This window comes from Sabethes cyaneus, chromosome 2, assembly GCF_943734655.1.
Source record: "Sabethes cyaneus chromosome 2, idSabCyanKW18_F2, whole genome shotgun sequence".
NCBI lineage: Eukaryota > Metazoa > Arthropoda > Insecta > Diptera > Culicidae > Sabethes > Sabethes cyaneus.
The window spans coordinates 36,331,902-36,464,288 of NC_071354.1; the positions used below are offsets into that span (position 1 = coordinate 36,331,902).

The 132,387-nt window shown below is 39.3% G+C and overlaps 1 protein-coding gene across 1 annotated transcript; it reads right to left on the reverse strand.

The window, feature by feature from the left end:
* Nucleotides 1–3,138: 3,138 nt before the first annotated feature.
* Nucleotides 3,139–94,208, reverse strand: LOC128735284 (synaptogenesis protein syg-2). The gene is made up of 10 exons (XM_053829775.1): nucleotides 94,061–94,208; nucleotides 68,638–68,643; nucleotides 29,160–29,417; nucleotides 21,137–21,335; nucleotides 20,938–21,079; nucleotides 20,710–20,875; nucleotides 20,072–20,319; nucleotides 19,845–20,006; nucleotides 4,857–4,924; nucleotides 3,139–4,783 (listed from the first exon to the last, which is right to left on the reverse strand). Exons 1-10 carry the CDS (start codon nucleotides 94,206–94,208, stop codon nucleotides 4,558–4,560), a joined length of 1,623 nt encoding a protein of 540 aa, XP_053685750.1. The 3' UTR covers nucleotides 3,139–4,557.
* Nucleotides 94,209–132,387: the final 38,179 nt, after the last annotated feature.

Here is a 132,387-nt window from a genome sequence, read left to right on the forward strand (position 1 = left end):
CGTCGACGATCCGTTGAAACTCGTACCAGTTGGCACAATGGTAGTTTCATCGGGGGCGACTGTCCACCGTATCGGTAGAGGCAGTAAGCTTCAGCGTCACCGGGTAGTGGTCAGAGGACAGCTCTTCGAAGACTACGGACTACGGTACTGCGGAGATTCGATAGAAAGATGTCCAAGATGGAGTGGACCGCCGATCCCGAGATTCTAGTTGGACTATCCGGCGCCATGAAGTTGTAGTGGCTGGCCATTCTGATTTCTCCTTCGATCTCTCCACACTTCATGGCGAGAATTGTGGTCACCGGCAATGATGTACTTCTCCCGCCGCTGAATTAGTTTACCCAAATCGGATCGTACATCAACGGCAGTGCCGTCCCGGGCCCTGGTCTGTTTGGGACAGTAGTACTGACCTCAACTTCTATGGCTTCAAAGACTTTCAGCTTTGCGTTTTTTAAACACAGATTCAACTGACACAACGCCAACGCCACTCTCCGCTATCCGTTTGTACTCCTACCAAAATAACCTGCAACACTTTTCGGTTAAATACGGCAAGTGCACGTATGTCTTCCGTAAGCAACGTTACTGACTCAAGTCCGTAGAGGACTGCCGGTCTGTTTTGTGCGGTTTCGTATGCTCATTAATCGAAGCGTCTTGCGGAGGAAAAAGTAGACTCGACTTCCAGTTTGAGTGCGTAGTCGAATCTCCTTCTTGTCGGCGGTGGGTGACCAGAAATCCCATATATACGAACTCATCAACCATTTTCAATTAATCGTCGTCAATAGTCACTGTCTGTGGAAGGTGAACGTTATTTTTTCTGAAGCCTCTTCCTACCATAAATATTCGATGCATTGATTATAGTAACTCAATCCTCCTAGCCTCCGTTTTTAGTCTGACGTGGATTGCCTCCGCTGTCCCAAGGTTTCTTGTAATGATCTCAAGGTCAACTGCGAAGGCGAGGAGTTGGCTACTCTTGGTAATGATTCTTCCTCTCATTTCAATGCCCGCTCGTCAAATCACACCTTCAATAGCGATGTTGAATAACCACTCCTATTCTGTATTTCGAACGGATTGGTTTTCGAACGAAAGTGGATGGTGTTCTGCGATCCGCCAGCAAAATCAAACGGGCAAAACGACTGGTTCGAAACTAGTCGAATGAAATAAAGGTCCGTTCGAAATACAGAATAGGGGTGAACATACAGAACAGTCACTCTCCTTGCCGCAACCTTCCGGTAGTTTTTTTTCATGTGTGGACTCATCACTGCGACCAGTAGTTGATCTATTGTGATATCACCCGGGTGTTTGCTGTACGACCTGCACTGCATTTCTTTTAGCTATAATCGCTATTGAGTGAGCGATATGCTTATTAAATTTTATACGTGCTTGTCTGCTTTGGGGTTTACCCTTCCCGCAAAGGGACGTCTGCACTGTCAAGAGGCTTTCAGAGGGTAAACATAGAATTCAGCATGAAGGAAGCGTAAAATGAGGAGCTGGACCCTGAGAATGAAGTCACTTGACATCGAATGGCTTGGTTCTACTAAGATTTGAACCCACGACCACTCGCTTGTCAAAACAGACTCGGTAACTTTGCGGTTACGGAGCCCCCTTCCGGTAGTTTCTCGTCCACCAAAATCCATGAAATTATCCAGTGAAGTGCCATTGCTTGTGGTTCTTGGCTATTTTTGTAGAGTTCTGCCGGGAGTCTGAAATTTCCGGCGGCTCTATAATTCTTTAGCTGACCGATTTCTCGTTGGTACTCCTTGAGATCTGGAGTCAGCACACTAATCGTTTATAGACGTTCCTAGGTTAACTTCCGTTCCGTTTCCTTCTGTTACATCGCCGTTAAGACGCTCATCGAAACACGGCTTCCACCTGTCGACTACCTCGCGGTCGTTGGTGACCAGGTTTCCGGGTTGGGTCCTTTACGAGATAAGTGTAATGATCAGTGTAACAGTGATGATTTAGGAACAACAATATCAATTTTTGTTTGGGCTGGCATCACATCAGCGTTGTCCTGGTTACGCATAAACAAACTTGTGTCGTGGGTTCGCGATTGTAATCTAAAGGTTTTCCTATTAATTCAAGTGCACACCATATTATTTATTTCTTTATTTATTTAATACTCGGGTAGTAAATCGGACTAAATTCCAGTAAACTTTTGCGAGTGTTTTGTTAAGTGGAGGAGTCCAGAATAAAATCGAAGATGAATCGCAGCATTTAGTGAAATTTGTGATCTAAACAGCAATGCAATTCAAAAGGACCAGATGTAATAAATTTGAGTGGCAAAATCTTCCTACTTCTAGCAGGTTAGTCGCCTTATGTTTCATTTCTTGTGATGGTTATTCTGATACTAATTTTGTAATGATTCAACCACGGGAAGTGGATGAAAACGATACGGCGCAAGTGCTCGACGTAATAAAACGCCTCTCGTGTAAAATCACAATTTTCAAACTTTACTACCGCTTTTCTCATAAACTAATCAACATTTTTGGAATAAACTGGGGAAAAGACAAAGGTACCTGAATAATTAATCCAAAATACAATTGAAAAATTATCAAGCCAAAATGAAAGCCAATTTATATTTTTAATTTTAGAAAAATATTTAAATTTATTTGCTGAATCACTGCCACCGGAAGCTTAGTGCGGTAGAACGGTTATAGTATTTCGTAGTTTTTTTCTCTGCCCGATTTATTTGCGATGATACTGGTAGCTGTGCCGCCGCTGGTGGTTTCCGTTGATCACCACCTGATGGTGGTTGATGTGGGAATGTGTTTTCCCTCGGTTTCTCTAGCACGAGAACAGATTTCGCCGGAATGCCGTACAACGTGAGCGATTGGCTTCGCTGTAATCGAACCAATGCCAATGCGCGACTCATATTTTTTATCTACGTGTGAAAAATATAGGCGTTCAAATGCGTTGTTGCTGAAAGTTGAAACTGGATTAAATTCTGTTCAGCCAAAATTCGGCCTTATATATTCGACTTAACTACGTGGTTCGAACAACAGGCAGTATCGGCAGTATTTGCTTTTGTCACGGGGAGATGTCACTTACCTATCCCAGTTACCTATCAGGTAATTCGCAGCAGTGAAGAGGGGCACATGTTCGTCAGTTTAGAAGATTAATCATTCTACCCGCTATCTTTCCTATCACTTTATTCTAGTTTTATTCCGTCCCTCCTACATTTTTTCCAGAATTGTTTAACTGTCACTTGCTGGGTTTGAAACAATTTTTTGCCTGACAATTTCTGTGTCTTGCCTGCACTTCAAAGCCTGCCTGTATTCAAAGATGTTTTTCTTTTGTATTATATTGATAACGTTATTTTTCTTTTTGGGGACTGTCTGTGGCAGAATTAGAGAAATACTTTTAATCTATTCCTATATAAATAAACTATGGCTTGCGTTATTGTACCGCCTTTCCGGTTATCTATTGCTGCTGTTTTGTGTTGATTTGTGTCATTTCCTGTCAACTAGTTGTACACAATCGATAAAATCATAGCAATCCTTGCTTAGCGCTTGTGTCCGGATCGATTTACACGCTCTTGCACGTTTAAGTATTTTTGTTTTGTTATGATTGGTTTATAACACTAATATATTTAGTACGCATTCTATTACATATATTTGTAGATTAATGTTCTTTCATTATACACAAAGAATGGGAATTGGTTTACAAACTATATGAATACAACTTAGCTTTTTTTGAAATTTACAATAAAAAAATAGACAAATGTTCTACTGTTAACTTTCTCGTTTTTTTTTGGTAGAAAGTTTATTTAAAACGAATTAATGAACTGACAGAAAAAGTAAAACAAAACGTGGAGATGATAATGCAGAAGTGGAATTCGTAGTCCAACTACATAGTTACTAGCTAATACAGAGTAAAAGGGAAGAGGGGAAAATTATAATGAACGGAATTACAACATAAAATTACACGTTAAGCGTTTCTCTCTCTATTTGGTTCCTTATGTGTGCTGCTCATGATGCTACTAATTTCTATTTTTCCATAGAACATAACCAGTAATGTAACATTTACAAAGCACCGTCGACCGGTGACAAAATGAGAGCATTTTATCTCGCTCAACGGCAGCGGGTGTGTGTGTGTAGAGTTGAAGTTAATCAGAACTGTTGTAGTATAGGTACCTACTAAACTACTAACTATACCGTCGATTATCTATAGAGTAAAAGCGTGGACGATTTAAAACCGGATCATCATCTTTTTTTCATCATCATCATCATCATCATAGGTAACATTTATACTAATACAATTCATTTGATTTCGCTTACTATTTTTTGTTTCTTTTTGGTGACAAGGCTTTCCGGTAAGGCTGACTTAGCTACCGTAAACATATTTTTTACACATTTGTGCCTACTCACGGGAGGGCCGAGCCCTCCGCCGCCGTCTGGTTTTGCTTAATTAGTTGCAGATCTTTCTTTTCTACCCACCAAACTGTCAATAGGTTGCAAAGAATTGCCGATTAAAACAGGCGGATGCATTTTTTTAAAGGAAGATAGAACTACCTATCGGTGAATAGTTACACTAAAAGGGAAGATATCGTGTTGTTTTGCTTTAAAACAGTCTACAGAGCAGCGAGAACAGCAGCAAACAGAACCCTAAACTGGCCGACTGTACCATGCTGCTTCCGCTTTCGGCCAGTCCGTGCGATTCCAGTGACACCTCGCTGGGGATCTGGAACTGTATTGGGACGGTTTCGGAAAAGGCCCATCCCTCGGTGTTTCGCGCCCGAGCCGTGATGAACCATTCGCCCTCGGGGAGGCGCAGTGATCGCTTGATGCTAGGAAATGGGATTGAATGAAAAGCAAGGGATTAAGCTCTGGGTTTAGCGGTAACTGACAAACTGAACTTACTTCCAAACGTCTCCGGATTCTTCCTTATTTTGTTCCGAAATTGTGGCATCGATTGTAGTGTATTTAGTCTGAAACAAATAAAAGTGTTGATGGCATTAGATATCATGATGCTAGATTTAACAAAAGATGTACACGGAGGTCGCTTTTTACGCTAAGGATATGTTCCGCGTAAATCAAAACCGCATAAATTCCGAAATTCGCGTAAAAATAGTCACGACTTCAGTGTATTTCTGTATTATCATATTAAATGACTATAATAGTGCAACCTGACCACTTTCAGTTATAGCAATTCTTATCGCTACCTCCTCGTAGTGCCAGCTGGTAATACAACCAAGTCCCAAGAAAAATCTGAAGCTCCCCTCTGGTTGGACTCTTGTTTGTAAACAGACAGGGAGAGAGGGACACCTAGAACTTAGGCTTCTGGTCTACTAGGTGTCTGAGTGGTCCATTGGGACCCATTGGCGCCGATGCCAGTAAGGTTTCAACTTCGGTAAACTGGTGGCTATGTTATTGGACATGATTTGGATACGATATACAACATCACTTAGGGCTGACATTTGCGACGTGTTCCCCTAGTAAAGTCGCGTGGTCCAACCGGTGACACCGAACGGGAGTAGGTTCAGATGCTTTTTTCTGATTTACGCCGATCTGGCTCTGAGGTGCAGTTGCCCATAAGGCGCTGCCCCGACCCAGAACTGTTGTATGGTTCACTCTGTTTCATAGATCGCCATGGGAGCACTAAAGCGACTACTTCAAATGGGTTTGGATAGCGGCTTGAAGGGGGACAAATTTACAGCAAGTGCAGAGGTGAAGACCGTGTAGGCGTCGAGTCAATACAAACGGATGCCTGCCCGTTGACGGCGTATCGCAACGCGGCCCAGGAAGCCATGGAGAGCGCTACCAACAGCGGTAAGGCATCCGCCAAGCGTCTGAGACAGTCCCGGGGGATAGCACCTCTGGTGGACTGAAAAAAACGCCTGATCGGTAAAAGCTCTCAGGCTAGCGGGTTGGCAGAGCTAACCGATGAACCAGCGGGAAGCTCCAAGACGGGTGGCCCGTGGATCGAGGTCGCCAAGAAGAAAAAAGAGAAAGCTCCACTAAAAACAAAACCTCACCTAATATCTTCAGGTTTAGTTGAAAATTTTCGATGAAATAATATTATTTCACCGAAAATTTTCAACTAAACCTGAAGCTAGTGATTTTGCGGTGACCTAAAATCAAAGAAAACCTCACCTAAACCGACAGAGAGGCGAGCGAAGAAGGGCGATGCTCTTATCCTGAAAACCGACGGATCGAAATGCTTGGAGGTTCTGAAGGGGATCTCGGGGATCAGGGCGTGGACGTGCGGAGTATCCGCCGCTCACGCACTGGCGAAATGATCCTTGAGTTGAAGAAGGACGACATCAAGAAGAGTTCCGCATACAACCAGCAGTTTTAAGCAGTTTCTGAGTCGGCAACGGACATTGCCATCATTTTGGGCCCATATCGCGTCGCTGCCGGAAACGGCAACTGGGTCTCGGATAGATTCGGGACGGCGGCCGTATGGGCGACAAGCAGGTTTCCGCTTCAAGAGGTTGTGTCAACTGCAGACGAGGGATTTGCGGTTGCCAAAGTAGGTGGGGTGTTCTACTGCAGCTGTTATGCTCCGCCTAGACCGAGTATCAGTTGTGCTGACTGGTCTAAGGCCGGTGGTCGTGGCGGGCGACTTTAACGCTTGGGCGGTAGAGTGGGGAAGTCGTCGCACGAACCATAGGGGTCGGATTCTGCTTGAGGTTCTGGCAAAGCTCAACGTAGACACGGCCAACGTCGGCACCACAAGTACCTTCAGTAGGAACGGGGCAGAATCTATCATCGACGTGACATTCGGCAGTCCTGGTATGATAGGAGACTGGACGGTAGACAATGGCTACACTCACAGTGACCATCAGGCGGTCCGCCATGGTGTGGGTCAGATAACGAGGTAGCAGACGACGAGTAGAGCCAACACTCCAACCACCCGTGGATGGAAGACATCATACTTCGATCCCGAAGTATTTGGGGAAGCGATCCGTCGATAACATGCCTAGGAAAGGCCGACCTTACTGTCACCGGCTTACTGGTGGACAGATGAAATTGCGGAACTCCGCGGAGCGTGCTTTCGTGCGAGAAGAACTCTGCAAAGAACTCGTTCGGACGAAGACGGGGCTGAATGTCGAGTAGCACTTGTTGCGACACGTGCTGCGCTAGTGCCAATGCGAACCCGTGGGGTGATGCCTACAGGATCGTAATGGCAAAGACCTAGGGCGTGATGGCGCCCGTAGAGCGATCGCCAGGGATGCTGGAGCGTATCATCGAGGGCCTCTTCCCGCGTCACGAGCCAAGGCCCTGGCCCCAGGCCGCCGAGTCGTCCCACGGTCGACGTTCCAGTATCTCAGGCCATACCGTAAGATGGTCAGCCTCCATGCCGAACATCCAAAGTAACGTGGGTGACGGTGGTTTAGAGGTCGGGGAGGAAGCGACGGTTACGAGCGAGGAACTAGCGGCTGTTTTGGAAGCTCCCGAATTATTCAGAGCAGTCATGAGTAGATGCCTGGAAGATGGCCACTTCCCGGACAGATGGAAGCGATAGAACCTGGTCCTATTGCCGAAGCCGGGAAAACCTCCGGGTGTCCCCTCGTCATATAGGCAGATCTGTCTGCTCGATACTGCCGGCAAGGTGCTGGAGAGGGTTATCCTGAGTAGACTCGTACAGTACACTGAGGGTACAAGCGGTCTGTCAAGGAACCAATTCGGCTTCCGAAAAGGCAAATCTACGGTGAATGCCATCTTAGTGACAGACAGCCGAGGTGGCAATCCAGCGCAAGAGGACTGGTATCCGCTATTGCGCAGTTGTCACGCTTGACGTGAGAAATCACCGCAGGAGTTCCGCAAGGTTCCATACTGGGCCCGGTGTTGTGGAACGTCATGTATGACGAGGTGTTGAAGCTAAAGTTCCCGTTAGGAGTTGTGATTATCGGCTTTGCGGACGACATCACCTTGGAAGTCTACGGTGAATCTATCAGAGAGGTTGAGTTGACGACCACCCACTCTATAAGCATTGTTGAAGATTGGATGCGATCCAGGAAACTGGACCTAGCGCATTATAAAACGAAGGTTATCGTGGTGAACAACCGCAAGTCAGTGCAGCAAGCAAATATCAGCGTCGGAGACTGCACTATTCCGTTAACGCGGTCCTTAAAACTTCTGGAAATCATGGTCGACGACAAGCTCAAGTTCGGGAGCCACGTCGACTATGCCTGCAAGAAGGCTTCCACAGCTACTTCGGCATTCTCGTATGACGTCTAATAGCTCTGCGGTATATGGCAGCAAGCAAAGGCTATTAGCCAACGTGGTCCAGTCCATACTCAGGTATGGCGGGCCGGTGTGATCATCGACGTTAGGTACCAAAAGCTATCTAGCTAAGCTGGAAAGTACCTACCTACACAGTTTTACATGACGTAATTTGCGTCTTAGCGGGTATGATGCCTGGCATCATCATCAGCGAGGCCGTATAGTGCTTCAACCAACGTGGAACTAGATGCATACGGAGTATCACAAGATCGGCCTCGATGACCACATGGTAGCGGGTATGGTCTGATTCCACAAAAGGCCGGTGGACACATCAACTTATCCCAGAACTATCCGGGTGGGTCAACAGGCGCCACAGCGAAGTCAACTTCCACCTGACACATATTCTGTCAGGGCATGGTTGTTTTAAACAGTATCTGCATAAGTTCGGGCATGCGGAGTCCCCCGCGTGTCCCGAGTACGTGGAAGTAGAGGAAACTGCAGAACTTGTTTTCTTCATATGCCCACGCTTCGCGGGCGCGAGAAGCACGATGATGGCAGTGATTGGACAGGACACTACTCCGGATAACTTAGTCCAAAGGATGAGTTTCAGCTCGGGCGTCTGATTGTACTTGAGCTACAAAACCGCTGGGGAGCCGTTCAACAGCGAATAAAGAGCTTAACTACCATAGTCCAGTAGCCTCTCCCTGAAGTAATACCGATAAGGTGGTGCTAGGACGATTTAGGCTGGAGACTCGAATAGGGTTTTAGTGGGTCTGGATTCTCACGCCCCATTAGGAGGGTCGGGATACCTAAACCCCACTCCCTGAGTTGTCTTCTCAGGTACCTGATAGTACCGTATCTTCTAAGGTGCTGCGCAAATTTCCTTACTCGTTAATAAAAAAAGGGTGGCCATGAAACGTAGGAAGTTAGTCGGTCTAAGCTAGGCTAAGAAGAAATTTCGGCAACTAACATGGCCCTGAAACATATGCCAAAAACAGCACCGGTAAAATCCAGTTCATCGGTGGGGGAAATCAACAAGATAAAAGGAATTCTGCAGGGGGTAGAATGCGTGCCTCACTCCACGCCGAAGAGGCCAAGACATCCGCTACCCTACTAACACCGTTGTTACAAAGTAGTTGTGGCAACCGATATATGACTAATTCTGGTCATAAACAGGCTGATGCAACTTGTAAATGCGTGATGAAATCACAAAGTTGATGCAACATATAAATGCGCGATAAAATCACAAAGTTCGATAACGCATCAAAATTTGATGTTAGACTGTAAGACATCAGGCGGCCTGGTGGTGTAATTGGTTAAACAATACGCTCAACTAGAGATTGAGAGCTGTGAGTTCGACTCTCGCCCTCACAGAGTCGATATTTTTAGTGTAAGATCAAGATTTTCAGTTCATCTTATTTATGATTTGTCACATTAAACATTCAGTCTTTCCGTAAAGAAAAAAGTAAAGTGACTTATTGTCAACCAAAAAAGGATGCTGCTTGGGTAGTAGATGCAACACTAGGGGGCTCCAAGAAACCCAAGGATACTCCCGGCACTAGCACACAGCTAACTAATGAAGTGGTCACCGACGAAAACAGTCACGCTTCGTGGCAAGTTGTCTGGAACAAAGGCAGCGAAAAGAGCATGGAGAATGGGCCCGGTAAATATAAGTTCATTGAGGAGAGGAATAACGGCGTGACACTAGCTAACAGTGACTCTTGCGAAGAGGTTCTGTGTGCCATGTGAACAAAGCCGGAATTCAAGGTGCTAGATGTAAATGTGCAGCAAATTGGAAGGAACTAACTTGTTACCATCGCGGACAATCCCGTAGTTCGTTGGCATGTATGATACTTAGTTGTTATTTGTATTTAAAAGTTTTGTATTAAAATATTATATAAATGGTAGGAAATTGGCTTTTGTTTAAAATACTCAGATTGGTAAATATTAATGCTAGCTTAAATTAGGAAAATTAAATTAAAAGGATAAAAATAAACACTCCAAGCGACAAGTTAAAATGTAGAGTAGAGAAGTAAAATACCTTAGCACAACCCTGCTACCAGATAAAATGCTACTAGCGCTACTAGAAATACGACTACCAAAAAGGAAGTAAGGAGAACTAAACGAAAAAGCGAAATAAGGGGAAAATAAAACCAGAGGGGAAAAAGGCTTAGCTGCCGGGGATAAAAGTTGCGAAAGGTCTCTTTAAATCTAACCACAGACCAGCAAACATCGAAATCGCTCGAAGAGCTAAAGTTCAAGAAAAAAGCTTTCAATAGTTATTGGGATAATAAGTTTAAAATTGGAAACTCGAGTCAGGTATGATAAAGCTCAATGGTTTGAAAACGATTTGCAACATTTTTACCCCCAATAACCCGGTAGCTAATGCGAAACCCTTATTTTCCCACGTGGTCTGCAGGACCCATTATCTAACCCCCAAAAAGGCGGCCGATAAGCTATCTCGCCCCGTGGAGCGAACGCGGATAGCGGTCATAGGAGTCGGAGATCGATCTACGGTGATACGCAGAAGGAAAATCCTTCCCTGTACATGCGACGAGGGTCGGAAGCAGGACATGGTAGCGAAATCAGCCGAGTAGCAGTAGCAGCAGTTTCTGGTGTAGCAGAGAAGCCGGCCGGCAGCCTTTCGTTTAACCAAAGCACGTGTAAGTGAAGGCGAATAAATAGTTTTTAAGGAAGTGTAGACAGTAGTTTAGTAACTGAAAGTGATATCCGAAATCTTGATCGGCAATTCCTTGTGAAAGCCGACCCTGAGAGCGGGAAAGCTACTCACGGCCGCGCTAGCCATTCGAAAAGAGGCAGATGAAGCACGCCCTCAGGATCGCCGATGGTGTCTGACCAGCGATCGGGGGTTTTGTCCTAGTTGGTCCTCTACCGACTAGTAATAAATGGCGCCCAACTAAAATACCAAAGCTGATCAAGGTTTCGCGATAAATTTGCTAGTACTGGAGTGTATAGGAGGTTAGGGAAACCGTGCCAGTTTACTGAGGGAAAATCCAAACCGGTAACACGAAATTTACTTTTCTCAAGCCAGAGTTGCTCCTGTTTAATATCAGCTTACTAGTGCGCGTACGCCTACAAAAGCTTACAAAATTACGGTGAATTCATCAGGTAGCGGAATTGTTCGGATTTAGATGAATGTATAGCGATTAATGGGTCTTGATTCGACTAATATACCACAATAATTTATTTTTTTGAAATAAGTAGATTTATTTTGACTCCAGAGATTTGAGATTGAACTGGGTGGATATAATTAAAGAGTTATTCAGTAATTTCACGTTGTGTCTCTCGTTAATTAATTAAAAGCACAATGGACTTACAAACGCTCTATAAAAATATGGACGTGTCTCATCTCGCGATTGACGAGGTTGAGCACGAATTAGCAATTAGAAATATTACTTTCGACGAAAACGAACATGAGAGTATTAAGCGAAGAAAACTTAAAGATAAAATGAGAATTGAGAGGGAAACTGAGAGTTTTTCGGTTGCACCAAGTAAGATAGGGGTAGTGGAGGAAATTTCTCGTATCAGAACGACATTGCCAATTATTGCCAGTTTACTAGATAACCCGAAAAGCGACATTAGACAGCGGTTAAAATTAAAAACACGATTAATTCACTATCGTGTGCGTATCTTTTTGCTTTTGAAGTCTCCCGGTGCGGAGCAGTATGGACTGGAAATTACAAATATCGGCAAGCAAGCCAACAAAATTTTTCGTACGCACTTTCCGGCGTTGAAAATTTCCGAGAGTAATGCACCCAAACCGAAACCGTTAGAAGCCGATATTTCCTTGGCCTTGGAAGATGTACGATCTGAAATTGAAACTCTTAATGAAACAGCAACAGGAAAAGATTTAGAAAATGAAACAGTAGTAGATGAAACGAATGGTGAAATTATAAAGAAATCATTAGAATACAAAAAGCAAGAAATGGAAGCGTCAAAAGAGAGATCAGATGATGTAATGAAAGTGCTGACTGCATATGAAAATGGATCTTTTGACAATTCAGCAGAATTGATCAAAATTTTCAAAGATTTCGTTATACAGACCTCGAAACAACAGAAAATGATGAGAGAAAGGGAAATTGCACTAGATGAAAAGAGGATAAGGGAGGCAGAAGAGAACATGCAGAAGAAAATACGTTTAGAAAAGTTGTTGATAGAGATGAATGAAAAGTTGAAATTGACCGACGAACCAAAAATCGAACCGGTGATCGAGTCAAAAGATGATAAACACAAAATAATTTCAGAGATACCACCAAAGTTGAATTTGAATTTAGAAGAGATTAGAAACAGTTCAGAGGAAAGTGAAACACCAGAAAGCACAGACGAAACTTGTAAGGAAAATTCGAAAAAGAATAAAGCGAAGAATATTAAACATAACAAGGTGCATTCGACTAGACGGATCAAAGAGCGAATCCGCAAAATTAGCTCTTCGTCTGATAGCACAAGTTCGACAGAACAGTTTAGTTCGAGCTCCGATGTATCATCCGACTCGAGTCATACTAAACGTAGGAATAGGAAAAGGAGACGGAATAGCTTGAAACGTATTCCAGTGTCAGAATGGAAAATAAAATACGACGGAAAAGACCAAGGACGAAAGCTGACGGAATTTCTCAAAGAAGTTAAAATGCGTAGTAAAGCTGAAGACATTTCGGACCGAGAACTCTTTCGAGGTGCGATCCACTTGTTTTCAGGTAATGCCAAAGATTGGTTTCTAGATGGGTTTGAAAACCGTGAGTTCCGGACATGGTCCGAGCTCAAGCGTGAATTGAAACGGGAATACTTACCACCTGACCTTGATTATCAAATTGAAAGTCAGGCCACCACCCGTCGTCACCAACCTAGAGAAAAATTCATTGATTACTTTCATGACATGCAAAAGCTTTTCCAAGCTATGCCTAGACCACTTTCCGAGAGACGTCGATTCAAAATAATATGGCGCAATATGCGTTTTGATTATAAAAATGCGTTGACCGGAATTAAGATCAAATCACTTACAAAATTGAAAAAGTATGGTCGTAGCGTGGACGAAAATAATTGGAACATGTTCCAAAGATCGTATGAGTCTCACAATCGAGGAAAAACTAGCCAAATCAATGAAATTTATACGCAGAATACAAGTAAACCTAAAAACACTAATTCACAGAGTTCCTCCAAAAGTAAGACTAAATTAGAAATTAAAGATCAAAGCCGATCTAAGAAATCAGGGGAGGGAAGAGAGGGGAAAAGTGAGTTACCAACAGAGCCAATGGAAGGTTCGTCTAAAAGCACGCTGCAAGCATTAGTCGATCAGTACAAACGACCTCCAATCGGTACTTGCTACAATTGCAAGAATGTTGGTCATCATTATGTAGAATGTCCAGAGAACAGACGCAAATTTTGCAGGCTCTGCGGATTCTCTGATGTGTTCACACATTTATGCCCCGTTTGCCAAAAAAACGTGCAAAATTCAGCATAAGGAGGCAAGCTGAATTGCCTGTCGAAAGTCCTCTAAATGATAACATATTAAGCAATGACAGATTAATTATGAATGGATTTGAGCCTTATTCTGGAGAAGAGTATTGTTCAGACAGCAAAGTAGAAGAGATTTTAGTACGGCTTGGGGGAGACAACAGACCGTTTGCCCGAATATTCGTAATGGGGAGAGAAATACTTGGATTGCTAGACAGTGGAGCACAGAAAACAGTACTTGGGATGGGATGTAAAAAATTAATAAAGTCGCTGAAACTCAAAATTTTTCCTGCTAACGTTACAATTAAAACAGCCTCAGGAACAGCAGTAGAGGTTGAAGGCTATGTACATTTACCGATAACTTTCAATGACGAAACTAAAATTATACAGGCTTTAGTTGCTCCTAATTTGAAACGACGACTAATTTTGGGTTACGACGATTTTTGGACTGCATTTCGAATCGAACCAGCAGTGCAATCGCTGACCGATACGACATTGCAAAATTTAGAATTAGAAGAGCATTTGGTTGACGAACTAGAGGAAGGGAAAGAGGAAGAGGTAACTACACTACTCACTGATGAGCAAACACATCAGTTGGAGGAAATTAAGTCCCAGTTTAAAGTGGCAATCGACGGAGCAGTGCTGGATGTGACTCCCCTCATTGCCCATAAAATAGATTTCCAGGACGAGTGTATAGCCTTACCACCAATCAGAATTAATCCTTACCCAACCTCACCTGAAATACAGAAAAAAGTAAATGTTGAATTAGATAACATGTTGAAGCAAAAGGTTATTGAACCCAGTTCAAGCGACTGGTCCCTAAGCACGGTACCTGTTATTAAACCGACTGGTGATGTTCGGTTGTGCTTGGATGCCAGACGATTGAACGATCGAACGAAACGGGATGCGTATCCTCTCCCGCACCAAGAGCGTATTTTAAGTAGACTGGGGGTGAGCCGATATTTGTCAACTATTGATTTAACAAAAGCATTTTTGCAAATTCCGCTCCATCCAGACTCTCGTAAATATACGGCATTCTCGGTGCTGGGGAGAGGACTATTCCAGTTCACCAGACTACCATTTGGGTTGGTCAATAGTCCGGCCACGCTGGCTCGACTAATGGACCAGGTGCTTGGTTATGGTGAACTGGAACCGAATGTATTCGTGTATCTGGATGACATAGTCGTCGCGAGCGAATCATTCGAAGCCCACCTTCAGAGCCTTTCTGAAGTGGCCCGACGTTTGAAAGTAGCAAACCTATCAATAAATCTTGAGAAATCAAAATTTTGCGTGAGTGAACTCCCGTATTTGGGTTATATTCTGTCGTCGGAGGGATTGCGACCGAATCCCGCTAGAGTGGAAGCAATAGTAAATTTTGAGCGCCCGTCTTCGTTACGCTCTCTTCGTCGCTTTTTGGGAATGGCGAACTATTATCGCCGTTTCATTCCCAATTTCAGCACCCTCTCTGCACCACTCACCGATCTGCTCCGAAAGAAACCCAAAGCTTTAAATTGGACAGAAATAGCTGAGCAAGCCTTTTTACAACTCAAAGAAAGTTTAATCGCAGCACCAGTACTTGTGAACCCGAATTTCGATTTACCCTTCCAGATTCAGACGGATGCAAGCGACAGCGCAATCGCTGCTATCTTAACCCAACAGCACGAGTTAGGGGAGAAAGTAGTAGCCTATTTTTCTCAAAAGCTCTCTCCTGCACAGCAGGCGTACGCAGCTTCCGAGAAAGAAGGGCTAGCAGTACTTTCGGCGATTGAAAAATTCCGCCCGTTCATAGAAGGTACACATTTTGTAGTGGTGACTGATGCATCAGCCCTGACTTATATAATGAAGGGGAAATGGCGCACATCATCCCGATTGAGCAGATGGAGCATAGAACTGCAGGGGTATGATTTTGATATAAAGCACAGGCGTGGAAAGGATAATATCATACCCGATGCACTATCTCGCTCCTTGGAGACGATGATACTAGAAGTGGCAGAGGACACTTGGTACGCAGATTTGTACAAAAAAGTACTGGCATCGCCAGATGAATGTCTAGATTATAAAATAGAAAGCAAAAAGTTATTTAAATTCGTTCCAACTAAGACAGACGTCTTAGATTATCGTTTTGAGTGGAAACTTTGTGTTCCGGAGACAGCTCGGGCTGATATTCTCCGAAAAGAGCACGATGAAGCCTTCCATATTGGGTACGAAAAGCTATTAGACAAACTACGCTCTAGATATTTTTGGCCCAGAATGGCCACATCGGTTCGAAAATATATCGAACGATGTCGAACCTGTAAAGAATGCAAGCCTTCATACGTCTCACAGCACCCAGCTATGGGATCTCCTCGTCTCACCAGTAAACCATTCCAGATTTTAGCAATCGATTTTATTCAGTCGTTGCCTCGTACAAAATCGGGAAATATGCATCTTCTCGTGCTGCTCGATCTCTTTTCCAAATGGACCGTTTTGGTCCCGGTCAAGAAAATTTCCACGCCGTTGGTAATAAAAATTCTCGAAGAGCAGTGGTTCCGTCGTTTCTCGGTTCCTGAGGTAATTATAAGTGACAATGCGTCAACGTTCCTTAGCAAGGACTTTAAGAATTTCCTCAGTCGGTATCAGGTGCAACATTGGGCCAACTCTCGGCATCATAGCCAGGCCAATCCGGTGGAGCGCCTGAACCGGAGCATTAATGCATGCATACGGACGTACGTTAGAACCGATCAGCGTCTTTGGGATACGAAGATGTCCGAAGTGGAATACGTGATTAATAACACGTCCCATGTTTCAACAGGATTTTCGCCTTATAAAATTTTGTTTGGACATGATATCATCCAAAGTGGAGAAGAGCACCGTCGAGAGGTTGATACCACTGAAGCGACTGAAACAGAAAGGCAAGCAAATAGGGTCAAGGTCAATCAAACAATTTATGATATTGTACAGAAAAACTTGTTGAAAGCCCACGAAAAGAGCTCAAGAGCATATAATTTGCGATTTCAGAAGCCAGCTCCAATATACAATGTTGGCCAAAAGGTTTTCAAACGGAATTTCGTCCAGTCGTCTGCTGGAATAGCTTACAACGCCAAGCTGGGGCCATTGTATACTCCATGCACTATTGTTTCACGTCGGGGTACAAGCTCATACGAACTTGTCGATGAGCAGGGCAAAAACTTGGGGATATTCTCGTCCGCCGACCTGAAGCCAGGTAACCCTGCGTAATTCTCAGTTTAAATCTCGTTCTTTGCTTAGTACTACTTACCTGATTAATATTTTAGATTTTTGGAAAAAAAGATTTGTAAGCCATCGTGTAGCGTCACATCGTCCTTGCTTGTTCGAGTGCGCGTATACAATAATGATTGTTATATGTAATTTGTTTAGCTAAAATGAGTAAACGAGAGAGAAGCGAATCTGATGAACCGCGAATAAAAAGCCTTTTCGATTACTATCTCTTTTCGACTGAATAGGGAAAATACCGACGCCATTGAAATGTCTCAGATTGTTTTGATAGGAAGCGTATTTTAGGAAATCAACCGACCAAAGGAATAGGACTGAAAAATTATTTTCTTAATTCGCGTTAAGTAGGAGCTTAATGAATCGATTCCACCTACTACTATCTATTCAATTAAAGATATGACCCTCAGAATGTCGATTTAGAGGAATATTCGGACTGGAATTTTGTTATTCGGTAAACACCTCATCAGAAGTTAATTCGCGTTAGGAAACAGGAGTTGGAATTTAATCTCTTTCTCAAAACAATGAATTGTTTGGAAAGTTTGGAAGATGACAAGATTCGTTAATCGAACTCCAGTAGTAGTCAACGAGAATAGCCTTTCATATTTTAGATGAGAGCAACTATTTGATGATTTGACATAGATGTTGTCTGATTTTTTTGTTTGTTCCGTATACACAGAAAGGTGTAACTAAACCCTGGGCCCATATTAATAAGAAGCGACATTGTGGAGCAAAATTAATTAATAACGTAGTTATCAATTAATTTTAGGAGGGAGTGGGTGGTAGTGTTACCATCGCGGACAATCCCGTAGTTCGTTGGCATGTATGATACTTAGTTGTTATTTGTATTTAAAAGTTTTGTATTAAAATATTATATAAATGGTAGGAAATTGGCTTTTGTTTAAAATACTCAGATTGGTAAATATTAATGCTAGCTTAAATTAGGAAAATTAAATTAAAAGGATAAAAATAAACACTCCAAGCGACAAGTTAAAATGTAGAGTAGAGAAGTAAAATACCTTAGCACAACCCTGCTACCAGATAAAATGCTACTAGCGCTACTAGAAATACGACTACCAAAAAGGAAGTAAGGAGAACTAAACGAAAAAGCGAAATAAGGGGAAAATAAAACCAGAGGGGAAAAAGGCTTAGCTGCCGGGGATAAAAGTTGCGAAAGGTCTCTTTAAATCTAACCACAGACCAGCAAACATCGAAATCGCTCGAAGAGCTAAAGTTCAAGAAAAAAGCTTTCAATAGTTATTGGGATAATAAGTTTAAAATTGGAAACTCGAGTCAGGTATGATAAAGCTCAATGGTTTGAAAACGATTTGCAACATTTTTACCCCCAATAACCCGGTAGCTAATGCGAAACCCTTATTTTCCCACGTGGTCTGCAGGACCCATTATCTAACCCCCAAAAAGGCGGCCGATAAGCTATCTCGCCCCGTGGAGCGAACGCGGATAGCGGTCATAGGAGTCGGAGATCGATCTACGGTGATACGCAGAAGGAAAATCCTTCCCTGTACATGCGACGAGGGTCGGAAGCAGGACATGGTAGCGAAATCAGCCGAGTAGCAGTAGCAGCAGTTTCTGGTGTAGCAGAGAAGCCGGCCGGCAGCCTTTCGTTTAACCAAAGCACGTGTAAGTGAAGGCGAATAAATAGTTTTTAAGGAAGTGTAGACAGTAGTTTAGTAACTGAAAGTGATATCCGAAATCTTGATCGGCAATTCCTTGTGAAAGCCGACCCTGAGAGCGGGAAAGCTACTCACGGCCGCGCTAGCCATTCGAAAAGAGGCAGATGAAGCACGCCCTCAGGATCGCCGATGGTGTCTGACCAGCGATCGGGGGTTTTGTCCTAGTTGGTCCTCTACCGACTAGTAATAAACTGAGAGAGCCATTTACCCTTATTCTGCGAGTCGAGTGACGTGACTATGTTGCAGTCACCGCGAATCAGGTGACAATTGTCACCTAGGTGACTCGCCTTGTCACTTAGGTGACAAGGGTTTCTTACCTAGGTGACACGATTGTCACTTAGGTGACTCGACTCGCCGTGGCGAGTCACGGCGAGTGACAATTGTCGTATTGAGTCATGTGACTCGCAGAATAAGGGCAATTGAGAGGTGATGCAGTACAAGTTGTGATCTAATGCAAGGATTTGGACGAGGTTAGTAAGAAGTCAGATTAGACTTGAAGGAACAATGCGAGTTGGGATGCCCAAATGACCATTCACATGAGAAAGGGACCTCTTGGACCTCTTGGAACGCAAGTAGCTTCAATTAAACTTCATATCGAAGCAGCCAACAAGGCATTGAAGACTGTAAAAATTGAAGTGGGCTGGTCGGTTTTCGAGGCCACATCGAATTCCACCCGGGGATGGTAACGGGGTAGCAGAACTGCACTCAACAAGGTAATTAGCAAAAAATCTTGCTTTGAGCAACTTTACCACAGTGCCAAAGTAATTCTTTGCCGAAGATAAAAGGTCCTTCCGTACCACCTGAAACGTGTCCTGAGAAGACGAAAGCAACTATCGGAGGACTGTTCCCGCAGCATGAACCAACGACCTGGCCAATCCCACCGTACGGTGAGCAAGAGAACGACTAATCCTTAAGAAATATTCGGTTAAAATGCATTTATACCACCGTTATAAGCATAACAGTGAACATGCAACGAGAATCTCTCATTTGCACACTGAACCTTTTGAGGTCGAGATGTGCCCAAAACAACGTTGGTGGAGTCATCGACAACCGATCAAGCTCCAACAGTCACGTCGAATATGCCTGTGAGTAGGCGGCAAGAGGTATCTTGCCGAACAATACTTAGCAAAGGGAAAAGCTCCAAGGAAGGACCTTCTACGGGAATTTGGTGTGGGAAATATATTTGACGTAATGGCTTACCTTCTTGGTGAGGAACGTAGCCCAAAATTATTCAATTGCTTGAGTTGAATAGCACGAAAAAAGGAATTAAATTTATGAAAATACTTACATTTTCGCCCTTGTACAGAATCTGGAGATCGGACAGCGGCTGAGCGCTTCGTACCCTCCACACGGTATGCAGCAGCCCATTGGAGAAGTTGGAGTGTACAAGATGGGCCGCCCCCGGTAGCAATCCGAGGATAGTCTTGGCCGATGATTCTCCCAATGCATTCTGAAAACGAATATAATTTCTTGTGAACAAAATCCTCTTAACACCCCAAAACCGGAAGAACTTACCTCCACCTTACACACGTACGCTAGCAGATCCTTCTGGTCGACGTTCCGCACCGTCAGGCGCGTCCGCTGGTGATGGTTGTGCCGATCGTCAACGATGGAGTACTTGGCGCCGTTGTGCAACGTATCGTCTCCCCGCAGCCACTGGACCTTGCGAGCTTCCGGGTTGCTGTGATACAGACAAACCAATTCGGCATTTTCACCGACGGCCGTGTTCAGGTAGTCGACGTGCTTGACAATCGCAGGACGCGCTGAAAGCAGTAAAGCAAACAGTGTTAGCTGGCAACCGAATTACCGAAGGGAAAAGTTCCAAAACGAATTTTGCCTAGGAAGAAAAAATGTGCAATATTTTGGGACGATGTGTGCCGATTCCGGTTCTGGGATCATGGGGAAGTAATGGGCTATGAAAAAACTACGGTTGCAGAATAAGTATAAATATCAGATAGCAGTTTGATTGAGTGAACCTTCTTTGTTTTCCGGATATTCCGTCGTACCACCGTCTTCACCGGATCCTAAACCTGTGACGTTGGCTGCATGTGTAGGTATTGTTCAATGTTATGATTGATGATTTTATTGTGATTTGTCTGATGATGTGATGTGATCATTTTCGCTTAGTTGAGTGAAACAGAGACGGTACTTACATTTAATCTGAACGGTCACAACGGCACTGACAGGCTCTCCGATGCCATTCTGCGCTAGACACTCGTAGTCGCCGGCGTGGTGAGCCTTGACGTCGTGGATTTCCAAGAACTCTTTGCGGATTACGATGCCGGTGTGTTTGGCATAGGCATCGTCCAGATGTTTACCCTAAACGTGAGAATGCAAAATGAAAACTCCCGGTTTCAGGTTTAACTGTGAAGCGTACGAACCCTGAATGACCACGTCACCGACGGAGTCGGAAAACCGCTAGCATGGCAATGGATGATAAACTTCCGATCGTGTTGCTGGATCTCCACTTCCCTGTTGGTGTAGTCGTTGTTACCATGTGTTATCCGAATGTTGTACGGCGGTCTGTAATATCGGATAACATTGTAGCAGCAAAAGGTTAGAAGCCGGAGAAATACTTACCCTCGGACTTTCAGCGTTATGAAGGCAGACTGCTGGATTGGCAAAACTGTACATTTGTAGATGGAGTCATCGGTGGCTTGTACGTGACGGAGGGTAAGGGAGGAATCCTTGCCCAGGGATAACCGAGGATCGTTGGTGTGATTGTTGGTGCGAACATAGAGCAGGCTGGAAGTGTTGTACCACATCACAATGGTGTTAGCTGAAACAGAAATATTTAACGCGATTAGGAGGCTGGCAGGTAAGTAAAAAAAGTTTTATTATTTGGTAATTTATAATCAAAAAGAACAGACGGAACAACGGAAGCATATTGGCGTGAATAATGTAAAAACCATTTGACAGTAACAGGCGCCAATAGTCATATTGATAATACGGGAAGTCGACACCTAATTATTCTTCCCAGAAGCGATGAGCTCCGTAAAAATAAGTAAACTGATGCAATTGTTTTCGTTTCCAATGGCCTTCAGTGACGCCTCTTATCACCGCAGCAGCGTTAGTAATCATCAGATCCGAGCGTATGGAAATCGCTTTTACTCATCCATACATGAAGCTCGTTTCGATTTATTACTGATTCGTGATCGTATGCAAATTACAGCTCGCTATAATACAGAATGATGCAGTCCTTCCCGCCATACAGGTGATGATGGAACAATGCAGCAAACCGAAAGCGTGTTTTGCGCAAACAAACCATTTGTATGAAGAAATGTGACTCATTGCATCCATCGCCGGAAAGAATAATAAAAAAGTTCAACATTGTTGTAAATGTTAACAAGTCCGAATAAAGCCATCATGGCTGGGCTTTCAAATGCATCGATACCTACACATGTCAAGTGATTAAGACCACCCACCAACAGACATGTCGGCGTCAATCAACTGAATGATTTATATCCCTACGATATCGTCTTTTGATTGCACTAGCCTAGTTTCCATGCAGCCAGCAAATGGCAGGATGTCGATTTTCCATAGTCAATAAACTGTGGCGAAAACTGGGCCAAACGTGTTCGCGAAATGGACGCTTACAAACGGATCGAAACCGGGGGATAGAGATTGTTGCCGCCTCATTAGGCACGGCACTTAGCAGTGAAGGACATCTAGGCGATAAGCATCAGCGCCGGCGGCGCGTTTATTTAAACTACTAGAGCAAAATATTTAATCCTTTCGTGTGCTGGGAGGTGCTTATTCCTAGGCAGGAAACTGTACTGTGCAATGCAATGCACACTTGGTATATCACGTCAAGGTGAACCGGCTATCCGGAGCCCAGATGTGCTGTCGTATCTTGAAAACGTCACGAACGACATTCCTGATTTTGCGATAGATTCCACGCTGGACTTACCGCCCCTATACGGCCGCTTGTGGCGCTTTTGAACAGGATTGTGCTTACTTTTGCTGCGAAGAGCGAACCCCAAACGAAAGGTGAAAGTTTACTTAAGTGCGAGGTTCGAAGGGTTGCTAATTTATTCTACGATTATGACTGATAAATAAATTATAAAATATAGTTATAGGTAAAATGTCTATCCTCTGACTCTTGTGTCGGTTTTTACTGAACCAATCGTTATCTCTGGGTTAACATTTTCTAATTTCCAAATCTAGACTGAAGTTCTCGAGACAACAGAAACAACGCAGCGAAGAGTTGTTTTTGCCAAAAAAAAAAACACAAACTAAGTGATAGCGATGTGAGCAAGCAGTATCAACCGGCTCGCCATTAGATGCGTGCCAAACGTAATGCGTAATAACTTTCGTGTCCGGTGGTTTTTTCTGATTTTGTGTTGAAAAGTGAAAAATATTAACTTTTGCTAGACATAATTAAACTTCAATATTGATTAAAATAATAACAACATAAAGTTTGCACCACATGAAACAAGGTAATTTCTCGAAAACCGTTCGAAACCGTCCCGAAACATTTAATTTTAGACACTTGAAAAATGCTGCCATTTACTTATTTTATGAACGAATATTTTCAAAATTTCTCTGAACTACTTTGAGGGCATATAGTATAGAAACACAGTAGGCATTTGAATCACCATAAGCTCAATTATTTACATCATGGCGTCACCGAAACGAACGCGTCACGAATCAATCTATAATCTAGCTATAAAAATCTCGAATTATCCGCTTGCAAGTTGTGGCACTGTGCGGCTGTCTTCTACCAAAGTTGTAGGACAACGCTGGCGTCGCAGAAGCCGCAAATCACTTTCGGCCTGGTCGAGCCATTTGGCACGTTGAGCCCGTCTGTTCCTGATGCCGGTGGTGGGTTGTTGAAGAAAACCGTTTTCGTTGCACTTCCGTTCGGCATCCCTACGACGTGTGCGGCCCACCGTAGCCTTCCGACTTTCGCTAGCCTCTTCCTACATGAAATATTTAGTCTGCAAGGTCTTTACTTTTAGCCCAATGCTCGTAGATTCCGCTTTCAGTCTGGCGCATATTACCTCCGCCTTTGCAAGGTTCCAAATTAAAGTCATCTGCGAAGCCTAGGAGTTGGTTACCTTTAGTAAAAATTATTTCTCTCGTTTCGATGCCGGCCTGTCGGATCAACCCCACAAGAGTAATGTTGAACAGCATGAAGGATACGCTCGTGGCGTCTTAAAGGGACTCGAGAATCTCCCCGAGATGTGCACAAAACACATCACTTGATCCAATCAATGTAGTTATGATCAGTCGCGTCAGTCTGTCCAGAAAACCATGCTCGTATCATTACTTGCCATAGTTTGTCTTGATCGACTGTATCGTATGCTGCTTTGAAGTCAATGAGGATGTGATATGTGGGCTCCAAGTGGCTTGGTGGATATCTTTTCGTGGAAAAAAGGGTCTTCGGATCACCACGGCGCGAGAAACTGCGGAGCTTAAACAACGTTGGTTATTATCGTTCGTGTCGGTGTCATCCCTAGCGAGTTAGGCGTTCATATCCTCGATGACGACCATGATGTCCCGTGGCGAACAGCTGTTCTACGTTGCCTGACGGGGCCACCACCTTAGCTTTAATGCCGAGACACCACGTTTCTTAACTCAGACACCCGCTCTTAATTCATACGCTGTCGTAAGCTGCTCCTAACCTGGAGTACAACCGCTTACTTGGGCAAGGAATCGTCAAGCCATCAAGCCGTCCCTGGCATAGGAACAGTCACTCAACGATCGCAAGGCTATTCCTGGCTACAGTCAGCGTTCGTCACACGATCTCCGCGAAGATTGCTCGTATTCCTACTGGAATCATGAGGAGCTAGGGATAGGAACTGCGAATCAAATTGCACCTATATTCTATTTCCAACTTTTTGAATGAAAAAATGATGCATCTTTTGAAGGGGTCGGCCAATATTTAGGAGTTACCTTAACAACAGTTTAAGTAATAACTTTTTGTGTAAATTTTTTTCACCTTTTTAGTTTCAAAACATTAAAGATAAACCAATTTCAAGTATTTTTTCTGAATGTATCAAACTTCTACCTTTTACCCATTTTCAGCAATAGACCTTTGTTTATAAATGACCCCTCAAATCACATTACTTCTTGTAACATGTGTTTTTTTAACAGATAGCTCAATGTGATGTTCTAGAAATCATTTTGCACATAAAAAAGAAATAATTTTGCTGAAGACTGTTTTGCTTTATCTGTAATAATTAATAAGATATAGCTCATTTCAGGTTAAAAACCGTCTGATAAAAAATCCGAATATCTTAGCCATCTGCAAGTATCTGCAATTAGTTTGCTTACCAATTTGTAGGAAATTGTTGCAGCTATCTGCCAAAATATTTATTACAGAGAGTACCTAGGAATAGCATGACCTTTGGACCTCATTACGTATATCGATCTAGTACCATTCTTATAACTAGCCCCGGCTAGTTGCTTCATTTAGACTGGAGTTTTACTTGGAATTGGTCAAACAGAATTTGAAGTTTTCATTTAAAATTGGCCGTTAAAATAGAAATTTTAATTGAAATTTGACTTAAAATTTAACCTAAAATTGAAATTAAATTAGACCTAAAATTGGGTTTAAAATCATACATGTGATTGGACTTAAAATAAATTTGACATTGGATATTATATTAGACTTGAACTAATTAGGCTAATTTGCACTAATTTGAATTTGATGTTTTCCCGGTCATGGATAGGAAATTATGTCCCCAGCCATTCGTTAGAAATAGAAATGATGTTACCATGAACAAAAGAGCTTAAGAAGCATTTATTTTCTAGAGTTGGTTAGTTTAACTTCTATTAGCAAATTGTTAGTTTCTAATTGTAATTTTATTATTGTAATGTATATTGCTGGCAAAATTAGACTTGAAGTTTTACTTGAAATTGGGACTCACATTTCTCGTCTTAATCTCTCACACGTTTTACCTAGTTTATGTTTCGTTTTTTTTTTCTTTCCGAATACCGTTTTTTACTTTTTGTTCAGTTTTTTTTGCCTTTTCTGTACCGTTTCCTTGGTTTTCGCTATCACTTTTCTTTCTGTCCCGGATTTTCTGTTTCATTGTTCCCTTTTCCTTCGATTTCTGTCCCATTTTTTTCTTATTTTCAGTTTTGTTTTTCCTCTTCTTTTATGTCTACTCGTTTAATGTTATTTTCTTTCTCGTTTTTCGTCTCTTCTCTTCCATTTCTCATTTTTTCGTTTCCAGTTTTGTTTTTTAACCCTCGATTCCTCGTTTTGTTATGATTATTTTGCTTTTGGCGCTAATTTCCCCTTTGCTATATGATTTCGCTTTTTTTGTTTCCCATTTTTCGTCTTTTTTCTCCCTTTTATACCGTTTTCTTTGGTTCACTTTTTCTGCTTTCCTTTTTTTCTTTTTCTGTTCCATTTTCCTGCTTCCTAACCCATCTTTTCCTTTTATACCTCGTTTGATCTCTTGTTCCCATTTTCCTCGTGTTTGACTCCCTCGCCGCTCCCTCGACGTCTTGCCGTCGCCGTTCCCTATGTGCCGTTGTTCACTTCTTGTGTTGTTTTTCTACTTTTTTCTCCCGCTGTCCCAACTTTTCTGTTACATTTTTTTCCTGTCCGTCTTCGTTCTGTTTGTCTCGTTTTCCCTCTATTTCTCTTGTTTTCTGCTCACGGTTTCTTCTTTCTTTGTTCTGATCGTATCTTTTCCGTTTTCTCGCGTTTTATCCCTTTTGTCTTCCGTTTAAATTTTTGTCCCTTTTTGTCCTTTTGTTCTATTCCCATCCCTGTTGTGTTCCTCTTTTTCTGTTCTCACTTCCCCATTCTCCATCCTGTTCCCATATTTTCTGTTTTTCTATACCGTTTTTTCTTTCTCGTTTTTCCTTTTGTATCTCATTTTTTCTTCTTTGCTTTTGGGGTTTTCCTTTTTTTCAATCCATCCAAGCGGCAATTTAAGATTTATTACATTCCTCTAGTGGTTTTCATGGCTAATTTCATAAAACTGGAATGGCTAATTTCATAAGCTTTTTATAACCTCTTGAAGTGTCAGGTCATACGCTCAAGGAGGTTTATTACGCACTGCTGAAAGCAGTAATAAAACCGTTTATCAGTTCCACTGCTTGACAACAACCGCCACAATCTAATGAAGCTTTTCGCTTTGTTCGACAACGCTAAAAAGCACAAGGCTTGCTGCGTAAATGGTTAAATCTCGCAGACGGCTTTATTAACTTAAAATTATTGTAAAACCGCAAGCAGAAAAGGTACAGTTTTACCGTCGGATCATCCTGATCGATTTGATTTACAGCGGCCACAATCAAATATCCGTTAGATTATATAATAAATTTTCAGTAGTTTCTGTTGTTGTACAGCATATGCGTAATAAATTTTATCGTGTATATTGGAATAATAAATCAGTAAAATTCACAAGCAAAAAAATTTTACAATTTTTGAAAACCAGTTGTTTAAACAAAATAAATATATTGGATTATTGACCAAACTCGTGACTTTAGTCATGACCTTGAAATGAGGTCAGGCATATATTAATATTTTTTTGAAACGATGATTCTACAATTGATGAAGGGACGGTAAGGGAAAGTAATGAAGAAGGATTTTTTCCGGGAATGAAGGGGAAGGGTGGAAAGGAAGGGGGGGGGGGGTAATAGGTAGCTATGCTTAACAAGTTGTCGTTGTGACTCCTATCTTTTGTCCAATGCTGGAAGGTGCATGGGTCGAAACAAGCTGTAATCAGAGATTATAAATCCGGTTTTCTTTCTCTTATTATGTCCTGCTTTTCCTCCGTTGCTGTCCTATTCTGTTTTTGATTTTGGTCCCGTTGAACTTTCCTATATTGTTCTCTATATTCCACTTTCCCTGTTCTCGTTTCTCATTTTCAGTTCTCATATCCTCCTTTTCGCATTCAAATTTTCTATTTTCTATTTTGTTTTTAGCCTTTTTTGTTCCATTTTGTCCTCATTTTCTGTCCAGTCCGGATACGCAATTGGACTTGAAAATGAACTTGACATTGGACATTATATATGACTTGAATTTGAACATCGTCTTACTCTCCCACACGTTTCGTGCTCCATTTTTTGCAGTGCCGTTTTTCACTTTTTGTTCGGTTTTTTCTTTTTCTTTTTTTTTGTTTTTATTTGGTCCGTATTTTTCTTTTTTTTCTGTCCCATTTTCATAGTCTCATTTTGACAAATCTTTCTCCTTTTTTATTCCGTTTGCCTTTCGATTTCTTTATTGCTTTTTACTCTCTCTCTCTCTCTCTCTCTCTCTCTCTCTCTCTCTCTCTCTCCTCTCTCTTTCTGCCTGTCTGTCTCGCTCTCTCTCTCTCACACACACACGTTTTTCATCTTTTACCCGTTTCCGTTTGTCCACGTTTTATCACGGTTTCCCGCGTGCTCTTTTTCTCTAGAAGTACCGATTTCAAGTCAAATTTTTAGTCCAAATCCAAATAAAATTTGAAGTGCAATTTGTATCTAATTCAGGTAGTCCGTCTCCTGCCCCTCTCCAGAAAAAAAATTACAGACGTAAAAAGAGACAGAACGCGAAAAAACGGAAAAGAGCACGAAGGAAAACATGTTATAAATTGGACAAACGGAACAGAAAAGGAGAAAAATCCCGAGAGAAAAAAAGAATAAAAACTGGCCAAAAAAACGAAACAAGAAATAGATGAAGAGCGGAAGAGAAAAAAGGTATAAAAAAGAGAGAAAACAAGTATTAATCATAAAGAAAAGAAGGTACAGAAAAGGAGAAAATACGAGAGCAAAGAAAAGTAGAAACGAGTACAGAGGAAAAATGGGACAAAAAATTAAAAAAAATTTAGAGAAAAAATGAAAACGGAAGACGAAAGGGAAAAAACGAAAAAAAAAACAGAAAAAAGGAAAAGTAAAACATAGTGTTCGTAAGAACGAAACAGTTAAACAGCGATAAAGACGGAAACCAGAACCGGAAAAATAGAAATAGTCGGAACGGTACCGAAAATGACAAAAAATGAGACTGGAAATAAGGAAAAATAAGCTTGAAACCGAGGATAACCGGAATAAAAATGACGAAAAACGAAACAGAGGAAAATTAGGACTCAGGAGAAGGGCAAAAAAAGAAGAAATTTCTGTGCTGTGCAGTGCTTCATACCGCAAAAAAACCTTTATAAAACTAAAATAAAATCAAGCGGCTTTAGAATTGTGACTTGGGCAGCTTCCTCTTTTTGTTTCGTATTCACTCACTCTCTCTCTCTTCCTCTCTCTCTGCTTACATTTTCTTAAGAAACCGATTACTCTATGATGTTTGGTCCATCCGATATGAATTTTTGAATTTTTTGGTACGTAAATATTCACAAAAACCGAGTTTCTCAGCAACAACAATCAGCAATCAGCAATTTATATTGAATCATTAACAGATTAGAAATTGGCATAAGATGATAGAACAAGAATATTTCAAGAAAACTTTCTTGTTACAGAACTTGATTTTTCAAATTGTGTTTGGTGTTTTCCATTATCACTTAACTTGAAATTCTTAAATTAAACTCAAACTGGAAATAAAAGTATGTTTAGGATTTTAAATTGAACTTAACATTAGATTTTGCAATGGATATGAAATTAAACTCAAACCTAAACATAAAGTTGGAATTGAGGAACAAATAAAGACGCAACTTACTTTCTGGATTCTGTATCCGACAGGGCAGGGTGACGGTATCATCCAGCTCCGTTTCGATGGTGTGATTCCTCGTCAGCAGCTGGCTGGCCAGCGAAGGATTCGGATTGTTAATCTCATTGTCGGCACTTTCCTTCGACGGTTCATCATCGTCGTCGTAGTCATCCTCGTAATCATCCTCGAGAGCTGACCCGCCGCCGCCGCCGCCTCTCCGTTCCTTTGAAAGACTACTACTGCTGCTGCTGGCCGGTTGGGGGGAAGCTGCGTGGGGGGAAAAAGAGAAGGAAGAAAACAACGAATCAGTTTAAATTTTGAAGTGGGGCACAATATCTGCTTGCGCTTTCTCTGCCACTTAGTTCAGAGCAGTTTGAGCGACGTTCGCCTGTTCGTTCGTTCGGATTGTGAACATTCTAATCCTTCGCGAAGCGGAACGCCGTCACCCTTGAGAATTTGCGTGCGAATGAATGTTTTTGGTCGGATGCAAAGCATACGCATACGCAAACTATGGAGATATCGCAACCAATTTATCTTGTTTGATGACTTGTCGGTTTCGGGAAGCAGATGGCTCACGGCCACCACGCCACGACGGTACGATGCCGATGGGGTTGCTGACCGTTTTTTGGTACGCAGTGTTTCAGCCAGTAAGTTGTTGCTGAAGTTAATTATAAACGATTTTGTTTTATTTTCCTTTTTTTCTGCGTGCTACTTTGAGGACTGCAAAATTTATCTTCCGATTATTTATCTTACTGCAAAAATAAAAGTTGTTGCAGGCCATGATTTACTTTAATGGAAATGTTTTCTTACTGACGTGAAAAAAATTGTTTGATCGGTTTCAGTCAGCTAGAACACTTTTATGTCGTTTGAAGTTATGTTGTTGCTTCTATATTTCTCTTTCTTCGAAGCACAATTTCATACGGTGCCCTTTCGGAACCCTTCCGGTCTACATTTTATCAAATACCTTTCCGCAAAACTAAATCCGTCCTTAGAAATCCCTTTGAATATCAAAACCCTGTCATGTGCATATACTATTCTTTGCTGCACCTTTCCGGACCGGCCACGTCCCGGCACGGGCGGTAATGTTCACATAGTGACGACAACGACAAACGACGACGGTTCACTTTTCGATGCAAACGAAGCCAGGATAATGGAAATAAATGTCGGTACCTAACCTACCTACCTACCAATAGATGCGAATGCAAAATAAATACGGGACCCGATCATACCGTAGCCAAAGGTCAATTTTTATGGGTTTTCCATTCCATTTTCCTAGCGCAAGCCGCCGCGTCGCACCGCTGGCGCTGGCAAAACCGCAGACATCCCCAAGAACAAGCACTTCCTTTCTAGCTAGTGTACTAAGGCTGTGTGTGGTTCGGTGGATGTGAACGAAATTTATTGGTTGGTAACGGTTGGTGCCGCGCCGGGGGGAACGGATCCTACGAAAGCACCATGAATATGTGATGATTCAGATTCCTTTATTCTACCCCAACTAAGTATTGGAAAAAGGGAGCGTTTTGTCTGCTTCCGTTTTATGTGTTTCTGATAGAATGCTCGTCTGCTTTAGTTGCATTATAATTACTATGGGCAAAGAAATCTGTGTTTTTATAGTAGAAAAATGGGTAAGATTGTGCTTGACAAAGGCTAGTCGAAGTGTAACTTTTTCAGTTACATTGACCCGAAATGGTTCGATTATGGTTTAACATAATTTTGTTACTTAAACAACTCTACCTTTGAAGCGGTGACTTTTGAATGGAATTTGTTCCTAATAAATCTATCGGTTATATCTTGATCTACAACACAAAACTGCACCCAGTAGACTCAACCTACCTAACCTTACGTCAGTCAGCCGTTCGTTCGTTTGTTCGTTCGTTCGTATCCTGACTCACGATCACGGTCGCACCGGTGTGGAACGTTTGCATTCAAAACCGGCCTCATGAACAGCCAATAAATTTTACCTCGCGTTACTGAATGGAGCAATTCAAAATACGCACGTAATCCGGTGAAAATGTATGTGCGGTTCAGCATGCCAGCTTGGGCTGCGAGCTACGATGGGGTTCCACTCTCCAAGTATATTCGGTCCCACTGTGTCGGTCCACGGGGCAGTGTCGTATAGGAAAAGCTACCGGAGCGCCTAGTGCACGTGAAGGAATTACCTAATTACCATGTTATACCGTTTGTTAGCTTATGACTCAAAGCAACAATTATAAAGCACTCCATAAAAATTGTAAATTTGGATTGTTATCTACTAAAACATTGTGGATTCAGCCTAATTTTTTCAAGGGATTAAATTAAACATGTTCATTAACATTTTATTGACTGTCCATCTAACGTAAAACCGTTATTCCAAAAAACTGAGTAAAAAAACGAAAGTGTCGTCGTCGTTCAGAAAAGCGGAACCAAACAATGGAACCGAACTCTCAAGCATGTCCAAAAGTTGGCACGTTCCATACTGGACGAACACGGACTGGAGCTGGCGTTGCAATGTTTGCAACAACAGCACCCGGAACGGTTCGGAACCGGTGAATGATTAATATTTGTGCCCTCCCACAGACGGACAGACAGACAGACAGTTCCGTCGTTGATTCGTCCGGTCATTCGACCATTTATCATCGTGGTCACACATTTAGAGGTAAACAAGACAAACCTGTCAGCGGAGGATAAGCGCAACGAATAACCAACGAACGATGAAGTTGTTTTTCGATTGAAATGCAATCTTTCAGATTCAGCGCGGCGGTAGGTTTTTGTTTTCGAGCGGGATCTGAGTCAGATTAATGATAACCGTTATGATTAGGTAGGTCGATTCCTCGCAGGAAAAAAAGTGTTGGATTTGTTACGTCAACAGGTTATTTTTAATGATGATAATATGTAGTATCATAGATTGTAACATGAGACAAATGATTGTTACACGAATCAAGAGAAATCGATACCCTTTCGTTATTTTTGTTCATCACTAGCTGACCCGGCAAACCTAGATAATTCATTTTGGCAGTTACGTCACTATGAAAGCATGGGTGGTTTAATTTACAAATTTTCAATTTTTTTCACAGTAAAGTAGACAACAATCCTTCCATTACTTAGTCAGATAAAATAAAGCGGATAGCACTTAAATATTCGCCGTGATTGTATAACATTTCGCCGAATGCCATTTCGCGAAAAACCTTTTCGTGGAAAGTACCATTTCGATCCTCGGGGTGATCGTCTCCTTACTCGTTGTCGCTCGTTCGGACCCAACTGAAGTAAAATAAAAGAGGTCAGGAAAACAAATAAACCTAGACAGAGGTGATTTCTGCGGGGGGCTGCAGATAGATTTTGGTGTTCTTGTTATTAATTGTTTTATGTTTTATGGAAGAGTCCAAAATTTCTCGGGTTCGATTAGTTTTTGAGTTACGCAAAAAATTTCTGTTTTATTTGTATGAGAGTCCTTATTCCCCTACCACAGGGGTGAGGGGTCTCAAACCATCATAAAAAAATCCTGCCTCCAAAATCCCCCACATGCCAAATTTGGTTCCATTTTCCTGATTAGTTCTCGAGTTATGCTGAAATTTGTGTTTCATTTGTATAGGAGCCCCCCTTTAGTGGGGGGAGGGGTCTCTAACCATCATAAGAATCTGCCATGGCCCCAAAAAACCCCTACATTCAAATTTTCACGCCGATCGGTTCAGCAGTTTTCGATTCTATAAGGAGCATACAGACAGACAGACAGAAATCCATTTTTATATATAAGACTAGCTGACCCGGCAAACTTCGTGTTGCCATAAATTAAACTGTGTTGTACATAAATCATGAATCTCGAATGATCTTTGTCACAATCTCGAGTTTTGCAAGTTTCTGAGGAGTTCAACCTTAGATGATTCATTTTGGCAGTTACGTAACTATGAAAGCATGGGTAGTTTAATAAACAAATTTGCAATGTTTCCTCACAGTAAAGTAGAAAACAACTCCTCCCATTGCTCAGCCAGAAAGCGAGTGATAAAGCGGAGCGAAAGCCGGCAAATTATTTTTACAGTTTTTAAAATTGGCTTCAAAAATCGGAGGGCAAAAAATAATTTGTGGGTCGAATTCTTTTTTAATAAAATCAATTGTCTGCGGGCTCTACAGTCTAAAGAACTCGAAAAATGACTTCATACAAACTTTAAACTTTATTTAAAAATGGGTTAGTTTTACTCGATTAAAAAATTCTCTTTCCGTTCAGTTACCCAACACTGGAAGGACAAGAACTTAATAAAATATTTGTAGTAGCCTTATTGACTAATGTTTTATGGAAGAGTCTAAAATTTCTTGAGTTCGATTAGTTTTTGAGTTACGTAAAAATATCTGTTTTATTTGTATGAGAGTCCTTATCTCACTACCACAGGGGTGAGGGATCTTAAACAATCATAAAATAAATTCATGCCTCTAAAATCCCCCACGTGCCAAATTAGGTTGCATTTACTTGATTAGTTTTCGAGTTATGAGGAAACTTGTGTTTCATTTGTATGGGAGCCCCCCCCCCCTCCTAAACAGGGGAGATTCATCGCAGAAAAAATTCTTGCCTCCGAAAACCCTCACATCCCAAATTTGGTTCCATTTACTTTGTTGGTTCTCTAGATAAGAGGAAATTTGTATTTTATTTGTTTGGGAGCCCCCCCCCCCACTCTTAAAACGGGGAGGGATCATTATTCACCATAGAAAAACTACAAGGTATACAGCCCTAAGGGTTGTACGAAAGGGTGACGTAGGCCTATGTTAACATTATATTGTAATATTTTGATAACCTGTTTTACTCGATGAAGTATTCCTTTATGTCAGATTATTAGAGCAAGGACTTATACAGACTGCATTTCTGGCATGTGTATGTTTATGAGTATCTATCGCCTCCAGCTTGGCTCATTAAAACAGTGAGCAGATGCGCTACGGAAACCGCTCGTGAGGTTCAGATCTTCGTTAGTTTCTTGTTGGTGATTGAATTAACCAAAATTCTGTCCCGGAAAGCACATACTTATCATGACATTCGAGCTCCTAGTAAATGTTTCAAGATAAATGTGAATATCATCCATCAATCAGCCTTGGTGGCCTTCAGCGTCAAGTAATAATTGTAAATAAAATTGAATTTTCTTTCAGCTGGGTATGAAATGGGGAAGGCAAACGAGAAAGCGACCAACATAGCTTTCGCCAGCCCAAGCTCCTACCTAGCGCCTCCACGCGGCCGTACCCGGTAATACTCTATTGAGTAGCTAAGCTAGGAGGTGCGACGCCGCGTGGTTTCCAGATGCCTGATCTCAAAACTGAGATTTTTTGCAGACGGCTGAACCACACGGCCAGGTAAGTCTCATATGTTATTCTAATGATTTGTTTCGTTCTAGCTCATCAAGCACCTCCTACTGTACAGTTAAAACTTTGGTCGAGCAAGTTTGAATAATGGTCATGGATATCAGAAGGAAGGATTAAATTGATTATTGGATATTAGATGCACTGATGGAGACTCACATGACGCAATTATATTTCATTCGGCGGATTGCTGGTGAGATTGTTCTATTTTTCGCATATATGTTCCATTTCATTTATTTTTTAATGTTTTATTCATATCGTATCATATTCATATTACTGGGTACAAGAACATCTATGAAGATTGCGTGAGTTTTTGCGCATCCTCTTATAGTAGGTGTTCAACTAACGTACCTATTTCTACAATCGTAAGGACATGGCCAGGTGTATGGTGTACTTACAGGTACACCATATCAGCCACCCATGATGTGTACGGTTGTCTATGCTATGCTATGCTATGCTATAAAATTGAATTTTCTTTCAGCTGCAAATATCTCTTCAATGTATCAGCAACAGCAAAAGTTGGTTTAGGGAATTTTACAGTGCTATAGCTTGGTAGTTTGGAGGGAATGCTACAAAAGTAGCATATATTTAGCGTTTTAGGTACGATAATCTAAACATTTTTACAAGAAAGTTAATTTGCCATTATAAATACGAATTGCAGATTACGAAAAATTTTATTTAAACTTCATTTAATTTGTTGGTGGCCCTTAAAAGGGCCATTGGTTACAAATAACATCAAAGCCAAAGCAAGTTCAGCGCAAATATCGGATGTCTTTCCCTTTTGGCATGAATGGCAACTAGAGGGGTTGTGTGGGTGTTAAACTACATACATTGTTCATGCCACACCCATTGGTTTTGGTACTTATGATTCTGGTGCCTACTTACTGATTGATTCATCTTAAAACAACTGAAACTAATCAGAAATTATTTAAATATAGCTATAATTTAACTATTACTAGCTGTTATTTTCGCTATGAAGGCTACTTCAGAGTTGTTGTCATCCATGGGTATTTTGTCCGCTAAATTTTGACAATTTCACACCCCTGAAGGCAACAGGCACGTAGGTTATCGGCATCGATTCATTGTGTCCTGCACCAAAAAACTTTTACTGGCAGCCATCATTGCAGTGTGCTCCCGCTTGTCATTCGTACTTACCGCTAGCCTTCCATGTTAACGAAATTTGACCTTGTTTTAACATACATTTTCACTATTAAGCGTATGAAAGATTATTATAATTATGTTGCTATAAAATTACTGGACATTTTCTCTTTCCAACGACATATTAACAGTTATGTTTCGTTCAGTAGTATAGAAGTTCCAAGCATTTGAAATCTTTCATTCAAACGATACACTTCTATTTTCATTTTCACAAAGTGCTACCCTACCCAGTATAGTAAACAAAGACGTAGTCCTACTTCAAAAAAATCTTCTTAATTCTAAGATCCCCACATGCCACATTTGGTTTCATTTGCTTGATTAGTTCTCTAATCATGCAGAAATTTGTATTTTATTTATAGGGGAGCCCCCCCCCCCCTTAGTGATGGGAGGGGTCTCTAACTATTATAAGAACCTTCCCTGGCTCCAAAAACCTCTGCATGCAAATTTTCACGCCGATCGGTTCAGTAGTTTTCGATTCTATAAGGAACATACCGACAGACAGACAGACAGAAATCCATTTTTATAGCTATAGATTATTTACAACAATTTTGAATGCCCTTCTTTAATGTAACACTTCGCCCCACTAAACCATTCTTGGGAGTCTACACTGAGCAGCATTCCCTATCCTGTCACTCGCTTGTCTCCACACTCATTGGCGTGCCCAGACAGAAGCACGTGCCTCACCTTCTCTGTAAAATGTAAAGTAATGTACCGTGACCGCTCCTAATTCTGTGCAGCTCCTAATCCTGCGCATTTTTCTTTATATAAGTATTTTTTAACATTGTGCATAACTATGATCATTGCGTTATTTTTTTTATAAATGTCTGTTGAAATATTACGTCATTATTCACAAACGGGCCATAATATTTGAGAGCGAAATTATTTAACGTGAAACTGATGGTATTTTACATGGCAGAAAGCATCGTCGTTAGCACCAACGCTAAGATTGTCCTTCTAGAAAATTAACAAATTTATGATCGAAATTCTTTGCAATCATCAAATTACCCAGCATAATTAAAAAAAATTAATTTTAGTCATGTTTTAGACAAAAAGAGTGATTGCATGCATTGCTTTTCTTAGAAAAATGCGATGGAATAATGCGCAGATTTAGGCACAGATTTTTTATTCATGTTCCAAATTCTGCGCAGTAATGTATCCTACGAAGAAATCGCGAAAGAATACTCAACCTCACCCAAATGACTGAGGTATAGAGGCATGAAAATTCAAGTAGAATCTTTAACTTGCATTGATTGGAATCCTGTGCTGTGTCTCGGGGTCCGAACCTACGAGCGCCAGTTCATGAAACCATGTCTTCTATTTTTTTTAATGTCCAACCTCATGGGGCTGTCAGAGAGTGGGGAAGTGGTTTCTATATGAAAACACAATTTTTAGTATTAGTCTATAGTGTAATGTTCAGTAAGCAGAAAACCCAAATCAATTCGTCCTTCACGTTATCGAGAATAAAATATTTAAAATGAGGCAATCAAAATGATAACAATATTCCTTTGCCACCCGAACAGCACAAGAAGGCCGGATGATGGATTTAATTATGGTAATGGCTAATGCCGGATTTTTTGTGTGCTTTCAGCGTATAAAGACATAAACAGCATGACAGGAGTATTTATTTTAACTTTTTGGGTGCGCAGAATTAGGAGCAAACATGCGCAGAATTAGGAACATGGACAAGAGAGTGCGCAGAATTAGGCGCTGTGGATAAGTTTACAAAACAAAAAATATACTCAATTGTTGGTCGACTTATAATTCCCATATTTTTTACTAGATATTATAGACCGTAACACTACACGTTGCTGCTATCCACGTTGTTAATTTAAATCTAGAATACTTAGAATAGCGGAAGAATCATAAAATGTCTTTACTGCGCAGAATTTGGTACGTTCACGGTACACCAAAATAATTTCTGTTACCCAGAAATTTGCAGTTTTCAATTTATTCGGCCTCAAGTTTTGCAAGAAATAAAACGAATTGCGTAAAATAGTTCTAACTTCAAGTCCAGTTATAGATTAAATTCAAGCTTAGTTTCAAGTCTAATTTAATCGCAATTTCCAGTAGAATTTTAAGTGCAATTTAAATTCCTACTTTGAGTTCAAATTCAAGCCTAATTTAAGTCCGGAAGCAAAAAAGGAAAAATGAGACAGGAGAAAAAATGGAAAAGACAACGAAGGAAAACGTACCGAAAACTGAACAAATGATAAAGAGGAAAACGTGAGAGTGGAAAAGGAGAATCCGATAGAGTCTTTTTTTCTCGAGGCAAAAAACAAAGAGGTTTGGACAGAAGAAGATGAAGAAAAGCACTGAACGAAGGAAAAAACCATAAAAAAAATGAAAATAAACTGGAACTTTGTGAACTTTGTTCACTTTTTGTTCCGTTTCAGCTTTTTCTCTGCACCGTTTTTTTTGGGTTCCCACTCACCTTTATTTCTTTCCCTTCCGTTTCTCCTCTTTTCGTTGTTTTTTTGCTGTTCCGTATTTCCTGTTTCATTGTTCCGTTTTTAATTGCTCGCTATCCCGTTTTTTCTTTTTTTGTCATATTCTTCCTACTGTTTTCCACTAAAACCTTTCCCATCTTCCATCTTTTCACTTCCCATATTAATCAATTTTCTTTCGGTGATTTTCTTTCGTTTCCAGTTACCGTCTATTTCTAACTCTTTTTATCTCCTTTCCTTCTCAGTTTTCATGTTCATCTGTTCTATTTTTCCTCTTTTAGATGTCCAGTTTTTCCTTCTTGTCTGTCATGTTAATTCTGTTTTTGGTTCCCTTTGTGTTGTGTTTCTCTCCAATTGTTTGGAAAAAATACTATGTTTTCTGCGTTCCCCGTTTTTTTGTTCTACCTTTTTCGTTTTACATCTCGTTTGATCTCTTTCTTTCATTGCCTCTATCGAGTTTCTTTTTTCTCTCTCGTTATTCTTTTCTCTTTTTTTTCTTTTTTTTTTAAATTCTATATTACAGAGGTTTTCAGTCTGCGGCTGGTTCGCCTCTCCTTTTCTCTTTTGGTCTCTTTCTTTTTCTCTCGTTTTTTCATTTTTTTGTCCCCTATTTCTCTTCTTTTTCTATCCAGATTTCCATCTTTACTTTTTCGTTTTCGTCATTTTTTGAAATCACTGTTGAAATTGGGTATGAAATTAGAAATGAATTTGGTCTTAAAATTAAATTCGGCTTAAAAAAACTAAACTTGAATTTTAAAATAGAACTGGACTTAAAATTGAACTTGAAACTGGAACTATATTTACTCAAAAAAATTACTTATCGGAAATAATGGCAGATTAAATTACAAACTGCGGATTTCTGAATTGCCAAAATTATTTTGTTTTATATTGAATTTGAAAGGGCACGTGCCCCAGCGTACTCCAGGCTGGCCACTTCAGTGTACACACACAGACATTCGGTCTTCGATATTTCGTGTTTTTCGGCCAATTGCTAAATTTTTGTTAAAAATACGTGTTTTTACAGGAGCGATGTTTTATTGCTGTGAGTTTGTTCAGCGAGGCGCTGAAATACTTAGGTATGTTATTATTTGGTGTCTGATTATTTTTATGATTATGCCCGTGACAAACTTCACAGTCTTCTATCCATGTATGGGTCATTCCACGAGAAATTTACAGTCAAAATTTTTTTCTCGACGAAATATTATTTTTTACGTTCGATGATACTGTTCAAAATCGCAAAATATGATTTTTTTAAAGTAATCTGAAAAAATCTCTTTATTTTAAATGCTCGTGGCAAACATAGTTTGTAATTTCAAAAAAATAGTTCATTTTTATAAACAATTCCAATTGCAAAGTTGGGACTTTTTTCACGATTTTTTCTCGCCGAGCTGCGAAAAGACTAAATTGACTAAAATAATAACATGTTAGGTGGTTTCAACATCTTCATAAGTTTGTATTTAACGGCACCGTATATGTCTGGTTCAAACCCGGAACCAAAATCACTCTTTTCTCTAAGATTTTTGAAGTTTTTTGTTTATGGTTTAAAACAAAACAACAAAACAATTGCACAACTTGTTTTCCATGCTCATCGCATTGTTTGCGTTTTCAAATCAACCTAGTTCACTGTCATGAGATGCTAAACCCATTAACGAATGAATCTATCTCGGCCCGGGGATGAATATTCAAACAAAAGCCTCCCGATCAGGAGCTTAACATCGTTTCCATCATTTTGATGAATGATCATCATGCATAGTGACACTTAGTCGCCGTCGTCGTCGTCGTCGTCGGGGCGAGCCGTTCGCTACACTCTAATGGAAGTAGGTATGAAGTCTTATTTTTCTATCGCTGTTTCTATCATTTTCAGCCATCAGAGCCATCAGATAATTGCTTTGGAGCAGAGCAAAGTTGGGTTCTTTTAACACTCCCGGAAAGCTAAATCAGAAGTGATTTTAGCCCGTGTGCAAGTTTGACATTTATCCGCTCGAAAGCTTATGGCAAGATTATTTTTGGCACATAGCCTAATGTGTGTAGCACGAAATGGGTCCTGTCCTGTGAATGAAACTCAATACGTGAGTCGAAGAAATTAATCTTTTTCATCGTTGCGCGGATTTTGTTTTGGGTGTAACATGGGTTGGATCAAGCAGAAAAAGTGCCAGCGGGTAAATCCGATACCCGACTTGCAATATTACGGTGCGACTCGGTACGGTAGCGGTTGAATAGTTGTAGCAACCCATAAATATTAATCGGTGGGGCCCCCTCCTCCTTCCCGTGTTAGACCCCAGGCTGACTGACTAGTAGGTATCGAGACTGACATCATCGAGGAATAATGTAAAGACCAATCAATTTACGTACGTTCGTTGGGTACTAAAGTTAAGCGAGGTCGTCATTATAACAGTCAACGGGTTACAATCGATGAATTCAATCCAGCTGTGCAACAAAACGGTATCGTGTGGGGACACTTTCAAGTATTTTTGGCCCTCCAAAACACGCACCGGCCAGCTCCGATGAATTGACCCGTTTGTGTTTATGCGTTTGGAGTGTGCTTCCCACGGAACTTCCAACGTATGCTGCGATGAATGACATCACAAACTGGCGTCATCGCTCATGAGGTTAACTCGGGGAAGATGATTTGACAGCCATCAAAACGGGGCGACGTCAAAGTAGCTCGCCCTTTGACTTTCGTTGGTAGCACTACTAAGATGATGACGCATATTGAATACCACCACCCGTGGAAAGTGCAGCTCCGTCATTGAAACGACCGAATTCAAGCATGTATCCAGACAAATTACTAATGCTGGAAGAGTCAGGCCTGTTGCCACTAGCGTGCCCAGATATGAACAAAGGGTAGGGCACAAGACCTTTGCAGAAGAATATTTTGGTTTATTATTATTTATCACAAAAAAAAATAAATTTAAATTGGAAATTGGACTTTAATTTGAAATAATTGCGACTGGAATCTTTACTTGGAATTAGACATGAGGGATTGTATTTGAAGTTAGACATGCAATTGAAATTTGAATTGTACGAATTGACTTTGAAATCAGAATTGGAATTTAACTTTAAATTGGAAATAAATTAGGCTCTCGCATGTTTTATCATTTTTGTGATTCGTTTTTTAGTTTTTGCGCATACTTTTCTTCTTTTTCCTTCCATTTTTCCTCTTTTCCTCCTGCTCTTCTTTGTTACGTGTTTCATTGCTTGCTGTCTAATTTTTTTCTTTCTAATTTTCAAACTAGTTTTCTTCTTATTTTATGTTATTTTTCTTTTTTCTCTCGTTCTTCTTCCCTTCCCGCCTTCTTTTCTTCCCTTTTTAGTTTACTTATTTCCAATTTTCGACTTTTTCTATCATCATTATCTTTTTATCTTCTTTCCTCCTCGTTTTTCGTCTTCGCTCGTTCTGAATTTCATTTCTTAGAGGCTCTGTTTTTCTTCTATCATATCAAGTTTGTTCTTTTATTGGTTTGCTCTTTCGCTTGTTTAGTTTTTTTCTCATGTACTCTCTCTCTCTCGCTCTCTCTCTCTCTCTCTCTCTCTCTCTCTCTCTCTCTCTCTCTCTCTCTCTCAAGAGGGAATTGGTTCCACTTATTGCCGGTTCCGTTTTTACTTTTTGGTTTCGTTTTCCCTTCCTCTTTCCCGTTTTCCATTTTCTGTCACCTTTTTCGTGTTTTCGATCTCGCCTTTTTTTCTTTTTAATTCTTTTTCTGTTTCTTTCTCGTTCCATTATGTTCCGTATTAGCTCCTGTTAACTTCCTCTTTTAACGTAGCATCTGTCTTTTTTTCCGTTTTAACCCTTTTCTTTTCCATTTTAATTTTTTCTACTTTTTTCTTCTTTTTCTGTTCTCGCGCACCCGTATTTTTCCTATCTCTTGTCCTCTGTTTCTACCCCGTTTTTTCTCCTTTTTTGTCTATTTTGCTTCCTCGTTTTATTTATTTTCTTTCTTCTCTATTATTTTTCTACTTTTTTCCGGACACGATCTTTTTCAGTCCTGTCTATTATTTGTTGCCTTTTTTACCTCGTTTTCTCTTCATTTTAACCTTTTTTCTTTTTTTGACCCCGATTTCCGTCCCATTCTGCCACGATTCTTCTTTCATTTTCCTTTTTTATGCTAGTTGTTCTTTATTGTTTCTCTCTCGTGTTTTACCATTTTTTCTCCCGTTTTCCCTCATCACGGTTTTCATCACGGTTTTTCTGTTCCTCTACTTGTCTAATTTTTCCTCCTTTCTCTTTCATTTCGTAGTTTTTTCACGGTCCTAGTTTTCAGTTTCAGTTTCCCTTTTAACTCCTTTTTTGTTTTTTCGTTTTCGTCTGTTCCGTTCCTTCTCTTATTATATCTCGCTTTTTTGTTACGTTCTGTTTGTTTTCTTTTCTCTTTCTTTTTCATTTTTTTTCTTTTTCTGTGATCGTTTCTCCTGCTCCGGTATTATCTCTTCTCCTTTTTCTACTTTTCTATCACATTCTTTCTCCTTTTATATTTATGTGTCCATTTTGTACGCGCTTTCATTCTCGGTGATAGCTCCCGACGAGCTACGGACATTTTCTGTTCTTTCCGGGTTAGTTCCACCCGAAAACGCCCGGCTGCTAATTGGTTTATTCAGAACGGTTTTCCTAGCGCTGAGGTACTGCATACGGTATACTGGTAACGCGTGGCAGCTCGCTATTGACAAAAAAAACATCACAGTAGCTCACTGCTGGTTTAAACCAAACATTTCTCGTCTGTCGATGCGAAAAATGTAAAGCCGGGGTGACCATAAGCGCTTCCGCTGACTTAAGTAAACGGTAAACTAGGTCAATACAATGCGGGGCGGAAACTAAGTCAATGACGTGTTAAATTATGAAAAAGGGCGCGGGTGCTACATCGCCCCCCTCTTCCTTACAGAGCTCCAAGTCATTTCAGAAGGAGATTGCGAGAAGCAGTTAAAGTGGGACCACCGCGACATTATTTTGTTCTTTCTACTGATAATATCTGATCATATTTCCATTCATTGGTTTTTCTTTCTCATATACAAGTTGTACAACTTCAAGAAAACCTCTAATACAAATTCCATTACGGGTTTTAGGTTTCATTAAAAAAAGGACTCATCAGTTCAAACTTATCCACTTTCTTTGGTAAATGTTACATTCTATATTATCCGTTCCTACAATCGCTACATCGGTTTCCTCGTTTACTCTATCGTTTTTTCTTTCTTTTCTCTCATTTTCCTACTCTCTTTCCTTCACAATCTCTTTCTACTAAGTCTCTTCTTTAAAGCCTTTTTTCCTCTTTTTATATTCCGTGTTTCCTCCCATTCGCTCATGGATTTTTTTCGTTTTCCTACTTTTTACGCCTGTTTTTCTTCTCTTTCTTTCTCGTTCGTATGTTTTACCTCTTTTTCTATCACGTTTGTCCTGTTTTTGACATATTTTTGCTCTTATTATATATTATATATGCTCTTTTCTCCTTCAATCTGCTTTGCTGCTTCATTTTTTGGCCAAATCTCGTGTTTTGAAATGCGGTCAAGCATATATTAATATTTTTTTGAAAATTTTTTGGTTCTACAATTGATGAAGGGACGGCAGGGGAAAGTACCTATCAAGTCTTATCTTTTGTCCAATGCTGGAAGGTGCAAAAGTCGAACCAACCTATAATCCGAGATTATAACCCGCCAGGGTATGTTGTGGGTTCAAATAGTTTTTCCTTCTTTTCTCTCATTTTTCTACTCTCGTCCGTCCACAATCTTTTTCTCTTTAGTGCTCCCTTTTTGCCTTTTTCCCTCGTTTTCTCTTCAATTTTTTTCGTTTCTATTTTTTCTGGCAGGTTTTTATGCCAGTTTTTATTCTTTGTCTTTTTTTAAAGTTTTTTTTCATATTTATTTTTTTCTGTCACGCTTTTTCTCATCGTTTTCTGTCTTATTTTTTCTACCTAGTTCAAAAGAGTTTTTAATTATTTTTTGTAATTTTTGATTGTTTTCTCCCGTTTACCGTCTTTTCTCTTTCCTTTTATATTTTCTCATTTCCAGTTTTCGTATTTTCTATCATCAGTATCTTCTTATCTTCTTTAATTTTAGTTTTTCGTCTTCGTCTGTCTCTTAGAGGCTCCGTTTTTACTTGTATTCTGTCATGTTTAGAGACTCCCTTTTTCCTTTTGGTCTTCAGTTTTTTGGATCTCATTTGTCGTTTATTCTCTCCTTGTTTATCTTTTATTTTGGTCCGTTTTCCTTCTTTCTTTTTTTCTCTACTTTTTCTGTGCCACTTTTTCGTTTTTCGTCTCATGTTTTTCCTTGTACATCTTGTTTGACCTATTTTTTCCATTTACGTCATTTACTCTATCGGTTCTTTTTTTTACTATCTCGCTATTCTTCTTTTCCTTCTTGGTTTCACTTGTTTCCTGTTCAGTTTTTCTCTTATGTCTCGTTTTTCCTCGATTTAGTTTTCTTCTTTCGGTCCGCTGTTTCCTCTTTCACTGTGTGTTTTTTTCTGTCACGATTTTTGGCACGTTTTTCCTCTTTTACTTTTCGTTTTGCCATTTTAGCCTTTTTCCCTTTTTAAGGGGACATGAATGACTAAAATTTTTGAAAAAATCATTGTTTTTTTATTTCAGATTTTGATTTTGCAGTCTTTTCCGCTTATTTTGATACTAAATTTGTAATGATCCAACTACGGGAAGTGACCGAAAAACGATCATACACATAAGCATTCCAGTGCGGCATGGAACAACTTCGGCGGAATAGAACGCCTCTCCTGGAAAACCACGATTTTCAAACTTTATGTACCTTTTTCTCAGAAACTACACAACGTATTAGAACTAACTTTTTTTTATTTTATTGGTAGTAGCTTGACAAAGACTTTTATAACTTTTGAGGTTTATAAACGAAACACAGCCAGAGAAAAAAGAAAAAGTAGACAAAATTTTATTTTTTCAGGTATCTATTTTTCTCCTTTTTCGTTTTTCTCAAGCAAGGTTGTTCCACGCCGCCCTGGAATGCTTATGTGTATGATCGTTTTTCGGCCACTTCCCGTGATCGGATCATTACAAATTTAGTATCAAAATAAGCGGAAAAGACTGCAAAATCAAAATCTGAAATAAAAAAAAATGTTTTTTTAAAATGTTTGGTCGTTTATGTTCCCTTAACTTCTTTTCTGTTTTTTTCGTTACGTTCATTCTCTTATTATGTTCCCGTTTTCTGTTACGTTCTGTATTTTCTTTTCCGTTTTAACCGGTTGTTTCCATTTTCCTTTTTTCTACCCAGTTTCTTCTTTTTCTGTTCTCGCTTCCTCCCTTATTTTTCCTTTTTCTTTGCCTCTTTTTGTACCGCGTTTTTTCTCGTTTTTTATCAATTTCGTCTTCGTTTTCTTAACCTTTTTTTCTTCTTTTCTCTCATTTTTCTACTCTCTTCTGCCCACAATCTTTTTCTGTTCACTTTCCTCTCTTTTGTTTTTTTTTCTCTCTTGTTCATATGAAACTCGATTCATGAGATATGAATTTTTAAATTAGGTAAATACTCCGAAAACCCGAATTTTTCGGCAATAACTGGAAGGAAGAACAAGAACAAATAATTTTATCAAAAAAATTAGAAATTGGCTAACAAAAAAAACACTACAGTAATGTTCTGATTTTGTCAGCACCATGTTGAATTTTGGGCTGGCAAAATGGGGAAACTGACAAAATCGGGAAAAAAGTTCTTCGAAAAAATTTTCAACATTCAAGACTTAAGACCTTGCAATATCGAAGACTTTTACTAAAAATTACATTTTAACCCTCAATTGGTACCGAAAGCTCAATGAACCGGGCACTATGGGCCAGAAATTAAAATTTCGGGATATATATATTTGCGGTTAAACGGTATGTCTCAGCTCAATGTAATTTTCGGCAACTTTTTGAATAAAAAAATGATGCATATTTTGAAGGGGTCGTCCAATATTTAGGTGTAACTTTAACAACAATTTAAGTAATAACTTTTTGAGAGATTTTTTTTCGCCTTTTTGGTTTCAAAATATTAAAGATAAACCAATTACAAGTATTTTTTCTGAAGATATCAAACTTCTACCTTTTACCCATTTTCAGCAATAGACCTTTGCTTATAAACGACCCCTCAAATTACATTTCGTCTTGTAACATGTTTATTTCAATAGACAGCTCAATGTGATGTTCTAGACAACATTTTGCACATAAAAGAGGAATATTTTTGCAGAAGACTATTTTGCTTTTTTTTTGCATTAATTAATTAGATATAACTGATTTTAGGTTGAAAACCGCCTGATGAAAAATGTGTATTTTTCAAGGGTGGTTCTTCGGAGAAGTAAAATAATAAAATATAGCGCATCTTCCTGCACTATTAGGGTGACCATGAATTCACCTGTTAGGGTGATACAAACTTTTGTTTTCTTAAATAAGACCATTGCAAATCATATTTAAAGTTTTTGTCACCCCCCCCCCCCTTGGCTTGAAAAATGGGGGGGGGGGGGGGCAAAAAAATAATTTGTAGGATATGAGTCAAATTTCTTTTTATAAAATCAATTGTCTGTGGGCTCTACAGTCTGAAAAACTCGAAAAATGAGTCTCCGAGTTGAATTAACACTTCTAGCACGAAACAGAAATTGAAATTCGAACAATGGAATTTCCGAAAATCGTCCAAAAAAATTTTCCTTCGTTTTTGACTTTTTTCGTATATTTTTGCATAGAAAATAATAACGTATATATTATAAGCAAGAATAGATTCGGTTTTCACGTTTAAACCTTAAATAAAAATTCTTAAAATCCATGTTTTTGTTTGCTCGAATAAAAAATTCAGTTTTTTTTCGCCCCCCCACCCTTCAGTGACCGAACACCGGAAGGACAAAAACTTTATAAAATATTTGTAATGGCCTAATTAAAAAAAAGTTTTTTTCTCCAAAAGTTGCAGAACATACTAAAATAACCAACTTTGCTGAACAAAGTAACTATCTATCTCTTACCGGTTGCGAAATAAAAGGATGTGTTAAAAAAGAGCACTTGAAAATCAATTACACTCAATAACTTTGCACACGATTATTTTATTGCTTTCAAATGTTCTACAAAGTTATTCAGTATGTTGAAATACATATTTTCTGCGAAGACCGTTTGACGCTAGGACGCATATTTATTAAGTTATAAAATGTATGAAAAAAACCGCACTATTCCCAGATATTCCCAGCCATGATATTCCTAGGTATTCTCTGAAATACACATTTGGGCAGATAACTTTAACAATTCGCTACAAATTGGTATGCAAACTAATTGCAGATACTTGCAGATGGCTAAAATATTCGGATTTTTCATCAGACGGTTTTTAACCTAAAATCAGTTATATCTTAATTATTAATGCATATAAAGCAAAACAGTCTTCAGCAAAAATATTCCTCTTTTATGTGTAAAACATTTTCTAGAACAGCACATCGAGCTGTCTGTTGGAATAAACATGTCACAAGAAGAAATGTGGTTTGAGGGGTCGTTTATAAACAAAGGTCTATTGCTGAAAATGGGTAAAAGATAGAAGTTTGAAATCTTCAGAAAAAATAATTGTAATTGGTTTATCTTTAATATTTTGAAACCAAAAAGGTGAAAAAAAGTTTACTCAAAGAGTTATTACTTCAATTGTTGTTTAAGTAACGCTTCAATATTGGACGACCCCTTCAAAATATGCATCAATTTTTTATTCAAAAAGTTGCCGAAGACCACATTGAGCTGAGACATGTCGTTTAACCGCAAATACTTGTGTCCCTAAATTTAAATTTCTGGCCCATAGTGCCTGGCACAGCACATTGGTGCAGAACCTTTTTTGGTGCGCATTAGATTTGAGCGGGAAAACTTGGTTTTAGGTTTATGGAACATTCGAAAGAGTTAGAGTTGAAAATCTTAGAACTAAAAGTTATATTGTCCAGTGGAATTCAAATTTTGATTAATCCCCCTAAAAGTGCAATAAAAAATTTATTTTTCTTCAGTTTCAATATAACACATTGATGTGTTGTGCAAAGTTTTACAGCTTATTATTACAAGAAATTTTGTTGAAGACAGTAACCTTCTATCTCTTCAGCAAAGATAGAAAAATCTTTAAAATAAGTTTTTCTATTTTAGCTGTTTTTGTAGTTGTTGTATGACTTTTTACTGTTTTACAAAGTTGTACAAATAGTAAAAATACACAACATTGCTGAATATAGTACACCTCTATCTTTGCTTGTTTAGGAAGTATAGAACTTTTACTATAAAAATACCCTATTTTTGACCCCGAATAACTCGCAAGAAGGCTTCATTTTATTCAAAAACCATCCCCAGAGAATCAGAATAGTCTTAAGTAGGCTGAAAAGTATTATAAATCATGTTTAAAATCATAAAAGTTAAGCGAAATTTATAGGCTGACAAAATCGGGATGAAAAGCTGATAAAATCGGGGGCAGACTAAATCGGGAGCTGACAAATTCCGAACATTATACTATATTTCGAAAAATATCCATATGACAGAACATAATGCTCCGACTTTGGAATTTCCCACCATCACTTAACTTGAAATGTTTATAAATTGGGGTTAAATTGGACTTAAAACTGTATTTGTAATCTGACTAGAAATTGTACTTGAAGTTGGACTTTTAGTTAAAGTTGAAAGCGGACATGAAATTAGAATTGAATTTTAACTATAAATTAAGCCTCAATTAGGCTTGAAATAAACTTTTAAACTGGCATTTTTTTACGCAACTAATTTACAGAAATGTACCCCAGTGTACCTCAGCCTAGGCACGCCAGCGTCTGCTGCCCAATGTATGATAAACTTTAATGGCTTGCGACCGCGGCTAATATAATAATTTGTCAGGCCTGCAGACTTCAGAGAGGAAGTGGTCCCTGCTGTGGGTGGAGACCGTTGACAGTTATGTTAACCGATCCGCAAATCAAGTACTACGCGTCATTAATAGGTTGGTGGGGCATTTTGGTGGACACTATTATGTTCTCCAAAACAGGGCCAACGATTGTTCGATAATTGGTGAACGCCAAAGGCGTATAATATGTATGAGCGACGGTTAGTCAATGGATCTTTTTTTTGTGGAACGACACAACCAATGTGGCTATGAATCGGGTATTTACTTGTGCGATTAAGCCGCTGCGTGGCATAATTTGTGATACACATTTGTGATTTGTACTACAAATTGCTCAATTAGGGGAATTCAGTGACGCATGGATAAACGAAACATTCAATGGCACAATTCATGCAAAATGTATTATTTTTTTATTTTGAAGCTGTCATTTTCCATCGCATAAAATAGCTAACAGGGTGAACAAAATTAAAACAAAAAACTATCGACAATCAAAATGATGGATAGCAAAGCTATTGTGGACCACAAAGCAACTAAAACTATAGCCAACAGTTATTTTTTGTTCCATCATTTTCAACGAACCTCCTCACAAACGGATCGTTTCTCAAGCCTGCATTCAACACCTCCTGTAATAGATCTTGCGTGCCGATGTATCGCCTCCACTTCATTGCTTATTAATTAAATAATTGTACTCGGGCAGTGTTTTCTAACACATTCCGCCGGACACGCTTCTTATACTTAATTGATTCAGTAGAGTGCCGATCAGCAGAAGATGTATGAATGAATTTTTCTCGCGTGCTCCGTAGCAGAATTCCACTTTTGATTACTGAACGCAAAATCGAATGCTTGAAATAGCACAGTTTTATGCTATAACGCTTTCAGAACTGCACTTAATGCTTTTTTCACCGGAATGCAGTGAATCTATGGTAGAACATTGCAAGGCAAACCGTGTGAAATTAGATTTTTCGTTCACACAGAACAAGATGAAAGTAGCAAATGTTGTACAAGCACAGGTTTCACACCCAAATTAAATTACGAGTATTATTCAACTGTGCTTTTAACTCAGTGCTCTTCATCTTTGTTTTAACATTCAAATGTCTTTACATGGACCACTTGGTTTGAAAACTAGGACACGTTTTTTTTCCTTTGAATCATATTATGAGGGCATAAATTTTCATTTTCCATCCGCTTACAGTCACGAAAAGCAGTCACCGTGCACCAAATCTTCATTTGGTTCTTCACCATATTTCATAAAATTAAATTGAGTAAATCATGGAATTTTCAAAAAGAACTTAACTTCAGAAAGAACTTAAAAATTTAACTACTGTTAGTCAAACAACGACAATTATCCAAATTCAAACCAGCGCCGAGTCACGGTAGAAGCCTCGCCTTTATGTCTCGCTCGGCTTCGAGGTCCTTTGCTAAATGGGTTTGCATGATATGGCTCCATAGATATGTGGCACACCTTTCCGGGTCATCGTAAGGTTAGCTTTCCTTAAGCTATGCCATCACAGCTTTTATGAATCGGCGAAAACCCAAATTCCCAGACACTTATTCCTTGGTTTAACAAGCCGAATGCAAAGTCTGTCTATAAAGTATAATTAAATATCAAAGGAGAAGTAGAACGCAACATTTTCGATTCAATTTCTATGAATAAAAATAGTTTTCCATCAAACTGTTACCACGGCCCGCACCCCAAAGTAAAGCCCCGGTCGCGTTTCGCTTCTGATCTACTCATCAGCAAATTAAACGGTTTCATCGGATTGTAAACAAAACAGTATTCGGCATTCGGAAACAACATTTATGGCGATGCCATCTGGGCGGTCTCCCGCTCGGAACGAACGCTTTAATCATATTTTTCCTGTCAACCGATTAATTTGAATGCTCAAATGTTTGCCGTTGAGGCAACAACGCTGTCCTACCGTGACGCGCATTTTGGCCAGTCTGCGGGTGGAACCGCCTCTGCCGTAAAGGTAAACAAACCGTCACCATTAGTCGCCTACGACGACGACACCGACACGGGCGTACAGTACAAGGGCTGCGAAACTAGACCAAAAACAAACTGTGACAATTCGTTTGTAACCGCCTGTCTTCGTCAGCATAGTGTTTTTTATGCTAAGCGATACTTAAAGGGTGTTTGAAACATATGTTTTCTAGGAAATGGAATTCGAAAGATGCGCTTTCTGTTAGTTTTGTGGGAAAGGGCCAACTAAACCATTGACCCGAATTGTATTGGTACACGGAATGATGCCAGTTGGTTGACAAGTATATATCCAATCGACTTTTCGGCATATAACTCATGCATAGACCATCAGTCAAACCTATAAACAAAGCCTAATCACTGGCGTGCGCCACATTCGTTTTAAAATTTATTATAAAAAATAATTTCTGTAACTCAGAGACTACAAAAGAGGAAAAACGGGCATAAAAATGAAGAAAAACGAAAGACAGAACAGAAAAGAGGCAAATCAAAACTGAAAAGGGCGAAAAACGGGATAAAACAAAAAGCGAAAGAGGAAACAACGAGCAGAAAAAAGGAAAAACAAGAGACAGGGAAGGCGTGGCAAGAAAGCGTGACGTGAAAACGGAAAAACGGAACAAGAAGTGAATCTGTAGCGTGTGAGAGAGTGAGACGAAATATGGCATCTTAATTTCAAGTGTCAAACTTCGTGTCTAATTTTGATGAAAAAGAAAAGGAGAGAATACGGTTGCAGGAAAATGGAGAAACGAGAACAGAAAGGTGGGAAAACGGGACGGGACAGTAAAAGAAAATAAGAAAAGAAAACGGAAAACACAAAGAACACAATAAAGCAGCACATTATAAGAGGAAAAACAAAATAGACGAAAACTATAAACGAAAAAACGAAAACAGTGACGGAAATCGGAGCCGAAAAAAACAAGAAATTGAAACGGGGCCGATAATAACCAAAAAAATGGAACAGGGAAAAAGGAAAAATCCGGAAAAGAGGAAAACGGAAGAAAAAAACGAAAAAGAACAACCAGGGCTCAGGAAAAGGGCGAAAAACTGGACAGGAAAAGTAGAAAAATGGAAAAATAGAAAACAGAGGAAGAGGAAACAAAGGAAACATAAAAGTCAAAACGGAACCGAAAATGACAAAAAAATGAGATAGCAAAGAAGACTAAAAATGGACCCTGAAACAAAAAAAACCTGAAGAAAAAAGACAAAGAACGGAATAGAACAATTAGGACTCAAGAAAATGGTTTAAAACGGGACAGAAAAAGAGGAAAAATGGAACAGAGACAGAGGAAACAAAAGGCATAAGAATATAAAAAAACGAAACAAGAAAGGCAATATGGAACAGAAAACCAAAAATTTCATTCATCTCTCTCTCTCTCTCTCTCTTACTAACGAAAAGAAGAAAGAAGACCGAGAGATAGCGAACTAAATAAAAAGATAACGAACTAAAGAAAGAGAGAGAGAATGTAAAACAGAAGCTAAAACCCGATTTAATCCACCTAGTGGTGAAAGGAACCTTTGTTATACGGTCTTACTTGCTATTTGAGATAGAAATCGACACGTCTTCGAAACATAATTCATCTATTGGTTATCGTTGCGTAGTGCGTTGGTTTACATAAAATGTTTGAAAATTGAATAAGTTTTCAAAATTTGAACAAAATAGGAACACTTTTAAATTTTGATAGATCCTTTTTTCATGAAATTGCCGAGTAAGGATAAGTAAGTTGTTATTAATCTGAGTAAATGCAAATAAAAGTAAGTTGTAAGTGGAAATCTTATCCTTTAGCATATACATTGTCTAGTAAAGATCTAGTTTATAGGTTTTTGAACTATGCATAGTTTCCTGTAATGCCATTCTATTTGAATCACATCAATAGAGTTTTCTTTAAATAATTTTCATCAATTTTTATTAACTCACGCTGTTGTATTTTATACAACACGTGTAGGGTTTTCAACGCCATATTGTTATAAAGTTACAAATCGTAGTTTAACTAACGTATATTCTTCAACAAACTTACTGTGAGCAAAATATCATAATTATTCAATGCATTAATAATTTAAATTGTTGGGAAAATTTATGCAGCAAAACTATCAGCAAATGTAAAATGTTTAAAATGTATCCGTCTGCTGGTAGTCGAGTAATGCGGAGTCAAAATTAGGGTATTTTTTATAATCAAAGTTCCACAGATCCTAAACAAGCAAACATACAGGTATACTATTTTCAGCAAAGTTGTGTATTTTTACTATTTGTACAATTTTGTAGTACATGAAAAAGTCATACAACAATTACAAAATGAGCAAAAATAGAAAAATTGATTTTACAAATTCATATACAATAAATAAGATATTTCTATCTTCGCTGCAGAGATAGAAGGTTACTGTCTTTAGCAAAATTTCTTGTAATAATATGCTCTATAACTTTGCAGAACACATCAATGTGTTATATTGACACTGAAGAAAAATATTTTTGTTATTTCACTTTTAGGGGGATTAATCAAAATTTAAATTCCACCAGACGATAGAGCTTTCAATTTCAAGAAACTCTTCCAAAGGTTCGATAAACCTAAAACCAAGTTTTCCCAGTCAAAACTCTAGTGCACACGTTTTCTTTGGTTTGGGGCTATTTTGCGCGCGAGTAACTGTGTTACAAAAGTTGAGGCGAGTGTTCGAGGGTTAATATCTTTTAACCGGTGAAACCAATTCTTATGCAATTTTGCATATATATTCGTAGTGTCAAAACCTCTCGGTTGATATTAAAATAATTGAAATTAGGTAAATTATCTTGGTTAAAATCATTATAAATTATTGTTAATTTTGGTGTGGTGTATACGGTTGCTCATAACTTTCAAATTAAACGTCCAATTAAAAAACCATTCAATAGTGATCTATTAAGATATATTATCTTTCAAATCAGACTAATAGCGCATAAATCGGTTTGGCCATCTCTAAGAAACAGGCGATAATTATTACCTTGTCAAAACAGGTTTTTTAAGCATAACTTTTAAACTACTTGTTTGTTTTCAATTAAAAATTCCTGAACAATTTAGTTTTAATAAGGGCTTTCATTTGAAACTAAGATCGTTGAAATCGGTCATGTAGTTCCGAAGAAACCCGTGTCACGTATTTTTCACATTTTTGCTTATAACTTTTAAACGAAACGTCGTATCACGAAACAACTCAATAGTGATTTACTAGACAATAACACCTTTCAAACAAAAGTAATAGCGAACCATTCGGTTCAGCCATCTCTGAGAAACAGGCGATAGAAAAAATCATTACATACATACACACACACACACACACACACACAGACATTGCTCAAATCGTCGAACCCTATCGATTGGTATATGTGACTTGGCCCTCCGGGCCTCGGATCAATTTCGTGTTTTTCGACCAATTTTTAAACCTTTGTTATAGTATAACAAAGGTAAAAAGGTAAAACCGAAAGGAAACGACAAAACAAGGAGCCAAAAACCGAATAAACGTGACAGGAAAGACGGAAAAATGGTAGCATTAAGAGACAAAAAGGGTACAGAATAGCTATTTCCATGTAGAACTTCCAGTCCAGGCATCGTGAAAACGATGCAATCAAGTTAATGACTATTTTTTCATAAAAGTACACTCAACACTGGAGGAGCGCCAGCTATGAAATAGTCCAATTTCTCTTTTTTGTTTTCCATGTGTAACATTTTTTCAATTCAGATATGTTACAATTACAGAAATTTTCGCAATTTTCCAGAATTCTTGTTTTTAAAAAATTATAACTCTTGATCGCATGGTCAGAATGCTGTGATAATAACATGAAAATTTCAAGAAACCTCCCGCACCCGAAAGTCCGAAGTTATCAACCTAATTGGCCGCTATTGATGTTAAGTAATCAATAGATTCGCTATTCTTCGATTTCCCCGTTTTATCGGGCCAAAAGGTTCTTCTGAAAGATCGGGTTCCTCACCTTTTGTTTTCTGCTGGAAGCAGTTTTTCGATGAACACCTCAATGACGAAGTTGCAAAAGGAGGTGAAACGGAAATTAAGCTAGGAGTACCAATGGTAAATAGGATCGTAGCAACTGGCCCTGCAGTTGTCCTGCACTCTAACAGCTGGCTGCGAAGTCTGTCGTATAAAAACAGAAGGTCAAGTTTCGATAACGGAATGTAGCACCTAAGCTTTGCTTTGCTACCAATGGTAGATAGTAATGACCCAGCACCTGATCTCCAAGAAGTTGAACAAGAAATCAGGTTGCCAAAGACCAAGAAAGCCGCTAGTAAGGACCGCATACCGACACAACTTTATAAACAAACCCCGAGCAACTCTGGGGTTCAACACAGGATAATTTCCCAGCTGGCAAGAGGACAGAAGGAGAAGCTACTGGAGGAATGGACAGGAGTGGTTTGTCCCATCTACAAAAAGGCTGACCGGCTCGACTACTGCAACTATTGCGGTATAACGCTGGTAAATGCCTCCAACAAGGTACTCTCCCAGATCCTGTTACGCCGACTGTCACCGATAGCACAAGATTTCGTAGGGAATCATCAGGCGGATTTCATGGGGGCTAGCGCCACTACGTACCAAATTTTCACCATCTGATAGATCTTGCAGAAATGTCGGGAGTAAAATGTGCCCACGCATCACATCTTTTTGGATTTCAAAGCAGCATACGATACAGTCGATCGAGACCACCTATGGCAGATAACGCTCGAACACAGTTATCCGGATAAACTGACGCAACTGATCAAAACTACATTGGATCGAGTGATGTGTTTTGTGCGCATCCCGGAGAGTCCCTTTGGGACAATCGTGCATGCTATTCAACATCGCTCATGAGGGGGGGATCAGAGACACAATTTCCACTAAGGGTGGCTAATTCCTAGGCAGATGACTTTGATATCATAGCCAGCAACTTAGCGACGGCGGAGGAAATCTACGCCAGACTGAAGGCGAAGTCTAGGAGAGTTTGGCTAAAATTAAAAGCTTCCAGGTTCAAATACACGCACGGGCGGGGACCGTTGACAGCGACGAACTGGAAGTGGTAGATGAATACGGGGCTGGTAACCGCGGACAACAACACTAGTAAAGAGGTCTAGCGGCGCATACACCACTGTACGAAACTGACAATGTACTGAACCCTTTTCAGACCGGTGATTCTTTATGGACTTCCCAACAAACACTGAAGCTGAATAAAAATGCTTCTGATTTGGTTACAGCAGATTTAACTCTGAATACACGTGGTACACGCTGAATAAATTTAAGCAAAGCCCTCTGTATTCCATAAGTGTTTAAGCAGCCAACGAATGCGCTGTAAATCAGCTGCTTCACATAATAGTGTCACAAGCAGATTAGGCGCATCTTCAACCTCTCCACAACCCGCCAATATTCTCAATAATTGTGCTATACTAGCTGAATAAACGATTTGTCATCATAATAAAAAAGCCCTCGCAAGAAACATTTATGCGCTGATTAAAAATTTTAGCAGCCATTATTAGTCAACCATAGCTGAATATGCATCGAATAAAATTTATGTAAACAATTCTACAATACTTATTCAGTCGAAATTGGAGAACTTATACAACCTATTTCGTTTGAGGCAGAAATAACACTTGTTAAGTAATTATATCGCTCTTTATATAACCTCTGTGCGCCTTGTTTCCAGCTTTGCACAAATTGGTTATTTTAAAACGCGCAAAAGCCTCTATTAGGCTCCATTGTAGCTTCGAAAGCAGCTGTTAGCAAGCCCGAAGCTTGATAAAATCACCAAATTTAGATGTTTATGAGCTTTGCAATGCTTTTTCAGTCGCTTAATCAACGTCTCATCAACCTTTATACAGCTAAAAAATAAACTATTTTTAAATTAAAAAGAAAATAGAAAGCGTCATATTTATTTTGCTATGGCGTCGTATGCTATATTTTAAATTTCGAATAACTTGAATTCGTATATGCAAGCTAATTAAAAATGCCTGTCGTCATCCTTCGGGAATTGAACCGCCATATTCTGAACTTTTTTAACTTTCCAAGCATTTAAAATATAAATTCTACTGTTTATATTTATTCGTGACAGATACGTATTTCGCCTACGACTTGCAGGCTTCATCAGTGTCTGTTTTTGAAAAATCTTGCACACTAGATCGCCATAAACCAACAGCAAGAGCAATTGCTGTTTACGAGTTGGTGTAAGGCGATCCTAGCTGCATAAAGTAAGCACTCAAATGGTGTTTGACCAAGCGATGTTTAAGCTACTTTAAGTTTTTTCAAACCAGCTTTCATCCAAAGCTGATAAACAAGCTTTATAGCGGATTTTTCTGCTTAACAATCTGCTTCTAAACCATTCTAAAGCCATAAACATCAAACCGTTTTACGTTTGCTTTAAGGTGTTAATGTGGCTTTATAAAGCAGTAGAGGCTTTTACTAGGCTCACAGCTTTCAAACTACTTCAAAGCTGCTTAAGGGTGTTAAAGTGGCTTTACAAACTAATACCAAACTTTCATTCGGTTTACAGCACACATACTGTAAGATCGTAGAATTTCGCAATTTGGCTGGCAGCAACAATATATGTCAGTTATCGACATTATTGACTGGTTCAAGTGTAAAGATATTTTCACTGTCTGTTCTGTAGATGCAGATGGGGCGGATCATACGGTGAGTGCTTATGGATCGAAAGATGGCGGTTCAATTTCCGAGAGATATACGATATACGAAATTCAAGTTATTCAAAATTTAAAAATTTAAAATATATAAAAATATAAGTATGACGCGTTCAATTTTTTTTTAATTTAAAAATGGATTATTTTTTGGCTGCATAAAAGTTGATGAGACGTTGATTAAGCGACTGAAAAAGCATTGCAAAACTGTTTTTAGTTCCGACTTAGAAGCCGAGATTGCAGCAGCGGATGTGCCAACCAGTTTAGTTGACTTGACTGTTTTTGAAGTAACCTCCGACATGTTTTTGGCAGCTGCAAAGAAACTAAAACGATCATACTCGGCGGGTCCCGATGGAATACCTGCTGTCGTTTTTAATAAATGTGCTAATGCGCTGGCAGACCCACTGTGTCTAATTTTCAACAAGTCATTTGCACAAGGAAAATTCCCCGAAATATGGAAGCAGTCTTTTATGTTTCCGGTGTTTAAATCTGGGGACCGGCAGAACGTCAGAAATTACCGTGGCATCACTAACCTATCGACTGGCTCTAAACTATTTGAGATTATAGTTAGCGGCGTCATTCTTTCCCGGACGAAGAATTACATCTCTACTTCCCAACATGGATTCGTGCCGGGTCGCTCTGTATGTACCAATTTACTGGAGTTTACTTCATCGTGTATCTCGAAAATGGAACAGAAAGCACAAATTGATGTCATTTACACTGATCTAAAAGCCGCCTTCGATCATATCGATCACGGTATACTTCTGCGTAAAATTTCGCGACTTGGAGCTTCTTGCCGATTCACTGAATGGTTAAGTTCATACCTACGTAAGAATCTTACGCGTTAAAGTCGGTGCATGTACATCTTCGCAGTTTACCAATAGTTCGGGAGTGCCGCAGGGAAGTAACATGGGCCCCTTGTTATTCATGCTGTACTTCAACGACGTCACGCTGTTACTACCTTCTGGCTGCAAATTGGTATACGCTGATGATCTAAAATTATATTTAGGAGTTCGAAACACGGAAGATTGTCGTCGTCTGCAAACTTTGATAAATGATTTCGTTGGCTGGTGTCGGAGGAACTGGCTCGTGATCAGCATTGCCAAATGTGAAGTTATAACGTTTCACCGTATTTTAAACCCAATATTGTTTGACTATCATGTGGACGGACTGAAGCTAAAGAGAGTCGACTCTGTAACTGATCTCGGTGTTGTTCTTGACTCGAAGCTCACTTTTCACTTACACCATGCCACTCTGATATCGAAAGCCGCACGTCAACTTGGTTTTATCTCAAAAATTTCCCGTGACTTTAAGGATCCACAGTGCCTGAAAGCTCTTTATTGCTCTTTTGTTCGTCCAATTCTGGAAAACTGCAATTTGGTTTGGTTCCCTCACCAGTTGTCTTGGAATTTGCGGATTGAACGTATCCAGAAAAGATTTGTCCGACTTGCGCTACGTGAGCTTCCTTGGCGCGATCCTGTTAATCTACCACCGTATCCAGACCGTTGCCGCCTACTGGGTATCGATACGCTCGAGCGCCGTCGGAAACTGCATCAGGCTATTTTTATTGCGAAACTGATGAATGGTGACATTGACTCGCCGACGCTTTTGTCTCGCATAAATTTCCGTGCTTCACAACGTGCCCTTCGCTCTACTGGCCTGTTACAAACCAATTATCATCGTACGTTGTTTGGTTATCAAGGACCCATTACCGCCTGCATTAGGACTTTTGAATTGACTGACGACATTTTCGATTTTAATGAAACTACACAGCGATTTGTGACGAAACTTAAGAGATCTAGTATTCTATGAATTTGATGCTAATCCATTTATTAAGAACAGTGTTCAGATAAATTATTGTAATAATAAATAAATAAATAAATAAATAAATAAATAAATAAATAGTTCTAAAAATAGAATTGACAGCATTGCGCAAATTGCTTATTTAAAAACATGTAAAAGCCTCTATTAAGCTCCATTGCAGCTTTGAAAGCAGCTACCCAAGTAACAATTTCAGGCTGATCAAACGTTTTTTAGCTGAATTTATTCAACCTGTGGCTGAACTTTGGTTTAGTTATAGAAATAATAACGTTTTTCAAGCTCTTAAATATCTAAGTCAAGCTACGGGCTTGCCTCTAGCTGCTTTGAAGCTGTAATGTAGCTTAATAGAGGCTTTTGTGCGTTTTTAAATAACCAATTTGCGCAAAGCTGGAAACAAGGCGCACAGAGGCGATATAACTGCTTAACAAGTGTTTTTTGGCTGCTAAAATGTTTAATCAGCGCATAAATGTTTATTGGGTTGAAGCTGTGACTGTGACTGGAGGACATACTGCGGACGATAGTTGACGGAGCACAAACTGAAAGCGGAGAGTGGCGGATACGTATGAATCACGAGCTACAGACACTGATGGGAGAGATTCCCATCGTACCGCTGGCGCTGGCGAAAGTCGGTAGGCTACGGTGGGCCGGACACGTCATAAGGATGCCGAACGACAGTGCAACGAAAACAGTTTTCTTCAACAATCCCACCGGCACTAGGAACAGATGGCCTAAATGTGCAAGATGGCTCAATCAGGTCGAAAGGGATTTGCGATTTCTGAGACGACTTTTGATGAGCAATCGAAGCTCTTAAAAAGCGTTCTATTGGCGACACAAGTGCCACGTTCTGGGAGCATTACCACATACTTTCAATGTGACGGTTTTGGGTATTACGCAACCTGCGGGATCAAGATGAATATCGGTTCTCTGTGACTAAATGTTGTATTTTGTAATTGGTTCAATACATCTACCTTCCATCTCGCAACAAATTTCAAGCTGTTTTCTGATAAAAATGTACACTATCAAAACAATCAATGTAAGACAAATTGGCAACAATAATTTTTCCAGTGCAACTGACAATTGACCAGTACATTCCTGTGCTTAGTAAACAAAGCGCAATTCATATTCCGATCGGCGCATATCATCGCGGGACTGGTGCCACTTGTCGCCGACGGAAATTGATCACGACGACTGAAGTGCGGCTAACAGGCAAAGTGATTTATCAACTCCTGGCCTGGCCTGGCCTTGCTGGTGTCAGATGAAACTGCATCCGTTTGCAAATCTGCCCATATGTAAGTAAGTAAAGGCGGGCGGGCTTCAGTGCATTCTTTCCACTTTTACTTTCAGCTTCAGCTTCTGCTTGATGCTGTGCCATTCACTGATCGTGACTATCGTCATGATATACGATCCCCGAGGGTTATATTGCATGCATGCTAAGTGGTAAATTTTATTTGACTTCCGTAAATAACAGACGCTTTGCGCGAATCAACCATATATTAGAAAGAGTGAATCAGTAATATTATAGCTAAGTGTCATACGGGTAGAATGAGAGCGTTTTTTTTTGCAGCATCAAAAAAGAATGTTAATGAACATATTGTAAAAATTCTTCCTCAACTGTCGCAAATTCATTATTACAGTAAGAGTAGGATTTGCCCCCCACCGAAGGAATCGCCTGTTGCGGGCTGCCAAATGGGAGGAGATTTTGTGTGGAAGATATCGTTCAATTAGTGTGCACTCTGGTAGCGTCGAGGGGCAGGTCGTAAATTAATCAAACTGTCGTACTGTGTTGTTTTTTGCTTCTGTATTAATTTTTGCCGTACAATGTGATTTTTTATCTTCCGTTCCTAACAAGCTATTGGAATTGTGTTTCGCCTTGATTGAAGACGTGATTCGATCAATCGCCTCCGGGCTCAGTTCAGAGTTGGTGGAAAAGTGGAGCTTGTTCCCTACAGAACTGTTTAATTTACAATTCTCTACACAGTTACAGCTGTTGTTCATAAAAAAACAAGATGTTATGGTTGGTAAAAAAAGCAATCCATAACCCTGTGGTTCTATAAGCAAACTATGAACCAGCGAACATTGTATTGATTTGTTCTTTTCAAACTGTGCCAGAGGCAATGAAATTACTTTTGCTATGCCAGCCGTTCGCACCGTCTCGTGGATTGAACGATTCACTTCACGTAAATTGGGTTTATAGGGGAACAATTGGAAGGTCGTTAAATTTCACTATTCATCTACCACAATAGTGCTCAATAAATAAAAAACTCTTTCTATTTGATCATATTTAATCAAATTAATTGAATCTAGTAATAATGTTTTCAGCCAACCTTTAAAGCAAAAGTGTAAGTGAAAACTATCTATCAAAGTTGAATGTTTCTTCCAACAATGAAATGCCAATACTCGTTGGTCTTCAATGTCATTGATAGGTGGCAGTCCTGTCCTGGCTTGTATCAAATTTCAACTTGACCTGAAATGTCGGCAGACAGACCCCGCGACTTACCCCTCAAAAAGATTATGTACGCTACACCTTCTTACAGCAATCGGTAAATCGGTGTTCCGCAGGTAGAAACACAATGTCGAAACATTATGCCACACTCTTGATGGTTCCGCGCTTTACGGCTTTAGGTCAGATTCTAATTTTAGTTCCGCTGACTGACTGGCTGGAGTCCGATGATGGCGATGATGACTGCATTAAACCGCTGTCGGACTTTCCTCAAACTGTTTGGAATGGAAAATCAATTCAGTATTTATAATTCCATCGCATGCATCGCGGAACGACGACGACGTCCCTTTGGGCAATGCCGGCCGGTCGCCCGCCACTAAAGTAAGGTTACGAAATTTTACACAACCACCTTCCACGTATATGGTCGCACGTGCTCCTTTTCGGCCTGGCCCGGCCCGTCAATTGATGCGGGTGAAATTGAAAACCGCCGTGCGGAATGCTCCGAATAGACGGTGGGGAAAAATATCGCTTTTCCGCGTGCCGATTCTCCACCGACCGGTCCAATGCCAACCATGTGTACTGTATTTTTATTTATGTATTTAGTGTGGTGATTCGTTTCAGTCAAGTCAAAAGTTGTTCCCGCTGAACGCCACCGCCGCTGCCGCTGCCGCTCCTCGGAAATCAAGCGAATCCATTTCGAATTCGGTCTTCGGTCGGTTCGATTCCATTTGCGTAATACTTTCCATCGTGCACCGCACATGTGTCATACGTGTGTGTGGAAGTTTCTCGGTGGGATCTGATTTCGGGATCAGGATGTGGGGTGCAGGGTGCACAGGGTGCTGTCCTAGGAACAGCAGCGGCGGGGGAAAATGACGAAACTCTCACGCGTGTAAGCGGAAGTTCTGTACTGAGAAGCTGAGGAAAGTTGACGCTCAGTTTACATTAGAAGGAAATTAGTCTTCGTCAAAAATTGCTTTTAAGTCGAAAAGCAGATTTCACATTCGAAGTTATATTTCTGCTAATGAAAATGTATGTAGGTATTGTTTTTGGGAATACATTTTCGAAAACTATTCATGAAATTCGACAAGTTAATGATGACCGTAGGCTTTTCGAATGTACATTGTTTCGTTGCCATGGGCATGTCACAAATGGTCACGGTCGCCATGTATGTACTGTCTTTTGATTTCGGAATCAAGAGGTTCGAAAAGATTGCCGGTTTGAAGTGCGCTGAAATTTATACATGACTAGCTGTTACCCGCGCGCGTCGCCTCGCGTCTAATTGAGAGCAAATTTGAGGTACGCTATGTAACGCTAACGATATGTAACTCTAAAAGATGCAACTACGGTACTTTTGCTTGTCTTGTATGTAATCTGGTATGATTGGTTTGAGTGTTTGCCTAATGTGGGCGATTATTACTACGAAAATACATATCGCGCCCCTCGTTTTGGCTACAGACAAGGCTCTTATGTATATAGATAGATAGATAGATGTGATTGATTTCACATCCTTTCAGCAGACTACATGCTTGTTCTGTTTACACGCGTGCTTAGTTTTTATCGACAGTATTGTCGGTGTAGTTGGAGCCAGGGCCTCCGCTTCCCTTAAGCAAAACAAGCAGTTGCTTGGAGCGCCACTTCGAGGGGGTGCCATTTCGCCTACATTACAAAAAACTGTAGCATTAAATAAATAAGTGGTTAATGTAAAACTTTCTTCCTTCTCCTTTAGCAGCATAAAACCGGGATGGCAAGTGGTGTATCTAGAGTTACTCTTCGCTGTATAGCTGTATTGGGTCCTGGGCTTTTTGCCGCCAATTCGCTGACCATCTCGACACAAGCAAATCGGCTTTAACCTGGTCGAGCCATCTAGTAAGTTGGGTCTCTCTATTTCTTGAGGCCTTCATACACGTACGAACATGTTGGCCGAAAATGTTGGTGAATTCATGTTTGCTCAACATTCTCGCCTGTGTATGAGCGCCACGAACCAAGCAGGCGAAAGAAGATGTTGGGCTTGTCGCTCGACCTGAATGACCCGCCAACATTTTATTCGTTTCCAACCCAACATAGGCGTACTTGTATGGGGCCCTCAAGGCCGATGAAGGTCTAGCAGAAAACAGATTCACTGCACGGTCATCCGGTATTCTTGCAACGTGACCGACCGACCCATTGTACTCCTTTCCCTACTTTCGACGAGTGTACTTTGAGAATCGTTCCCAGTAGTGCCTGCAGTGTATGGTTCATACGCCTACGCCATTCTTCGCTTTCAAGGGGGGGGGGGCTTGGGTTTCAAGAAACCGGTAATTATTCAAAAGAATTGGCGGTTGACTGTGAGCAGCGTTGCGAAGCCCACACTCGTGTGGACTAATTTTCTCACGCACGCGTACTCGTTCTAATAAATAGGCCGACATAAGCAATCCTTTCCACCCGCTCCCGCTCTTGTTTATTCATGCACACTGCAACGACTTCTGCGAGTGTGTATTTAGCTAACAGCCACGGTGGTCGCTCTCGCACGTCATTACAGCCTGAGCAACTGATACCGATCACTCGCAAGGACTCGCACTTCCACCCGCGTGTAAAATCGAGGGCGTAAAATGAAGAAGAACACCAAAAGTACTGCAACATCTGTATCCCAGTGTACCGCTAGCCCTCACGGGCAGCTGGCTGCTCACGAGTTGTTTGCCTCGTGAGTGGTTATGCAGAAAGACGCTACGAGACTGTGTGTTTGCGAGTGTGTAGGTAGTAAAATGTCTGCTCACAGCAACGCTGGCTGTTTTTCGTTTGTTCTGGGGGCTGATGCGAACAGCTAATGCGAATTGATTTCTATGGAATATTGAAACCGATGGCTTTAAAAAAGCCATCGTACTTGGAACTTGATGAGACGGGAGAGTCTAGATACAAAGAAAAAGATAAAACTAGGATATTTCAGCTACACCTGCGCTCCACTTTGCAAAAGCAGAAGAGAGAGAGAGAGAGAGAGCAAAACCTGGCCTCCTGAAAACAGCAAATGGTACAGAAAAAGAGAAAATGGAAGAAAAAAGATGAAAAACGGAACAGAAAAGAGAAAAACAAAAGGTAAATCAAAAACTGAAAATGACGAAAAGTGAAAACTGGGACAGCAAATAGAGAAAAAAGGAAAAACGAGAGAGAAATGATGAGAAAACGAAAGATGGGACAGAATGAGAAAAAAGAAGACAAAAACGTCAAATGGGATATCAAATGAAAAATCACATCTATATATCTATGGATTTATCTAGCTATCTATCTAGCTTTTTCGAGTTCTCTTTCGAGATTGGAGTAGAAAATTTGAAAATGGATTTGAAATTGAACATTTTGCTTCTTTTCCTCTCGTTTTACTTTTTTCTGTCACGTGTTTCCTGTTTCATTGCTGTTTTCTGTCCTTGTTTTGTTTTTTCTTATTTTCAGTCATCTTTTTCAATCGTTTTTTAGTATTTTTCTTTCCCGTTTTCTTCTCTCTCGAAATATTTTCATGTCCTTCCTTCTTGTTTTTCGTCTTCTATTCTATTCTCTTTTCGTTTTACCTTTTTCTGTGGTCCATTTTTCCTGTTTGACTTTTCTTCTTTTTCTGTCCAATTTTCCCATCCCATCCTATCTGGTTACCCATTTCCATCGGTCTCTTAGTTTTTCTTGTCTCGTCATTCATTCTATCCCTTTTCTTGTTTTCTATTCCATTTTCACATTCTTGTCACGTTTTCCTTTTTTCTTTTTCATTTATCCACCTTTTCTGTCACTTTTTTTCTTTTTCTTTGCTTAGGTTCTTCTCTCGCTTGTCTTGTTTTCCCTAGTTTGTCGTCTTCCGTTTCTCCTCTTTTCTTTACTCGTTTTCTGTTATTTTTTGCCCCCTTCTACCACTTTTTTTGTTTGGTTCTCTTAAATAATGTCGTGTTTTTCCTCCTGTTCTGTCACGTTCTTTTCTTTTCGCTTGTGACAGACAGCAAATAGTTCAGAAAAAGAGAAAATGGAAGGAAAAAGGTGAAAAACGGAACAGAAAACAGAAAAACAAGAGGTAAATAAAAAACTGAAAAGGGCGAAAAGTGAAAAACGGGACAGAAAAGTGAAAAACGGTACGGGTTTGTGTTTCGTTTTCAAATTTCATTTTCCTCTTTTATTGTTCCCGTTTTCCTGCTTTTTCCGTTTTCCTGCTCCCGTAGTTTCTCCTTTTCTGTTTTCCAATTTGTCTTTATTTTCTTTTTTGTTTTCTTTAACGCTATTCTTTCTTTTCTCTCATATTTCTTCTGTTTTCTAACGTTCTTCTTATATTTCTTTCCAATTTCCTTTACTTTGCTTCGCTTTCTCTTTTTTCGCTCTGTTTTTCCTTTCATGATATGACTTCGTTTTTCTTTTTTCATATCACTTTTCTTCTTGTTCCTTTTTCATTTTTTTGCGTTTCTTGTCCCATTTTTACTTATTTTTCACTCCATTTCTGTTATTCTTTTGCTCGTTTTCCCTTTCGGGTACAGTTTTAGTCTTTTTCTAACTTCTAACAATAACGACGCAAAATAAAATATGAAAAACGGAACGAAAGGTAAATGATGAGAGGTCAAGAACGAAAGTCGAGAGTAAGCGTACCTTAATAATTTAAAGCAAATCTCAATAGAATCATGATCTGATTGGATTCAAAAAAATCCTTCAAATACATTCAAGAACAATACCTATAAAGCAGATGCGATAAAGAATAAAGATAGGTAAAGGGAATGGAAAGAAAAAAATTACCGAATAGAAAGCAAAAACCAAGACTGAGGAAAAACGGTTTTGAAAACGGTCTTGGCGAAAAATGAGACAAGAAATTAAGAGAAAGAAAAAGGAAAAACGAGAAAGAAAAGGAAGAAACGAGATAAGAAAAGAAAACGGAACAGAAAACAAGAGAAACCAAAAGGGAAAAGAAGAATATCGAGAAAAACAAAAGAAAACTAATAGAGGAAACGAGTATTACGTCAAATGACCTCTTTTTCCCGGGATATAAAGGAAAAAAATGGGACAAAATGTGAAATGTGACAGAAAAATGAACAGGTGGAGACCATCCGTAGACTGAACACCTCTGAAATAAAGTTTCTAAATCTAACTCTTATTCGTAATCCAAGTAAAATTGACAATAAGTGTAGTAATAATTTATAGAAAATGAATGCCAAATGAATAGGTATTCCAAAAAAAAATCCGTAAAAAGTCGCTTAAAAATTATACGACCGCAGTGAGTATTGACCACAAGTACGACTTAATTTCCGAGGCAAAAACCTATTTATACAGAAAACGAACGGATCGTCCGTCACCGTTCCTCCGGATGTGCTGCAGCTTCTTGGCGCGCTAATCCAACGTCCCGGCGCGCGGCGTGACGGCCAAGTGCGAAATAGTCTGGCACTTTTCAAAACAGGACTAACGTGCCGTCCGTCAGCCGTCGTCGGCCGCGTCGGAGGGAAAAACCACGCGATAAAATATGATTTAATGTACTTTCAAGATTCTTTTTATGGTGAAAAATGATGAAATATTAAACATTCAGTTTCTTGGATAGTTTTCCCGTCGGCCCTCGGGATCGAGTGAGTGAGTGGGATGTGTCGGTTTCGGTTCAGAGCGGTTTACGAATTTCAGTGCGGTGGCATTCGGGCAAGACAAGATCATTTTCGTGTCAAGTAGCCAGGCTATAAAACTTAGAGTGGCAACTTGTTGAACCATGATTACGGTTGAATACGGCAAACTGGATCTAACACAGATGTACCCACGTCCGGTTCAATAGCTTTCGAACCACTTCTGTCGAACTTCGTTATTTTCTATGCAGTTGTTTGGAAACTTCGCTGACAAAACAAATTTAAAATTTTCCTTTTAACCAAATCAAATAAATTCCCCACGCTTTCAAATGGGTTTCTTTTCAACTGAACCAATACCGAATAGAAGAGGTAACTCTATCCCGGTGGCACATTCCAATTCAGTCTCAAATGGGGACACTTCACAACAGGTCATCATCGTGGTCGTCCGATAGAGGGTGAGCAATATTGACATTTCACTTCATCGTCATTTGCACTATCGCCATCTATCACACGAAATAGTCGGACTCGTCAGCAATAAAAAAATAAGTTCTCGCTGTGACTCGTCGTTGTAACCACACCAACAACGAACGGCAGAATCGACAAACTTCCATCTTTTCCCCCCCATTTATGCTCGATTACATAGCAGCATAGCAACGCACCGTCGGCAAAATAAAAATGAGGACAACATTTCGTCGATACCGGCTGGTTCGGAACTGGGTGTGTGCGGTCAAGTGTAGTGAGGAACGAAGATTTACGAACCACACAGGTCAAGTTGGGAAGTGCAAACTAAAGAAAGGAAAACTCTGAAGGAAAAGGAGCGGTTCGAAAGTCCAGTTTTTCTTCGTTGATTATCGAACACGGAACTGCCATCATAAGAATACATATCACAGATATACAGTGGGAGTCCGCACGTGGTAAAGAACATAATTCGCTCGAACAATAAAGGATAAGCGTCCGTCGTCGTCGTCGTGGTAAACTAGGCCACGCCACGCCGTGCCGGTTTGTTTCCGCTATCGTCAGATCACGGTTTTTCTTTAGAGCCACTCAACTGTCAAAAAGGGAAACACAACTGCAAACTTCGTCTATTCATTGTGAGGATCCTCTTTGGAAAATGCTTGCTTTGTTAGGGAAGCCCGTGGCGATAATGCTGAATTGTTAGGATGAAAGATTTTAAATGCTAATTCAAGCCACAGATACCAGACACTGCACTATTCTTTTTACCATAGAAATTTTTAAACAAAAACATGCCTATTGTGATTCTGTAACCAGTCATTTTTCGTGTCTCCGGATTCTGATATCCTGAACTAGAAGTCCATAGTTATCCACAATAGCATGAATTACCTCTGTAATTGACAGTCATCGAACAGACTTACCATAACCTGAAACGAAAAATAGAAAGAAAAAAAATCCGTTAGTTTATCGCTAGTATTTTAAAAATCAGTTTTGTATTTTTTACACATCATAGGGTACTTGATCCAATAGTTGTGGTAGTACCAATAGTTGCGCTACTATTCATTATTAATGCATATTTTCGTCACCGTAGCATTTTAGATAAAATAATTACATTCATTATATAAAACAGGTTTTTAGAAGTATTGGCAGTTAGACTACACCATTTAAAATTAAAGCATTATTTGCTAAAATGCCAATTTTCCAAAATCCAACGCGCAGTTGGAGCGCACAACTATAGGCGCTCATCTATAGTTTTGCTACGATGTTTTTTCACTTAGCAACCTAGCAATATATATGGAATAACACAATTAAAGGAGCATCAAACTTAATTAAGGAAACATTAGCGCAATTGTTGGTACAATATAATTGAATCGGAAAATTCATTTTTTCTTTATAAAGCTTCTCGTACAACGAAAGCAATTGTCTTGCCTTGTGACAAATACCTTGTATTTGAGCAATTTATATCCCACAAGCATTAATTGAAGCATATACCTCAATAAACAACCAAAATGAAGTTATATTGTGCTTAGTGGCGCAACTAATGGATCAACTACCCTATGTGATTTTACGCACTGGCGTGTTCAAGTTTTACTGTAACCCAGAAGTCCGCAGTTTTTAAATTTAATCTACCTCAATTAGTAAATTAATTGCGTAAAAACAGTTCCCGTTTTAAGTTTAGTTTTAAGCATTAGCGTGCCCAGCCGAAAACAACAGGGGGAGCCCATCCGATCTTTCAGAAGAACGTTTTAGCCCGGTGAAAACGGTGAAATAGTAGAATAGTGATTCTATTGATTACGCATTACACAAACACGATTAAGTTGAAAACTCCAGACTTTCGGGTGCAGTTGGAATAAAAATCAAAGTTGAAATTGGAATACCAATTAGATTTGGAACTGGACTAGAAAATAGAGTAGAAATCGGACTTGAAATTGGTCTTAAATTAAAATAATTCGGACTTAAAGTTTTACGTGGAAATAGATATTCAACTGTACCGTTTTTCCGTCTTCCCTGTCACGTTTATTCAATTTTTGGTTCCCTTTTTTGTCTTTTTCTTCCGATTTTTTCTTTTTTGTCACCCGTTTTATAACCTGTTCTCTTTCGTTTTACCTTTTTCTTTAGTCAATTTTTCGTGTTTTTCTGTCCCATTTATTTGTCCCATCTTTTTTATCCCGTTTGACCTCTTTTTCCACTTTTCCTATATCGTTTTTTTTTCTTTTCGTTAATAAAAGAAACCAAAAGGGAAAAAGCTGGTTTCTTTTGTTTTCTGTTCCTAGTTCCATTCTTGTTTCTTGATTTCTTGTTTTCTCTTCTTTTCCTATTCCGTTTTACACCCCTAGTCTGAGTCCTGATTGTTCTTTCCTGTTTTTTTCATTTTTACTTTTATTTTTGCTTGTTCTCGTTTCCAAGTCCATTTTTCCCCTTCCTTTGTCTCATTTATTATCATTATTGGTCCCGTTTCGACTGTTTTCGCTTTCTTCGCTTTCCCGTTTTTCGTTTCCGTCTGTTCCGTTCTTCTTCTTATTAAGTTCCTGCTTTTTCTGTCACGTTCTATTTTTCTTTTTCGATTACTTTTTATCTTCCGTTTTCTTTTTATTTATTTTCTATCCTGTCTTCCCTCGTTTTCACTCGTTCTTCCTTTTTTCTGTGTTGTTTTCTTTTCCTCTGTTTAATTGTTTTTCTTTTCATCCCCCGTTTTTCACCCTTTCCCTAAGCCATGATCGTTCTTTTGCGTTTTTTTTTTCTTGTCTCGTTTTTTTGTCATTTTCTGTTCCGTTTCGACTTTTTTTTTGTTTTCGATTTTTGTCTTTTTTCGTTTTTCGTTGGCGCCGTTCCGTTCTTTCGTTCTTGTTCTGTTGTCGTTTCTCCACTTTTCTGCTGCCATATTTTTTCCTTTTCATTTTCTACGAAATTAGTTGCATAGTTTTACTTGAAATTAAGATGACATATTGCGTCTTACACTTCAAATCATTTTTGTTTCTTTTTTCCAGTTCCATTTGTCCACTTGTTCCGTTTTTTCTTCTACCGTATTCCTGGTTTTTGCTTTCATTTTTTTTCTCCCTTTTTTCATCAATTTCTCCCGCGTTTGTTTTTTATGTCCCGTGTTTTCTGTTTCATTGTTCTAATTTTCTTCCTTCTTCCGTCTTTTCTCTTCCCTTTCTCTTTTCATTTTCAGTTTTTTTCTATAACTTTTTTATCTTCTTTCTGTTTGTTTTTCGTGTGCGTCTTTCAGATACCCCGCTTATTCTTCTTTTCTGTCACTGTCACTTTACTTTTTTTTGTAGCATTTGCGCATCCTATTTCTATTTTGTCCTATCTTTTATATCCCGAACACGAGGAAAATTCCAATTCCAATGTCGAGTCCAGTTAGAAATCAAATTTCAAGTTTAGTTTCAAGCACTAGCGTGCTCCGGAAAAAACGGAAAAATCGTAAAATGGTGAATCTACTGATATCACAATTGACCGATTAGGTTGAAAACTCCGGACTTTCAGGTGCAATTTAAAATCAAAGTTAAAATTGGACTAGTAATTAGATTTAGACCTGGACTAGAAAATAGAGCAAATATTGAACTTTTTTTTTTGTTTGATTATAGTCACTTCAACAGTTAGGTCATTCATGACTTCTGCGGGGTTGGGATTTGAACCCGGGTCCTCGGCATGAGAGACGTGAATGCTCACCACTACGCCGGGATTGACCCCAAATATTGAACTTGAAATAGCCTTAAATTTAGAGTAATTCGGTCTGGAAGTTTTACCTGGTTTTTCCCGTCTTTTCTGTCACGTTTATTCTGTTTTTGGCTCCCTCTTTTGTCTTTTCCCATTCTTATCTTCCGTTTCACGTCCTTTTCTTTTGCGTTTTCCTTTTCTTTTTTACCTTTTTCTTTGGTCCGTTTTTCCTGTTTTTCTTTTCTTCTTTTTCTGTCTCATTTTGCCATTTTTGCATTTATATTTGACTTCTTTTTCCTTGTTTCCTCTATCGGCCTTCTCTATCGGGAGAAAGAATAGTTTTTAGTTTCTCTTTTTCTCAATTCCGCATTTCGTTTCTTGTCTCTTTTCCCTCTTTTTCTCTCGTTTTTCATTTTTCTGCCCGTTGTTTCCTCTTCCTCTATTTATTCCTTCTGTTCCTATCTTGTTTTTCGTCATGGGTCCTGATTGTTCTTTTCTGTTTTTATTTGCCTTTTTTCTTCTTGTGTTGCTTTTGTCTTAGGCCTTTACAAATATATTTTTTAAAGTTTTTGTCCTTCCGATGCTAGACAACTGAGGGGAGGGGGGTGAAGAGATTTTTTTAATCGCGCAAAAAAAATAAGATTTTTAGGAATTTTTGCTTTAAGAATCGTGAAACCCGAATTTGTAGTTGCTTTTGATACATACGTTGTTATTTTCCATGCAGAAGCCTTGTAAAATACAGTCAAAATCGAAAAAAAAATTTTGCCGTTTTTCGGAAGCTACATTATTTGTACATACTTCCATTTTTGTTTCGAGCTAGAAGCGTTAACACTCCGTACACTCTTTTTTAGAGTTGTAATTTGCAAACCCACAGATAATTGATTGTATACAAAAAAATTTTACTTAAGTTTAACAATTTTTTTTGTCCCCCGATTTTTGGAGCCAATTTTGAAGGGCGGGGGACAAAAACTTTAAAAATAATTTGCAATGGCCTTATTTTTGTGTCATTTTCGGTCCCGTTTCGACTGTTTTTCTTTTTCCCGGTTTCGAATTTCGTCTTTTTCGCTCTATTCGCTTCTCTATTCCATTCTTCCTCTTATTAGGTCTTGCGTTCCTCCTTTTCTATCATGTTCTATTCTTCTTTTCTGATCACTTTGTGTCTTTGTTTTTTTTTTGTTTTTCTGTTCCGTTTTCCCTCTTTTTCTCTGTTTTGTTTCCTTTTTTCTGTACGTTGTTTTCTCTGCTTTTTCTTCTTTTTGCTTTTTTGCATTTTTCTACTTTTCCTGTCCTGATTATTTTTTTGCATTTTTTATTTTTTGTAGGTGGATTTGTTTCCTATCTCATTTTTTTATCATTTTTTGTCCCGTTTCGAGTTTTTTGTTTTTTCAACCCCGATTTTCACTTATTTTCGTTTTCCCGTTTTTCGTTTTCGTCTATTCCGTTCTTCCTTTTGTTATGTGCTGCTTTCCCTCCTTCCCTCCTAGCCTCCCAGTTGGCCTCGAGGCAAGACGCTGGTCTAATAAGCCAGTCGTCGTATGTTTGAATCTCGGCTGGGAGAGGCTGCTAGAGTCAATAGGATCGTAGCACTGACCCCGCACTGTCCTGTATTCTAACAGCTGGTTGCGAAGTCTGTCGTATAAAAACAGAAGGTCAAATTTCGATAACGGAATTAGCACCCACGCTTTGCTTTGCTTTCCCTCCTTCTCTGTCACTTTCAGTTTTTCTTTTCTGATCGCTTTTTGTTTTTCGTTTTCCTTTGTCTTTTTCGGTCCCGTTTTTCTCCTTTTTCTGTTCTCGTTTCTCCATCTCCATCTGCCCTATTTTCTTCTTTTTTTCTCCGAAATTAGACACGAAGTTTTATCTGAAATTAAGACATATCTTTTTTTTCGTTTTTCCAGTCCCATTTTTCAATTTTTTGTTTCATTTTCATTCACTTCAGTTCATTTACCAAATACTGTATTCTAGGTTTGCTCTTGCATTTATTCCTTTTTTCATTAATTTCTCCCCTTTTTCTTTTTCTGTCGTGTTCTCTATTTTATTGTTCCTTTTTGCTTCGTTTTTTCACCTAATTTTCTAATTATAATGCTAATCTTTTTCTGATTTTCTTCCACGTTTTCTCTCAAGCTTATGCTGGTTATCCAGGTTTCTTTATTTTTGTACAATTTTCCCATCCCATTCCCATTTTGTCCAGTGTTTTATTTCTAGTTTCCTTTATCGGCTTTTTCTCTCTCGCTGTTATTCCCTTGTGTTTTATGTTCCATTTTCCTTTTCCTTCTCTTTCCCATTCATACTTAGACCATTGCAAATTATTTTCAAAGCTTTTGTCTCCCCGCCCTTCAAAATTGGCTCTAAAAATCAGGGGGCAAAAAAATTAATAATAAGAGGATAGGAACGAACTAGACAGAATAGAACAAACAACAAACAAATAGGAAAATTTGCGGGACAGAAAATAAAGAAGGGACTGGTAAAGAGGAAAAACGTTTCAAAATAAAAGAAATAAGGAGGAGAAGGAGAACGAAAGGAGAAGAGCAACAGGAAAATCTCGAAAAGGAAGAAAAACGAAACAGGAAAGGAAAAGAAAGAGCGACAGTATAAAGTAAAAATAATATATAAAGAGAAAAAACGGGACAAAAAAGAAAAATAGCAAACAATAGAAACCAACAGAAAAAACAAACAATAGCGAGAAAAGAAGAAAACTGATAAAGCCAACGTGCATTATGGAAAATTACCGCTTTTTGGTTGAAAACTCCGGACTTTCGGTCGCAATTGAATTTAAAATCTAAGTTGAAATTGGACTAGTAATTAATAAAAATTGAGCAAAAATTGAACTTGAAATAGTTTAAATTTAGAGTAATTAGAACTGGAAGTTTTACGTGGAAACAGATATTCGTCTTGCCTCTTTTCCTTTCTCGGCTTTTTCTCGTTTCTAGGTCCTTTTTCCTTCACCCCTGTCTAATTTTTTTGTCATTTTTGGTCCTGTTTCGACTTTTTTCTTTTTTGCGGTCTCGATTTTCACCTTTCGTCGCTTTTCCGTTTTTCATCTTTCGTCTGTTCTTCCTCTTACTATTACTGCTTTTCCACCATTTCTGTCACTGTTGTCTATTGCCCTTTTCCGACCACTTTTTGTCTTCCGTTTTCTTTTTATTCTTTTTCTCTCCAGTTTTTCTCCTTTCATTGTTCTTTTTTCTCCATTTTCCTGCTGCCATATTTTCTCTTTTCTTTTTCCCGAAGTTTTACTTGAAATTAAGATGACATATTTCGTCTTTACTCTCTCTAACGCTCAAATATTTTATGTTCCTTTTTCCTCGTTTCAATATTTACTCAACTTTTTGTTTCGCTTATTCTTCTTTTCTGTTCTTCCGTATTCTTGGTTTCTTACTTTTTTCCTTGTTTTTCAACTATTTCTCTCGCTTTGGTTTTTTATGTTCCGTGAATTCTGTTTCATTATTTCGTTTTCCTGGTCCTGCTTTTTATTTTTTATTTCTAAATTTCTTCACCGTTTTCCGTCTTTTCTCTTTTCTTCCTTTTTTCATGTTTTCATCTTAGTCTGTCTGTTGCGTTTTTTGTCAGCTTTTTCTTCTTTTCTATCACCTTTTCCCTTTTCCCTTTCTCGTCTTTTTCCTTTTGGTTCGTTTTGGTTCGTTTTTCTTTTCTTTTTTTTTGTACCATTTTTTATCCCATTCCCATTTTGTCCGTTTTTTGTCATTTTGTGTTCCGTTTGACCTTTTTCCTTTATTTCTTGTTACCTTTAAAGGTTTTGTCTCCATCGCTATTTTCCTTTTGATTTTTCGTGTTTTCTGTTCCATTTCTCTTTCTTGCCTTGTTCTTTTTCGTTTTCTCGCATATTTTTCCTCTTGTCTGCTCACTGTTTCCTCGTTCGCTTGTTTTTCTATCTCGTTTTTCAGTAAAAAAGCATGGAGGACAACATGAAAAAATTGGACAAACTAGATCAGAAAAAGATCAGATTGTGCGCTCAAAGCTGTCCACCGTATACCGGACACGTCAAAGCCGCCCTCCTCGGCTGAACATCAGGCAGCTAGATAACCCACAAGCTGCCGAGAACTACGCGCGAGTACTGAATGAGGCACTGCCTTCTTCCGAGGAGTTAGGTGCTTCAAACCTCGAAGACGGTTGGGGCAGAATACGCTCGGCCATCGGAGAGGCCGCTACCGCGGCACTAGGTATTGAGCCTCGGAGTACACAAAATGATTGGTTTGATGGGGAATGCCAACAAGCGGTGGAGGAGAAAAAAAACGCTTGGAAAAATTATCTAAGTATTGCCACTAGAGAGAACCTGGCCAAGTACCGACGAGCTAGGAACCAGTTGACCACGATCCTGAGGAGAAAAAAGCGCCAAAAGGAGGACAGAGATCGTGAAGAATTAGAACAACTATTCCGAGCTAATGACACGCGCAAGTTTTATGAGAAGGTGAACCAAACTCGGAAGGGCTACACACCGAAACCTGACATGTGTAGGGACGAGGGAGGGAATCTAATTACAAACGAGCGCGAGGTGGTCGACAGGTGGAAGCAGTTCTTCGATGAACACCTCAATGGCGAAGTCGCAGAAGGAGGCGGAACGGAAATTAACCTAGGAGCGCCCATGGAAGATAGTGATATCCTAGCACCTGATCTCCAAGAAGTCAAACGAGAAATCAGGTTGCTGAAGACCAATAAAGCCGCTGGGAAGGACCGCCTACCGGCAGAGCTTTATAAACATGGCGGGGAAACGCTAGCAAAGGCTCTACACTGGGTTATTTCGAGGATTTGGGAGGAGGAAAAGCTACCGGAGGAATGGATGGAAGGAGTGGTTTGTCCCATCTTCAAAAAGGGTGATCGGCTAGACTGCTGCAACTATCGTGGTATTACGTTGGTAAACGCCGCCTACAAGGTACTCTCCCAGATCCTGTTACGCCGGCTGTCACCGATAGCACAAGGTTTCGTAGGGAATTATCAGGCGGGTTTCATGGGGGCTCGCGCAACTACGGACCAAATGTTTACTATCCGACAGATCTTGCAGAAATGTCGGGAGTATAACGTGCCCACGCATCACATCTTTATCGATTTCAAAGCAGCATACGATACAGTCGATCGAGACAAGCTATGGCAGATAATGCACGAATACGGTTTTCCGGACAAACTGACGCGACTGATCAGAGCTACATTGGATCGAGTGATGTGTTTCGTACGCATCTCTGGGACACTCTCGAGTCCCTTCGAGACGCGACGAGGGTTGAGACAAGGTGACGGTCTATCCTGCATGCTGTTCAACATCGCTCTTGAGGGGGTGATCCGACGAGCGGGCATTGAAACGAGAGGCACGATTTTTACCAAGAGTAGCCAACTTCTAGGCTTTGCAGATGACTTCGATATCATAGCCAGGAACTTTGCGACGGCGGAGGCAATCTACGCCAGACTGAAAGCGGAGTCTAGGAGAATTGGGCTAAAAATAAATGCGTCGAAGACCAAATACATGAAAGGAAGAGGCTCAAAGGAAACAAATGCGCGCCTCCCACGGACGGTAACCGTTGACGGCGACGAACTAGAAGTGGTAGAAGAGTTCGTGTATTTGGGATCGCTGGTGACCGCGGACAACAACACTAGTAAGGAGATCCAGCGGCGCATCCAAGCGGGAAATCGGGCCTACTTTGCCCTTCGTAAAACGCTACGATCAGGAAGCATACGCCGCCGCACGAAGCTAACAATGTACAAAACCATTATTAGACCAGTAGTTCTTTATGGACTTGAAGCCGTGACGCTGCTTACGGAGGACATACGCGCCCTTGCCGTGTTTGAGCGGAAAGTGCTGCGGACGATATTTGGCGGAGTACAAACTGAAAGCGGAGAGTGGCGGAGGCGTATGAATCACGAGCTACAGGCACTGCTTGGGGAGACTCCCATCGTACATCTAGCGAAAGTTAGCAGGCTACGGTGGGCCGGACACGTCGTAAGGATGCCGGACGACAGTGCGACGAAAACGGTCCTCTTCAACAACCCCACCGGCACCAGGAACAGGGGGGCCCAACGTGCACGATGGCTCGACCAGGTCGAAAGCGATTTGCGACTTCTGAGACGACTAGGAAATTGGCGACGAGTGGCCCAAGACCGAGTTGAATGGAGACGAGTGCTTGAAACAGCACGAGCCACCCCGGCTCTATGCTGCTGAAGAAGAAGAAGATCAGAAAAAGAGAGAAAAGGAAGGAAAGAGGAAAAGAAAAAAAACTGGTATGAAATAAATCAAGCAAATCGTGACGCATTTCAAGAGAAAGCGTGGAAAACGAGGAGAAGAAAACGGAGGAGAGGGAAAATGAGAGGTAGAAGGAAAAACGATAAAGAACACGAGGAAAATAAGAACGAAAACGAAAAAAAAACAAAAAGCAGAAAAATGACAAAAGGAAAAGACCGGGAAAAGCAAAGATTGAAGAGAAACGATTAAAATCGGGAGAAAAAATTGAAACGGAAGACAGACGATAAAATGAGAAACTGAACTTAACCAAAAGGTAGGAAAAACAAGATAAGAGGATAAGAATGGAACAGAACAGAGCAGAAAACAAAAAAATTGCAGATAAAAAGGAATTGGCGGACAGAAAGCAAAAAAGGAGATTGTTAAAGAGAGAAAAATGGACAGAAAAGGGAAGAACAATAGGACAGAAAGAGATGAGACGGAGTGGTACAGATAAAGAAAATCGAGAGAAAATGGAGGAAAAACGGAACATGAAAGGAAAATGAAACAGAAAACAAAAGAAATCAAAAGTGAAAGAAAAGAACACTGATAGAGGAAATGGGCATTACTGAAAATAACCTCTTTTTCCGGAAAATAAAAGGAGAAAAATGTGACAACAAATAAGAAATAAAAAAGGAAAACCGCACAGGAAAGCGAAAAAGGTAGTCAAAAACAGAATAAACGTGACAAAAGTAGAGAAACAGGCAATCTAAATGAAGAAAAACGAAACAGACGAAGACTAAAAATGAGACGTAGGCGTGTTAGGAAAAGACGAAAACTGCAAACGAAAAAAACATAAAGTGAACAAAAATGATGGAAAACGGAAAAGAAAACTGCCAAAATATGAGTGAAAAACAAGAGGAAAAACGGAAAAGAGAAAAAAAGTACCAGTGGACGAAGAAAAACGAAGCAAGGAAACGAAAAGATAAGAGAGAGGAAAATAAGAAAACGGTAAAAAACGAAAAACAGGAACAAAAATGGAAAAATGGGACTGGAACGTAGGAAAAATGTAGAGGTAGAACCTCTGTCTCACAGGTCGCCGAAATAGGTCAATCCTAATTTCAAGTGAAACTTTGTGTCTGTCCATATCCAAATCCATGCCTTATTTAATGTCCAATTTCAGTTCAATTTCAAATCCAATCGCATTTCCGGTTTCAAATCTAATTCAGTTCCAATTTTAAGCCAAATTGAAACTCTGACTTCAAGTACAATTTCTGGTAAAATTTGAATTTCAATTTCCAGCCCTAATTTTATATTCAATTTAAATCTAATTTACGTCCAATTTTAACTTTAATTTCAAATCAAACTTCAAGTCCAATTCCAAGTCTCATTTAATTCTAATTTCGAGTGAAATTTCAAGTCCAAGTCCAAAAACTTCCAGTACAAATTACACCTAATCACAGCCCAAAATTAAAATCAAATTTTAAGTCCAATTTCCAGTTCAGTTTGAAATATAACCTCAAGCCCAAATTAGTCCAAATTTAAGTTTATTTTAATGCTCTATGCCAGCGGTTCCCAACCTTTTTTTGGTTCGTGTACCCCCTGACGGATTTCCCTATACTATTCTGTAGCGAACTAAAGTTTTGGCGAACCCCTGGGGGTTCGCGAACCCCTATTTGGGAACCGCTGCTCTATGCGAAGTCCGATTTCAAATTTAATTTCTTCTAATTCTAATTTCTAGTCCAGCAGTTCAAAGTCTAGTCCAATTTCAACTTTGATCAAAATTTGATGATTAATGTGATTAGTAACAGAACCAGCATCCTACGATTACCCGATTTTCCAGATCAAAACATTCTTCCAAAAGGTTGCGTGGGCCCCACCTTTTTCTTGTGCTTAGGCACGCTAGTGTGTGGCCGCCGAGGCGACATATCTGCTACTCATTTCAATATTGTCCTAAGAAATCCTATTCCACAAACGAAGGACGGAAGCTATTCTCATCTTACTTCAGTAAGCAATAAACAAACTACTTGGCATGTATGTGACCAACGAGCTAGGTTTACAAATTCAAATCGGTCCCTCCGCATGACAATTCGGTAAACATTCGGCTAGTCAGCGCCAAAGCGTTACATCAGCTAGGATGAGTCAGCCATGCTTCGAGTAATGCGAATTATTGTTAGGAAGCAGTTCGAAAACAATCGATTCTTCTGATGATAAATTCATCCCTCTGGCCCTCTTCGTATTGGGCAGTTAGCAAACAGTTGATTTGTGAGTTTAGTTTGGAATTGATTCGTGGTGACTACTTGGAAGTAGGAATACATTGCGATATTGTAGAATGAAATGTAAGCAAACAGCTCGACTACTCGGCTCTAGGAACTGCTGATGACGCATTTATTTTTGTTTAAATACTTTATTGGTATTTTTTAGTCGGTCTTGCTGTGAGACACAAAAATTCCAATGTGGAGAATGTAACCTCAAACTATGTGATTCTTTCAATTCTAAAGAATGTGGCCCCGACTACTTTGACCTGCCATGATAAGCTCAGAATGACAATCTATTACAATTCAAACACTTCGAATTGCCACTCCGCGTCAACCCAAAGCATTAATATTCTACAAGCAACACCACTCACGCAACAATGATTCATTCAGGACTTTTTGCTACATTCATGTAGGTTTGTGCCGTTTAACCAAATTTTATGCGAATGCGTGCAGACGGCGATGTGCCCTCAGGGCTGCCGCCAAAAAAGAAAACCGAATGATGTCAAAATTCAAACCCGTGCCAAAACGCCGTCAGCCGACGGCCACATCGTCGCCACCATCGCCACCTATGCCCATGCCCATGCTAATGCTGGCGGCAGGCAGTTCGTTCATCCAGAAAACAAAAAAAGACGCACATTAACTAGCTTTATTCTGCATTGTAAAAATGATAAATATGCCAAACTACTGCTGAAACCCTTAGGAATGTGTTTGACTCCCCTCCTCCATGGGCGGTTCGGGCGGAAAACACAAACGCGAGCACATAAAATAAAATTAATATATGCGTGGCGAATTGATTTTTGCCTTGCGGGACAAAGACCCTTCCGAAACAAAAGAAATTTTCCAAACACTGCTGGATGACACGTTTGTATGCAAAGCACGGTTTAATTGTGAAGCATGTGATTTTAGCTATTAAATGAATGGTTTTAGGCGAAGTAAGACGGTTCAATAGACCATTTTACGAACTGACAGCGGACAATGGATTTGCTGATAATGGTATTGCTTTCCCGTGTTAGGACACTGCGTTCTGTCAAAATTTCATTCATGAAATGAGCGAACAGCTGTTCTGAAACGTCTTCATGAAATGGTCTACTCCAACAATTATTGTTCAACACTGGCGAAATGAATACTGATTGAGAATTTTTAAAATTTTATATAAAGAGTCATAAAAGTTTATGAAATTTATTATAGATGAAATTCGTAACTTTAGAGCCAACGACAAATATAAAACAAATAGTTTTTATAAAAATGCAAAAGGAATATTTTTCAGATATTTTTTCTGGAATGCTGAGAAAAAAATTGCTTATATTTTCATAAAAAATGTACTTGCTTTGAACTTGATGGAGTAAGTCCATGAGGAAATACATATCTAATCCAAAACTAAACTTCTTGAATTCTTGAAGTTTGACATCCATATTGGTATGGTTTCAGTCATGTTTTAAAATGGTCATAAACGTTACTGGCAACATTTCCAGAACTGATTTCACTGAAATGACCATAACTGGTTTTTTATTTTTTTTGTCTATGACTGTGTCGCGGTCCAACGTAAATCTTTTTTTTTTAATTAAAAGCGGAGGAGCGTTTTGTGAGGAAGAATGGTAGACTGGATGATATTGCGAAACTTCGAAGTGAGGTCAAAAATATATTGCGTAGTTCAATTACTGAGTGGGTCTCTAACCGAAGGAGTGTGGGTTAGAGTTCCACTCAGTAATTGAGCTACGCAATGTATTTTTGGCCTCATATCGAAGTTTCGCAATATCATACAGTCTACCATTCTACCTCACGAAACATTCCTTCACCTTTAATACAAAAAATCATACCACGGTTGTTTCTCGACGAATCTCTGTTTTCTTTTTGTCAATCGACTGGAAATGAAATCTTGTTTTGGGATAAAACATGAATATTATTAAATTTCTACAACGAAAAAAGATACAGCGATGAAAAAAAAATCAATCTTTGACATACCCCCGGACAATTCGGAATATCTCTTGTGTCCACTGAATAGGGCGAATATTGAAATATTTTAGCAAAACTAGAAAAATTTGACTGAAGTTTTTTGGAGCGTCATAGTAGAAGTAGGGCAGTTTGAATTTTGTCAAAATTTTTCCTGTCCCGATCATTTGGTCTAACCGGCTGTATTAGGCAAAATAATATTAAATGATCCATAAATGACACAAAAATGGCACCAAAATAATACCAAAAGGGCAGAAAAATAGTTGCAAAAATTATACAATAGCAATTATACTATTATACTATTATAGATGGCTCAACAACTGACACAGAAATGATACAAAAATGACACAAAAATTGTAATTGTTTTCCTGCCTTTCTTTTCATTTTCTGTCCCATTTCCCATTTTGTCCCATTTTTCTCCTTTCATATCGCGTCATTTTTCGTAATGCTCGTTTCCTCCATCAGCTTAATTTTTTATCGATTTTCATTTAGGTTTCTCATGAAAACATTATTCTTTCTTTTTCCGTTTTCCCCATTTTCTCTTTCCTGTCCGCGTCCCATTTTTCGTTTTTTTTTATTTATGATTTTCCACTCGTTCTTCTCTTTTCTGTTCCGTTTTTCGTCTTTTTTTCATTTTCAATCCCATTTTTCCTCTTTTCCAGTCTCTTTTTTTTTGCTTTTTGTCCCGCTAACTCCTCTATTTTTGTTATCTGTTCTGTTCTGTCTGTTCCGTTCTTTCCTTTTCCTTTTATTATATACAAGCAGACCCGACAAACTTCGTATTGCCAAAAATGAAGCTGTGCTGTAAATAAATTCTGGGGGCTACCCCCCGCAGTGGCCGGCGCTTCCGACGGCAGGTCGCTGACAACACTTGCGTCCTGCGGCCGTCTCGCCCAGAATCACCTAGTGTTACTATAGGTAGTTTCTGGAGGTCTTGTTATTAACTAATGTTTTATGGAAGAGTCTAAAATTTCTCAAAATCGATTAACTTTTTTCCTAGTGTCTTTTTCTTTCATTTTGTCATTTATGGTCTTCAGCACTTTTGTTCGTTTGAATATCCCCCTTAATCTTAAACTGTCAAAAGTTCGTCATTGCTTACTATAATGAAAATAAAAAAATAACTTTTTCGTGTTAGGAAATATAGACATGGTTTCTTCGGCAAAGTTGTAAATATTGTAAAAACAAGCAACTCTGCTGCAGAAATAAAATTTCTATCTTTATCGAGAGCTGAACTATAGGGCATATTTTTTAAAACTACTTTGAAAATTGATTTTTCATACTTAGATTTTGTTAGTTACATTTTACAAGAATACAATGTTCTAGGCAATTATCGAAGCTCCACGTTTTTGCAGAATACCGCAAATCTCTTGAACCTTCATTTGCTGAGTTATCGCATATTTAAGCTTTAAATTTCCATAGCTTCACGAGCCCATGGGGTAAAATGGGGCAAGCCGCTTTACGAAATCAGCACTTCCTCTTGAAGCTTAAGTCGAGTACTATAAACTTGTACGAGTTCCACTTATCCCCAACCACCCAAATGAGAGCACGACAAGCATACGTTTTATGTGTTTCGCGTTCGCGAAAGGCTCGATACACGTCCATTTTTTATGTTAGTAGATAGACGCATGGTTTCTTCGGCAAAGTTATGGAAAATATAAAGGTAAACAACTTTGCGAAACAACTGATTTTCTATCTCTATCGAGTACAGAGCTATAGAGCATTTTCTTTGGAAATACTTTCAAAATTAGTTTTTCATACTTAGCTTATGTTGGTTGCATTTTACTGGAATATATTAGGTTCTAGGCGAATATTGAAGGACTCAAAATACACGTTTTTGCAGAAGATTGCAAATCTCTAGGACCTTTCGTTACAAAGTTATCGCTTTTAGCTCGTAAAGTTAAGGAAAAATAAAGCTTAAATAAGCGATAACTTTGTAGGGAAAGGTCCTAGAGATTTGTAACCTTCTGCAAAAACATGTGTTTTGAGTCTTTCGATAATCGCCTAGAACCATATACCCTTGTAAAATGCAACCAACATACGCTAAAAACTTATTCATAAAGAATTTCCAAGGAAAATGCTCTACAGCTCTGCACTCAATAGAGATAGAAATGTCATTTCTTTAGCAAAATTGTTTTTCTTTATATTTTCTATAACTTTGCCAAAGAAACCATGTGTCTATCTACGAACACAAAAAAATTGATCGAGCCTTTGGCGAACGCGAAACACATAAAACGTATGCGCATAAAACGTAAAACGGTGGTTGGGGACAAGTGGAACCCGTACAAGTTTATAGTACTCGATTTACGCTTCAATATGAAGCGCTGATTTCGTAAATCCGCTTGACCCATTTTACCCCATGGGCTCGTGAAGCTATGGAAATTTAAAGCTTGAATATGCGATAACTCAGCAAGTAAAGGTCCAAGAGATTTGCGGTCTTCTGCAAAAAAACGTGTATTTTGAGATCTTCGATAATTGCCTAGAACATTATATTCTTATAAAATGCAACTAACAAAAGCTAAGTATGAGAAAATAATTTTTAAGGAAGTTTTAAGCACTCGATAGAGATAGAAATTTTATTTTTTCTACAAAGTTGCTTGTTTTTACAATTCTACAACTTTGCCGAAGAAACTATGTCTATATTTCCTAACACAAAAAAGTTATTTTTTTATTTTCATCATAGTAAGCGATGACTAACTCTTGACAGTTTTAGATTAAGGGGGATATTCATACGAACAAAAGTGCAGAAGACCATAAATGATAAAATGAAAACAAGAAACACTAGGAAAAATGTTCCACTTTTCGCCCTTTTGGACTACGGTGCAGGGGTGAGGGGTTTCCTTACAACATTATCGCTTTTGGCTCGTGAAGTTAAGGAAAAATAACGCTTAAATAAGCGATAACTTTGTAGGGAAAGGTCCTAGAGATTTGTAACCTTCTGCAAAAACATGTGTTTTGAGTCTTTCAATAATCGCCTAGAACCATATACTCTTGTAAAATGCAACCAACATACGCTAAATATGAAAAACTCATTTTTAAAGAATTTCTAAGGAAAATGCTCTATAGCTCTGCACTCGATAGAGATAGAAATGTCATTTCTTTAGCAAAATTGTTTTTCTTTATATTTTCTATAACTTTGCCAAAGAAACCATGTGTCTATCTACGAACACAAAAAAATTGACGCGTATCGAGCCTTTCGCGAACGCGAAACACATAAAACGTATGCATGCCGTACTCTCATTTGAGTGGTTGGGGACAAGTGGAACCCATACAAGTTTATAGTACTCGACTTACGTTTCAAGATGAAGAGCTGATTTCATAAATCCGCTTGCCCCATTTCACCCCATGGGCTCGTGAAGCAATGGAAATTTAAAGCTTAAATATGCGATAACTCAGCAAGTAAAGGTCCAAGAGATTTGCGGTCTCCTGCAAAAACGTGCATTTTGAGATCTTCGATAATTGCCTAGAACATTATATTCTTGTAAAATGCAACAAACAAAAGCTAAGTATGATAAACCAATTTTTTAAAGAAGTTTCAAGCACTCGATAAAGATAGAAATTTTATTTTACCTGCAAAGTTGCTTGTTTTTACGATTCTACAACTTTGCAGAAAAAACTATGTCACAAAAAAGTTATTTTTTTATTTTCATCATAGTAAGCGATGATTCACTTTTGACAGTTTTAGATTAAGGGGGATATTCATACGAACAAAAGTGCTGACGACCGTAAATGATAAAATGAAAACAAGAGACACTAGAAAAAAAGTTCCACTTTTCGCCCTTTCTAACTAATGTGCAGGGGTCTCAAACCATCATGAAATAAATTCATGCCTCTAAAATCCCCCACATGCCAAATTTGGTTCCACTTGCTTGATTAGTTCTCGAATTATGAGGAAATTTGTGTTTCATTTCTATGGCTGCCCCCCCCCCTCTTAGTGGGGGAGGGGTCTTTTACTATCATACGAACCTTCCTCGGCCCCAAAAACCCCTACATGCTTTTCACGCCGATCGGTTCAGTGATTTTAGATTCTATAAGGAACATACGGACAAACAGACAGACAGAAATCCATTTTTATAGGTATAGATTTGGGAACTTTGGTCAGCGCCGACAATAATACGAGTAAGGAGATTTAACGACGCACTCAAGCTGGAAATCGAAATTGGGCATGAAATCGGACTTAAAAGAGTATTTACAGTTTTTATTTGAATTTGAATTAAAAATTTTACTCGAAACTAAAATTAAATTAGACGTGCAATTGGACTTGAAATCGGACTTGAAGTTAAAACTGGACTTAAATTGGATTTAAATTGGGTTTGAAATTAGACTAGAAATTGGAATTTAAATTTTACTACAATTGGAATTGAATTAGACTTGAAATTAGCTTAGAATTAGACTTGGATTTGAAATGGAATGTTACATTGGACACTAAATAAGGCTGGAATATGAATATGGACACGAAATTAGCCGCGAAGTTTTGCTTGAAATTAGGATTGACATATTTCGGCTGACTGTCTCACAGGTTTTACTTCTGTTTCTTTTTTTTTCTCTTTTGCAGTCCCGATTTTCCACTTTTGTTCCATTTTTCCTTCTTTCATCTTCCGTTTTTCCTGTTTTTCTCTCGCTTTTCTGTTTTTCTGTCTCGCACTTTCTGTTTTATTGTTCCGTTTTTCTTAGACTCCTGTTAATTTTAGCTTACATTCAATTTTCCTCTTGTTTTTCATTCATTTTTTTGTAGTTTTTTTGTTTTTCATTTTTCCTCTTCCCGTATTCCTTTTTACGTTTGCAGTTTACGTCTTCTTTGAACTCTCCTTCTCATTTTTCGTCTTCGTTTCTTTCGTTGTTCCTCTTTTACATGCCGCATTTTTCTTCTTTTCTGTCACGTTTATTCTGTTATAGGCTTCCTTATTTCTCTTTGCTCTCTGGTTTTCCTTTTCAATCTCCCGTTGTCCGCTTTTTTCTTCACTTTTACATTTTTCTTTGGTCTATTTTTCGTTTCGTCTTTTTCTGTTACATTTTCCATTTTCTGTGATTTTTTCTCGCTTGTCTTGTACACTCAAGTCGCTTTTTACGCGAAGGATATGTCCCGCGTAAAAAAACCGCGTGAATTCCGAAATTCGCCTAAAAAACCGCGTAAATTCCGAAATTCGCATAAAAAAACCGCGTAAATTCCGAAATTTGCGTAAAAATAGTCGCTTAAAAACCGCGTAAAAAGCGACTTCAGCTTATTCCCTTTTGGTTTCTCTTGTTTTCAGCTCCGTTTTCCCTTTTACGTCCCATTTTTCGTCTTTTTTAGTCATGCTTTTCTTTTTGTGCTTCTCTTTTCTGTCCCGTTTTTCTTCTTTTTTGCTTTTTGTCCCGCTAACTCCTTATCTATTTTTTGTTTTCTATTCTGTTGTCGGTACCGTTTTTATCCCCTTATTATGTCCCGTTCTATTTTTCATTTTATCCCTTTTATCTTCCGTTTCCATTTTCTCTCCATGCTCCTTTTTTTCTGTTCTCGTTTCTCAATTTTTCTGCTCCAGTATTTTCTCCTTTTCTGTTTTCCTCCTTTTCTATACGGTTGTTTTCTTTTTTTCTGTCAAGTTTGTCCTCACTGTCGTTCTCATGTTCCTCGTTCCTTTCATTTTTTTCCTCTTCAGTTCTCTTCTCTCCGTATCTTCCACGTATCCACGTATCGTCTCTTCCACGTTTTTCTCTTTCCGTCCCGTTTCCCCGTACATTGCGTAACGATTTTTCCTTTATTTTTTTTCGTGCCAGTTTTTTTCTTTTTTTCTCTCGCGTTTTTCGTTTTGTTAAATACCGTTTATCCCATTTGAATCCAAGTTAGGCCCAGTAGTGAACAATACAGAAAGAGGTTGGGGGAAGAAAATGGGAGAAAAAGTGGAAATTGGTAAAAACGTAAATTGGTAAGTGGAAAACGGAAGTGAAAAGAAGGAAATACAAAAAATAAAATGAAGAAAATGAGGATAAACTGGAGAAAAACGGAACAAATAAGGAGATAAACTGGATAGAAAAGGAGAAACATAAAAGAACAGTGGTTTTGGAATTTAAAAAAGCTGGCAAAAATGTTAAAGCGGCTTCCTAGAGACTAGATTTCTTCTACAAAGTTCATTTAAATACTGTAGGGTTATCCCCAAATTTTAGATTAACTCTTCAATGCAAAGCTGACAACACTGCACTGTTAAGAAAAACGTTGTTATATACTGTATAAATGCTTTCCCGATATGCCAAAGTATTTTTACATTGTACAACCTGAGAATCACTGCTTCAAAAAAAAAAGTTATTTTGCTCTTAGTGTTGCATAAAAAATCAGGGATCGCTCGCTTTAAAACGCTGTATCTTGGGATCAGCAAAAATACCTCAGGGCGATAAGTGGTTCTTATGTAAAAAAATCTGCGAAACACGATGAAGTTGAAATTTTTGAGATCAAATTGTCTTCGTTGAGAGAAATATGTAAATTTAGTTTTCAAATTGATTTTAAATATGCTTGGCGGCAGTGATGCTCAAAAATTAAATATTTTTCGACTTTTTTGGGTAATTTCCTTTGAAAATGTGTAAATAGTGTCTTTCTAAAGCTAATACTTCCGGAGATATAAGCAAAGGAAAAAAAGAGGTTTTGACAAAAACGGGTGTTTTCCTTAAAAATTTCGAGTGCTCCTATGAATTGAAGGAAAGTCCGATCGGCACTAAATTTCGGATTTTTACTTCCTGACCGAAAACGAACAATCTGGCCGTGAAAGTCGATTATACGCGTCTCGGACACTTCGCGTGGAATGACCCTTAAATGTCTTGTTTAGTTTATCAGTAATGGCGAGTTGACGTTAAATTCGTCTATAGCACCATTATTACAAGAGGTAAAACAATACTTAGTTCAGCAAAACTATAGATTTTAATTAACTCTACAACTTTTCCATACACAACTTTTGAAAATTCTGCTTGGCTGAAGGCAAACTCTAAACGTCCGTGCAGCAGCGAATATAGTAAAATTGCTAAACATTTTCTTTCAAAACCTAATAAGAAAAACAATCACACATTTTAAATTGATTACGAAGCCATTGATTCTCAGAACATCAAATTCAGCCCAGGCATCTCTAAGAAAACTTTTCACTTTTCTTACTGTATGGCATTTTTCAACCAGCTGTTTTAACATTATTAAAGCTACGTAGATACAAAGACGCTAATCAGTGACTTGGCTTTAGTGGCACTTTATGAGACACAATGAATCACTCAATTCAGTTGTCCTCCACAACCAGCGCAGCGAGGTAAGAAACCGTAATTTTCAACCCAAAAACGGAATAACTGCTGACGAAAATAAATCATACATATGGTCGTCGCTCGACATAGATTCAAATGAGCAGAAGAGCTAAGACCTCACCGAGCACCGAGCGCTGCGCCCGAGCAAATCGACTCACTAATCTAACGGGCTAAATGGACAAACGGTCGTTAAAACATTATGCATTCAGTTGAATTTCGTTTTTTTCTATAAATAAGGAAAACCGGCGCCGCCTAATTTTGACACTTTCGGTCGCGTCGTAAACAGCCCCGAACGGACGGACTGACGGAAACGTTCACCGTGTACCTAACAAGAATTGCACAACCAAACCGAACCCGTAGATGTCTGTGTCCAAAATAAAAACTGGCCCCTCATGTGGGTCAGCAGAATCCGAGGGGAGGGGAAAAGCGATAACGTCATACCGACTGGTCGCGGCCGGCCATGGCAGGCCGTACCAGAAGAACAGCCAGAATGGTATCTGCTCAACTGGTGGAATATTGTTTATTGGTTTAATTAAGGTGATAGAACAATAATTTTGAAAAATATAGTTTTACATTACATTAGTAATTACATCCATTTTCAATAATTTACGTTACATTTTTTTATGTATACAAAAGTTTTAGGGCAGTGTGGCATTCATTATAGTTTCAATTACCCTTTCACTTGATTCAAATGAAAATAATAGGTAATAAATCACAAACAATTATGTAGGTATATTGTATTAACGTTTTATTACGTTATTACATAGCAATTTGAAATTAGATTGGTTGGTTCGTAACACTCGTTGTTAACATTCTATAGAAAATAGCTATAAAGAATTAGTCATTCAGTCATAGGAAATTACAGTAAAAATAGTTACGATTTCGTAGTTTCAAAGAAAACAATTACTTTCCGAATAGATTGGCAAACAATAAATAGCACAAGCTTTTATTTTCTGGGCAGGCAGTACCTATCCAAAGGCGCGACCCACGCTGGATTGGGCGGCCGACATTTATCGCTATAGTAGAAGCATTGACGAACACGTACCGCGGGGTAATTGCCTGTCCGTCCGTAGTCTGTTCCAAGTGTTTGGTTGGAAGTTTAATTTGGCTACGGTCAAATTATAACTGTTGCGAGCATAATCACCCATTGGAGGTGAAAATTTGGAATCAAACCTGAATTTAACTTGGACGCTTTCTTCAGCATACGTGCAGGCGTCGTTGCCGATCGATGATGGAATTGACTGTTATGACCGCCGGACAAACCATTGACGAATTAGGCATGCTTGGTTGGTTAAGAAGACCGATGGATGGTTGAAGATATCCGATTGGTGGATTGATTGATTGGTCAGTTACTGTAAGCCTATGGTTAGTGACGATTAAATCAGTTGGGTGGATTAGTGCTACTGAATCATCCTTTATAATGATATGATTAATTCATTTTAATGATGTAAAGTTTTCGTAGAATCATTTAATATCCATAATAAATACAAAAAAGCAACGAAACCAATCAAGGTTGAACTACTGCAATACGACCATCAAATTTAAAAAAAATCCTGAAAACTTGATTTTCTTGGGATACCGTATACGATAACCGTGCAGATTTCGAGAAAGATATTTTACATTATGAGAGACCGCTCGTTCAGAGCGATTGATGGGTAAAGTGGTACTATATTGAATGCTACTATTTTTTCTGCTACTATAATGAATGAAAATGAGTACTACCACTTTGTCATTTGTGGTAATTTGGAAATTTTTATATCAAAAAGTCTTGGGTTTATACCGTCTTTAGACATTATCCTTCTTTATCGACAGACTTCGCAGTCGGCTGTTAAAGTACAGGAAAATTACGGGGCCAGTGCAACGATCCTACTGACTTTATCTAGCAAGCACCACCTAGCCGAGATTCGAACATACGACGACTCGCTTGTTAGACCAGCATCGTATCTCGAAGCTAACTGGGTGTTTATTTTTATATCACTTTTTGCATAACTTTTTGTTAATTTTGTTTTGATTTTTGCAACTTGTATAATTTTTGTTCAGTATTCGTCGAATTTGATCGTTAATGATATTTTTATCACTATTGCATCTCTTTATTGTATCCCTATTGTGTTCTTTTTGTATTATTTTGGTATTATTTTTGTATCTTCTTCGTATGTTTATGTAATTTATTTAGCACCTCGATATCCTATGTTTATCATTTTGGTGCCAATTAATTATTCTACTGTAATTTTTGTGTCACTTTTGTCCCCTATTTATATATTATAGCTACAAAATGGGGAAGGCAACTGAGAAAAAGCGTCAAACATGCACTCAAAAAAATCGGCACGTCAAGTTTACGTGAAAGCATAGGTAATTCTCATCCATCACACTTTTCATTTAACATTCACGTGAATTATTGGTAACTCGCACTCATACTAACCAGTTTACGTGCGATCCCGGTAAATTTTATCAACTTTCCCATTAACAAGTACATGAAGTTCATGTAAGTTGCTGTACAGAAGTTTACATGATTTTTCACGTGGATGTGACGTGTCAATTTTTTTGAGTGTAGCTCTAGCCATCCCAAGTCGCTAACTAGCGCCTCCACGTTACCATACCCGGTAAAGAGTAGCTTAGCTAAGAGGTAAGTGACATCGGAAGGTATTAATTTCTTGAAATTGATAAGAACATACCATAGGGTAACCAACGTATTTTGGACCCCATCAGCAGCTGTACATAATTTAACAGTAAAATCAAATGAAAGTGTCCAGATGATATACAGCTACTGATGGGGTCTAAAATAGCATAAAAGTAATATTAGAATCCATATGATTCTAGTGATTCTTTCTGACGGGCTTGCTGACAGGAAAAGATTCACGAATGCGCTGCAAGTACTCACACGGTGTTCAAAATACCGTTATTAAAAAAATAAATAAAAAATAAAATTATTAAAATACCGTAAAAATAAAATAGACCATTTAAATGGAAAATGTCAATTGGTTTGTATTACCATCCTACACCTCTGAGCCAATTTTTAAAAAAATCGATCGACGAATTTTTGAGTTACGCCCTTTTGAAGTTTCAAAGGGCAGATTGCTCATATTAAGTTAATAAAAATCCTCAATAACACTTCCAAAATGAACGTTAATCACTGCCGGTATTGATATTTTATGCAACATATACCCATTGCCGATCATTTTAGAAGTTTTACGCTGTATTGGGACTAACCGGAGATGTTCCAGATGAAGTTATCGCTGTGGGAAATAGCCGGTATCGAATATGATAAAAGGCTTATCATGCGACACCTCAAATTACGCCAGAATTTGAAAACTAGATCACTGACAGTCAGATCAACTACCTAGCACCACTTTGATTATATCTGGACAAGTTCCAGGGACTTCCGAGAACACCCAGACAAGTGGCCAATTTCGTCCATGAACAAAAACCTATCGTGCGATACCCTAAATGACATATTTGGGGGACCCCGGGAACCCCTGCGAAGTCAATAACACAATGTGGTACATTTTTGATAATAAAGACATCTTATGAAATAGCCATTGTTGTTCTTGGTACTACTCAATTTGGCTTACTTGGCTCTATTTTAAAAGTTTTAGTGTGATTTAAGGTGTCGTATGATGAGTTTTTGTTCATGTTCGAAATTGGTCATTTCCTAGGGTTTTCCGGAGTCCCCCAAACATGTCCAGATATGACCAAACCTGGGCCTAGATAACAAATTTGGCTTTCTTTGATCTAGTTATTGAATTCTAGTATGGTTTGAGGTGCCGCATGATAAGTTTTTGTTCATGGGCAAAACTGGCATCTGGTCTGGGTGTTCCCGGAAGTCCCCGGAACTTGTCTATATATAACCAACGTGGTGCTAGGTAGTTGATCTGACTGTCAGTGATCTTGTTTTTAAATTCGGGTGTAACTTGAGGTGTCGCATGATGAGTATTTGTTCATGTTCTTCATGTATTTCTGAGTTAATTTTTATGTCATTTTTATGCCTTTTTGAGATTTTATTGCTTTACGTATACGTATTTCTTTTGCTTTCTTGTTTTCATTATTGTGTTATTTTTGAGTTATCATTGTGTATTTGTGTATCTGAAATGTGTAGAGCACTTTTCAGAGGGTATTTTTTGAACTGGTAGTTAAAAACGTGGTTTGTGATGCGTACTTCGTCCTTTTTATGTTGTTTTTGGTACTTACGGCACTAAAAAATGGCGTAACTCAAATTTCCACCGCAGGAGGATTTTAAAAATTTCACCAGAGATGCAGTACAACCTTACAAATCGACTGGTGGATTCCAATTTCATGGAGCATTTTTTAACGGTCTGTGGGAGCACCGTGATACGGACGTTAGGCGTAATGGACAGTAAGCATAATACACTATTAGTGTAATGGACGTGCGGAAAGCATAATGTATGGCATGCATAACGGATCGTTAGCTTGTAATCGACTATCTTTAAAAATGCATTGCATATAGGGTGAGTCGGATTACACAAATGGCCGAAACTCTCTCTTACTTTAGTTTAATGGCTGACAATCCATATTAGCGGGTCCAAGCCGAATGTATTAGTGATTTCCAGGCTTCTCGATTTTGGGCTGCCAGTCTCCAGTCACACTGCACTCCTGATACGCGTGAATCTTCCTCGATCGCACACACCCATCGAGTGCGTGGTCTCCCTCGAAGCCGACGACTTCGCTCAGGTTCTCTGCTGAACACTATTTTCGCTGGCCTTACTTCCGACATTCGGGCTACATGTCCAGTTCACTGTAATCGCTGGCGCCTGATCAGCTTCACAATGTCATCATATTCATACACCTCGTACAACTCGTGGTTCATACGTCTACGCCATGCGCCGTTTTCCATCTTGCCACCAAGTATTGACCGCAAGATTTTTCGTTCAAATACACCTAGTATACCCCGACCTGCTTCTCTCAACGTCCATGACTTATGACCGTAGAGGGCCACCGGCAATACTAACGTTTTGTACTTAGCTAATTTTGTACGCGTCCGTAAACTCCGTGACTGTAGTTGGCTACGGAGTGCGTATAAAGCCCTATTTGCAGAAGCAATACGTCTCTTCTCATCTCGAGTGACGTCATTTTCGTATGTTATCTGGGTTCCCAGGCATGTGAATTCGTCGACAACCTCGTATCGTTCCACATCTATTTCCACCTCAGATCCAATATCATTCAGACTTCCACGCACTCTGCCAGCAACCATGTAGGGTACGGAAGGGTATTTTCAGCAGGCTTCTGAATTCAGCCTATTCGCCATTTCTTTCGCCAATAAAAATACTTTACCGACATATAATTTTAATATGTTATAACTATTTTCTCAAGACTGTAAGTAAGGAGGGACTTTTCCCGCCACCAACACCATACAGTGTAGAAGAGAGGGATAATGCCGACGGACGGTCTGCTAGTCTCTAACGATGATCTAGTAGCAATGGCTAGACGGCTAAAAATCATGGAAGTGCGCGGTCCGGATGAAATCTCTAACGTGGCCTAGAAGGCTGTTCAGGACAGTGCTGCAAAAATGCCTAGAAGATGGTCACTTCTCGGATCAATGGAAGATCCAGAAGCTAGTGTTAGTACCGAAGCCAGGAAAGCCTGTGGGAGATCGGGCGTCATAAATGCCGATATGTTTGCTGGATACATGCCGAAAACTCCTGAAGAGGATTATCCTGAACAGACTGACGACAGACAGACGTGCAGTTCGGATTCCGGAAAGGGAAGTCCACAGTGGATGCTATCCGCACAGTAGTTGAGTGAGTTGTCCGAGAAGTCGTCCAAACAGAAACGAAGAGGAGATCGTTTTTGCGCCGTTGTAACGATCGACATAAAAACGCATTCAACAGTGCTGGAAGGGCATTACCTTAGGATCAGGGCCCGAAAACGTCACCTTCAATTGCATAGCGTTACTCAACAATGAAGTAGTAAAGCTTCTGTTTCAACAGAAGCAGCACCGCTTCAGTTTCAAACTGGCTCCAGGTTTCACTTCATCATGACTATCGGTTTCAACTTTTCATTTGTATTTTTCTATCAAATATTCAGAAGAAGGCCAGCAACTTTGAATGAAAATGAATTGAATTTGAGTAACATTTCCTACTATGCAACTCATTTAAAAGTTAACCTAGTCAATGTCGACAAATCGTGCCTGACTTTCTGCCGTCGTCAATTGAAACAGCCACCAACTTCAACTGAAGCTTGCTTGAAACGTTCTGTTCAACAAATGAAGCAAGTCACTTCATGTATGAAGCGAAGGTAAGAGAAAGTCAGTTTCATTTATTTGTTTCGACGATGTCGGGCCCTGCTCAGGATGTTACATCCGGAATCGGGTGCTTGAGGCACTAGACGATGAACACAGAACAGAAATGGAAGTTATAATCCATACCGGTACATGCTACTTTTTACAGATACTGGCGAACCTTGCGGTGGCGAGTCACTTTTTTCCAAGAAAACACCCGAATGCTTACGAATGCACACGAAAGCATGTGAAAGCTGCTATGCGATAGGCAGCGAGCGTTCTGCTTATATTGCTGTTATTCGCTTCTATAAGAAAATATTCCCAAAGAAAAATAAAAGCAAAGAAGACTCTGTTACCCGTTTTGATCGCCAAATCGTTCGGACTTCAACTTCTGTTCTGTGCGATGAATATTACGTCGGGAGTTCCGCAAGGCTCCATCCTCGGATCTACGCTTTGGAACGGCCGAGCGGCGCAATCGCTGAAAGAGGTTGATGTGCTGGTGACAGAGGCGGTTGGGAAGATCGGGAATTGGCTACAGGAGACACTACACCATTGAAGAGCATATCATTGCTTTAAGGTGAAGGTCGTCAGAGTCCAGTTGCTTTTTTATTGATTTCAGTACTTGTTGCCACTATCGTTTTGTTGAGAGCAGAGTTACTAGTAGTAGGTAATAATCTGTTATGAACCATTATGAAACGTAGAACCGCGTATCTATTTTTGCTGTTGAACTAGATCCGACAGTAATTCTATCACATAAAATGTTCTTTACGGTGAATTTTATTATCAGTGAATTTTATAAGTATATTATCGACACTCTACGTGCTTTAATTTAAAAGCGAAAATAATTGGTCAATTTCATGCTCAAATGTTTACGTTAGCATCACTCCATATAAACGTCCGTTTCCTTGGCAACGTACAACAACGACGGTCGCGGATTCGGAATTTCAATCGAAACGAAGTGAAGTTTTTCCTATCAATTCAAGTGAACAATTTTGGGTAAAATGATTATAATATCTCTCTAAAGAACTGTTCGGGTAGTAAATTAAAATTTTCTGTGCCTCAAGTTAAGTTTCGCGAGTGATTTGACGGTTGAAACGGCTGAAAAAAATTAATGAAAAACCGCCGGCGAAAAAGTGAAAGTATAGTGATGAATATGAATTGGTCACTAATCTCAGTATTTAGTGTAATTAATGACCAAAAAAGTACCTATAGAATGCTATGTTTAGTGCTTCGAGTTGCAAGATCTTATTACGGCTAGCAGGTTAGTTGAACTAATACTATATTTTTGTGAAGGTTTCCCGAGTCTATGGGAGCATGTTGGTACACTGAAGAAGGGAAGGGAAGGGTGATTCGGTGCCATGCTGACTGCCATAAATGGACTCTGACGACCTTGTCGTTAACGCGTGCTGTCAAGCATCTAGGAGTAATGATAGATAACCGGCTGAACTAGAACAGCCATATCGATTACGCCTGCGAGAAGGCTATCATTGCGGAAGCCAGAATCATGCCGAATAGCAACGGGCCTAGTACCTAATAGCAAGCAGCCCACGCATCATATTTTCGTGGATTTCAGTTGAACACAAACAGCTATGGCAGATAATGCACGAGTACGGTTTTCCGTACAAACTAACACAGCTGATCAAAGCTACCCTGGAGCGAGTGATGCGCTACGTGCGCGTTTCGGGGACACACTCGAGTCCTTACGAATCGCGCAGAGGGTTGCGGCAAGGGGATGGACTGTCCTGTATGTTATCCAATATCGCTATTGAAGGTGTGATCTGGCGAGCGGGCATCGAAATGAGAGGAACAATCTTCAGCAAGAGTAGCCAACTCCTAGCCTTCGCATACGACCTCGACATCGTTACTAGAAACTTTGGGACGGCGGAGGCAATCTACGCCAGACTAAAAATGGAGGCTAGGAGGATAGGATTACAAATCAACGCGTCGAAAACCAAATATATGGTAGGAAGAGGCTCCAGAGAAAGCAACGTTTGCCTTCCACGGACAGTGACTGTAACTGGAAGTGGTTGATGAATTCGTATATTTGGGATCTCTGGTCACCGCCGACAATAGTACGAGTAAGGAGATTCAACGACGCATTCAAGCTGGAAATGGAGTCTACTTTTTCTTCCGCAAGACGCTTCGATCAAGGAGCATACGCCGCCGCATAAAGCTTACGATGTACAAAACGCTGGTCAGACCGGTAGTTCTCTACGGACTTAAGAAAGTAACCTTGCTGGACGATTGTGCAGTGAAATGCGTTCTCTTCAAGAATCTCGCCGGTACCAGGAATAGGAAGGTCCAACGTGCTAGATGGCTCGACCAGGCAAAAGCCGACTTGCGTGTTTCGCGGCGCGCCTAGAATTGGCGACGAGAAGCCCAGGACCGAGTACAACGGAGAGGAATTCTTGATACGACAAGAGCCACCCCGGCTCTCGGCTGGTAAAGTAAAGTACACCATCACGCCGTGAGAGATTGCCGGTCAATTCGTTAAGGTCACAATCACAATAGAATATAGCGTAATAGCGTAGTAATGTCTCACTCACAACTTGATAACATTAAGCGCAGCCAAGCAACTGACGTTCTGGTAATACACAGAAGGCACACGATCGGCCGCAAGCGTTCTAGCAGTAAGCACACCAGGCTGCGTCGTGACACTGCTTGTCGGCGTGGAAGGTGGAGAAGGTCATTGATTTTATTGACCATGTAATACCTCATTGGGGCACAGTCTTATAACAATCTAGCTCAACTTGTTCAATGGGTATGAGTAATTCGTAAACTATGTAGAGCAGTCGGGGTCAGCTATCAAAAGACAATCTTCTGACATACACAAAAAAATAAAAGTTTATGAATTCGGTGCACTCTGGTGATTCTCTCTCTGGCGACCAGTCTTGAAATAATATTCTGAATCCTCTTATTATTGGTTTTACAGAAAATGGTTGGTTACAGGAATCACAACCTAATTATGTCCGTGGAGCCAATTTGGCTGAAAATTTACGACAAATTATTCTACATCTAATAGATTTAAATCGGCCATGTCGGTTATAATTTCTAAAATGCAACCTAAACTGTATTAAAATACCAAACGTGGGCACGTGGTCATTGATCGCGGCCAGCGGGCGCGTGCGTTCATGCGTAACTAGCGTAGGTACCTCTACAGTCATTGTCATTTGCAGAGTTGTCGGCCTGGTATGTGACGGTGACCGCTACCGTGTCCGTGTCGTATCGTGGCGGTGCGGTGCCCGGTGCACACACTCGAAAGGGGGAAACTCATCGGGTGACACACCCTGTCTTAGGCCCGGTGCGGTGGACGCATTGCTGCAGTAGTCGGTAGGTACATAAGTTGCAGCGCATAGGTAATAACAATTTGTTTGCATGCTCATCGGCTCGAGGGAGTTTCAACAAGCTCAAACGACGAGGAGCGGTCGGGTCGAGCAAGGTCCGGCTGGAACCGGACGGGGGACAGTATTTGATTAATGTGTTTCCACCGATGAATTCATCGGCCGTCCGTCGTGCGGTTAAGGACGATCCAAAACCACCAACATATCAGCATCGGTATTATATTTTATGTTTGTATCATCGGCTGAGCCGACGAATGATTCAGTTTGGTGGTGAAACTTTTTTCAAGGATCAATGGTTGTGATATCATCCAGGTGACGATTCGGGTGACACCGATGGGAGATATGATGGATGAGTCATAAAACAATGAATGAGATAATTTTAGTTATGAGTGTGGTTTTCGTATAATTTACCTGGAGCTGAAAAAAGCGAATTGCGAATTTTGAGAGGTGACAGCACCATTGAGTGGTTCAATACACACATTAGGAATAGTTTGTCAAGCACAAATATTCGAATATTTTTGGCGAGAGAGTACCTACAAAGCTAGTGTAAACACAATCCGTGATGGAAACGCATTAGAAATGTTTTCTTATTTGTTCCTTTGCCAAAAGTGATAATTTAGCCGATAGGTAATGGTTTTAGTTTTAAGAATTTACAAAGAGATCCGTTTGAAATGAGTAAGCGATTAGACCTACCATTCAAATCCGGGGGTAATCACATCGTTTGGATATGTTGAATACGTACTTGGGCATAAATGATACCGAGAATCATTTGAATGAACAGATTGCAATAGAACTGGTTAGCCATACTGGCAGCAGTAGCTGGCTAAACGAAAACACTCCTTCGATCATTTTACTCGGCTCTCACATAATCAATTATTGTACGTTCCTCTTTCCCTGCAGCTTTCCAGCCAGCCAGCCGGCTGGGGTACGAAGCGAAACAAATGGGGAATTGATGCTACCATTTAAAGAAGCAGCATAAAACTAATTGAATATCAATTCATTCATGTCTTTTTTGAATTGACGATCCTCACTTACTGTATACTGTAGTTTCATGCGGACAGCCTGTGCGCGCTGAAGATTTACGCGCGCGTCATCCTCCTCTTCCATCGAAAAAGCAACTTTTTGAAGTAGGTACCAACCACCATCATCATCATCATCATCGTCATCATCATCATGATGTGTATGATGAGTACGTACGTACAGTTGAAGGTTAACTTTGACGGCACATCGTACATCTCTTCCGGCGTCTCTTTCATGAGAATATTATCCAAGCAGCCTGTAGTATCGTAACCATCGCAATACTATTAGCGTCGTAACCATCGCAATATTAGCAGCATGGTATCTATCGCAACATTGTTATATTATACAAACTGAAAATATATCTCATCAGTATATCAGAGGCCGACCGACACAGAAGCAAGAGTATTTCGTTCCTGTGATCCTTTGCTCCCTGTGTCCTATACTACATTGGCGACGAGGAATAAAATGGAAAAATCATTGGGTAAGAAAAAAAAACAAGTATTTTACCTTATTGAAAAAAAAAATATAAATTAAAATACAGTAGAAAAAGTAATGAAATAGATCAGACACTTAAATGTGGTATTTGATTTGACTGATTCTATTCTGCTAAGAGCAGGTTGAGGAAGAAAATGGACTGATTCTATTCTGCTTAGAGCAGGGCTGAAAAATGAAAAAAAAAATTAGAAATAGATCAGATGCTTAAATGCAGAAAGGAAAAAGGAAATTTGAGGGATTCCAAAAATAAAAAAAAAAAATCCGGTTTAAAAGAGAAAAATGGTTGGAAATTGGATTGAACCTTTTGTTAGAAAGGAAAATTGTACATTTGAATGGAGTAAGTGGTTGCGATCATTTCAAACTATGATACGTGCAAGTAGAATCAACGACGAAGAATGGAAGAAAGATTTGTTACTTCACTACGCTGGACCTGATGTACAACAGTTGTTTGAGGCACTGCCAGACGTACCTGCAAGTCATTTACGAGGGCCGTTAGTAAATGTGGAAAACTACACCCCAAACATGACAAGTTACGAAGAGGCCATCGCGAAACTCAACATGTTTTTTCTTCCGAAAGGGAATTCAACCTATGATCGACATTTGCTACGACAAATGAAGCAGAAATCTGGCGAAAACGTCGATTCCTTTGCCATTCGACTTCGCTTGCAGGCTGAACGATGTGGATTTGGTGGCAAGATCGAAGAAAATGTTAAGGATCAAATTATACAGATTTGTGAGTCAGCTATTTTGCGCAGAGAGTTTCTCAAGAAAGGAGACATCAATCTTGAAAAAACTCTACGGGTGGCAAAGGCTTTTGAAACTGTCGCTTTGCAGGAGAAATCTTTCGTAACGGAATTAATTGACAACAAACCAAATGGGGCGATCGACGAAGTTAATAAAATTGAAGTATCAACGAATCGACAACAATCGAATAATCAATTTGTTTCTACAACACGTGCGGAATGCCACCGGTGTGGATTTTTTTTAAATTTTCATTATAGTAAGCAATGACTAACTTTTGACAGTTTTAGATTAAGGGGGATATTTATACGAACAAAAGTGCTGAAAACCATAAATGATAAAATGAAAGCAAAAGACACTAGGAAAAAAGTTCCGCTTTTTGCCATTTTGGACCACTGTGCACCGTGTGAGTATGTAGTAACTATTCTGTGAGTAATCGCATACTCAATGCTCCACTACCCATACAGTAGCTGTGCTGTCTTTTCACTATTTTTGAAAGTTAAATGTTAAGTCACTTCTTACGCGATTTAGATTAGATATTTTCGATTAATTTAATACAGTGCAACTTATCGACTTAATTCCATTCGCATTTTACGTTTTAGACCAAAATTAATCATTCATGAGTTTTTCCAAAAATTAACAAATTTTGTTGTAACACAGAACATTTTAAAATATTTTTTTCATGAATATTAAAGTGTATAATTGGTCACTTTTCACATGGATTCACAGAAAACCTAAAACGTTTTCCATAAAAAGTGACTCCCGTGTAAATCACTAGACTGCGGTAACATAAAACAATTCTTTAAAGTCGGCATGTTTCAAAGTGTTGCGATATTTTCCCGCTAGCTCATGTGTGGTAGTCAACAGCTAATAAATCAACCCTGAAGAGTTCATTCAGCGTCTAAATGACATGCCGATGAATGCCTACAACATATGTAGGTACCTTTTGTTGACACTGCATCTCCGATAGTTATGCTTGGCTACTGTAAACTTTTATCAAGTTTTTCAAAACAGATTCCATTCGAATTATAGTATTTTAGTTTAAACGAAAGCAGTCGTTAAACTGCATAATTAGAATAAGTTAAGTACATGTAGAAATTGTTTTGCGTGTTATAAAATAAGTTCCAGCAGGAGAAATCTTTCGTAACGGAATTAATTGACAACAAACCAAATGGGGCGATCGACGAAGTTAATAAAATTGAAGTATCAACGAATCGACAACAATCGAATAATCAATTTATTTCTACAACACGTGCGGAATGCCACCGGTGTGGATTTTTTGGTCATCTGGCTCGAGATGAGAAATGTCCAGCGAGGGGAAAAAGCTGTAATAAATGTGGTGGCAAGCTGAACGTGATGATGAATCTGACCATGAATCCAGAACTAAGCGTTTAGTTCGTCAACCATCGTACTTGCAAGATTATGTGTAGTATAAACTAGTTAAAAAAAAAAAATTAAAAAGGAAGTAATTGTAGTATCGTAACCATCGCAATACTATTAGCGTCGTAACCATCGCAATATTAGCAGCATGGTATCTATCGCAACATTGTTATATTATACAAACTGAAAATATATCTCATCAGTATATCAGAGGCCGACCGACACAGAAGCAAGAGTATTTCGTTCCTGTGATCCTTTGCTCCCTGTGTCCTATACTACACAGCCGGGTAGCCGGCCGCCGTCGCGTCGGTACGATCATGTTTTGATTAAAATGTAAATATTTGAAAACGACGTATGATGATGGTACCTTGAACCTTCAACGAAATTTCAAAGAATACCACTGAGTAAACCATTATAATCTGCCGTCATTCAGTCGAAGATCAAGGAACGGCGCAGTTCCGAAAATGCAGCCTCAGCAAAGGCAGCTGCGCGGATGTGCAATCCAACAACAACGGTCTGGAAGTAACATTGTCTCAGTAAGTAAACTAAATCGCCCACGTCGAGTGGTAAATGGAATCGTTTGTTCACGAGAGCCGCAATATGATTGGGAGTAGTTTTCAGATCCACCAGCGGAAGTTTAATGAAATTGATACATGGCGTGGGTGTGGTTGAAGTAAGCAATGGATTTACGTATTAAGATACTAGGATTTCCGTTCGTTCTTCAGGTAATTTATCTGTAATGGAATCAGCGAGATTACACCGAGGATTACATCAACTATTATTTCAAAAAGATTGGTCAAACTCTAACGTCCAAGCCTAGCTGCACAAACCAGCCACGAATGTCCAGTTTGGTTCCCCTCCATTTCAAACCAATAACGTTAGCAGCCGGCGGCTGCGAAAATCTTGAATGAATTTTAATTTCCATTTAAATACCGGTTGTTCGCACCTGCCTGGCCAGGCCAGCATAAGGATACAAGGTGGCTACGGCTGCGGCCTGTTTACCTTCCTCCAAATTACAGAAAAGCGACAGAAAAAACATCAACAACAGTGAAACAACGTAAACACAAACCTTGTGCTTTGCTTACACGAACGCACCACCAACAGAATGGTTCGGTCTCGGCAGGTTTTCCTCACACTCTGCACCCTGCCGCATCGTCCCCCGGGCAACCCACCGTCCAGAAGCCGAAAGTCATTAGGAAACCGGCGGCACCGGCGTGCGTGAGCGAACCGCGAGCATACTTACTTACGATTACGAGCCAGAGACGCCGCGTCTCACTAATCATCATATCGTATAAATTTGTAATGGTAAAAAGGCGTTCGCGAGCTACAAAATGTAGCTATTTAATCGCTATCGAATGGTAATAATTTAAAATTCGAAAGCCAAATTCCTCTTTTCGAAAACTTTTGCCATGAATAATATACGAAAGCTGTTTGATATAAATACACTCCGCTCGATCGAAAAAACTGTTTTTTCGGAAAATAAAAAATTATTGGAATAAATTGGAAATCAAAGCAAACGACGGATTTCGCGCCTACTCGACCAGAGGTCCTTGCAGAATCAAATAAACTTGGTGGGTGTAAAGCCCACGTCCAATTAGGGAACTTGGCATAATTAGTTTTCCCGCAATTGGTCTAGCTAGACTAACTTTTAGAAAGGGCTCTATTTTTTCCTCTTCTTTTCTAAGTACTGTTGGTTTTGGGATACCGTTCTGCAATCGAAGGTCAAATACCAGCCGAACGTGCATCGTGCTCGACAGAGACACCCAGACAGTTTTATTACCTTAAAAATATATAGCCGTAAGCAGAAAATGAAAAGTTTTATAGCGACCATAATAAAATATCCGATAGAAAAAAAAGCTGTGGGTTTAAACGTCTTTCTAAGACTTGACCCTTCTTTATCGACAGACTTCGCGGCCGGCTATTAGAGTACAGGACAGTTCTTACTGACTCTACCTAGCAGTGCCGCCTAGTCGAGATTCGAACATACGACGACTGGCTTGTCAGACCAGCATCGTACCTCGAAGCTAACTGGGCTTCGCTAAAACATCCGATAGAATAAATTGTAAATTTTCAGCAGTTTCCGTAGTTGTGCAGCATATGCGCGTTAAATTTTATCGGAACAATGAGTGGTTAAAATTCACGCGTCATCAAAATTTTGCAAATTTTGAAAACCAGTTACTTAAACAAAATAAAGATCTTGAAAAATGAGTGTACCAAGTGTTAACGCTTCTAGCACGAAACAGAAATAGAAATTCAAACAATAGGATTTCCGAAAATCGGCGAAAACGTATATATACGAAGCAAGAATAGATTTGGTTTTCACACTTAAACTTTATACCGTCTTTAAATATTACCCTTCTTTATCGACAGACTTCGCAGCCGGCTGTTAGAGTACAGGAAAAATACGGGGCCACCCAAGTAGCACTTGTAACTAATCATAAAAATAAAAAAATACAAAAAGGTTGCACAGCAGTTACATTTAGGATACTTGTAACGAGTTAGGTTACATAAAATTAAAAATAGTTACTTTTTAGTTTTCTAGTGACAAAAATCTCAAAAAGTTACCAGGTAGTTACCAAATGACCAAATCGAACTTTTTTTCGAACTGTCAACAACTTGGTCGTCGCAAAACAGTCACCTTTCAGTTACGAGTTACCAATTAGTTATCAAGTGACACAAATGAAACCTTTTTCCAAACTGTCATAAACTTGCTGGTCGCAAAACAGTTAATTTTCCGTTACGAGTAGTTACGAAGTCAAAAATAGTCGGCTAGTAACATTTTCGCAACCACTTGTTCACTGTTCCTTGTAAACACAACGGATTAAGCAAAAACTAGATCTCAAGAATTTTACTTATGGTAAAGATAAACAATTGGTACACGGGTTGTAAAATGCTCTTGTAAATGCGTTTATTTACTTAATTGATGGTACTTGGAATCTTCACCGCACAGACATTGATATTAAATAAACAAATTTTGATTATTCTCAAACGTCAAAACGATCAAGTTACATCGAAACGAAATCGGCAATGAAAATAGGTTACAGTGTAACTTAGAAATGACGACATAAGAAATAAGTGACTACAACAGATTTAATATTGGTTACCATATAACCGATACCGTAACCAGGTCGAAGGCTAAGGTTACGTGCAACTAGAATGTAACTGAATTGTAACCTTCTATGATTAACACTGCTGGTAAACTGTTTTATTCAAAGTGAAACTATTCTTTGATATTAAATTAACACTTTCTTTTCACAAGAATCACTAAAAAATACCATTTCCCGATATCTATGAACAGTGTTTGCTTAAAATCATTTCATGCAATATGCCGAAAACGATACAAAACTTCAAGGACGATGGTGTAGTAGTTAAAATCAAAGGCAAAATGGCTATGCATTTTACTAAGTGATAGCGAAAACAATTTGTTTTTAATGATTTCTAGGTGAATGCTCCACTAATTCATTATTGCTAAGAATAAATTTAAAAATGAGAAAATTAAAATTAAAATTTTTATATTTGTACATACTTGTTTTACAAAAAATCAAGTTTTCAAAGAAGTAAGTAACGAAAAGCTAGATTAAATAAGAGCGCGTAATTTTTTCAAAGCTAGAATCATGCATTTCACCATAAATTTGAAACTGCATTAAAATTTGTGTTGAAATAACAAGCGAAATTTATACACTCTTCTATATTCAACAGTTAAATTTATTGCTTGACGTTGACAGCCATAGATTGAAATAATAAACCTGCTGCATTGTTTTCGCTATGCAATAAAAGTTTCAAGATAACTAATTTGCCATCAATTGAAAGTCAATTTACAGTTTATGCGTAACTTCAATAGTAACCATTTTGTAACTATACATGTTACATATTGGTTATTGAGTAACTGTTAATGTAACCATATTTAGTTACATAAGTTGCTCTATTTCGGTACCACAACTGTTATATTGTAGGTTACTGTAACCGAAGTTTTACATTTAAATTTGTCGCATATCAGCCGCTACGACTCAATTGTGACAACGTGTGCTACTTGGGCAGTGCAACGATCCTACTGACTCTATCTAGCATGCTTAAAACGCTTTTTTTTATCGATTAAAAAATTTTTTTTCGCCCCCCTCCCCTTCAATTACCCAACACCGGAAGGATAGAAACTTTATAACATATTTGTAATGACCTAATTAATAAACATCAAATTCAGATATGATAGCTGAATTTGATATTCAATAGGTATGGATGAGGTATTGGCTCCTGATCGGGCGAACTTCGAAAATAGACACTGAGGAAGCCTGCAAGTCGTAGGCGAAATACGTATCTGTCAAGAATAAAATATATATAGTCTATTTATGTAAGAGGCTTATGTCTGTCGCCAAAACGAGGGGCGCGATATGTATTTTCGTGGTAATAATCGCCCACATTAAGCAAAGACTCAAACCAATCATACCAGATTACAGTCAAGACGAGCAAAAGTAATGTAGTTGCACCTCATAGAGTTACAAAGCGTACCTGCAATTTGCTCTCAATGGATCATTGAAAAAGCTAAAAAAAATTCATAGACGGCTCCAGCATAGACATGTTCTGTCAAACACTCTCGACGAACGTCGACACATATGCTTGACTTACTACTCGACTTGACTGCTCTACTTAACTGCACGATTGAACTGCTCGACTGGACTGCTTGACTGGACAGCATGATTTATCTGCTCGACTTGACTGCTCGATTCAACTGCTTGACTGGACTACTCAACTGAACTGCTCGACTTAACTGCTCGACTGAACCGCTTGATCCAACTGCTCGACTAGACTGCTCGACGGGACTACTCGGTTCAACTGCTCGACGGGACTACTCGACTTAACTGCTCGATTAAATTGCTTGACTGGACCGCTCGATTAAACTGCTCGACTCGACTACTCAGTTCAACGGCCATCGCGACTGCTCGACTCAACTGCATGGCTGAACTGTTTGACTGAACAGCTTAATTTAACTGATCGACTAGACTGCTTGATTTAACTGCTCGACTCAACTGCTTGACTTCTGTTTGAGTCGACAGCTGGACTTAACTGCTCGATTTAAATGCTCGATACAACTGTTCGACTGGACTACTCGACTCGACTGCTGGACTCGACTGCTCGAATGAACTGCTCGATTCGACTGCTCGACTCGACTATTCGGATGAACTGCCCGAATGAACTGCTAGACTCAACTGTTCAACTCAACCGCTTGACCCGGCTGCTTGACTGAACCATTCGATTTGACTGCTCGACTCAAGTGGTCGACTAGACTACTCGTTTCAACTGCGCGACTGGACTACTCGACTTAATTGCTCGAATAAACTGCTCGACTGAACTGCTAGATTTAACTGCTCGACTTGACTGTTCGACTCGACTGCTCGGCCCAACTGCTTGACTCGATTGCTTGATTCGACTGCTAGACTCGCCTGCTCAACTCAATTACTTGTAGCGATATCATATGGTCGGTGTTAAATCATACCGAACCAAGTCGCAAAATTTTAAAAAATGAGTTAATGATAGCAAATGATCAAAAATTTTCTAAGCAGCATTTTACTCTAATCAGACTACATAAATGTTGCAAACAGACAGAAGTTTTCATTCAGTTAAATAAAATCCAATACGACCATAAAAACTATTTGTTTCAGTTTCCGGCTATGACTCTTTTATGTATAACTTCTTAGAGTTATATTATGCAATATAAGAACTCAAACTAATACAAAGATTAAACATCTTCACAAACAGTGGCCAATGGAATGTATCCGCAGTCTTCGGAATTCTGAACAGACATTTATATTTTCCGGATCGTAAGATTCGAGCTCAACTAGTTTATTTATAAAATCAATTGTTTGTGGACTCTACAGCCTGAAAACCTCGAAAAACGAGTGTACGAGTTGAGTTAACGCTTCTGGCATGAAATAGAAATGGAAGTTCAAACAGTGGAATTTCCGAAACTCGGCCAAAAAAAATTTCTTTCATTTTTGTCTTCAGTTCGCAGATTTTTGCATGAAAAATAACAACGTATTTATTATAAGCAAGAATAGATTTGGTTTTCACGTTCAAACTTTAAGTAAAAATGCCTTAAATCCATATTTTTTTGCTCGATTAAAAAATTCTCTTTGTTTTTTTTCGATCTCCCCCCCCCCTTCAGTGGCCCAACACCGGAGGGACAAAAACTTTTTTAAATATTTGTAATGGCCTTATAAGTCGACCAACATTGAGTATATTTTTCGTTTTGTAAACTTATCCACGGTGCCTAATTCTGCGCACTTTCTTGCCCATGTTCCTAATTCTGCGCATGTTTGCTCCTAATTCTGCGCAGCCAAAAAGTGAAAATAAATACTCCTGCCATGCTGTTTAAGCTTTAATACGCTGAAAGCACGCCAAAAAATCCGACATTAACCATTATCATAATTAAATCCATGATCCGACCTTCTTGTACTGTCCGGGTGGCAAAGGAATATTGTTATCATTTTAAATATTTTATTCTCGATAACGTGAAGAGCGAATTGATTCGGGTTTTCTGCAGACTGAACATTACACTTTAGACTAATACTAAAAATTGTGTTTTCATATAGAAACCACTTCCCCACTCTCTGATAGCCCCATGAGGTTGGACATTAAAAAAATAGACTTGGATATGGTTTCACCCGAGACACAGTACAGGTTTCCAATCGATGCAAGTTAAAGATTCTACGTGAATTTTCATGCCTCTATCTATACCTCTGCCGATTGAGGAGAGGTTGCGTGTTCTTTCACGATTTCTTCGTGGGATACATTACTGCGCAGAATTTGGAACATGGATAAAATATCTGTGCCTAAATTTGCGCATTATTGCATCGCACTTTTCTAAGGAAAGCAATGCATGCAATCACTCTTTTTGTCTAAAACATGACTAAAACTAATTATTCTGTCTAATTATGCTGGGTAATTTGATCATTGCAAAGAATTTCGATCATAAATTTGTTAATTTACTAGAAGGACAATCTTAGCGTTGGTGCTAACGACGATGTTTTCTGCAATATAAAATACTTTCAATTTCACGTTAAATTATTTCGCTCTCAAATATTATGGCCCCTTTGTGAATAATGGCGTAATATTCAACAGACATTTATAAAAAAATAACGCAATGATCATAGTTATGCACAATGTTAAAAAATCTATACCTATAAAGAAGGATTTCTGTCTGTCTGTCTGTCCGTATGTTCCTTATAGAATCGAAAACTACTGAACCAATCGGCATGAAAATATGCATGTAGAGGTTTCTTGGGGCCAGGAAAGGTTTTAGTGATGGTTAGAAACCCCTCCCCCCACTAAGAGGGGGGGCTCCCATACAAATGAAACACAAATTTCTGCATAACTCGACAACTAATCAAGCAAATAGAACAAAATTTGGCATGTGGGTTTTTTCGGTGACAAGAATTTATTCTATGGTAAATTGAGACCCCTCTCCTCTTTATAAGAGGAATTACAACTCCTCTCCTCTTTAAAAGGGGGGGCTTCCATACAAATTTCCTCATAACTCGAGAACTAATCAAGCAAATGGAACCAAATTTGGCATGTGAAGGTTTTCGAGGGCAAGAATATTTTCTATAGTAAATTAGGACCCCTCCTCACTCTAAGAGGGGGGGCTCCTGTACCAAAGAAACACAATTTTCCTCATAACTCGAGAACTAATCAAGCAAATGGAACCAAATTTGGCATGTGGGTATTTTTGGAGACAAAAATTTTTTCAATGATGAATTGGGATCCCTCCCCGTTTTAGGAGGGGGGGATCCTTTACACATGAAATACAAATTTCCTCATAACTGAAGAACTAATCAAGCAAATGGAACAAAATTTGGCATGTGAAAGTTTTCGAGGGCAAGAATATTTTCTATGGTGAATAAGGACCCCTCCCCACTTTAAGAGGGGGGGCTCCTATACAAACTAAATACAAATTTCCTCATAACTCGAGAACTAATCAAGCAAATGGAACAAAATTTGGCACGTGGGTGTTTTTGGAGACAAAATTTTTTTCTATGATGAATTGAGACCCCTCCCCACTTTAGGAAGGGGGGCTCCTATACAAATGAAATGCAAATTTCCTCATAACTCGAGAATTAATCAAGCAAATGGAACCAAATTTGGCATGTGAAAGTTTTCTAGGGCATGAATATTTTCTATGGTGAATTAGATCCTCTCCCCACTTTAAGAGGGGGGGGGCTCCTATACAAACGAAATACAAATTTCCTCATAACTCGAGAACTAATCAAGCAAATGGAACCAAATTTGACACGTGGGTATTTTTGGAGACAAAATTTTTTTCTATGATGAACTGGGACCCCTACCCACTTTAGGAGGGGGGGCTCCTATACAAATGAAAAACAAATTTCCTCATAACTCGAGAACTAATCAAGCAAATGGAACCAAATTTGACATGTAAGTGGTTTTGGATGCAAGATTTTTTTCTATGGTGAATTGAGACCCCTCTCTTCTTTAGAAAGCGAGTTATGGCCCATCTCTCCTTTAAGAGGGTGGGCTTCCATACAAATGAAATGCAAATTTCCTTATAACTTGAGAACTAATCAAGCAAATGGAACCAAATTTGGCATGTGGGAGATTTTGGAGTCTTGAATTTATTTTACGATAGTTAGAGACCTCTCACCCCTGTGGTAGGGGGATATGGACTGTCATAGAAATAAAACAGAAATTTTTGCGAAACTCAAAAAGTAATCGAACTCGAGAAATTCAAGACTCTTCCATAAAACATTAGTCAATACAAGACCACAAAAACTATCTATAGTAACACTAGATCATTCAGGACGAGACGGTCGCGAGTGTTGCCGGTGACCCGCCGTCGGAAGCGCCGCCCACTGGGGGGCTAGCAAAACTCGAGATTGTAACAAAGATCATCCGAGATTCATGATTTATGTACAACACAGGTTAATTTGTGGCAATACGAAGTTTGTCGGGTCAGCTAGTACTTATATAAAGAAAAATGCGCAGAATTAGGAGCTGTGCAGAATTAGGAGCGGTCACGGTAATATCAAAGCTGAGAAAGAGGAGCCAGCTCAGTGACAGTTTGATTGTTATCGTTGTCTTCTTCTTCTTATATTTGATGCACAAATCAGGATAACATCTTTTATTTTTATTAATTAAAGGTGAGCTGTGAAGCACTGACATAGCATAATGTGACCATGAAGTAATTTTGCTTTTGTATAAGTATTAATTCTTACGGATTAAAATACGGCATTCACAGAGGGTCACCATTTCTTGGCAACTCGGATCGAGAGTGCTTTATGTTTGTTTATCCAATGACATTGGTATCGCTGCATATCTAGATTGCCAGAGCTCAATAGGTCAGTTCCAGTCGTTGATTTACGATGTAATTCACAGCCACGAGAAGCCACTTCACAACCCACATTATTCAAATCACACGCGCATCGTCTACGTCCCGGGAAAAGTCACGACGACGACGACGACGACGACGGTGGTGCACCACTTGGAAGTGCAGTCAACAGTCCATTAGTGGATGAAATTGGAACCATCAACAACATCGGGGAACAACCAGCACCAGCACCACCACCACATAACCGTTCGTCATCACCGGCATCATTCATGATGGGTGTACGAATCACACAGTCGACTTATTATAAACGCTTTCCATGGAGCCGAATTAACGCATCGCATTCGTGGCCTATAAGGAAGCGATCGCGGAAAAGAAAGCAAAAACACACCATAAACATCGTCGTAACTTCATAAACAGAGCGAAACGGATGAACTTATGCATGCGACTATAATAGGGCATTCTGTGCTCCAAGAACCAGCCAGCAAGCAAGAACATATTTTCTTCCTGCCGGCTGATGGCTGATGGCTGGTGCCGGATCAGTCAGTATGCAGGGCAGAAAAGTTCAACAATAACACATTAGTGCTCGGTTCTGGTAGTAAACTGGGTACGTACGATACGACCTAAAACGAAAGGAGCGAACATGCTTGTTATGCTGCCTTCGGCTTTCACAGGTCGTTATATTGTCTAACGTGGGTGTGACGCGGGTGATAAGAAAAGATTTACTTGCTAGCCATTCAACTTCTTTATCTAGATGTGATACTTTTTCACAATTCAACGCTATATCAGAAAATGTTAACCGAACCGTTAATTTATCTCAGTTTGGTAACTTCCCAGAGTAATTCCACGTAGAATTGGGCGAAAAACACCCTTTTGTAGATGGGACAAACCGCACTCGGTAGTTTCTCCTCCTTCCAAATACTTGCAATTATCCAGCGAAATGCCGTTGCTAGTGGGTCTTGGCCATTTTTGTAGAGTTCTGCCGGGAATCGGTCCATTCCGGCGGCTCTACTACAACAAAACTGCATGTAATGAACCGTTCTTGAGTGATGTCGGAAAACTGAATACATATGAATGACGGCACATACATGACCGGTATATCCTCCATCGAAAATAATATGACACAAATTCCTGCAAAGCAGATACCAACGAAAATTGTGATTTTAATCTCGTTGTTGGCAAAATATAATTCCCAACATCTAAACAAGTTGCCAGTGGCACACGCTTAGGTAGGAATGTCTTTTTTACGAGCCCAGACAGGTGGTTACAATTAATCACTAAACCATGGTCGTACGGCCCCGGCACGGACATGAATGTCAATGAATTCGCGCGAATCCATAAACCAGTTTGAGAACTGCTTGTATAATGAAAAATGCATTTTGTGGAGCAAACTTGGAATCGGTTTACCATCGGCTTCACGTGAAGTTGAATTATATTTCAGGACGTAGGGAAAAAACATTTTTGCATTTATTTTCACCAAACGATAAAATTTGTATTTATCACTCACAACAGACAAAACAAACTCATAGCTAGGCGAAAGAAAAACATTTTAACCATTTAATTCCCACCACGAACCTCGTGCAATTGAGTCAAATCGAAATGTGTAGTGAAATTCCTTTGCTGGATTAACGATTCGTGCCATGCATACATACATAACTAAAGTCGGCGGTCATTCCGGCTTCTAAGAACTTCTGCGCTGCTCGGCTCGTACCGAAGCAGGTGGTCAAGAAACCGTATGCAAGCATTCCTTCAGGTTTAGCAGTAGTACGCGGCTCGACTCCCCTGCTGTTTCTCAAGACCCGCGAGTCCGCTTAATTTGTCGGAATCATACCGTATTGGAATTGCCTCAGGCGGCTACATACAGCCAGCTAGCCATCCATCGGCGTCGGGGCTAAGAGGGGTTAAATGCACTACAAAAATTTATCACTATAGCATTCATAGGTCTCAACATTTCAACCGGCAAAACGCAGTGCTTAGCTAAGCCGTACGAAAAGCGGTTGAAGCCCGACTAGGGTAGGCAACGGGAAAGATAGTGGTGCGGATGCGATTTGTTTCAAGTGTTGACCACTGCTGTTGGCTGTCAGTTTGTGAGCATTGATGCGATTGGCGCTGGGGCTTTAGTGAAAGGTTGACGATGCTCCAGGGGAGACAGGGGGGATCATATGTATGTACGTGCTGTCTGGCTTTAAGGTAGTGGTTTGCAACTCAGGGGTGTATTTCGGATTTTTATTACAATATAGATACAACTAATAGCTTAGCGCTCCTGAATATGAGACCGACTTGGAAACGCCGCATCGCTGACTGTGACTGGTGATGCAGGGTTGGATCAGACATTAGCAATGGCTTTGACTAGTTTGAATTTTCAATAGCGCGTTAATCTAAAAATAGGGCTTATTCATGCCCCGGGTGTAAATAGCCGACTGCAACCGGCCGCGGTGGCGGAGAGCTAGCGGAGAAGATGGACATTCAAATCGAGAATCGAAAAGGGCACAGCAGCGGTGCGGTGCTGGCAGAAAGCGAATGGATTTATGTTATCTGTTTGGTACATTATGCTGCCGAAGAGAGACAGAATGTGATGTGATGTGACGGACGTGATGTGTTGGGCAATCGATGTTGCGAGGTGTTTTGATTCATTGCTGCATTCTATACTGGGTTTATTGAGGTTAGCATCGTATATCGTATTCAAAATTGATGTGAATTGACAGGAAACACGATTAACTCCGAATAGTTTGTACCATTTTTGTCTACCATTGTTTCAAATTCCTACATGTTGTGCCTGTTTTTGCTAATTATATATGCCTGATCAAAAAAAAATGCAATAAAAGTTCAATTAAATGCAGTTTTTCATCAATGACACTTCATTTCACAGCAGTCTGCCAACTGCTGAATTGTATGAAACCAAACTTTACAAATAAACTACCTTGCATTATGCAGTAGAACGAGTTTTTTCCTCTCTCACCAAAAACTGCTTCCTTCTTTTCTGCAGGAGGAACCAAACATTAATTTCCTGTTGTTTGTTTACTTTGACTCGCAGCGCGAGTCCGAATCAGCACACCATCACCTCAACACATTTATTATATGAGCTTGGGAAAATAAATTACCTCCACCACGTGACCTGGTGCGTTCGTACCGTACTTCGTACACACACTGACCATTGAAACCGACAGAACTCATCAAGCTGTTTTCAACACCCCAACGGTAGGTAATCATATTCAGCGAAAAATGTTTACATGCATTTTTCTTCACTTCGAACAACTGCTTCCGGATGCCATTTGTACTAGTAAATCGAGAGCAAAAAAAAAATGCTTCCCAAACGGATGAAAAGTGGTTAAATGTTACATACCTATTGGGGCATTACTTATATGTTGCCAAGCAATATATCGAAGCTCTCGCAAGCAACCTTAGCAACCACCGTTGTTGATTCTGGCCGCAGTGTACACGGCACATCCAAAATCGTTCTTTTTTGACGTCTTACCGCAGGATGTCATTCCATAGTTTAGATTATTGCAGGGGCGGACTGGCCCATCGGGCAACCGGGCAAATGCCCGGTGGGCCCCAGTAAAAATTTCGTTGTTACACAAAATGAGATTTTCCAAAATTTTTATTTCAGCTAAACTCTTTCTACGACTCACGTCACGAATGTTCGATTGCTGGGGCCCCATGATTCATGAAATCAACCGATTTGATGATTGAAAATTCAGCTTCGAATGGGACAGTTGGGGCCTTTAAACCAAAATTTCTTTTTCTATTAAACTTTTTCTATGACTGACGAAAGTTCGATTGCTGGGGACCCATGATTTATGAAATCAACCGATTTGATGATTGAAAATTCAGCTTCGAATGGGACTATTAGGGCCCCGAACTCTAAACCAAAATTTCTCTTTCAATTCAACTTTTTCTATGACTCATGAACGTTCGATTGCTGGGGCCCCTTGATTCATGAAATCATGCGATTTGATGATTGAAAATTAAGCTTCAAATAGGACTGTTGCGGCCCGAACTTTAAACCAAAATTTATACTTCAATTAAACTTTTTCTATGACTCAGGAGTCAGGAATGTTCGATTGCTGGGGCTCCATGATTCATGAAATCATTTAAGTTGAGCTGTTGGGGTCCAAGCTCCGAAAATATTACCAGCTTCAATTCTGAGTATTTAAAGGTAGAATTAGTATTTCATCCGCAGTTATTTGACTACCGCCATCCGGGGTGAGATTGTGCCACGGGGGTGAGATTGTGCCAAAAACCAAATATGTTTATTTGTGAAAATTTATTATATCTATAGAACCTGGTGACCTAAATTCAAAATGATGATGAACATAACATATTTATTCATAACTTAGAATGGAACACAGATAATATTAGCGAATTATTTAGCCTAAACATGGTTTCAAAGTTCGCGATCAAAAATACGCGGAAATAACGCTTGTGAAAGAACAAGAAATCGCATCAACTTGCTATTTTGAAGGTATATAAACTAATCATTTATAATGCATTGAAAGGTTACTATGCGTTGGATTAGTTTTGATTACGAAAATAATATTTTTCGAAACTTTGTACTTTTCGAGCTTCACGGGGCCCCGCGGGGGTGAGATTGTGCCAAGCCATAATGATCGATCCAATTTGTGGATTTCACATACACAACAAAAACACGTCAGTATACACCAGCACACTCACATTCTTTACTATTGAGCACAATATTTTGACAGATTAGATTGCATCATCCATTTTGGAGCAAACAGCATCATAGGTCTGCTAAATAATTTAACCTAATTTTAATTTTTCTCTGGAATTTTCAGATGCTTTGAATAAACACTCTAATATAAGACGAATATATTATACCGTGTATAAACTGCCAGGAGGGGGACGGGGGTGGGAAGGGCCACATGTTCTGCGGCCGCGGGTTCTCGAACGAAGTAATGGTTACTTTTGTTGAACGATCAAATAGGTATGCGCCCTTAGGATACACCCCTTCATATATCTTGTCCTTGTTAACCCTAGAAACGCTACTGGCTATATAAAGGCTGTCCATTGACTTGTAACTAAACCATCTCAACGGTAGTTGTTAATTGAACAATTTAGTGTATATTGACAGGTTTGAAATCAACTTAGTTCCTAAATTGTGTGTATACTGAGCTAAAGAACAAAAATATATGCTTTTTTGGCACAATCTCGCCCCGGATGACGGTACTTATAAATATTGAACTGTCGGCTTAAGCGGGGTACGCTGCTGAAAAGAAAACAGCTCAAGAAAAAATCATGCTATTTACCGAAGAAATTTTGACAACTCCAATGCAAGCAACCACCTGTCATTTTTTCTTGTGGTAATAATTGCGCCGGATATTATTCCGTACGGAAAAGTGACGTTTTAATTCACCTGCATGTAAAACTGCGCCATCTGAACGTGAAATAATATTTCTTATGAAGTGCGTACTGCTTAAGAAATCGTAAACGAAATCGATTTCTTGAGCATTTCTTGTCCTATCTTTTTACCCATTACTTTTCAGCAGCGTACCCCGCTTTAAGCTCCATACTCAGTTTACTTCAGTGGCGACGGTCCGTTATCGATCCTGCGCCGAATGAATTATGGTCCTACCTTTCTTCAAACCCCTCGAACACCAGCTGAACGTGCATCATCCTCGATAGCGCACATCTATAAGTGCTATGTCTACTCCGAAGTCTACGGCCTCTTCTTGATTCACTGCTTAAAATAATTTTGGCTACTCTTTCGACGGGCATTCTAGACACGTGACCAATCCAGCGCAGACTGCCACACTGTGCTATCTTCATTATAACAGCATATTTGCATTCTTAAGATAGCTCGTGGTTCATGCGTCTGCGCTACACTCCATTTTGGATTTTGCCAAATGTTACGCTAAAACCCCAAGCATTCGTCGATCAGCTTCTTTTAGCGTCCATGATTCATGTCCGTAAAGGGCCACCGAGAGGATTAGTGTTCTCTAGAGCGTCTGTTTTATGCGAATTTGCAAGCTACAGGACTTCAGTTACAAAATGTAATGCCTGCGTAAAGGCCAATTCGCAGCTGTAATTAGTCGTTTTAGATTGCGACTTACATCGTTGTCACATGTCACGAGCATACCAAAATATATTCAGTTCCTCTTCGACACCAACACCATTTGGATTTCCACGCCATGTACTTCTTTTTGGCGGTGTTAATGGTAAGTCCCAATTTCTCAATAAACGACCTAAAGGCTTCTTTCGCTGCTCTACTTTTGATTTTGGTATATCGACGTCATCCGCAAAATCGAAAAGCACGTGAGGTCTCATCTGCTATTCTGACTCATAATTTTTACTCATCCAGCGTCACACGAATCAACGTAACTAGTCCTGTGGGAAAACTATGTCCTAGCGTTAACTGTTACAGCTCATTTCGTTTGACTGAATCGTATGCCGCCTTGAAATCCATAAAAAAATTATGAGTCTGCAAGTTGTACTCCCGGAACTCGTCAGTTACTAGACGCATGGTAAATATCTGATCCATCGTGAAGCGACCCTCATGAAAACCTGCTTGATACTCGCCAACGACGAACTCAGCTAACGGACGCAGTCTAAAACACAGAATAGGGAGAGCACCTTATAGGCAAAATTGAGTAACGTAATGCCTCGATAGTTTTTACTCTCATGTCGATGTCCGTTTTTAAATTATGGGAAATGAGGCCAACCAACCACTCCTCCGATATTTATTTTCCTCCCATATTCTGTTCCTGACAATGAGGTGGCGAATTGTTTCGTACAACTGCCTGCTCCCCGTTTTTAGAAGTTCAGCCAGGATACCATCCTTTACAGCAACCTTACCGTTTTTCAGCTCACTGATTGCTCTTTTGACCTCCTCCTGTGTTGGTGGCTCCACAGTTTGGCCTTCGCTCAAAATTCTTATCCTGTAGCTGCTGACCTTCGTGTTTACTTCTCTATTCAACAGCGTCTGGAAATACTCTTACACCTAGCTGCTACCGTCGTTTGGTCAGTAAGCAGGTTGCCAGCACTATCATTGCACATCACAGGCATGGCAAGGTTCTTGCACCTGACCGTTTTGTGGAAACTCCGTGTGTCGTTTTTAGACGGTGGGTTCTTTTTTCCGCAGCTCTACCAGGATGAACCAAAAAGATTCGCGCAGAATCTCGGGCATTCCTCACATTGAAATCGTGTGAAGAAATTCTAGGAGTCGCACAGACCACCTTGCTTATAGAAGCATGATTCTTATAGGAGAATCCAAGAGTTGAATCCCAGGGATAGCTATAACTCGGCACGGGAATCGCCTGCACTATGAACTATTCTGTTCTGACGTGTAGACGCAGTAAGCTACTCATATATATTGAACTATTGACATCATATCATTCATCACGCAAATCAAATCAAATGTTCACGCTGCGGCAGATCCTCCAAAAAGTCCATGAATAGAGAATTCAACGGACAATTATTTCATTTATTGCAAAGTTGCGTATGATACCTTCGACCGTAAAATCATGGCCATTCTAACCTCGCACGGGACTTTATCAACGTAATGGTTCCTCGTGTGGGCTGTTCAACATGCCGTTACAGGATGTTATCAAAGGAGCAACAGACAGGCACAATCTTCAGCAAATCTAGTTAGTTCGTCTGTTTTCCCAATAAAATGGATATTGTCGATAGAACAGCATCTGGGGTGGTGGCTGAACAAACTAAAACTCAAAGCAGCGAAGATTGGGTTGAAGAAAAATGCGTCAAAACTAAAGTACCGTGAACCGCTAATATGACGCACATGCTAAACGCTGGTAACTCGGTCTTAATAACGACTGAGTTTGTTTTGTTTCGAGCATCGAGCCGCTATGCTGCCCGTTCTCCCGATACTCGACACTCGACAGTGCCTGAGTCGAGTCGAGTTGCACGACATGACTTACAAAGTAGAGCCCATATTCATTCGATTTACTGTCCTTGTAACGCTGATGTCTTTTGAGTAGATGTCTTTTTTGTGTTAATTTACTATCATGAGAATATTGCAAACTGGGGCCCCTAATATCAAAGGTCCGGTGGGCCCTTTGGCTCCCAGTCCGCCCCTGGATTCTTGTCACCGTCACGAAATGATGAAAGATTTTGAACACTAATATCTCACTAATTTTGTTTTTACCTTGGGCGAGGTTAGGCATATAATTATTTTATTTATAACGGTAGTTTTTCACAATCGACGAAAGGGACGGCAGAGGAAAGTAATGAAACAAAGATGTTGATAGTGTACCAAACAGGATGGGAACAAGGCGTGCAGGGGAAAGGGTGGAAAATTAGGTAAGGGAGAGTCATTGAAGCAACGCTTAAGAAGCTATGTACCGCTTCTTTTTCTCTAATCTGGGGGATCTATGGATCGAACCAAACTGTAATCAGAGCATTGCGACCGGATTCGAACCCACCAGTCGTTCTCCGTGGCCGTGGTTCCGTGGCCCGCCGGTAGTGATGATTCTCTGACACGGCGCGCCCTTGCCGTGTTTAAGCGGAAGATACTGCGGACGATATTTGGTGGAGTACAAACTGAAACCGAAGTGGAATATGCTTAACTGAACTGAACTGAACTACACTGTGGGATATGTTTAAGTGTGTGTAACATGCTGTGGGCATAAGCAAAAGGTGAAAAGAAAAATTGAGAATTACAATTATAAAAAGACAGAAAAGTAGATACAAAAGAATAGGACAAAAATAATTAAACCTTCCCCCAAGGTTTTTTTTTGTAGATTGGTGCTAGCTCAAGTGGAGAGGAGAGAAGTATGGCACGGACAGGAAGGATGAGAAGAAGAGGACTAGAGGACCAGAGAAGTAGAGGACTACAAACGGGAAAGTACATAACGGAATGTAGGTAAAACTCAAACATGAAGGTATGACATAGAACTACCAGAATATTATTATTATAACGTGCTATATATCATATTATAATTATCACTGTTATGAACTGCATAATTGTGGAAGGCTGGATGGTGGAGTGGATTGCCAACCGGAGTCCTTAAGGTCTGAAACAGTTATGACAAGTTCTACTTCTCACAAACAAACCATCACGTGGGTTAAAGCTGGTGCAGCGAAATTGATTATTACATGGAAGGATCCTAATTTTGGAAGGAAAATCTTAAAACCCCGGAATGCGCACAAGTGTCTCTGCTTGTGCGTCCGCCAAACCCCTTTTGGTCCTTCTTTAACAGCATTAGTGTGATATTCATTTGATAATCAAATTTGGATCTACTGTAAGTCTACCCACATACACTGGCAAGTCCTTGAAATGATGGTGGATTTCCCCCTTACTACCTTACTACTACTTTTTTCTTTTATTCTCCAATTTTCCTTTTTTATCTGCCTTTTTACAGCTTCGGTGAGAAAAATTTCAAACTAGAAGTTGAAGTTACATAAAAATATATAATCAACTGTATACCACAGCTGTCAAAAAAACTCTTCAATGTTATGATCTGCCAGTCATTGGAAGTAATCCCTCGCGAAACACCTGTGAAATAGGATACGGCAAATTACGAATCAGTATAGAACGCTTGCGGGCTCCATCTGACCCGTGACATCATCGTATCGGCACGTGATTGGAATTTCATTATTCAAACATATGAATCACGTCATCAATTACAATTCTCGTCGGGATTCCTCATATTCGAAGAAGCCAAGCTTGTTCATTAGAAAGGGCAGTAATAAAACTTTATTGCTTCGACCACTGACCGTGGTAACTTTTATATTCTTTAATGGTCATTTCAGTACAATCTCTGGCCCGCGTAACGTGACGGAAATAAATTAATAACCGGCTTATCATAAAGGCTGAGGACACTTGCTGCCAGGCTCAATTTGAGCGTTTTATGTCAGTCTAATAAACCATTAAAAATCAGTACAAACCTCTTTGGTTCATGGTAATTTGAAGTGACGGTTCGAAACACTCCGTGGCACGCCACTAGTTTTAAACACTATTAATTGAATCAATTACGCAACCGGCCGCTCGCAAGGAATTCAATTCCAATTAAAAGTCCAACCACTAATAACCAGTAATAACTGGGGCCCTGATGGGCGCCATTTTCACACGTCTGCTATTCAATTTAAATTGTTGACGGATGTAATAAATGGTTGAAGCGTTCAGCGATTTTTACAACCATTTAGTCTACTTTGAATATTGAGCGCCAAGCCGCCACGCCATACCGGTGTCCTGCTAGATTGGTCTAGATTTACTCACGTCACCCTGAGAGAAGCCCCGGGCTGCTGCCGTTGAAAGCGGCATTTTGCGACTATAATATACTATTAACATCATTGGTAATCATAGAACGATGATTATGAGCATGCAATTTTATTCCTCCGCTACCGATTGTACGTGCGAACGTGAGGTAATTCTGATCGCTTGAATCGACTGCGATACCAGCAGTTTCGCCGGCTACGGGACGTGATTTAGTGCTCGCTTTGCAATTATGCTAAGATGGGTTCATCTGCTATTTTTAGCTGCATTGTTTAAAGTACGAGCAACGATCGACGTCGCCGTTAATGGCAAATTCTATGGAAATCTACGAATCATGTCGATTCTATCGAAAATGTATTCGGAATAATGATGCAGCCAAACGGCCAAAATTGTCCAGCAACAGTCTCTAAAAGAGCGATAAATTTACTGTCAGAATGACTCATCCAGCTTAGTTACACAGCAAGGTTCGCTGATAACCGCGCGGGGTCAAGATTAATTCGATCTTCGTCCGCTTCGCTCATCAATCATAACCCTGAGCTCCCCTTCGGCTGCAATCTAATGACATGTTTGTACGTTAACAGCATACAGCAACGCCTTTACAGATCGGTAGTCAATATATGGCCTGATGGCTACTGATAAAGTTATCCGACGAGAACCGCTCATAGCAGCCCCGCACCGCGCTTCAAATCTAATCCCCATTAACATGTGAACTGACCAACATTATACAGACACACATGGAACGCAAGACAGACAAGTAGCACAGACTCCTTCCTCTGGGAGAATATGACGCTAACGATTGACAAACAGTTTTGCTATAGAAGCATGCAGTTTGACCTATTCTGTTTCCCCCAGATACCTCTCGCTCGGTCTCATCCTGTAGTTTCCTTCCTTCCTGCAGCTCGCTGGCTGTGACGACCGTCATGCAGTCCACTCACTTGTTTGCACAGCTAATTTACATCCTAGTGTGAAATTGTGCCGGACGTCGGCAGCCGCTAGGGCGGATTCGACGGCATTCAATTGCACGGTAAGAAAAATCATGCAAGTGGCGACTTAGAGGTTTGACCAACGTGAAATTACTCAAACCAGTGACGTGCCCTTTTAGAGTTTAATAATTCGTTAAAGATTGACAAATTTCTTACGACTCATGCCGGGTTTTCACTGTGTATGATTACCATGCGGTAAGTTTGGAGTAACTCTTTCGGTGAATTGGGTCGTTCAAAGGAAGGTAGCAATCTGACAATTGAGCAGCTTCCCGATTGCTCATGGGACACAAACAACGCGATGCCGAACGGACATGAAGATAACTACATGTTAATAACGATTGTAAAATGATTTAACAGCAACGGTTGAAGCGTGTTGTGAAATATTTGAATAACTTGAAATGTTATTTATACTGTTTAAAGCACGTGTGCACGATTGATTAGCTGTTGTAGTCATGATGCTGGCTTTCATAGTTCTCCATTACAAATCCAATTTGAAATTCTGAGATTAATGACAATAAACTGTGACTGTGACAGGCATTCGTTTCACCGAGGCTCAATTCACCGATCAAATACAATACAAATTTCAGACTTGCGACTCCCGATCTTATTTCTTCATGTTCTGAGATGAGTTTTTGCGAGTGTATATTTACACGGTCGTCATTGCAACTCGAGCTGTTGATACCGATCTTTCTTACCGATTTCTTACCAGAATGTGTAAGCGATGGTGTAAGATGAAGAGGAAAAGAAAAAGTAATACAAAGTAATCTGTATCCATACATTCTAGTGTGTCGTTAACCCTCATGAGTTGTTGGCCTCGTGAGCGGGCTGTGCAGAAAGACGAGGCTGTAGAAAGCAGAATGAAGGCACACAGTACCGGCGGTTCACATAGGAGTATTTGAGCCGAAAAGTTGGTCAAAAGTATTGTTAATCATTTTTAGTAGAGTAAACAAGCGGTAATGAGTGAAAAATAGTGTCATTAGTCATGAGTGAAAAGTAGTATCATTGGAATTATGTTTGTATCTACCTAGTAGTGTAGCACAACTTTTCTGTTATTGCTTTTACTGATAATTGAAGAATGGAAACTTTTTAGAAATTGTATGAATAAAGGGAGAGATATATATGAGAGAGAGGTAAGATAGAGAGAGAGGTGAGAGGGAGAGAGGTGAGAGGGAGAGAGGTGAGAAAGACAAGTGTGTATTAGAGAGAGAGGTGAGAAATAGAGGTGTATGGAGAGCTGTGGAGAGAGAGAGAGACAGAGAAAGAGAAAGACAGACAGTGTGGAGAGAGAGAGAGAGAGAGAGAGAGAGAGAGAGAGAGAGAGAGAGAGAGAGAGAGAGAGAGAGAGAGAGAGTTGAGATCTTTAACACTGGCCTTCGTTTTCCTGCGCATGCTTCTCTCGCGGTCCATTATTGAATCCCTTCGATGGGTGACCCTCCGAAAATTATCACAGGAAAACCTAATCCAGATCCCGGATGTACTTATTCTTCTTACAAAACAGGCCTTTTAAATGATAACAAGCTTATCGAATGATTTGCGTAATGAAGAGACTCAAAGCATGCGCAAATTTGATAGTAATTAAAGAAATTTGGCGATTTTCTCTTTTAATAGCTAAAATTTCTTGTTCAATTACTTTATAGAGCATTCCTCTGGTGTCTCACAAGCACAATGACATGAAATTTATCTTTCAAATGCTTGAAATTTCATGATAGTATAATTTATCATAAGAAAAATGCTGCGAAATTGAATATTTCATCATTTAGTAAAAAGTTTTTATTTTATGAAATTGCAAAAAGTTGCAAAAATTTCACTCACAACGCTCTTCCTGGGACTCTAAGCTATCAAATGGCATCAAAGATTGTGATGAGAAAAGGTGAGAACATAAACAAATATCACTTTAAAGTACCAACATATTTGTGCTAATTTGCAATAATAAATACTGCTCGCTTGTCGTCATTATATTCATTGAAATCTAAAGTTTATATCAACAAATTATTGTAAAATCTTTGAGTTCCAAAGGCCTTTTTACAGCTGGTCGATAGAATATGTACAGCCATAGAAATGTGAAAAGCAACATCCTTACCTACATGAGCGAAAATATATGGCCCATTTTTACTCGAAGTTTGACAGCTCTATGCAAGATGTAAACAAGACAAATGGTTTCAAAATTAACGTTACATTGTGTGATAGGTATCTGGGAAGACAGTGAAGTTTAATTGGAGGGGATTGAACGAGTTTCAACTTTCCTCATTTTGACCAGCTTTTTGGTCCAAATACTCCTCTGTGCGGTTGTTTGTCGTATGCTTGGATCAGTGGTGTAAGCGTTGGATTTCAACTGAATTTCGTATAATTACTCATGATGACCCCTCATTAAATTTCCCAAAGTTTTGTATGGATTGATCAATGTGATCAGTAGGGTATGAAGAGAATCGTCACCTCGCTATTGCTAAAAAGGATCGCCACCTCGCTACTTTGCGCACTGATTACAGCATCCTTTGATGCCATCCCAAGTAACAATATTAGTTTTTTGATAATCTTAATACTATTGTTACGACCATATTCTTAAATCTTCTTTTAAGTCTCGTAAACATGAAAGGCTATAACAAATCAATGAAAAGCCTTACTTAAAACCAAAGAGGACCATGCTACAGGATAGAGTTAGAACCAAACTTTAAAATCATCTACATACTTCTAAGTTTTACAGCACAATATCCTATCGTAGTTTTAAGGCGGTCATTGCGATTTTAATGAGAGCCGTATTCAAAAGCAAGAATTTGAGTTTTACTGTGTTCTTTTAGCGGTTTTAATGACCAAATTTATAAAATTGATGAAAACTTCTTCATGATAACTGCTATAAAACCATGTTAATGCCTAGTGCCCTCTCTTCAGATGGTTTTTAAAGCAATTTTTGGAATAACAATAATGCTTCTGTAGACCAAGTTATATGTAGCCTCTGTATTTTACAGGAGGTTTTTACAAACTTTTTAAGAGTAGTATTAAGCGTGAGTAGTTTTATTACGCTCCGCTGGAAGCAGTTATAATGTGAATTGGATTTGTTGTTGCTTAACAGCAGCTGTCAGAAACTGATGCAGCTCTTCGATTTATTTAACAAAGCTATGAAACATAAAGTACCAACCAGCCTAAATCCGCCAGCCTGCTTTGTTAACTTGAAAGTATGTGGCCGTACAAAGGAAAGTTCTAGACTTACTGTCAAATAAAAAAGAGTTCAGTTTGAGTAAACTGAAAATTTTCAACATCTTCCGTAATTACACGTCATAAACGCATTAAAATTTATCGTAAATATTGGGCTGATAGGATGATAAAATGAGCGCGCCTTCAAAATAGTGCACTTTAAGGAAGCCAGTTTTTAAAAACAAAATAGATGAATCCGATTAGTCTTTTCCAATTACTAGCAAAACCATTCTAGTTCCATTGTGTAACATAGAAAGGCATTGCTAATGTTTTTATCTCGGTAATTTTTGCTTTATCCTCATGAAATAGCTTGAATTGTTGTTTTAGAGTCAAGAAAAATTCCAAAATGTCAACATGGCCCAGCAAAACTACAGGGTTTCCTTGATAAACACTATTTACTCTTCATAACAGCAGGAAAAAATCTATTTGGTCAGAGAATTACCACTTCAAAAACATTACAAAACTAACAGATTTGTTGCGGTTTGACAGCAACCACAATAAGATTAGAGCGGTTTAATGAAAGATGTTGTATATAGCCAGCAGCTTTTATAGTGGTTGTAGAAACAACCGCAATAAAACTTTTGTTCTTTTTTCTGAATCTTCCAGACTGCAGTTGGTTCACACGGTTCAAAATAGCTTTATGCAATCCCTCAAAGCAATTTTGCGCTTCATAAAAGTATTTGCATAGTTCGGTTTTATAAACAGTTTTATAATAAATATAAGATGGATTTTCGGCAAAAATGGTTCGACGAAGCCAAATAAAACATTTATTGCTGTTGCTTAAAAAATACTGTTAAACCAGTTAACTAAGCAACGTCTCTCGTCAAACTTTCCTTAGTACTCCCATGAGAAGGCATAGCAATAAACGTCTCAATACAAGCTTAATCTCATTGTGGTTGCTTGTCAAGCCGCAACAAATCTATCAGTTTTAAAGTGCTCTTGAAAAGGTAATACCCTTACCAAGCATATTTTTTGCAGTTGTTAAGAAGAGTGTATAGAGATTATCACCGAAAACCTATTTTTTAGGCTAGGCTAGATTTGAAGATTAGGTTAGATTTGAAACAAAAATGCTAGCTATTGCATCAATGCAGAGAGAGCAGCAAAAATGAAGTTGATATCGATGTGTTTTCGTGTTGCAGAATGCAGCCGATGCAGTTTGGTTACAGGATATTACGATTACCTAATCGAATTTATTTGCGTTGTTTAAACAACAACAGGCTAGTTAAACATATTTAGCATAGTTTCATGCCTTATAGTTTTGGAGAGCGGAACGAAAAGCTATATCAGTTTATGGTGGCTGCTGTCAAGTATCGAAAAATCCAGTTGACTTTATTGCTGCTTTCAGTCAGTGTAATAAAGCTACTTGCACTTAACATTACTCTTATAGAGTTCGAAAAAAATCCTGTAGAATATAGAGGCTACATCCAAATCGGTTTAAAGCAGCATTATAGTTTGCCTGAAAATTGTTTTAAAATTTTTCTGAAGAGCACTAGTCATTAAAATGGTTTTACAGATGTTATTAGACAGATGCTTTTTATTTGGCCATAAAAACCGTTCAAAGAATACAATAAAAATCAAATTGCTGCTTTGAAATATATAGTTCTCATTCAAGTCGAAACAACCGCTATAAAACTACGATAGGATATTGTGCAGTAAAACTTAGATATCTGTAGATGATTTTAAAGCTTGGTTCCAACTCTCTCCTCTATCGTTGCCCTCTCTGGTTCTAAGTAAGGCTTTTCGTTGATTTGTTATCACTTTTCATGTTTACGAGCTTTAAAAGAAGATTTAAGAGTATGGTCGTAAAAACAGCATTGAGATTATCAAAAAGCTAATATTGCTGCTTGGGATAAACTAATAATTGCTTTAACATTGACTCAAACTGATAAACAAAAGGCTAAGAGTCTTTTAATACGTATTTAGGACATAGTTGAATCCTTTGTTGAGGGGCTTCATTTGGTTTTAATGAATGAGTTTTATTTGACACTCATATATCCCTATCAAACTTAATTGTACTTTATTCGCCATTATAGCCTATTGAAAGAGTTTTAAAAGGTCGTCCCAAACCATTTCAGGATATCTTGAAGATAAATTTATTTAATGCAGTATGTTGCTTTATAAAAACAAATTAGCTTCAGTACTACCACCATAAAACACTTATAAAATATGCCTACGGCTTTATAGCACAGAAATTGTTACTTGGGATGGTCACAAGTATATAACAGTGACAATTTGGGACAGGTTTGCTATACAACAGTAAAATCCAGGACTGTCTAAGAAAATTCAGCCTAATAATAGTGACTTTTGATAGACTTTTAATGTAAAACAAAATAATTAATTACAGTAACCTAAAAGTTTGCAGTTTTTACTTTAATCGCTCAAAAATTAAATTAATTGCGTAGAAATAGTTCCAGTTTTAAGTGCAGTAATAGAATAAATTTCATGCTTAGTTTCAACCTAATTGAAGTTCGAATTCAATTCTTACTTTATGCCCAATTTCAACACGTATTAGAAGTCCGATTTTGAGTCTAATTCCAAGTCCAATTTGAAACCATTCCATTTCCATTTTTAAATCAAATTTCATGTTAAGTAATGATGAAAAACTCCAAAGGACATTATGCGCTGTTACATGGAAATTTTTTGGCAGACTTTTTCTTGTTTGTCAATTTCTAATCTTTAGCCCATTATGACCAGGTGCATAATGACATACGCAAGTAACAAATCTAAGTTTTATTATATTCCTCTAGTAATGGTTTTCGTGATCAATTTCATAAAACCGCTACTAAAACTACTCTACCAGAACTTCTTGATAAACGCTATAAAACTGCCTTTCGACCGAGTGGCCCCCTCTTCAGAAGGTTTTTATAACCTCTATAAGAATCAGGTTATAAGATCAAGCAGTCGTATAACGCTCGCTTGTAAGCAGCAAAAAACCGATTCACGTTTCGCTGCTTGACAGCCACCGCCATAATTTAATAGAACTTTTCGCTCTGGTAAAAAGCGAAATCAGTCCGCCAGTCAGATTTGTCAACTTAAAAATACATCCGTCAGCAGAAACGTTAAGGTTGAGAAAAGACAAAAACCAGTACCGAGAAAATGACAAAAAACGAGACAGCAAAAGAGGAAAAAATGGGCCTGAAAATGAGGTAAAAAGGAAGACAGAAGACAAAAAACAGAACAGAAGAAAATCGGAACACAAAAAAAGGGTGAAAAACGAGAACGTGAAATGAAGAGAAAATTAAATATAGTAGGAGGAAACACCGGAAATAAGGGAAAACGAGGGGCATAAAGAATTAAAATGAAACAAAAACGCAACATAAAGCTAGAGAAACCGAAAGGGAAACGACAGGAAATGAGGAAAATGAAATCAAACGGGATGTGAAACGAGAAAATTGGGACAAAAAATCAGAAGGGTTGTGTACAAGACACGACCGCAAATATAGGTGACGCAGGACTACGTAAGACTCTTTGTGTTGATACTAGCATGTATTCATGCTTGTAATCATTCGATTCTTCATGTATACATGCTATATGCAACATATATACATGCTACATGCGTTGTATGTAACATTTATCAAAGCAGTAACATTGCATACGTTCAATTCTCAAAAGATTGTGCATTTGACAACAATTTAACAAAATCAAGAACACAAACTATTGTTATCCTGCTACCTTACTGAAATTAAAGATTGTTTTTATTATCCATGGTTTCCCACGTTGAAGGGATTTTACCAATTTAATCCTATTTTATCAACAGCACATCTTTTCACTACACTTCTAATGAAACGGCAAGCATGCGTGTTCATACAGAGTCGTATTATAACCGAACACTACAGCTGTAGCACATTTTTCCAACACAGATATCAAATTCGCCTAGGTTTAATCGTCTCGCAGTAAAGAATTTACGATCTGTTGTGACAACGAACTTGTGTCATTTTTTTCTGGCACACTTCCCTAACACAGACATCAAATTGGACTAGGTTTAATCGCGTTCGTAAGAAATTTGTTGGCACGAGGGGGTTTTGTCACTCTCTCTGGCGTACTTCCCAAGCAAGGACATCAATATGGTCTAGGTTGAACCGCGGTGTTAAGAAATCTTGTTGAAATGAGGAAACTTTGTCACTTGTTTTGGCTTACTTCCCAAGCACAGATGTCAAATTTGTATAGGTTTAGATCATCGTAAAGAATCTTCCTACCAATCACGAAGCGAGAATTCTGGTAAAACATAGGTTCATTATTTGCAATTTTTCAATAGTTCAACATCAAGAATCCATACTTTTCTTCATTTGGGTCAATTCTTAGAAGATTTTCTGATCGATTGGTGTAAGAATATTGAAAATCGATCGGAAAACCGCTGAACTATTAGCGCTCAAAACCTTTCATTTTTCGTGACGCTCGCATTTTTCGATTTTTTGGAATGACACCCTATCTCAAAACTTGCCGTAAGACGTAGTCCTACGTCAAAAACAAGAAGATGGGAAGAAAATTTGGGAACGGGAAAAAGAAAAAAGGAAAAAGAGGAAAAGCGAATAAAAGAACAAGGTAAAACCTCTTCCGTTTGATCTTGTTCTTTAATTTGCTTTTCCTGTGAAAAATGGGAAATGAAAAGAGTAAACCGAAAAGGAAAGGGGGAAAAGGTGCGAGAAACTGAATCAACGTGACAGAAAAGAAGGAAAAACGAGTTATCAAAAAGGGGAAAAAACGGAACAGATGAAGACGAAAAACGCGAAGGAAAAGGGGTAAAGTTTAAAGTTAGAAACAGCTAAAAATGATGATAACTGGAAACGAAAAAAAAACACTTTTTTTGTATAAAAATGTCGGAATACGAGCCAAAAAATAACTAAAAACGACTGAAAAACGGGATTGAAAATAAAAAAAAGATGAGACAGGAAACAAAGAAAAATCAAGCAATGAAACATGAAACATGGGACAGGAAAAAAATAAACGAAAAAAATGAGGAAAAACGGAAGGAAAGGGAGAGCAAAAACCAAAAAACGGTACAGAAAACGAGAAAAACAGTTCAAAAACGGTCTAAGTACGGTTCAAAGTAAAACTTCTAGTTCAAATTAGTCCAAATTCCAATTCCAAGTCCAATTTAGACTCTAATTTGAAGTCCAATGTGATAATTTCTGATTTCAAATATAATACCAAGTCTAATCTCAAGCCTAATTTCACTCCGATTTATGTCCAACTTTAACTTTAATTGCAATTCCGAATCTAAATCAATCCAATTTCAAATAAAAACTTCTACAGCTGTTTTAAGGCAGATTTCATGTCTAATTCCAAGTAAAACTTCGTTTTAAAGTCCAACTTCCAGTTCAATATGAAATAAAGCTTCAAGCTTAATTTAGCTCAAATTCAAGTCCAATTTAGTGTTCTATGCTAAGTCCTATTTCCAGTCAAATTTGAACTTTAATTCCTAGTCCAGTTTTAAGTTTAGTTTTTACTCCAATTTCAACCTTGATTTTAATAAACCTAATTGCATCCGAAAATCTAGTGTTTTCAAACTAATCGCCCTGTATTTTTGAACTACTGAAACTATAAATGATAGAGAGAAGGTGGAGCACGTGGACCAGTGTGCCCCAGCCTTGGCACGCCGGTGAGGAATGGCGTCTTTATGTTTCGAACTTGCTTCGCGAACCACTGCACTGGGCAAAAACGAGCTCGTAATTCCAGGAATTAGAAGCCGCTGCTTTTGAATCTTACAAGATACCTATTCCTATGTACAAATATGCAGGAAATCGATTGGTGATGGTTTCATCCTGCGCAGACTCCGGGAAGTGGTCCATTTTGCCCCATTATCCTCAAAAATCACGAAAAAAGCTAATTAAATAGTATGAAAACTTATTTTCCGCCCGTGAAATGAACTCAAATGGCTTCCAAATGTTGTCTAAACATCAGAGGAATCAAATCTCATTCAATCCATACTGTGCAAAATGCAAGGATGGTTTATCTTGCCTAATTCACCCCCATGTACATAGATAACCTAATTAAAGCGATTAAAACTAACTTTAAGGCAAAAACAGCCTTCAGAAAAAATGTGTATGTGGATGCACTGAATAACTTTTGTGAACTGTTGAAAGCAATAAATAAATTGGATTCAAAGCTATTGTGCAAAATTGATTGTTAAGTGTACTTTTTAAACAAATCATTATATCTCGCAACTAGTAAAAGATATATAGTTACTATATTCAGCAAAGTTGCTCACTTTAGTATGATGTACAATTTTTATGAAGAAAAAAATTTTTTGGGCGTATTCAAAAAAACAAAAGTTTATATCACCCTGAGAGATGAATTTAAGGTCACCCTAATAGTTTAAAAAGATGAGCTATATTTTATTGATAAACTTCTCTAAGGACACCATCGTTGAAAAATTACGTTTTTTTTTTACACAATAGCAAATGAACGTGTTTTTGTAGATCTTGGAGAGAATCAGGCAAAACAGACCGTTTGTGAATTCATCACGGTACTAAATCGG

Coding starts and splice junctions, on each gene's coding strand:
- LOC128735284 (XM_053829775.1), bottom strand. CDS start 94,208: ATGGTTGCTGGCAGAGTGCGTGGAAGTCTGAATGATATTGGATCTGAG. Junction 21,336..29,159: donor TCGGATACAGAATCCAGAAA/GTAAGTTGCGTC, acceptor TTTCTGTTTCAG/CTAACACCATTGTGATGTGG. Junction 20,876..20,937: donor CGGTGACGTGGTCATTCAGG/GTTCGTACGCTT, acceptor TCTCACGTTTAG/GGTAAACATCTGGACGATGC.